Below are 121,896 nucleotides of genomic sequence, written 5' to 3'. Positions count from 1 at the left end.
TAATTGAAGTAAGGACCCTTAGCTCTGAGCGATTATGTCTCTCTGCTGTTTTCACAATTATTATCGGCCTCTCCTTGGACTGTGAGCTTCTGGTGGGTGGAAGTCATATCCAGAGAGCTTAACAATGTGCTGGGGACATAGTAGGTAATCAATAAACCTTAGAGTGAATTTGAGGAATATACTCCCTAAAGTATTACATACATACAGCAAAGTGCACACATTTGCAATGCACAGTGAAGTTTTATATAGGTAGGCACAGATGGATAAACATAGACGATGATCCAGATAAGCATTATAGAACTTTCTCCAGTGGCTCCCCTGACAATAGCTTTAAATGTTCTGAAGATGAGCCCCACCCAGCTTCCACATGCTTCCACCAGCGGCAGACTCCAAGAAGCTGTAAGATGCCCTGATTCATCGAAGGATTTAGGATGGTGGAGAGGGATTTTATTCCAGACAAAAGCAAGAACAGAAGGGGATTAGAGAATACAACATTTAAGAAATGAAAATAGCGAAAAGTGAGCATAAACAATTACCCTTCTTCTCTCTCCCCACACTCACTGAGAAGCACCAGTGCCAGTTTAAGGCCTGGTTTGGAAGGTTTCAGGATTTCCTGTCACCCCCTCTTGGCTGCCTTTACCCTGTCCCCAAGTGTGCTGTGACACAAAGACCAGAGTGACACGGAAGTACGCGCAGTCAAGGCTTGCCAAAGCTCGTCTGATACACGCAAAGCATTCAGTCTCCACAAGGGTTCCGGTTTCCGAGCTCCCCGCTCACCTGTACCTCCCACGTGAACCTCGCCCCCCACCCCCAGACCTACGTGCATTTTGGACACAGATGACTGTGCCCACAGCCTGAGAGGGGATGCGCTTCCCACACCCCTCCGCCCCAATCGCTGTGGTCTGGTGTTTCCTCAAATGTAAAAAAAGAGGAGGGGAAGATGCTCTTTACTTGACCCACATGGGGTTTTTTTTCCCCCTTCCTTTCTCAATCCATCATCTATATCATCATGTTTTTCTGAGTCCTACAGTCTTCTGGCTGTGGTTGGGCAGGCTGTCCCTGCAAAGCGCACAGGGCCAGTGCGACGCTGGGGCTGAAATCCGCGGTCAGGGGAAGGGACGCTCCGTAAACCCTCTAAGGCTGCAGTATGGGTGAGCAGTGGCCCTGGATTGAGAAAGTGAGAATGTCCAATTAATTCTGCCCGAAGCTCTCACTCCCTTTTAGATAAGTAACCGGGCAGCGGTCCTGTCCTTCGCCCTTTCCACAGCTAGAAGGGAAAAGGGGTCACGCTCCCTTGGCCCCCAGGACCCCGCCCAGCTCGCTCCCACGGCGTGGGGTAGGCTGCCCAGCCCCTCGGCGCCCGCCGCCCCGCCTCTAAGCGAACTTGGCCGCACCCACTTCCCCCGGGAGGCGCCCCTGCCGCGGCCAGGCTGACGTCACAAGGCACCCAGCGCCGGCGCCCCGTGGTGCGCGACCCGCGCGGGGACCGGCCGCCCTCTCGGCGCCGACACCCAGGCGCGCCCGCGCGCGTGCCCGTCCCCGCCTGGAAACGCCGCTGAAGATGGCGAGTCTGGCGCCCCTGGAGCACGCCGAGGAGGGATGCCCGGCTCCGGCTGCCGGGGAGCAGGAGCCGCCGCCGCGGGCTCCCCGGGAGGAGCTGGGGGAGGAAGCGCCGGAGGAAGAGGAGGCGGCTGTGGCTGCCGGGCTGCAGGTGGAGGAGGCCGCCACGGTGACCTGGCTGCTGGGGGAGCCCGTGCTGTGGCTGGGCTGCCGCGCCCACGAGCTCCTGAGCTGGAAAAGGCCGCTGCACACCTTGCTCGGCTTCATCGGGGCCAATCTGCTGTTCTGGTGAGATCTCGGGGCCAGGGCGGGTGTGTGTGTGTGTGGTGGGGGGACTCCTCGGAGGACAGGTGACCTTGGGGCGTCCAGGGAGGGGAGAGTGAGCGCTGGACGCTGCGAAATAAGAAGTGTCAGCCCTGTCCCACTTTCTTGGTCACCTTTCTGAACAGGTAGACACCATTTCAACTTTCCTCCAGATGCACTTTCCTGTAAACAGTTGTCGTCCTCCTTGCGTGTGTTCAGCAGGCGAGGTGGTCGGCTGACCAGCCTGCACCTGTACCTACAGATGTGCCCAGCGTGCTCAGAAACGTGGGCTTTTGCTTTCTAAAACTCGCAGGCTTTGACCTGCTCCCCCAAAGCATGCCTGAGCAATCGTGTTTGAACTTGTACTCGTTCTTGCACCCCCCCAGCAGGCGTATCTGAACCAGCTTGGGTACAAGCTCAAGACTGCGACGCCCTCATCAGCTATATGAGATGGGCACTGAATGATTTGTTTTTCCGTTCCCTGGAGGGTTGGGTTTACTATCTTTACTCCCTGCTGAGAAAACAGGAGGCAACCAGGTGGATTATGTACCTCACCCCCGCCCAGGTGTGCACAGTGAGGAAAACAGTCGTATTTTTTAGGTGAAGCACAGAGAGAATACATAGGAATGACTATGACAAGCTCCCAATCAACAGGTTTGTCTCTATAGAGCCCTTCACCAGTAAGGACAGGGGAAGTGTCCTGCTGCTTCCTTGAAGGACAGCCCTGTCACCTACTACCAGTCTGAAGGAGGGCTGAGAAAAGTCTTATTTGTTCACAACCCTGTCCTCGTAGCAAGCATGACCCACAGGGTGCAGAGGAAGAGCTTTGGCAACAGAGATCTTGTTGTAGGACAGATTCCTTAACCTTGAAGTTAGGAAATAAGTGCAGGAAACGTACACTGCCTGCCATTGTCTAGGTTAATTGAGCAACTCAAAGAGGGTTTGGTTCCCCCCCGCCCACCCGTGCTAATCCTGGTTTTCTCTAAAAACTGGCTGTATCTTACCAGGGCCCCTGAATTTGAATTATTTTTACTTTGGGTTTCTTGGCTGTCTGCATCTCTAGAGCTTCTTCCAGATTTCTCTCGCCTATTATGAAATTATGTGAGCACTCAAATTAGGAGGATATATTGTGTTATGCTAGATGGGGCAACAGTTCAATCATCTCAGGGCTGAGACTCACTCATTTTACCAATGTGGGGCGTATTTTTAAAAATTCTCTTTCTTATTTTAATTTTTATTTATTAAAAAATAGGTAATAGGCCCACAGTTGAAAAGTGTAAAGGTACAAAAGGGTAACATTTTCAAAATAGCTTTCCCATGTCTGTGTCTGGCTACCCGGTTTCCTCCCAGGGGCAGCCAACACTACCCGTTCCTTGTCTCTTTCCAGTTCAGGAAATTCACAATATTCCACCCAAACTGTAGAATGCTGCCTGTGTGCTTCCTCCTCTCAGTGTATCTCGGCGATCACTTCCTTGTTCTTTGTCAGCTGTACAGAATTCCATTGAAGGGATGTCACAAATTACTTGACCTGTGACTGACGGATGGACTAAGGTTGTTTCCAAACTTGCTATCTCAGTGTTCAAGCTAATGGCTCTGTGCATACAAGCATGTCTGTAGGAGGAAATCTGGGAAGTGGAATGGTCTGGTCAGGGGGGATGTGCACTTGTAATTTTGATGGCTATCACGTGCCTTCCTTGGAGTTCTACCAGTTTAAACTCCAGCAGGCAATGAGTGTGACTGCTTGTTTCTCTCCACCCTTGCCAGCAGCATTTTATCAAACTTTTTGATCTTGCAAATCAGATAGGTGTAAGGGGTATCCCATTATGGTTTTAGTCTGTATTTCTCTGAGATTGAGCATGTTTCCTATGTTCAGGGACCATTAAAATCGTTTCTTTGCATTATCTGTTTATTATTAACTTTTATCCATATTTCTAGTTGAGCCATTGGGCTTTTTTTTTTTGTCGATTTGTAGGAACTCCTTTTATATTAAGAACCTTAGCCTAATTTCTGTAATACGAGTTGCAAACACTCATTCTGTGATGTATCTTAATAATGTATATTGAAAAGAATGACTTGGAGATAAAATAATTGAAGGCTTATTTGGTATTATTCAAGAGTGATGTCTTCTATTTTTTAATGAGTGTTATGGCGAGGCAAACGATGACCAGTCCATTTGTATCTTTCTGTTTATCTGTTTTTCTTTCGTCTCCTATTTGCAGAGTTTACATTCCATGCATGTATTTTCTTTGACAGAAAAATAATAGTACTGCATTTTAAATTCTGAAATATTTGTTAAATGGAATTTCTGACTCACTCATTAATTTCATTAAAATTTTGGACTCTTTTCCCCTTTGTTGTTTTGGGGTTAAATGGTTTTTGAGGATATCATTTTCTTTATATAGTGTACTTCTTATTAAGTGGTCTTAAGTGATGATGTTCTCAGATTGTGTCCCAGTAACTCTAAAGCTCTGTATTTTTTTGTGAGAAAAACAAGATCAGTGTTAGAAATCTGAGGAACCTAAATTGTGTCTTAAGCAATAGTGATGATATTTTCACTTTAATTGGTGTTATTTCATGTGCGTGGAAATTAACTTTTCAAACATATTTTTTGAATGATTTAGTACCTGGTACCAGCAGTAGCTCTCAGGATTCTGGGTTTGAGTTCAAAAGCTCTGACATGTATTACTTGCCCATTATTTGACATATTTTAGTGCCACTCAGGATAAGAACCAACGTTGAGACATGACTGTAACAAATGGGTGGAACTCAAGGCGTCCTGAAGCAGGTGTGGTGGAAGAATCAGAAAAGGGTAGCTCATTCTCATGACATTTCAGGGGAGTGCTGGCATTGTGGGTGGAAGAGATTGTGGGGTCTTCATAAGGAGATCCTGCTCGGACCAGACCTTGATGGACAGGCGTGTTTGGGAAGATCTAGTCCATGGTCAACAGCCTTCCAGTCCTAAAAAATTGTACCTGATATTTCCATGCCGAACTGATGCACTGCACATGGATGGGTAGAGAGAAGTGGGGAAGATGAGACCAGCTAGGTGGTTTGGAGGCACATGTGGGGACAGTGGGTGCCTCGAATGTCATATTATGTGTATGGACTTGTTCTTTTCTTTAGGCAATGGGAACAAAAAAATGCCTCTTTAATGTGCCCATAATATTTTAATGGATAAGTAAATTGTGCTCCATTCATTCCTACCATAAGATACTATATAACAATTAAAATAAACCACAGTGATAGGCAATGACATGGATGAGTTTTACAAATGTAATTTCAGACAGGAAAAGGACATGTAATATGTGCAGAATGATTCTGTATTTTTTTAAAGTTTCAAAATGTGCAAAGTAAACAGTATTGATTCGGCATATACACATAGGAGATAAAGTAAAACATTCTTGTCCCTGACATTGAGACAGTGGTTGTCCCTGGGAGGAGGGAAAAGGTGTGATCACAGGGGGACACCTGGGGTGCAGGCAGCATCGTATTTTCCAACTTGGGTAGCAGGTACATGGTGTTCAAGTTAGAATTATTTGAAAACTGTGTACATATATATTCTTCTATTACCTATATAACCTTATGGAAAATGCTAAAATACTAAATAATGCTAAAAAATAGTATTCACTCAAAGCTCAAAGGAGTTTGATAAAATACAGATCACGTACAGTGTTTGGCTCAAGAACAGGGTTTCCGCCACCTGAACTAGACTGGGTTACACTCGATGGCCTTTGGGCTGTGTCTCCCTTATTTTACCAACAAGGGACATGTTTTAAAAATTCTTTCTCTTGATTTTACATGTTATTTATTTTTAAAAACTAACTAATACAGCCTCACAGTTCAAAAGTTTAAAAGTACAAAAGAGGAAACACTTTGAAGGATCTCTTTCCCACAGCTGTCCCTGGGCACCCAGTTTTGTTCCAGGGGCAACCAGTGACAGCCACTGGCAAACACAGCATAGAACAGAATGAAGCTACCCCGACTGGTGCAGCTCAGTTGTTTGGGCTCCATCCTGCAAACCGGAAGGTCCCTGGTTCAATTCCTGGTCAGGGCACGGGCCTCGGTGGTAGGTTCAGTCTGTGGTCAGGGTGCGTACAAGAGGTAATTGATCAATCCTTCTCCCCCTCTCTTTCTTCCTCCCTTCCCCTCTCTCTAAAAGTGAATAAATAAAATCTTAAAAAAATATATAGAATGAACCCAGGAAAACAGGAAATGCCCATTTGGTTTTGTTTTTAAAGAATTCACTTTTTGCCACGTACTGTTCATGAAGTCCAGTTAGATGTCACACCTCCGTAACAACAAAGGCGAACAGGAGCATTTTGTCTCTCCAACAGGTTTCTCCGAGTCCCTTTTCTGTCAGCATTTGCCCCTGGGGCCTCATCTGCTTCCTGTCACTACAGATTCTATTTATCTTCCCCCAAATTTCGTATACGTAATACCACATACTGTGATGTCTTCTGTGCCTGGCTTTGTTTACTCAGCATAAAGTTTGGGGGTTCACCCCGTTGTGTGTACTAGTTATTCGTTCCTTCTTATTGTTGGCCAGCTTGCCACTTCTGGGATGTGCTGCAATTTGTTGATGCATTTGCTGGCTGATATTCATTTGGGTTGTTTTCGGGGTCAGCTGTCGTGAATAAAGTCATTGAAAAACTTCAGGCAGAAATCTTTGGGCAGAATGTCTGTTTCTGGTGAGAGGAGAGGCAGGCTCTGACTCATGGTTTGTGTGGCCATTCGACAGCTGTACTGGACAGGCAAGGGAAGGAGCAAAATGCCCCTATTCTCTGTCTCCTGGCTGGTCACAGCACTGAAACTGGGTGCCTTCCAGTGCAGCCTCCCTCGTGGGGCTCGCTGTCTCTGCAGCCTAGAAAGTGCCCCGATGTGAGGCAGAGTGGGACCCACAGTGGGAGGCTGGGTCATACAGAAAAGTCCGTGCGTTGGGCTTTTCCTGGGAGCGCCTAGCATTGCGTGGCATTACCTTCCACTGGTGAGAACAACGCAGCTGCAACCCAGTGCTGTGCCAGAGGTGACCGCACAAGCCCGGGAGACCTTGGGTACCGTGACAGGAACTGTCACAGGCTGGGCACCTGTTCGGCCAGGACTCCCAGGGGGCTGGGAGTCCTTGGGGTGCTGTTCTCTGGAGTTGGTTTGGAAGGTTGCAGGGTCCAAGTCTCACTCGGCATGAAGAGCCCCTCTAGACTATCGCCGATGGCCCCTGTGTTCAGGCTTGTGTTAGGGCAGCGCCCTCAGAGTGCTCTCTCACTGGCAGCTCATGGGCATTGCCTGGGCACCTGTTAGCGATACTGGGCTCCATGTGGCATCTGCGGGACCAGAATCCCTGGGCGTGGGGATTTTCTCCAACTCCCCAGGTGACCCAGTACTCCCGCTTGAAAAGGCCTGACTGTGTTTAAACCCCTTCTGGGGTTCTGAGCTGTCTTCTCCATGAGGCAGCGTTTCCACTGTCGGAAAATGCTAGGTAGCAGATCGTTTCCTTACACCGAGTTAAGCCCATCTCTGGGTGATCTTGGCAGCAGGCCCTGGTCCAGGCCCCCTTCCCAGCAAGTCCTTTGTCTGTTTCAAGGTTCATTCTGTTTGTTCCTGCTGAGTCTTCTCCCCAGCTGGAAGATCCTGGGCTCCTTCCACTCAGCCTTTTCCAGGCTCTTCTGGACATGCTTATGTTTATCTGTATTCCTCCTGAAGGCAGCATTCCTGAGACGGTCTGACCCATGTGTGCTCCCCCACCTCCTCCTGGACAGCATCCTTCTACTCATGCAGCCTGACGTAGAATTTCTTTGTTCCAATTGCTAGTAACTCCACTCCCTCTGACAGCTGCTGTTATGGGCGAATGTTAGACTCCCATCAGACTAGACTTGTGTGTATAACTGTGTAGCTATGTGTACACAGATCTAAGTCGTCAAACTCCAGTTACTAAGGATGTTCACATTTAGCACCTCAATTAAATCTAACAGCCTCCTGATGAGGCAGGTCTTGTTCCCTTTGTATGTAAGAAAATGAGGCCTATGGAAGTTAATTCGTTATCACAGCTTACTTCGACCTTTACTGTTCAGTCACAAATTTGCAGTGATAGAATTATTTTTGCATTTGCACTGCCCAGTGCATGGCTACTACTCCCTTTCCAGACCTCCATTCAAAAAGTCAACAATTACTTATTGTCTGGGACATGCCGACACTGGTCTAATGCTAGCGATGTAAATAACAGTAAGATCCCTTTTCTCTTGGGGCTTATATTCTAGTGGTGGAAATTGTGGGAAAAGACAGTGCTAGGAGAATTTGGGTGCCATGGAGATAACTAAAGCAGGGCCGGGCCAGGAGTAACAAGGAGGCACTGTTTTGCTGGTGTTTGGTGCTGGACTCTCGGTGCTGGCTTTCTGTTGGCCCCTGGGTGAATTAGGGGAGTGAGCCCCCCGGGGCTGGAGACCGGTGAGGAGAGGCGGTAGGGATGGGGAAGGGCAAGTGGACTCAGGAGGGGCTCTGGAGGGGAAATCAGGAGGACGGAACGGATTCGTGGGTGGGAGAAGGGAGACAGGTGGGGAAGGAGGAGTGCTGGAATGGACTGAGAGGAGGCTGCAGCATGTGGGGGTGGTGGGGGAGGAGGGTGACAAGCCCAGGGTTAGGGGTGTGGATTTGATGTGCCCATGGCCGTCAAGCGAAGTTATCTAACAAGTCCCCACAGGGCCAGCACATGGGCCGATGCTCGGGGGGCAGGCTGGGTGGGAGTACAGATTTGGGTCTGTTGGGGGTGCAGGCTTGGGGGGGGTTGTGAAATTTCCTAGGGAGCACCTGTTGGGTAATAGGAGAGAGAGCCTGAAAGAGGGTGTTGAGGAAGGTGACATTACCAGGGCAGGTGACCCCAAAGAGCACCTTTCTCAGGAGACTTAGAGCATGGTGAGTCCCAGGGAGAGCCGTCCCGGAGACGCCCAGTGAGGTAGCAGCTGAAGCCACCAGCTAGCATTCAACTGGCAAGTGCCCCCTCCTGGCCTTTGTGAGGGCAGTGAGGGCAGTGTGGGCAGGGGCATGGCCTTCCCAATTATACCGGATGCTCCATTCCCTGGAGGACAGGACTCTATCCTGCAGCCTCCCCCCACCCTCAAGGCCCTGAGGGGTTTGGTCTTCAGGTCAGCTCCTTCTTGGCAGATGCGAGTTCAAGCAGTTTAGGAAATCTGTGTTCTCTAAGGCCTGGCTTTAGGGCCTGTGGAGACACCCTGTTTTGAGTGTCAGAGGCAACATTCCACCTGTGTTTCTGTTGGACTCCTGGAGAGTCTCACTGCCCTCTACCCAGCCACCCCCCCCCCCCCCCTNCCCCCCCCCCCCCCCCCCCCCCCCGCTCTTCAGAGGCCTGAGGACACCCCGGCGGTGCTCTGAAGGACCCTGGGACCTGTGGGGATGGAGGTGATGCCATAGGGGAGGTAGAAAGACAGAGGGCTAGGCTTGGAAGGGCACTTCTTTCTCTAATACCTCAGGACCAAGGCGTGAAACTGCAGAGGGATCCCCCATCCCCCTCCCGACACCCCCCTGCAACGCCCCCATGCCTGTAGTGGGTGTGGCCAGGAGTCATGGGCCAATGGCGACCCATTTCTCTTTGAAGGAGGAGGTTGGTCTGAGATTGAAGAGGTTGAGAGAGGAGGAGGCTGGCTATGTCTTTCAAGGGGAAGGATAGCAGGAAATCACAAATAATTGCGGGGAAACACCAAGTGACATTGTTTTCCTGGCTTTATTTACTTCACTATGGGCATTTCTACAGTGAATACAATTTTATCAGGCTCCTATATTTTCTTCTTTGTTCTCATAGACCATTTTTGTCCCAAATGAATCTTTATTCATGGAATAGTGCTAAATTTAGTGTTGTGGTCAGCCGTATGCTATATTACATTAACAGTAAATATTGCACAGGAAATTTCCCATTTGCTGAAAAAACAAGCTCAAAAATATTGATGGTATCCACATCCCTTTACAACATGCTTTTAGGAGAATAAAACTCTTAAGTGTTTTCAGAGATTTTTCAGAAAGATTTTCTACAGTGCTTTGTTCTCTGCTCATTTCAGTTTATTTGGGAAGGAAATCTTTTTCTCTCGGGATTGAAGGTACCACTATCCAAGTGACAACATGTTGGACAAGGTGTGGCCATGTGTGTGCTCCAGGTGGAACCACAGACCTGGGAGAAGGGGCTGGAGCCACCGCGAGCCAGCTGGCTTCCCATCTCTGCCCAGACACTGAGTGAGCCTTTCATTGGAAAGATAAACTCAGGTGATGCTGAGTGGTCACTCAGGTGTGGCCATGCAGGCCCCCCTGGGTTTCTGGATAAACTGAATTGGCTGCTGTTATAACAAGCTGGTGTTCTTTTGACAAATTTTGGGACACACTTTCTGCGACCTTTCGTGATTTCACTTGGTGATACCTGCAGTGATCATTGACTTTAACAATGGCCATTGACTGGGGTCTTGCTTTGGGGCACTTGGCCTAGTTTTATCTTATTTAATTCTCATACCACCCAGCAGGGGTCATTGCCCATTTTGTAGAGGGGGATGTTGAGGCTCAGAGCATTTAAGCCACGTGCCCCAAGACGATAGTATGTGATAGAGATGAGATTCCAACAAGTCTTCCTGTACATCCTTCTCTCATCTACTAGACCCACCTGCAAAGGGGAGGTCACAGCATAAAATGAATGTGATGTTATATGGTTTATAACATAAACCATATAACACTCTCTCCTACAGGACAGAGTGAATTTATTTCTCAATCAAAACATGTGCTGCCTCCCGTATAGATAGCTAGTTGTCTCTTGCCTGCTTTTGGGAAAGAAATCTATTTTTCCAAGTAAAATTTTGTCACCAACCACAGCTCCCCTCCACCACCTCTGTTGTCCATTTTCCAGTGTTAATTATAGAACCCAAGATGCATCTCTCTCAGCTGTGAAGTGGTCCAGCTTTGTCATATTTCAGTTCCCTTTTGTGCTTGTGCTTTTGGCTGGAGGACGGCTCTTTCTCTCCAGGTGAAAGTCGTGTGGACTCCCGCATCCTCTCGGGGCTGCCCCGTGTGGTGGTGTAGAGTAGTCCCTACAGTATGTGTACTTTGGGGTGTGAGCCCAGGGGCTTTTAGTGTTGGGGAGGACAGCTTGTCTCTAAGGAGCGTTTCTGCCTACCCTGGGGGAGGGGAGCAGGCTGCTGCGCTGGCCTTGGTGTTGGCTTTGATGGTGGATTGAGGGTTGGGGGATTGTCAGGGGAGCTCAGACCATCCTGCTCCTCTTCTGGCTCATCTGCAAAGACTCCCTGCTGTGTGTGCAGCTCTCCTGGCCCTGGCCTGCTCCCTCTGCCTCTGAGGCTCTGCCTGTCCCCACCACCTCTTCCACAGCCCCTTTGCTGTCATCAGTCTCCTGGTCACCTCAGTGGGTCGTCCCTGCCACCCTCTCTGGGTCTTGCCTGTTAACTTCAGTTTTTTTAGATCTGCTTGTATCTTTCATGGCATCTGGTACAATTGGAAGGTGTTTTTTTTTCTGTTGGCTTTTGTTTCTAATTCTTAGGAACGTAGTAAAAGTCTGTTGACTACCAACTAAGAAAAAAATCAAAGCTACAATTACAGAATGTGTGATAAATGATGGGGCAAGTGCCGCATATGAAATCAGTCACTCTCTACACATCCATGCTCTCTCCCTCTTTCTCTCTCTGTCAGGTTAATTAATCCCACCGGACTTTCAATAAAAACACAGCAAACTCTTGTCCCGCCTCTTTCCACTCCCTAGTGCTGTTTCTCAGAGCAATTATTGTAAATTTTCTGCTTTTAGTTCTATTTAGGCTTTTTTAAATAATATCCTCAAAATGCCATTTCTTTTTGTTTTATGTTTATAATTTCTTTAAACATTTCTGAGGTGTAATTGACACATAACATCATATTAGGTATACAACATAATGCTTTGATATTTATGTACGTACATTGCAAAATAGTCACCACGATAAGTCTAGTCAAATGTGTCACTCTATGTAGCTGCATTTTTTTAAATGCCATTTCTTGACTAATCAGTCTGAGACATTTTTTCCCTCCCACACCAGTTTGCATACACACCCTGCTCCTCCTCCATCTGCTCTAATGAGGTCACAGTTTGGGGGTTAATCGTTATGGCCACGTAAGCATTGTTTATGCATGAACTAAGGAGAATGCCCCCTTTACAGTACCTTGCTCGTGCAACTTTATTTTGCTACTGCTGTTAGCATTTTTTTCTATTTGATCTTTTTAACTCTACCATTTCTAGAAAACAACTTACGATTAAAAGTCCAACCTGTCCGGCTGACACTTGAGTTCCTCTTTTTCGCCCTAATCCTTGGAGCCGTCCCTCTAGGGGGTCTTCACCCTCCTGTCCTGGTCCAGTGTGATGCCCGTGGGCCTGCTGTTCTCTCAGGACACCGGCATCCGCCGTCCCGCCCCTCCTGCCCTGTGTGAGAGCCAGCACTCCCTGGCCTTGCCGCAGCAGGGTCAGGGGGAAGTCTGCAGCCTCAAGAGGGTGGCCCTCTTTCCTTCTCCTTTAGAGTATTTATGACGGTTTACAGTTTTTTAAAATGTTTGTTCTGAGTGTCTCATTTCTGTTTGTTTTTTTACTAGACTCTTAAAAGGCTTTCTTTTTGGACTCTCTTCCTGGACTCCTCCTTGGTGAGCTCCTCTGTGAGAGCACAGAGGAAATGCATGTTTGGAGAGTGTGTGTGCAGAGATGTGTTTATCCCGCCTTCCAGCTGATTGCTGGTCCGGTTGGGTTTAGAATTCTGGGTTGGAAATAATTTTCTCCTAAAATTCTGAGGCGCTGTCCTGCCTCTCTCCTCTCGCACTCCAGGGTTGCCTTTGAGCCGTGGGACACCTTTTCGAGGCCTTACTGATCTCTTGTAGGTGATCGGAGGCTGGTCCAGCTATTGGTTTCTGATTGTTGATACTTCGGTAAACTGAGAATTCGCAGACTGCTATGTTAGTTATTGCTGCTGCTTCAGCACTTCAGGGCAAGCCAAAAGCATCTCTCTGTGGCTTTTATACTTCTAGGACTCAGTGTTTGCCATATAAATGCTGCATATGACTTTTGGTCCTATTGCATATGGTTCATCGTAGGACTGTGGACTTGAACCTGTGGACTTGAATACAGGGCTTCTGTGTGCATCCAAGGGGTACTCACACAGAACACATTCTGAGTGGAGCCCTCTGGAGTTGTGTAGCAACCCTGGCTGGGTGCTATGAGCTTTGCCAAGTCACACTCTGTGGGGTGGATGTCAGGCCTGGAGGAACATGTGTCATCCTAGAATAGCCTGCACCTAAATGCTAAATGAACCGAAAGTTGGGGTGAATTTGTGCCTTGACCTTGTTTGAATGTGCTTATGACACATACCCTAACTTGTCATAGACCAGGATGTAACCAAGATATATGGAGTTGAAAGAGTGTGTCTGTTACTTACGTTTTAGGTTTGGTTGGGAGCTTAAGGCCACATAGGTGTCACTCTCTGCCGGTCAGCTTCCAAAAGCACCCTGGCACTTCAGCTCACGTTTTGCTGGTCTGTGTAACACTGAGGGAAATGTGCATCCAGAGTAGCAGATTTCAGAAAGAGAATCGTAGAATAAACATATTGAAATCATGTAGGACCCCGAGCTCCGCAGTACTTTGAAGGTATTGTGCTAACCTGTATTTCCGTATTTCCAGCAGCTGATGGAAGATACTTATTTCTATGATCAAGTTACACCAGCCCTGACCTAGTAAACCAGGTTATTTGTTTTGTTAGCAGCGGAGATGTTTTTTCCCTTTCAAAAGACAGCGTCTGTGTGATGAAACAGAAGGTAGGGACTTGGCTCCAGCTTCATCATCACCTCATTTTTTAGATGAAGAAACGGAGGCCCAAGTCCTTACAGTGAGCTGGTGACAACATAACCCATCTCAGAGCCTCCTGACCCCTTTTATAAAACTACGCTGCTGAGTGTTGAGACAAGCGTGATGAAACTTAGGTTGGGAAACAAAATAATTGTGTTCCCAGGTGCCAGGTGCCCAGGTCTGATTTGCTGGTCATTGTGGAAACTGGACCCTGTTGATCTGTGTCTCTGGTGGTCTTGAGAGTCTGGAGCAGGAGTATTGGCAGATCTCCCCATGAGTCGCTGGGACCCTCCCAAGCTTCTACCTGTGAGCTTCTGACCTCACTCTCTTTCTGTACCCCATCAACAGAGCTGATATTGTTCGAAGTCATTTTTGACAAAAGGAGACAACTGAGCACTTTCTCTTGCTCTCAGTGGTCATGGCTTGGCTTGACCACCTCTACTTGAAATAAAATGTCTAGCATCCAGCTAGTGGTAATACTAACCTTTTTTTTTACACAATAGGAGTAACTCCCGCTTGGAAACCTTTCATAGGGTGAAATTCTTGTCACCCGAACATTCATTTACTGTTCAGAGGAAGCATTTTTATTTGTTTCCGAAATACAGACTGATACTTGTGTTTCCTAAAACAACTCCAGGACCCGTTAAAAAAATGGACAGCCACTTCGATAGTTACAGCCACTTCGATAGTTACATTCGGTACCAAAGAAAACTTTGGGGCTCTGTTGTGGTCGTTGCTAATAAAGCCTCTTTGAAATAGCTGTTGACCTCTCCCTGCTCCCCTGTAGCTGGTACGCAGACTGCAGGGTGTTAGCAAACAAAAACCAGGCGTGCACTCAGTGTTTCAAAAAATTCAAGCTTTGGTGGGAAATAAAATGTGAAAGTCAGGACTAGAGTTGCCCATTAAAACAGCACAGTTTAGGGACCACGGAGCATAAAACTGCACGTCAGTCACCAGATCCTGGGGAGGGCGTTTCACCACGCGTCTGAAGGGGGCCTCGTGGCCTCTGGTCTGGGACTCAGTTGTTCATGAGTTTCTTGCAGCCTCAGTCCATCTCTGGGTGGGGAAGAAAGCACGAAGGAGGGGAGGAGGGACAGTATGTGAACCCACCACTCCCACCGTTGTTTTCCTGCCCACCGAGTGGGCGCATGTTGGGGTATTGACTCAGGAATGGAAACCTCTCTTTCTGTCCATTCACCTTTTTAGGAATAAGTGTGTATTTTCTTAGTTTACCTTTTAAATTTAACTTCCAAAGACCTCCTGGGTAAATTCAAAACAACTTGCATTGTTATCTTGTATGCAGTATTAGAAGGTTTTAGTGAGAGACTTGAACCAGTTTATTATCTTAGTTTATGCAAAATGGTACATTAAACTCTTAACCATTTTAAAATAAAGGATATCTAAAATTTAAGGATACTTAACACAATTTTTACTTTTGGCTCAAGTTTTAAGTTTATTAGAGTACATTTAAAAATGTTTATCCCCCAAGGACATGTTTTTTCATTGCTTTTAGAGAGACAGGAATGGAGGGAGGGAGGAAGTAAGGGGTGGGGAGAGAGAGAAACATTGATGTGAGAGAGAGACATTGAGTGGCTGCTGTCTCGTGTGCTCCCTGACTGGGGATCGAACTGCAACCTGGATATGCATCCCTACCGGAAAACCTGCGACCTTTGGGTCTGTAGGACGATGCTCCAACCAACTGAGCCACACCAGCCAGGGCTAGAATACATTTTTTAACTATAATCCCATGGAAATAGAAAGTATGATTTATACATTGCTTTTCTGCTTTAAAAAAAATCACTAGTGTTAGTAAAACCTAACTTTCATTCATCAGGATGGAAATTGGTAATTTCCATTAAAATTTTTACTTTTCATAATGTCATTAAATATAGTTGAACATTCAGCATGTTTGTCTATCAGTGCCATGTATGACTAAGACTTTGCATTCATGCACATGCCAGTTTTTAGTTCTAATGTTGCCCGTGGGATTTCTGCTCTGTATGGAGGTCGCTTGGTGCAAACAGGTGCGTGTCTTAAGGCTGAGGAGCCCACGATTGCCATGTGCCTGTGGCGCTCAAGAGCACGGCTGTTAGTCAAAGAACCGTTCTCGGGCTATAGTGATGGTCTTTGGCTTCTAGTTAGAGGGACTCCCGATGTCCAGAAAGAAGGCCAGACGTGTACTGTGTGGGGGTGTGGCTTTCGCCGTAAGTGTGGCTTCTTAGACTTGATGGGAGGTGCGTCTGCTGCCCCGCCTCCAGAAATGAGGATGTGTGAGGTGGCCAGGGCGCCATCCTCTGACCTGACCAACCGCATCATTGCAACAGGGCTATAGCATGGTGGCAGTTGAGAGAGACGGACTAACTCCCAATAGCCAGTGAGGAGCCAGGTCTTCCTTTAAAGAGAAAAGTTACTCTAGGCCAAGGTTCAGCGGCCACCCATGTTCTCAGTTGCTTCCCAGAAGGTCTCCAGAAACTGTATAGAAATTTTCATGCTCCCCCATACCTTTCTTTTCCATTTTGGCAAAATGTTTCTGTTATAATAGTGTGCTTTAGGGACTTCATGATTAATGATTATGTCGATTACATGCGTGATTGTTTAATTACACTAACTGACTCAGTCATTCCACAAACACTGAATGAACAACAGTACAAAACGTGCTTATTGAACACCTGCTGTTGTCCAGGAGGTAAGTTTGTGCTGGGGTGACCCCAGTAAAAAGGTGAGGGTGGGCCCTTCCCTCCTGGACTTTGTGGTCTGGTGTCAATGATAAACAGTGAACAGACAAATAAATGAACGAGTAGAAATCAAGATGAGTACTATGAAAGGAAAACGTGTTACTCTGGGAAAGCAGTGGGTGGTCTAATTTGATTGCAGGCTGACAGGGAGTCTGGTCTTCAGCCTGTGTGGCCACTGAATGTCAGTGGCCACTGCATGGGATGGCATCTGCACTCACTGTGGCATCTCTGCCAGGCTTTTGAAAACGAGCACCTTTTGCCAAAGAACTCACCTTCTCCTTGATCAGAAAAGCCAGTTCCTTTTGGGGACAGTGGATTTGGAGTTACAATGTAGCCGTCTGCTTAGTTGGGTTATTTGTAAAAGACTGTTAACAACAGAAGGCATTTCTACGTCATTTGCAAGTAGAATTTTATCTCTCATTAGCTTCTCTCATCTGATTGCAATGCAGACTTGTTATTGAAATGTGGATCCTACTCAGGCTCATGGTCTTTACTGATTCTGTTTGTGGTTCATCCGAGTGAAGCATTTTCTTTTATTGTTTGTGCTTAGTGGCAAATGTTGTAAACACAGAAGCTAAGTCGCTCATTTGAAGAACTTAATGAGAAACTGTAATCTTTCCTTATTACATCTTCTTTTCTTCTTTTCCCCCACATTGTTTTTCATGGGCGTTGTCCATCTTGTTTGGAGAGTTAACATGGGCCTGGAAATCTCAGGTGCAATTATCAGCAGAGACATACGTTTTCCGTTGGAGCTTGGGTAGGGCCGTGCTGAGGGACTGCTCTGTCTCCCTTGGTTAATTAGACAAAGTTGTTTGGGGTGTTTCCACCTCTGCGCACTGCCCATGTGTGCACACAGCGGGTGCGGATGGGCAGACCTGCTGGGTAAAGGCTGCGTCTCTAGCCCCGTGGGCTAGAGGAGGTGGCTTTGTTCGTCCCGGGACACTGCCAGTTGCCACTTCTTGTCTTCCTGTTCCATAGTTCCTTTTTGGCAAACAATGAAAAGACTGAAAAGCAAACACACATCCCCATGGAAGTCACCTTCAGCAGGTCAGGGTGGTGTTGTCCCAGATCATTATTATGGCCTTGGGGCTCTCAGAGGGAGCCTGGGGTGGCCAAGTGTGACCTTTGCTCTGTGGCTCATTTCCCTTTGCTCTGTTTTAGGGATCAGTTCTTTCCATGTTGAGAAGGTATAAAAGTGATCTCTGTGTTAGTTTATCTTCTCCTATTGGGGCAAAAAGGGGATTCCTCATGGTGAAGCATCGAATTCTTAGGCCGAAGAGAACTTCTCAGAGCCAAATTTGTGGCTTCTCACATCTCTACCAATGGCTTGAGTTCTTGTGGGTTAACCTCAGAATTGAGTAATCTTTTCCGCTTTGATTTGTTCTTCCTTTGCCACTTTTTCTTATCTGTTTGTACTTATCCTGTGGGATTGTAGGTATTTAAGCTCTCTCCATGGCTTTTTGGACTGAAGTAGAACAGAAATAAAGAACACGAAGGCAGGCAAGTGTATGCATGTGTGTGCGTGCCTGTGACTCCGAGCAGAGGTTCTGGAGTGAGCTGAGCTAGCGTCCAGCAGGGTGAATGCGAAACTGGAAATTGTGCTGCCTGTCACCTACCAACCCGATAAGCAGAGACAAGGACTGAGTTTTTATGGGCGCCTTATTCAGAGGGCCGGCGGTCTGAGAGGATGGTGGATTTGTTCCCTGACAGACTGTGTTCCCTTCCCTTTCAAGTTAGCCCTTCTTATAAGGGGGCAAAAGTGTAGGTAAAGGGTCTGGAATTTAAGAGAAAAAACTATAGGTAAGGGATTTGGAACGCTGGAAAGAGGTTAATCAGATAAAAGCAGCAGCCCGTCAATTTCCCTAACATCCTTGCATCCGCTGACTGGTCATTTTTTTAATCTGTGTCCTGGGCCTCGGACTACTGTCCCTGGAACGCAATGGCTCGGACACCACCCTGACTGCTTAGGGTCTCTCCTGGAGCACAGAGGTCATCCACTTGTGGCCTCTGGGAACCTGGGCGGGCCATGCCTGCAGTTCCTGAAACAACAGCTTTTTACATGAGTTAACTACTAGGCTTATTAACTGTTACCTGGAGCTAAAATTTTCCCACTCCTGACTCCCCCATCAAACCCAGTTAAGTGACGTAATCTTCCTGAACTTCAGTTCCCTCATCCGTAAACAGTGGGTACCTCACAGAATAACCAGTAAGGATCAGGGAGAAAGCCCCCCACCCCACCCCCGCCCTGAGTCGGCAGCATGCAGGCTGTGAGTTCACGCAGGCCAGTGCCTTGCCCTGTGGTTCTTTTCCAGAATCATAGTTTCCCACTTAAAAATGTTCCATTAGCTCTGGCGGGTGTGCCTCAGTGGACTGAGTGCTGGCCTGTGAACCAAAAGGTTGCTGGTTATCGCCGTTTGATTCCTTGGTCAGGGCTCATGCCTGGGTTGTGGGCCAGGTCCCCAGTTGGAGTCCTGTGAGAGGCAGCTGATCGATGTTTCTCTCCCTCCTTCACTTCCCCTCTCTCTAGAAATAAATAAAACCTTTTAAAAAGGTTCAGTTAAATTTTGCATTGATACATGTTTATGCTAGTGCCTGAAACATTTTAAAAGCCACCAACTATAAAAGAAGAAGACATGAAGATATTATTTTAAATAAAAATAGCTTTATAGCTGGAGGGAGCCTGGTGTGTAAGTTAACTTGCCCTTCAGGGCCCTGAGCAGGATTGACGTGGGAGGACTCTGGGTTGTGGCGGCTCCATGCCCTCAGCTGCCGAGGTGCACGCTCCGTCCCTCGGTGTGGACAGGGCTGCCGGCAGGGGCCGGGACTTGCCGAGAGGCCCCGAGGCCCCACAGTGTCAGGGGCTGAAGTCGGGGGACCCTGAAGAATTGACAGCCATCAAGAGAGATTCGTTCTCATCCCAGGTTCACTGTCAGTTTGGAATGTTCTAGGGACAGGGTGCAGGGCGTTTTGAGGACTGAGGTCCGTGAGGCAGCCAGCCCTCTCAGGCAAGCACTCTCGTCCCCAGGCGCTCCCTGAGTCTCCAGCTCCGCCTCTTCTCTCCGTTTGACTCTTTCTCTGTCTTCTTTTCTAATCGGACTTGTAGGAAAGGACAGAGCTTTCCTACCCAGGATGACATGACACAGTCTCTGGGCTCGAGGTTGCCGTCCAATCGAAACCCAACTGGACAGTGTCTGTTGGTTGTGAGCCCAGAGTGGACATTTCTGATAGATTTATTTGTGCCCAAATATCTGTAGCCACTTTCTCCTGTGCCTCAGGTTCGTCCACAGAGTGGCAGGGAGTCATAGTTCCCTGAGCACCGGAGTAGCAGCCATGGTTCTCTCCTTCTATGCCAGCAACTAGAAGGCCATCCCTTGGACTCACCACAAACTCCTTTTTAAAAAATCCCAAGTTTTGAAAACATTTCCCACCCTGATTAGCCAGGGCAGTTGCACCGAGTAGGATTGTAACCCCTTGCTTTGAATTCCGTATCCTACTCTTGCCTTTCATGGGGACAGATGCCCAAGAGTGTCATCACTGTCCTGCCACTTACATGTATCTGCAGAAACTACTGTGACAAAAGTCCACACCTAGCTCCAAGTATCATGTGGTTTTCTGAACATATCGTCATTGAATAAGAGATAAACACAGGTGACATGTTTCTGGGACAGTGATGGGATGTTTCTGATGTTAAGGGCATGCCGCGTGGGGAGGCCGTTCAGCGGAGTTCTTAGACAGGGGTGTGCCCATAAACGGGGGACCCTGGGTCAGCTCTGCGGGGCAGTGCAGCTTCAGTTACCAACAAGGGACCCTTGAATTTGGCCTTCAGGTAAATGGCCCTCCCAAGCGTGGCAGAATTACTAATTCAGTGCTCAGTCTATTTGATGTGTTGGATATTTGAAACAAATCAGACAGTTGTTTCTGTGCATCATGTGATCATTTGGATCTTTATTAGGGTGACCATGTAACATTCATGTAATTTATTATCTAAGCCTGAGTGCACTGGGGACAAGGTATAACTCAGGATATTATGGTTTCTCCGGACGTAAGTGACCTGGTCTCATCTACATAGTTTGCTCAGACACAGTGTTGGTCTCCTTGTTCACTGAGTGTAGCAGCCTGAGAAAACATCTGGTTTTGCAACAGGGAGTTCAGAGGAGACAGACCTGGCCCTCAGCTCTGTGGAGCTGACAGGGCCAACTGCAGGGCTTGTTAACCTTGACATGGAAGGAGACCTTGGGGCTGGCAGTTTGGTCCACACACTTGGCTCAGGGTGTAAAGGCCTCAGTCCTACTTCTGAAACCTCATGGACTCAGACAGGGAATGGGAGGTCTGGGCTGTGGGAAATCTCGTTGCTGAACCTAGAATCTTGATGGAATGGTAAATCCAGGAGGCCCATCTGTGTGTGGATTTTAGACAGTGTGTGATTAGGGTCATTCACCTGGAAAGGGATTGGCTGGAGCTAGGGAGGCAGAGCCCTGGCAGGGCTTCCTGTGAGGAGGGGAGCAAAGGGAGGAGGGTGGGGGTGAGTCGGAGAGCCAGGCCCAGCAGAACGCAGGTGGGGCTGATGCCGCACAGGGGCGCGGGGGCTGAAGTCTGGTTCCTTACGTCTTGGTCTTTCAGCGTGAACACGGCAGAGGAACCAGAGGAACTGATGGCATTTTCCACAGCTGTGGCAATGCCGTCAGATTGGAACTGCGGGGTGGCGGGGTTCCTCTTTGGGATCCTGGACCAGGCTGGGTACAATGGAGTCATCAGTGTGTGTCTGCCCTTTCCCTGCCCCCAGACCTGTTCTGAGAGACTTCAGCACCTGCCAGTGTGTCTTGCACCCGGTATATGCACGTACTTATTTATGAAGGAAGAGGCCCCAAAGTACAGCTTGACATTTGGGTCAGTTACCTGTGGGCCTTCAGGTTTATGGTGTTTGGACTCAGAGACGGTTTGACTGGACATGGCCTGAGAGACTGTCACAGTCCAGTGTTGGTACAGCTGGCTGTGAGCACAGAGATTCCCGCACCTCACCCCTGAGGACTCCGATTTCCCAGGTGCAGAGTGAGGCCCAGGGATCTGTGTTTTTGGAAAGTGCCCCAAGTAATTGTGAGGGTCAGCCCGTTTGGGGAAGGTCTTACCTACCAGTGCCTCCCTTCACAGATGAAAGCACAGGGGCACAGAGAGGCGGGTGTGGATGTCTGTCTCACTGGCCGAGCGGGCCTGTCCACACAGCTGCGATTTGGTTGAAATTCAAGCTCTAGCAGGTGCCACTGGGCAGATACAGTATATTTCATTGCCATTTGCATAAAAACCCATCGGGCTGCTCATGACAACAGCTTCCTGATCCTCGTGTATTTCCTTCTCTTTTCCTCTCTGCTTCTGGGTTTCACCCTCTTTCCTCCCTTTGTCCCTCTTACCCTCCTGCTACTTTGCAGTGTGTGACTTTGGTCAGATCTCTTCCTCTTTCTTTTTCTAGTTCCTTTCTGTGAGGGCACCTGACAGTTAATATTTAACTTACTGGAAACTCAGCTGGAGTGGGCTGCAGAGGCTGACTCCCACTCCTGGCTCGGAGACCTCTTCTCCTGAGATTCAGTGGCCAACATGGATAGGAGGCCCGAGGTTCTGTGGCTGGGCGGCTATTATGCAGTAGGTGGACCCGAGGACCCCATTGCACTGTCCTGCTGCCCCCAACTGGATTGGCCCTTGGATTTTCTCATAATTCCAATGCACAGCAAGAGTAGAGCAGGCCGATTTCCTTTTCCCTTGGCCTCAGATGGACTTGATTTCACTCCAGTGGTGCCCTTGGCTTCTCCGGCCCTTGGGGCTCCAGAATGCAGACTCCCCGAGGCTCCTCCCCACTGTCTTGTGGGTTCTCCACTGCGCCCTGCTGAGCTGGGCGCATTCCCTGAATTCACTGGATTAACCACTGCTGGTTTCTGTCAGAGCCGTCCTGTCTCCCTCTTCCACGACTTGGTGGCTGACACCCAGTGTTTCCCTGCCTGTGGGCGTCTCCCAAATTTCTAATCTCCCTGTACAAGGAAGCTGATCCCTTTATTTTTGTCTGTGTATTTCTCTCCTTTTTTTTTTTTTTGCCTCTAATTCACTTTTTTGGTCATCATACCTGAGGAAGTGCTTCTCTAGGGAAAAAAGCCTTCTGAATTTTATCTCCCATTTGTAATTCTTTGAGGAGTTACTTTTTCTTGCTTCATTTTGATTAACCTCTTCTTTACAAATTATTTAAAGCTATATATTTTGTTGGTTTTTAATATAATCCCCTTTTCCCCAATATACACGAATGTTTAAACTGATCTGAAATTTGGGTGCATTTTACAATTCAGGGCGTCATAGTTTGTTTGGCAGCTTCCCCCCACCCCCACCAAAGGTACATAATTTAGTACACATAGCATCCTTATACACTGTTTTTGCAGGATCTGTAAAAAGGCTAGGGAAAGTGAAAGCCAGCTTTAGTTGAGATTCAGAATTTTGCAATAATGAGGGAGACGCCTGCCAGTATGCCTAACTCTCAAGAAGGTAACATGATATTTTCCAGGAAAATGTGCTGATCTGGACTTGGAGTAATGTTGGGTGAATCATTATGCCTCATGAAGCCCTTCTGTTCTGACCAGAGCCCCTGTAACGTTAAACAGTGCCGACTCCATAAAGGACTCTACGTAGGGGCAGCCTGTGGTTAGGAACATTTCAGTGAGTGAAAGCGAAATCTCTATTTTCTATCTCTAGAAAGAATTAGAAAGCCATAGTACAGATTAATTCCTACATCAGAATATGGAGGTTTCCTGTGCTTTTGCCTATAGATTTTCTTTCTGAAGGCAAAAATAGAATTTTTAGCCATTGATGCCATTCATTTCCTAGCTCCGCGTGGACTATGCTGTCCCCGGAAATGAGGTCAGGTTTTTACACCTGGGTAAATGCATTTCCATCCATTACCACAGGTTTTTGTTTTCTTGCTTTACTTTTGTGAACTCTCCATTTCTTTGCTTCATAAAAATTGGATCCTGTTGAGCCACTTAGTTATGAAGTAATGAAAAATTTAGTTAGGTTTTCTTTGTCAAATGGATACAAAAGCACCCCAAATTTTTTTGGAGATTTGTCTTTAGCCGTCGAGTAGTTCCACAGAAGGTCCGTCTGCAGCCTTCCCCTCCTGTTCCACCGTGTACATTGTCCCCACAGCCCAGGGCCTGTCCTGGCACTCTGGCCAGCCTGGCCACTGTGGGTGACTTCCTCCAGGTGCACACAGAGTGCTCGAAAACCCATAAAGGGACACGGAAGAGCTGGGGCCCCGAATGATCGTGCATGGAAAGCTGAGATGACGCGTCACCCGAGAGTAGTAATTTAGTCCCCAGCCTGCCCCTTTGGAGTGAGTGCCCAGTGTTCATGCATATGGCTCATGAGCAGCAGATGCAGACTAATTTGATATTAGTCAAAGCCCATGATTCTGTAGGAAAATTTTCTACTTAAAATCGTGGTACTTTCCAAAATGGACATAATTTGGGCATTCCCCAGCCTCCTTGTTTTTTTTTTTTATATTTTATTTATTTATCTTTTAGTGGGGAAGGGGAGGAGAGAGGAAGAGAAACATCAATGTATGGTTGCTTCTCGTGCATTCCCTGGTGGGAACTGGCCCCTGCCGGGAACTGGCCTGCAACCCAGGCATGTGCCCTGACTGGGAATCGAACCACCATTGTCTAGTTCGCAGGCCCGCGCTCAATCCACTGAGCTACACCAGCTAGGGCCTTGTTGTTTTTTTTTAACCCTAGTAAAGGGTTGACCCTTACAGCCTTTTAGGCTGTCTCTGGGTCTTCTGGATCTTCACCTGTTTGCCTTCTCCTCTCCTTTGTCTTCGAACATATGGATCGAATCTTAGTTTTTAGCTGACTCAGATAACAGAGCAGAGGCCGGTCCAGTCAACCATCCCGACAGTACCAGGTGGGCTGCAGAAGCTGGCTCCTTGAAAGCCAAACTAAATTCAAAACGATGTAGCTGAACCAGAAAATGAAAGCGAAGAAGGTGAGGGGAAAGTAAAAGGCGACAGGAAAGAGGCAGACAGACACCTGTGTCCGATGTAAAAGGGATCAGAAGGATGCTGTGCAGGCCAGGAGTCCTCTGCGGGCTGTCCCAGTCACAAGCCACCGATGCAGCCACAGGTCCCGGCGGACTTGGATGAAGGCAAGGGTCGGTGGCCTTTTTTATTGAACTAAGAACTGTGTTAAGGAGAGAAAACGCCTTTATTGACCACTGGTGGGGCCTCCCCTCCAAAATGCACCGAGGGTGGGACCAGGGCAGTGGGTGCACAGAAGGCCCCGCCCTGGGGGTAATGCGCTGAGGAGGCCGTCTCGCAATTCCTAGTACTCTCACCTCTGAACCTGTGTTTTATAAGTGAAATCTGATGGGACAGTGAGGCATGTGCTAAGGTTGTGGAGCCTTAGCTCACAGGTGGTCCCACCTGCTCAGGGTGGGGTCCTTGCCACTCCTTCCCTGCCTCTTGGCGCCAGTTCTGCCCAGCTGTCCCCTCCCCACCCTGCCTTGCATGACTGCCCAGGGCGGTGGCCAAGCTGCATCACTGCAGGGGGTGGGAAGGGGCTGTGTTCCACTGTGGCCACCTGCCCCTCCCTGGGGCCTGAGCGTGGGTGTGAGGAAGGTTTTCCTGGGGCGATGCCCTGCGGCTGCAGGACGAGGTGGTTGCGTCCTTTGTTCTGGCTGGCAGCACCTGGGTACCTGGATTGGCACCTGCCTCGAGCCCACCCTGGATTGAGGTTCCAAATGTCCCCGGAATGAAAGTTCCAGTTATCTTGGGGATCTTCCATTTGTCATGGGCTGGGGCTGTGGACTGGTGGGAGGGGGGTATGAACTTCCCCATTCCCAGCAAGGTCTCTGCATTTTCACTCTGCAGGGGACCCCCCTGAGAGCGGTGCCTCTCCATAGACCCCTCCCTTCAAGTCTCCCATCACTGCACTTCTCATGGCATCTCGGGCCTCCTGCGTTTTCACCATAGCCGTCTGTTAATAATTATTCTGCAGCATCCCAGAATCCTCTGAGCACCATAGGTGGCCATCTTGTCTCCAAGTTCCTCCATGGGTGAGGTGCTCACCACACATTTCTATGGATTCTATGGGCAGGTAGCAAGGTCACCCTGGAGTTCAGATCAGGCTGTGCCTCGTGACTCCCTTTGGCAGGTTCTGTTGGTGTTTAGTTCTTCTACTGAGAACTGCTCTTTACCTCAAAGTACTTCTCCGCAGTGGCCAGGCAGACCAACACTTACAGACACGGAGACCTGAGGCGTGCAGTCGTGTTCAGCAAGGTGTGTAAGAAAATCTCGTGTATCTTTGTGGGTGAGATGTTGTATAGACGAGAATACAGTGGCAAACTGGATGGTCTGCTGTATTCACCAAGTGCCAATTTGTGAACCTCGGGCCCTCTGGGAGCTAGTGGGGACTGACATGACCACAGGAATGATGGGCGAAGACTTGTGACATGCAGGTACCAGCATGTTAGTGTCATGGAGTTGGACAAGACAACAGGTGTGATCGGTGCCACCATTAAGGTCTGTAGGTTTGAACGATGGGCCGTGTCAAACAAGAACAAATTTAATAGGACATACTTAGATTCAAAACTTGCATCTGAAAAATAGAATTCTTGCCATTTTTAACTTCCTGTAAATTCAGAATAAGCCAGCATGCTGATCGAGCTTTTAAAAAAAAGGTTGTGCTCAAATTATTTGAAAACTTACGGCCACAAATTCCTGCACACAAGTTTTTAGAGCAGTTTTATTCATAATTGCCAAAAAGAAGCAACCCAGATGCCCGGTGAATGGACAAACTGTGTACATCATACAGTAGAATACTCTTCAGTACTAAAAAGAAATGAGCCATCAAACTATGAAGCAACATGGAGGAGACGTAAATACTGCTCAGTGACAGAAGCCAGTCTGAAAAGGCTGCATACTGTGTGATTCCCATTGTATGACATCTGGAAAAGGCAAAACTTATTTATTTATTTAGAGACAGGGGAAGGGAGGGAGAAAGAGAGGGAGAGAAACATCAATGTGTTGTTGCCTCTCACATGGCCCCCCACTGGGGATCTGGCCCACAACCCAGGGATATACCCTGACGGAGTTGAACCAGCAACTCTTTCGCAGCCGAGCGCAATCCACTGAGCTACACCAGCCAGGGAAAAGGCAAAACTTTGGAGAGAGTAAACACACTAGTGGTCTCCAGGGTTTGGGGGTGAGGAGGAGGGATAAGTAGAGCACAGGGGTTTTTAGAGCAGTGAAAATACTCCCTGTGATGTTATGGTGGTGGATACGTGACCTTATACATTTGCATAGAATTTACAACAGAGTCAACCCTAATGAGAACTGTGGGCTTTAGTTGTATCCATATGGGTTCATCATTACAACAGTTCTATCATTGATGAAGACGGGAATACTAAGGGGAACTCCACAGGGAAAGGAGATATGGGAAATTTGGGGACTGTCTGCTTAATTTTTTTTATAAACCTAGAACTGCTCTAAAGAAAATAAAGTCTGTTAACTAAAAGATACCTGTATAAGTAGAGTTATGGGGTCCAGAGCAAAGGGATTTAAGGTTCCTCCTGGTTTTCCTGCTCTGTGGGGACCAGAGGGCCCTGTGGGAGCATTTGGTAGGAGAGGTCAGCACCTGGACCCCGGCCAGAGGACGGGTGGGGGCACCTCAGGAAGGGTAAAGGAACCAGCATGTTTGTCCTGAAGAAGACAAAAGTTCAAGAAGTTTTCGAAACCCTGCTGGGGACTGCTTGGTGTCTTTGAGGAGTACGCCTAGAATCTCTTAAGTCAGTTTGGTGCACTGAGTAGACACACTCCCACAAATTGGTGGCACCCCTTCCAGCTGTTGTCATGTGGCAACAGGCAGACGGTGAGGCGGGAACTGGCGGCCGGGAGAGATGTAGCAGGGTGGTAAGAGAGCTGGCTCAGCGCCATGCCATCCTGGTCGTGGGGCCTCGGACAGGTTTCCCGACCTCTGTTTGCTCATCTGTAAAATGGGGATAAGGGTAGGTCCTTCCTCATGGGATTGTTATAAGGATTAAATGAGGGGACACATGTGAAGTCCTTAGAATAATGCTGGCACCAGATATCAGCTTTATTATTCAGCCACAGTTTGGTTCTGGGAGGCAGAACCAGCACCGATAGGTTGAAGGAGGCAAAGTGCGATGGAGAGCTTTCTCACTCTTGTGTTCTAGCCTCCTGGAACTCATGCAGTTCCCTCAGCTTATGCTGTTCCCCAGCTTGGAACACATTTGTCTCTCTCCACCTGGCAAAGTCCGGCTTCTCTGAGAAGTCGGAGCTTGAATACCACCTTCTCTCGAGCATTTTCTCTGACTTCCTTATATGCTTCTCAGCTCTCTTCTCTGCTCCCACAGCATTTTGAACAGCACTGAGGTTAACACAGTTGTTACCTGTCTGCTTCTGCCTAGGTGGGGCAGGCTGAGATCCCGTCGTCTGTGTGTTCCCCACAGCTAGTCCGGCTCTGACTGATCCTCACTGTGGGATGAAAACACAATCACCCTTTCCCCCGTGACAGCGGGATACTGCAGGAAACAGGGTGCTGCAAGGCGGGCCGAGCTTCCTGATGGAGGGGGTATTTCAGGAGAGGCGGGTGATGCTAACCAAGGGGTTCACGGAGGCTGCAGCGCCTGCCCAAGTGGCGCCACGGAGGGCCAGCATCAGAGCTTGGAGGGCCAGCAGCCAGGGGCACGTTTGATGTCCTGTAAGACAGTTTTCATATAAAGAAAAGATTGGTTGGGAATGATTTCACTTTTTAAAAAATAAATTTTGGTTTAATAAGATCATATATTCAAAACCCATCCTTTTCTTTGAGTGTTCCACTTTAGCTAGCATCATCTATTTCGTTTACTAAATCGAGCAGGTTTTAACAACCATTTCCGAGATAGTCTTTGGTGGGTGATTGGTTTCATTACAAAGTTTAGTCATACTCCTCTAAACATTTAAAATAAATTGGTAAAATTTGTATTTTCTCTGTTCGCTTGAAGCACGTCATCTTCAGAGATTACTAAGGGGGTAGGTACCAAAGAGGCTCTGGAGCCAACGTGAGCAAGTTCCCGCCGGCCAAGACGGGACGCCCAAGGGCCAATAGGGACAAGGCTGAAGCTGACTAAAGCACATCAGACATGTTGATAATGACACTGAAAACCCAAGAGGAATGAATCAAACCAACTTTGTAACCTTTAGGGGACACTAGAGAACTGCTTCATTATACTGAAAGCTGGTCAATGAAGAGAAAGAAGCAACTATTGATCCTGCCTCTCCTGGGAGACCACTGTCTCCCAGGGATTGAACACCCCCGAGGGGAAGTTTCTCTGTGTGGATGTGACTGGCTAACACCTGCAGCATGAGTGAAGGGTGTTGCCTGGGTGCCTCCTGGGAAAGACTGCTAATGTCACAAAAATATGAACACCAGACACCCAGACAGTGCGTGCCTCCTGATGGAAACACATACTACCACCTATCTTGTTGTCGTACAGAAAAGAAAAAGTGGGACCTAAATCTGCTCACACCTCTAGATCCAGCTACCAATTTTTGCAGCCTGTAGAAGGGACAGAGGAAAATATTAAACTCAATCACAAGAATAATAACAAGGCATGATTCTTAGACAATGGGAAACTTTAGTGGACAAAGGAGTCTGTTTCTTCTGCAAACATAGTCAAGCCTAAAGGAGAGAGAGGAAGGGAGAGTTAGGTAGATGGCAGACCTGCAAATTATGGGAAACTTAAGACACACGCCACACAAATTCAGTGTGTGACTGTCTCGGATCCTGTCTCTGGCAGTGTTGTAGAGGGCGTGTGTGTGTGCATGTGCGTGCGTGTGCATGTGGGCGTGGGGTCTGCAGAAGGAGGTGGGGAAACGGGAGCCTTCACAGGATACCTGACGACATTAAAGAAGTAAAACAGTTTTATGGTACGATGGTGGTGGTGTTCGTTGAAGAAGTCCTTTTGGGGGGAAGATAAATGGCAATATTTGCAAATTAAATTTATACAATGTTTGGGATTTGCTTCAGTTAATCTTGGGGTGGAGTGGAGGTAGAGCTTAGTGGGTGGGAATCTAGAAAGAACAAATTATTCATTAATCGTGAATTGTTGGAGCTTGGTTTATTACATCTTGGTCTCTCTTTTTGTATATGCTTGAAATTTACCAAAGTAGAAGTTTTTAAACTATGACTTTGTCTAACAACCCAAGCCCTCCCAAGTATTAAGCACTTTCTATAAAATGAATAAATTAAACTCAGAGCATTCCTAAGATTTTAATTTCAAATCATAAGTCTAAATTATACAGCTACATATTTTAAATTGGATCCATAAGGTGAATCGTCTCTGTATCAATAATTAAAACACCAAATATGTGCAAGTTTTTCTAAATTCAAATTATTTTTATTTGTGTTTCATTTTTAGAAATTTCTATACTTAATTTTGGGGGTTCAGTTTGGCATTACCATCTCAAAACATTGTTGGAGTTGGTATCCTCTCATCTGGCTGAGGATTCTTAAGCACCACTGAGACCCTTGGCCAACGTGCCACCTGGATCCTTGCCCAGGACACACAGGGGCATTGCATCCCCAGTGATCTCTGGAGTTACCATGGCTATGTCTTCAAATTAGGTCTTCTGGAAGCCAGGGCTTTGGGTTGAAGTCCTGCCGTTACCTAATTTTTCTGTTCCTGGAAGATTGTAACTTCCACTGAAAAAATAAGTAATGACCTTCAGTGCTTCCATTTGTTTTGCATTTCTTTGATTTTTTAAGAAAAATATTTACAAGGTTTCCTAGCCAGATCTAAAGACCTTTACACTTGTGGGAACTTTATCTTCTAGGGTTTTGCCTGACTCTACAAAGAAGGCCATTCAAATGAAACGCACTGGTCAAGCATTTGCAGACCCCCTCTGATACAGAGTGACTCAAACTGTGAGCGACAGTTCATTTGTGGGCCCCGAGTCCATCAGTGAGTCACAGTCAAAAATGTAATTCAATGGAAAGTATTAGAAGGCATTACAGATTGTAAGGATAAATATTATTTTTGAAACTATTTTTTGTATATATTTACATGCAAGTGAATTTCTTACTGTGGGTCACCATCAAAAATTTTCAAAGCTGCCACTTCAGCATGAGGTGGGGAACCCCCCAAAGAGCCTGGCACACACATGGTTAGCAAGAATTAATGATAAACTGATAGAGAGGAGGTAGGCTAAAAGAGAAAATAAATACCAGGAAACAACCTCGATTAACAGGAACATCAGAGTTTTTTAAAAAAGCAAACAGTAAGCAGCAGTTGTTTAGTAGAGGGAAAAATAGCATTCCTAAAGACACAGGTATTTGCATTATGGGTGATCTTTTACATCCGCTCCTTCACTCTGTGCTCTCGTTCACCGTTCATTCCAGGTTGGTAGCACAGTGCCTGGCCCAGTAGGCAATCCATAAATAAATACTTATCGAATGGAACTGCTAGGAGTTAGACCACTTGTTTCAGAGGACCTAGAGGAAGAGCCTAGGGTCTGGGAACCTGTATTTTAAGTAGCTTCCCAGGTGGTCCACCTGGCTGCAGTTGCAGATCAATATTTAAGACGCACTGACCACTCATTTTCACGTCCCAGGTCGCTCACGTGGTTAACGTTAGAACTAAAGCTAGAACTGGGCTTGACCACCTTCTGGTAAAGGGCTCTACCCACAACTTCCCCAGTGTCTCGTATTGATCACTTCTCACCAAACGTGACTTTGTAGTTAATGCCCAAGACTCCATTCTTCATATTTCACTTCATGCTCTCTGCTGCATGCCCCCACGTTTTCCTAAATCACCCCTGATTTCATTTTCCTGTTCTGTATGTTTGGCTTTCTCTCTATTGCTGGTATAAAGACCAAAAGCCCTAACATTTCATTCAAGGACCTGCCTCAGTCAGCCCCCAGCCTGTCTCCTTAATCTCCCCACTCTCTCTTTTACCCTTCTCCTTCTGCTGGGGCTGTCCCAGACACTTGGCATGCCTTGGGCATACCGCACCCTTCCCTGACTCTGATATTCTGTTCATGTTGCATCCTCCATTTGGAACAGCCTCTGTTTTCCTCTGAATTGCATTTATCCTTCAAAAGTTCAGGTCCCACTTCTAGAAAATTTTTTCCTGACTTAATTGTCTCTTCTTTGCTTCCTTCTGCTTTTTATTCACTTTCTGTTATAGGACCCAAGACTCACTGCATGGGACTTCGTTAGCTCAGTCTGTATTACTCTCTCAGATGAGCAAGTTAGTTTCTAGAAGATGGTATTCATGTGTTCTTTAATTCTCTCTTTTTTTACTTTTTACCATTTCAGTTTTTAATGTATTACTTATTTTTTAAAAATATATTTTATTGATTATGCCATTACAGTTGTTCTAATTCCCCCCCTTCATTCCCCTCCACCCTGCATACCCCCTCCCCCACCATTCCCCACCTTTAGTTTATGTCCACGTGTCTCAAGTTGTTTAAATTCTATATTTCCCCTATTATTCTTGCCCTCCCCCCTATCCATTTTCTACCTACCGTCTATGCTACTTATTCTCTGTACCTTCTCTCCCCTTCTCCTCCTCCCACTCCCCTATTGCTAACCCTCGGTGTGATCTTCATTTCTATGGTTCCACTCCTGTTCTAGCTGTCCTCTTAGTTTGTTTTTGTTTTAGGTGTGGTTGTTAATAACTGTGAGTTTGCTGTCCTTTCACTGTTCATGTTTTTTATCTTCTTTTTCTTAGATAAGTCCCTTTAACATTTCATATAATAAGGGCTTGGTGATGATGAACTCCTTGAACTTGACCTTATCTGAGAAGTGCTTTATCTGCCCTTCCATTCTAAATGAAAATTTTGCTGGATGGAGCAATCTTGGCTGTAGGTCTTTGGATTTCATGACTTGGAATACTTCTTTCCAGCCCCTTCTTGCCTGTAAGGTCTCTTTTGAGAAATCAGCTGACAGTCTGATGGGTAGGTAACCTCCTTTGTAGGTGACTGTCCCCTTATCTCTTGCTGCTTCTAGAATTCTCTCCTTCATTTTAGTCTTGGCTAATGTAATTATGATGTGCCTTGGTATGTTCCTTCTTGGGTCCAACTTCTTTGGGACTCTGAGCTTCCTGGACTTTCTGGAAGTCCATTTCCTTTGCCAGATTGGGGAAGTTCTCCTTTATTATTTGTTCAAATATGTTTTCTACTTGCTCTTTCGCTTCCCCTTCTGGTACCCCTATAATTAGGATGTTGGAGCATTTAAAGATGTCCTGGAGGTTCCTGAGCCTCTTCTCAGTTTTTTGAATTCTTGTTTCTTCATATTTTTCTGTTTGACACTTTTTTCTTCCTTCCGGTCCACTCCCTTGATTTGAGTAATTCTCTATATTCTCTATCATGCCTTGCAATTAGCATTAAATGACATATTTGTTAAGTTAATTTGTCTATGAATTAGGATTACATCAGTGTTAATATTATTGGCAGCTTAGGCAATTACTGCTGTGCAATGGGCTTCAGCCCCTAAGGGAAATCTTGAAGCTCCTTGTGACTTATTATTTTTTTTTTTTTGAAGTGCTGTAGTGGTCGTGCACTGTTTGTGAGAAAAGGTTCTTTGTTTCTGGAGAGGAGATGGGCAGACTGACAAAAGGGTAGCGGTCTTAAAGAGAAAGGGTTAGCAAATTGGGTCCTTAATAACTGCTATTTTTAAGAGCTTGGTGGGCAGGGTGTACTAGTTAAAGAAATGAATACAGCATAAAAGACAAACAGAACAGAGGACAGGGCATCTACTGTAGCTTCTCTGCGTGCACTAGAAAACCCTGCAGCTCTGCCTTTCCAGCCCACCATAATCCTTTTTCAGGTCAATCCCATTCTCCGTGTGTTAGCAGAGGGAGATTTGGGCCAGGGCCAGCAGAGCCGGTCCTCTGCCCAAGTTAGAGGTTGGAGGAGAAAACCTGGCACAGAAGTATACACAACCCAAGCGCTTTTACTTTGTTGACTTGGGTACATATTAAATAACTTCTGTGTGTTGTAGTGGGGTGATTTGAGTAGCAAAATCATTGTTGAAGGTACTTTTATTTCTTTAAAAAGAAACAAATTTTGAAGCTGCAATGATTGGTCTGTTTTGCTCCCATAGGTTCCTTGCATTGACTCCATGGAGAGTGTATCACCTGGTTGCCATCACGATACTTGGGCGTGTCATTATGCAAATCATAAAGGATATGGTTTTGTCCAGAAAGAGAGGTAAGAAAACTCAGAGTTCATTGTTACGGTATTTAATTTTTTAGAGCCGGAATTTCTGACCTTTGTGTAGGCATCTGAACCAACAGGTCCTTCGAAAAGGAGCAAGAAGCCAGGCGATACAGGCATTGACTTTGCTATTTTTACTGTCGATTAAATATTTACCTATTCAACATTTATTTAATATTTGCTATTTATTTAATTGATGCTGTCCCTTGTCATCACTACTGCTTTGGGGCAAAAGGTTTGTATGCATTGGTTTCTCTTTCAGCTCAAGGCACTATTATTTTAAATATCATCTTGATATTTAAGTAGGCTGCAGTAAGGATAATGGTTAAATATTTATTGTATCCTACAGATAGAAAACAGGCCATTGGATAATGGACTGGTTTACATACGTATTTTTCTTCTTCAAAAAACAGAAATAATACTTAAAAACAATTAAATGCTTAAATTATTTGTGATTAGTTGATTACAAAAATGAGTTAATTTTAAACGTTAAGTTTAAAAGTGAAAACTTAATTTATTTAACAATTTTTCTGAAGGTGTTTTCTGACTAATCTATCTATCTCATAAATCAGAGTCAAGCTTTTCCATACTCAGAAGGTCCTCCTCTGCCAAGGTTTGAGGTCGTTTTAGAACTGGGCAAAAATCCCTCCATGGAATAATTGGGCCTGGTGCACATGACTGTGGTTTGATTTGATTTGATCAAAAGTAGCTAAGAGGAAGTTACAGTGAGGCATTTGATGTCACTGAGTGTAGTGCCAAAGGTGGGGTAATTCTGGTGGGGGTACTTGTGGACAGATGCACGTAAGACCTGCCCAGGGTTCCAGTGCTGGCAGGAGCACCAAGGCCTCGCTGTGGGAGGCATGCTTCTCCTGACGCCAATGCCAAGACCAGGGGTAAAAGCTATGACACATTTACCGTCATGATGTCCTGTGGTGGACTTCAGTTTATGTTTTAAGTCTTTATGGATCTTAAACAAAATCATTTATATTTCTAAAAGTGTAAATCATTTTTAGAAAGATTGTTTCATATTGGTGTGTTTTGAGGTTTGAGGTTTGTAATTTCTCCATTCTAGTGTTCTGGGAATATTTTTGTCCAGTACCGTGCTTTTCACGAATCTGTAGATTTAGATGATATTTTTGCACATGTTCTTCCTTCTCGCCCTTTCTCCTCCTCTCTCCTCCCCTAACTTCCCTTTCTGTATTGGAGACAGACTCCTCACGTTAAAGCCTAACAGGCCCCACCTTGATGTTTTCTGTCCGCCCCAGGTGTGTGCAGGCCACCTGTGGTCTGCACCACGGTGCTGGGGGTTTGTCCCAGGGCCAGCAGGCTCAGTGCATGGCTGTTCCTGTGTTTCTGCGTTGACTCCTGACTGGCAGAGGACAGCCTGTTTTTCTCAGACAGACTCCGTAACATTTTCACCCTCCAGAACCTCTCTCATGGAAATCTTTGTAGAAATAGCCTCTGACAAATTTTATCCATAGTCATTTTAGCTCAGTAGAGGAAGTTGACTCAGAGCAAGCTGAGCGTCTCTGTATTTTCAGTGGTGTATCAGTTTGGTCCCAGCAAGAGTTACAAGGAACAGACAAGTGTGGAAGGCCGAGGATGAAGTTGAGAGACCCCACACTTGTCCTTTTCTCACTCCTGGCCCATTACACAGAGATCGTTTTCAGCACTGACTTGATGGCTTCATGTTCCAGCAAATAGGGAACTTGCATATTCACAAATTGCAAGGCATGTCAGCCTTGCGAAGATTGTTCTTTAGAAACAATTAAAGTGGTAGAGTTGGGACACTTTAGAGTTGAGCCTAAAGTGTCTAGTTCTTGAGCTCATCGTCTCCATTTCCTACCTGTGCAGAGACCCCATTGCAGGCTGAATTGGTGCCCCACAGCCACTATAAAAATTGTCACAAGCGTGGTGGCTCCAAACAGTAGAAACTCCTTCTCTCATGGTTCTGGAGGCCCCTAGTCCAAAATCAGTGTCACTGGGCCAAAGTCAAGGTGTCAGCAGGGCTGTGTTCCCTCTTGAGGCTCTAGGGAGGGATCTGACTCCTTCCTTTTCTAGCCGGGGTTACTGGTGTCCTTGGTTCGTAGCCACATCACTCCCCTCTCTGCCTCCACGGCCAGATCCCCTGCTCCTGTCGGAGTCAACTCTCTCTCTGCCTTCTTAATTTTACAAGGACACTTGTGATTGCATTCGGGGTCCCTCTGCAAAGGATAATCGCCACCTCATGACCCTTAGCTTAGTCACACCAGGTCAGTCCCTCTTTCCATAAAAGTGACATTTTACCATTTCCAGGGACTAAAACCTGGTGTCTTTGGGAGCCATTATTCAGCCTCCTCCACTCTGTGAGCCTCCTTGTCCTGGGAAATGGGAGAAACCGCCCCATCCTGCAGGGCTGGGTAAGGGTCGAATGAGAGGGTAAAACAGAAGCGCCTTGGGCACAGTAACAGCCTGCTCTGTTCAGCGCTGCCATGTAATGGGAGCGACGTGGGTTTGCTCCTTGTCAGTCAGTCTGTGAGCGCCTCTCTGTGCTGGGCCCGTTGTAGGCGCTGGGCTTTTTCGGGCACACCCCTGAGCTCTCTCCATCCAAGTGCAGCTCTTGGGCTTTGTCCTGTAGGACAGACAGACATTTGTCCCTGGCCAATCTTTCTGTCAAGGTTTTCACCGACATTACTCTGAGTACAGCGTTTTTGCTGAATGAAAGAAAAAGAGGAGAAATGGGATTGATTACTGCACTTTCCCACCATCCCAGTCTTGGACCGAAGAAACACTGGTGCCTGCTTCATGCTTTTTGTAAAATCTTTTAGGACAAAGACCCGTCTGGAGTCTGTAAATGGCTGGCAGGAGCCCGACTTCTCAGCCTTTCAGCCCCGTGCCTGGCCATGATGAATTAGTCTCTGGGAGGCACAGAGTCGGATTGGCTTCAAATTAGATCCAGATGCAGTTCTGGTAATGCCATGGCTTCGGTCAGAACTGCCAGCCGGTCTCATTGGGCTCCTTGGCCGACAGCCACAGCGACAAGGAGAGGACGGCCCAGTCAGCAGGGGTCCTGGGGCTCTTCTGTCCCCTCCTGTTTCTCAACTTTCCCAGGCTTCAGAATATTTTTGGCTAAAGACATTAAACTTCCGTTGTTAAGAATTTAGTTGTAATCTTCCTCTCCTTCTATGATTAATTTTAACAGCATCTTAGATGCTTTCCATGAAATAGGTGAGCAAAGTATAGAGATCCTTCCTGTGATTGAATCTTCCTGAAACCTATAGGAGCCCATGTCTCTGTTCCGAGTCACCACCATGGGCAACCTCCAGCTGCCATGGGTTTCTCTCTTGCTCATATAGTGGTGTTGCTCTGAATGTGTGCCCCTGCATTCGCTGCTTCCTCTGGCCTCTGGGGAGCTCTTCTGCAGTGTGGAAAACAGCTTCTGCACCCTTGGGCTTTTCCTTGACCACCTTCTCCTTCTCCCTCATTGCAAAGAACCAGAATGTCTGCCCCACCTCTTTGTTAAGATGCTCTGGGCTCACAGGGCTTCACATGGCCACCTGCGTAGCATTTTCACCCGATGTCTTGTCGCGCCTTTCCTGCCGTGAAATCTGTGCAGCCCATTTGTGCTGATTGCTCCTGCACATGGGCCCACCAGGAGTTGTGGCCTAGGAACTGGAGTCCTTTGTGCCCCTCCATTCTCTGTCATTCCAGCTTGCGCCCTCATGGCTTGAACAACAACCTGTATTCAGTCACCTACTGGTGTGGCTTCATCTTTGACCTTGCTTAGCCTTTGGAAATACAGCGTCTCCAACCCCTGCAGAGGCTGCAGGTCAGTTCTCAGCAGACCCCTCTGCCCAGGCTCCCATCCCTTGCTACCACTGAGTCAGCTCTTGGTGCTCAGCTCAGGTGTCTTCCTGCTCAGCCTCTTCCATTGCACTGTCCCTCAGCCCTGCGCAGCCCCAGCCTGTGCTCTGTGATTGCAATGCGACCGTCCTTATATTCTACGTGCCCTGTCCACTCAGCCAGTGACCATGCTCATTTTTTCAATGTTTAATAACCAAACAAACAGACCCCCAAACGGTTATATCCTCTCTCCACCCCTGGCCCCTGGGTTGTCAGGGAAACGTCACAGGGCCACGTGGGCTGGTGCTGTGGGAGGTCGTCTCTCCAGCTTTGCAGCACTAGCTGAGGCCTCGCTCGCGCTTGAGCGCCGTCCGCGTGCTGTGTTTTGATATGCTGTCTTACCCCACAGTGTGTGAGGCAGCGTCCAAGGAACAGAAGACTGAGTGAGACTGCTCACGAGAGGTCTCTTAGAAAGGCAGGGGTCAACATGGCAACCACAACTGAGCGGCAGATTTATCCCTGGGCTTGCTGGCAGCCAGGCCAAGGGGGAAACCAGATCAGATGCACAGTTCTACTAATCTGATGAAAGGCTGCAAGCAATTTTGAGAAACTTGTTCCTGGGGTGGAATTTTAAGAACTTACTACCTAGATCTGTGATAGGGGATACTGAAGAACAAGAGACATCTTTTGTATTTGATGGGAAATGCAGCCGTTTCATTTCACTGCCTTCTAGCCATTTTGTTAAAGCTGGTAGTTGAAAATATAATAATACGGCACAGTCCAATGAAGAAAGTGACTGAGGACAAGAAAGCAAATGAGACCTTGGTATATATTTTTCTGCTGATTTCATTTGAGCCTGTGTATAAGCTCGAAACACCTAAAGAATGAATAGGCGACGCTCTCCTTTCTCATATAAGATGACTTACTTCTCCTCTTGTCAGCACCATGTCCCAGCTCACCACAGATGCCACCTCTGTTATAGGTGCTTTCTCGAGCAGCCACATCTCTCCCTTCCTGGAATGCTCACAGTTTGTCTTGTACAGTTTCTACCCTGGTTTGTGTTTGCTTGCATGCAGGTTTTGCCTGCCCTACTGGACAGTCGAGTTCTCAAGGCAGGACCACGTGGTATAGAGTTTTCCATCTCCTGTGGTACCTATCCAAGTGTTTCACATGTAGTAGTAGCTCAGTAAATATTTGTGGACTAATTGCCTGGATTAGTTATCGTATCAAAGGTATATACAGAGCATGATGGGACAGTTATAGTTTAAAGATGTGAGCATCGCATTTTAAATAGGTCAGAGTGTTTCTAAGTTGGGAAATGGCTCCAGAGAAAAACAGCTCGGTTGAGTTTCACCTTTCACTTCTCCTTATTGCAGGTGCACAGCTGTGGAGGAGCCTCAGTGAGAGGTAGGACCCTTTCTGTGTTGTGGCTAATGGGGGGAAGGTGACTGAGCCGCCAAGATGGATCTCTGAAATGATATTTCAGTGACAGGGACCCAAACCCTAGAGTATTTTTGAGAATTGGAGAATAAAAGAAAATGCCAACAACTCCAGGGCCAGGATCCAGTTGGGACTCATTGAAGAAGTGGTTCACATCTCACTGTGACGTTGGGCGACCCGAATGTGTGGCAGTCACAATGTGTGAGCCTGGAAGTGAAGAACAGGAGGCGTTTCCACTGGGGGTCTCCTTTCAGACCTTGTTCTGGGGAGTGAGCCGCACTGCTCAGGGAGAACTGGGCACCCCGGGTCCTGAAACTCTGCCGGAACATTCCAGAGTCGACCATGCTGTTGCTTCAGGGGACTTTGGGGTGGGAGGAATGGGTGCTGGGCTGTTAGGGGTGAGGGCGCAGCAAGTGCTGACTGACCTCGAGACTCCTTGCCGAGCCACAGACGAGTCATCTCCCCTTTTCATGTCACCTCCCATGAAATGAATGTGCTACTTCCAAGTGGGAGAGGAAGGAGCTGGAAAATTGACAAGGGGAACGTAATTCCTTTCACTGACTGTGCTTTGGGGTGTGGGAAAATGAGGAAAGTATAATGATAATATTCCAGTAAAATGAGTGGCCGTCTCATGCTGGCCACTTATTTTTTTGAATTCTGCCTTTAAAAAATTCTCCTATTACTTAGAGAGAGGTGCTTGGGTGCTCGATTTGTATCAGAGTGGCCGGCATGAGGTGAATACACAAAAAGGAGGACTAAATGGTGCCTTTAAATTCCTATGGAAAAAACACAACTTGGCATTTTATATAATGTACCTTGGAAAGCTGTGCTCTTGGAAATAATGTTTATTTCAGCTATTAAATGCTTATTAAAAGGTAATTTCATGACCAGTTGGCTTCTGCCCACTTGCTGGTCCATTTTGGGTTCCAGATTTCCATGGATGGAATGTAAATAGGTAAACTTGCCAGGAGACTGGGACACAAAGGGAGACATTGTAGATAAGAAGGAAAGTCGGACCCCCAGTGGTTCTCAGGGAGGTGGAAGGATGCGTGGGAGAGGGGAGGAACCAGCAAGGCTGGTCATTTGTCTCGAGGTCTTTCCTGGGGTCCAGTGTTCCAGTCTGTGTGCACCTAAAAGTCGTGCTGGTTGTCAGGGCTGCCAACTATGTGATTAGAGGGATCGATCTTCCTGTCCCCGCTCCTGACCTCTGGGGAGGGGAGAGGGGCTGGAGACCAACCAGTCACCAGTGATCTCATCAAACGCACCTGTGTAATGAAGCTTCCATAAAACCCCAAAAGGACAGGGTTTGGAGGGCTTCTGGGCTGGTGGACATGTGGAGAGACCGCAGGGTCTCTGTGCCCTGCCCCCATACCTTGTCCTGTGCATCTCTTCCCGGTGGCTGTCCCTGAGCAATATATTACCTTTGTGGTAAATTGGTGATCTAGTAAGTTTAACGTTTCTCTGCGTTCTCTGAGCTGCTGCAGCAAATGAGTCGAACTCACAGAGGGCGTTGTTGGAGCCTGCAGTCTGTATAGCTGGTGAGTCAAGCTCAGGCGGCAGCAGGACTTGGGATTGGTGTCTGAAGTGAAGGAGATACTTTCTGATATTTTCCACTGCAGTTTCCCTTGTATAAGTGCACTTCTAATCTATTCATCCCGCTGAAGATGTGCACTTAAAATATTTATTCCTCAAATTCCTTTGATGATGATCTGGTGTGTTGTTTACAGTGATTCTTGGCCTTTATCTAGTACTGGGTAGTGCTTGTGTTTTTAACACTGAAAACACGTGATAGGGAACAGTGGTGGAAAAGAGGTTCTTGGAGGCAGAGGGAGGCACGGCCTTGCTCCCGTGAGGTGTGTGGGATCAGGGTCTTTCCAATTCCAGGGTCTCGGGTGCTGAGCTCAGAAACCTCTCTCTCACTGGGCCTCAGTTAGAAATCAACTCCCACCACCACCACCGGCCGGCACGGCCCGGGTTCCAAGGTCAGCTCACTAGGGTTAGTTTGAACTCTCTGGCACCGTGCAGGTAGTGGGTGTTCAGTCTCCGAATGAGCCAGAGCTTCCCTTTGTGGGACTCTGGTTGGCTCCTTTGAGGGCCAGGAAAGGCACTGTTAACAAGGTGAGTCAAATATATAGAGCGTTCTCCATTCATAAAGCCAGTGTAAAGTTTTCACATTAAAAAGGAGCACCTCCAAAAGGGAGCCCTTGTGCGCCGTTGGTGGGAATGTAAACTGGCGCCACCGCTGTGGAACACAGTATGGAGGTCCCTCAAAAAATTAAACATGGAACTGCACACCATACGGTCTGGTGGTTCCATTTCTGGGAGTATATCTAAAGATAATGAAAGCAAGATTGAATGGGAGAGATCTGTACCCTCCCATTCACTGTGGCATTATTCACGTGGGAACGACCTTGCAGTCTGTCGGCAGATAAAGGGGATGAAGACAGTTGATACATACACACAACAGAATATTATTCAGCTGTTGAAAAGGAGGGAAATATGCCATTGGAGACAGCATGGATGGACTGTGAGGGCGTCGTGCTCAGTGACATAGGTCAGACAGAGAGAGCCAGAATACAGTATGATCTCACATGTGGAGTCTGGAGAAGCCTAACTCATGAAAACAGTGGATGGGAGTTGCCAGGGCCTGCAGGGTGGGGATATGTGGAGAGGTTAGTCAAAGGGCACAGGCCTCCAGTTAAAAGAGGGTACATTTGGGGACCTAATGTACAGCACGGTGACTGCAGCTAACAACACAGTATTATACGCCTGTAAGTTGCTAACAGAATGCATTTTTAATATTCTCACCGTGACAACAAAATGTTAACTATATGAGGTGAAGGATGTGTTACTAACCTTATTATGCTAAACATTTTGCAATATATATGTGTGTCAGATCATCACATGGTTCACCTTAAACTTATACAATGTTTTACGTCAATTATGTCTCAATAAAGCTGGGGGTGGAGGAAGGAATGGCTTCCTTCTTTATCTACATCTAGTGGCTTGTTATTTCACAGGCTGTTATTACTCTTTGGGAAAATTTGCCCTTGTCAGCTAAGCTTAAAGTATTTCCTTCAAAACTGAGCACGAGGACAGTATGTGCACGTGGATGCACGTGGAGTGTTTCTGGGATTTCGAAGGTTTTTTGTAGTGCTTGTGTGTATTACACTGTACTATTACACTATACAACATAACAGCAAAGGCAGCACCTAATTTCCAGAATTGTCATCAGCAGTAAAAATTGGGTAATTTTAATCACATGCCACTCACATACTGACTTTTATTCCTGGAAAATTTATTTTTGTGCAAATGTGATTCTCAGTGGATAAATTCTGAGATGTGCTCATGCTTGATGTATATATTTTTAATAACCAGTAAGCACTCACTCTGCAATCTGTGAACAGGATTTATACAGAGCTGCCTGTCCGCCTAACCAAATTAACATCTTTTATGACTCATTCTTAGTGTTGAAACGAAACTTGATCCACAGTGTAATAGCTCTTTATTTCTGCATGTGACTGGGGCAGAGCACTGAATAAAATCCTCTGTTAACAAAGGAAAAATTGTGCACCTCAGCTTTTAAAAACAAAATTGTTTTCCATTAGGTCAGGTTTTTCTAAGTAAGTGTAAACTAGAAAGAAATGACTTTACTTACATAGGCACCAGTCATTCAAAACTGTGTTACCTAGTTCTTTCATAGTTTTGTATATTATAACCCAGATGAAGGAGCTGTTCTCATCAGAAATCTTGTTTAATTGTTCAGTGCCCACAGAAAATACAGGGGGTTTTCAGGTGAACTGACAATTTTGAAAGTTACGGCTGAGAACTCTGGGATTTTCTAACAGACTTGGCCAGAATCGCCCTGCCTCTAGCAGGGTGTCCGTCACAGGAGGTGGGGGTGGCTTCCCAGTGGTGGAGAGAGGGCATCAGATCTCCTTTGCCTTACCGTGAGCTGACTCTCCAGGGGCACAGCCGAGGATTAACAGGCAGTCTTCTAGAACCCATGGGGATGAGCTTCAGTTGTGAGCCAGTAGCTGAGTCAAATTGCGGAATGACTCCTCCCAGCCCGACTCTCTCGCCCACTCTCAGAAGTAGCAGTTACGCAGCTCCACTTCACGGGCTAAAATGCCCCTTGCCTTGCCAGCATCCAGACTAACTGCTGACGTGTTCTAGCTTTTTTCCCTCCCCTATGGGGAAAAGGGGCAAGAATCTTTGTCTGTAAAACCTGAGTCCTGAAATTGCCCCAGCTCATATGCCTGGAATGAATTGGAGCATTTAGGTAAGAAATGGCTAGTTACATCCTTGAGTCCAATGTTATGTTTCCGCTAAAAGTGAAGAGTCATCTAGCATTTGCTACATTGTCTCCTCCGAGGAATGAAATTTAGTGTGACAACTGTTTTCTGTATTTGTGAGTCATCACTTACTCACCAAAATCGCATAGACAGGGTGAATTATCAAGTGAAAGGCATCACATAGTCCTGCATGTTAAATAACAAAAATTCAGCCAAGTGCATTTACAGGTCTAATTGGCTGTGTTGAACGACTTACAAATCCAGCAGTATCCGGTCCATCAAATAGAAAGGAATTCTGAGATCTGTACGAAATGGAAAGCCTTTATAGAGAGCGGGGGGGAGGGATCAGAGTGAACTGATTACCTCATCGTCCTATGGAAAGCCTATGTGGCAGATGACCTCATAGGTGCTCGCTGGAAAATTCCAGACCGACTGGTTAAGATTATATTGCTGGGGAAGGTGGAAACTGCAGTTAGGTGAGGCACGAAGCCTTGGGTTCGTGCTGTGGGCTTGGCACAGGTGACTTTGTTCAGGCTAAGTTTACTTTCTTCCTTTGCTGTTGGGCACAGCAATAATTCTGACTCATGCTTTGAAATTACTAGTTTTAGCATTTTAAAATATATTTTATTGATTATGCCATTATAGTTGTCCCATTTCCCCCTCATTCCCCTCCACACACCCCCCACCCACATTCCCCCCTGTAGTTCATGTCCATGTGGCATAAGTTCTTTAGCTTCTACATTTCCCATACTGTTCTTACCCTCCCCCTGTCTATTTTACCTACCATCTATGCTGCTTATTCTCTGTACCTTTTTCTCCTCTCTCTTCCTCCTCCCACTCCCCTATTGCTAACCCTCCATGTGATCTCCATTTCTATGGTTCTGCTCCTGTTCTAGTTGTTTGCTTAGTTTGACTTTGTTTTAGTGTAGTTGTTAATAACTGTGAGTTTGCTGTCTTTTTACTGTTCATATTTTTTATCTTCCTTTTCTTAGATAAGTCCCTTTAACATTTCATATAATAAGGGCTTGGTGATGATGAACTCCTTGAACTTGACCTTATCTGAGAAGTGCTTTATCTGCCCTTCCATTCTAAATGAAAGCTTTGCTGGATAGAGCAATCTTGGCAGTAGGTCTTTGGATTTCATGACTTGGAATATTTGTTTCCAGCCCCTTCTTGCCTGTAAAGTCTCTTCTGAGAAATCAGCTGACAGTCTGATGGGAACTCCTTTGTCGGTGACTGTCCCCCTATCTCTTGCTGCTTCTAGAATTCTCTCCTTCATTTTAATCTTTTTTAATTTATTTTTTTATTTAATTCTTATTCAAGTACAGTTTTCTGTTTTATATTCCCTGCCCTGCTTCATTTTAATCTTGGTTAATGTAATTGTGATGTGCCTTGGTGTGTTCCTTCTTGGGTCCAACTTTCTTGGGACCCTCTGAGCTTCCTGGACTTCCTGGAAGTCTATTTCCTTTGCCAGATTGGGGAAGTTCTCCTTTATTATTTGTTCAAATAAGTTTTCTACTTGTTGCTCTTCCTCTTCCCCTTCTTGTCAACCCCCATAATTAGGATGTTGGAACGTTTAAAGATGTCCTGGAGGTTCCTAAGCCTCTCCTCATTTTTTTTTTGAATTCTTGTTTCTTCATTCTTTTCTGTTTGGTTGTTTCTTTCTTCCTTCTGGTCCACTCCATTGATTTGAGTCCCAGTTTTCTTCCCATCACTATTGGTTCCCTGTGCACTTTCCTTCATTTCACTTAGTGTAGCCTTCATTTTTTCATCTAATTTGCCACCAAAATCAACCAATTCTGTGAGCATCCTGATCACCAGTGCTTTGAACTATGCATCTGATAGGTTGGCTATCTCCTGGTTGCTTATAAGTTTTGGCTCTGGGGCTTTGATCTGTTCTTTTGTTTCAGCCACTTTTTTGTTTTTTGGCCTGGTCGCACCTGTTACGAATGAGGGGTGGAGCCTTAGGAGTTCACCAGGGCGGGGCAGCCCAGTAGTTGGATTGTGAGGGTTGTAAGTGGGGGTGGGGGTCAGAGAGGGAGCAATGGCACTTGCTCCGCTTGTATTTCAGTCCCCTCTTCCTCTTCCCACAAGCAAATCAGGCCCTTCTGGTGCTGGTTCCTGGGTGTGTGGGCTTGTGTACATTCTAGGACCCTGTGGGTCTCTGCCACAAACTCTCCTGTGAGGCTGGGAGTCTCTCCTGATACCTCAACCCCCACAAGTGTTTACAATTGGTGCTTTTAAGCTTTATTTCCGGATGCTGGGGCCCTGGGTTGTGCGTTCTGCCTTGCTGCCTGTTTTTGCCTGGGGCCATCTTGCACCCTTGCTGGGTCTGCCCATTGCCACTCCAAGCCTGAGATCTGCCAACCACTGCCTGCGCGCTGGGTCCACCAACCGCCACTTTTTCCTGCCTCAACCCCTTTCCGCAGCCTCCCACTCCGCCAACTCTGCCCCTCTTACTGGTCTGAATGAATGGTTGTTGGACTTCAGTACAGTCCAGTTTTCTGTCAGTTCTGGTTGTTTTTTTGTTTCTAAATTTTTGTTGTCTTTAATTCTGGTTGTGCGAGGAGGCACAGTGTGGCTCCCTACGCCTCCATCTTGGCTGGAAGTCCAGTTTTAGCATTTCTGAATGTGTCTAAAAGTCACCTTGGAACCTATATTTTGAAACCCTGTGCTTGTACCTTTCTAATAAGCCATAATATTTGGAAACTTTTTTTTGTTTAATTTACCTCCAGCCAGAACTCTAGACAGGGAGCCACAGCTGCATGAGTTTTAAAATAAAGTCTTGCTAGGAAGGATGCATCTGATCAGATTAAATGAAAAATATTTTCCTCAAGAAACAAGCTCACTTAAACCCAGAAAATGCTGGATTTAAGCATAAACACATCAGCACTAGGGTGACTTTTTGGCCGAAGATGCCTGGGCAGGCCTGGGAGCTCAGCACCACTGTGAAGTCTCTGCCCTGCCAAAATAAAAATCCGAATAGGCCTTTTATTCCTTTTAAAAAAATAATAATTGAACACAGTTCTGTAGTCATGCATGCACAATGGAGAGTCAAAAAGCCCTTTTCTTCCTCTCCCAGGGAAGAACAGACCCGTTCATTGAGGGAGGGATGGTGTGCTCTTAGCCAGAGCTGCTGAGATGGGGTCTGAAAGTTTCTCAAAGTTCTCCATCCGGATTCTAGTCTGTTGTGTTCATTTTTAAAGTTACATGTTGAAAAGTACCCCATTTGAAGACAAGTATGCCACTAAGGACTACAAGCCATTTTTAAAGCGGTTCTGGAAGACAGTGATACGGAGAATCACGCTTAATTCTTCACCATCAATGGTGTACCTATATAAAACCTTATTTATGAGTTTTAGAAATGCCTCATGCTGGACATTTAGGGGACATTCTTTTCTCTCAGGAGTCTGTCCAACTGAAACGCATACCTAGAATGTGAGTTCAAGGGGAAAAAAAACCCTTCGTGAAACTGACGTGGATCTTCATGACAGCAGGTGATAAATCTCCCAAGGCATTAAAAATAAAACAAAAGAGGAAGCACAGTACCTTCCATAGCCCACCGATTTCATCGACAAGGGTGGTAAATGGTTAGACCTGCTCCATCAATGTGCATTGCTTTCACGAGGAGCATGTTCTTCTTATGTCCAAGCAGATTTACCGAGTGAAAATGTGGGGAGAAACACAGGGGTCGGACTGGCCATGGGTCTGGGACCAGCAGCCCTTCTGTGACCATAAATGACTTAATACTTAGGACTCCTTATGTGAAAAGCTCTCAGTATTATATTTTCACTATAATTTTTGTTTTTGATAATTTTTAACATTTCTTTAAAATGATGTAATTCCATAATAATCTGTTTTAACATTAGTTCTATCATCATTTTTCCTGTTATTTTAGAACTGGTTCATCTTTGCATGATTAAAAGTGTGTGCACATTGTCATTCTCCGTGGTGGCCCCTTGGGTCTCTATGGCCATTTGATAACAAAGTTGCGACTCTGGTCATTTTCATCTCACAGGTGATCCTGTGAGGTTACTTCCGGTTAGATTTAGTGCAGTGCCCTTTTTGGTCCCCTCTTTCTCTGTCTCTGCTGTTCCCAAACATTTTTATTTGTATTCATATTTGCCTAACAGCATTTAAAAGGTATTCTTTCTGATTTTAAAAATAACACATGGTAATTTAGAAAACTGAAAATATAGGACATTTATTAAAAAATGAAAACTCAAATCCTTTATAACCCCGCCATCCAGAAACTAAACTCACTTTCAGTTTTATTTCCTTCCAGTCTTTTTGTAAAATTACATATATATATATGTATATATATATATATATATACATATATATATATCTTCATTTATCTGTAATAAACATTTATTGAATGCCTTCTTGCCAGGCATTTGTGGAAGAAAAAAAAGCAAAAANATATATATATACATATATATATATATCTTCATTTATCTGTAATAAACATTTATTGAATGCCTTCTTGCCAGGCATTTGTGGAAGAAAAAAAAGCAAAAATAGACAAACAACTGTGTCCTCATGGAGTTCTAGTGAGTGAACCAGAAAAATAAATGTCACCGAAGTACATAATGTTAGATAGGGTTTAAGAGAAACGGAAGGAGTAGAGGGGATTAGAGAGTGTGAGGTTGGGCAGGGAGGGTCAAGCCGAGATAAAGTGTTCAGGAAAGGCCCTCCTGAAATAGATTTTTGAGCAAAGACTTGAAGGCAATGAGGTTGTGAATCATGTCTGGAGGAAGAGTTTCTAGGCAGATGGAATAACAAGTGCAAAGGCCCTGAGGCAGAAACTGTGTACGAAGGTGATTTTTCTTTTATACTAGTAAGTTTTTCTTTTTTAGATGCAGCTATAGTATCTGGAATAAATGGAATATTGTATACCTCATTCAGATCATGTGTACAAGAATATTTAGGGCTATGAAAGTTTACCCTTTATTGCTAATTATAAAAAATTATAGATGTACAGCAAGCACGGGGAGGTATAAAGGACAAGTACATCAGGTGCTGGTACATAAATGTGGTGTTTCTGTGTGAAGGTTGTTTTAGTTTTCTTGATTTTGTTTACCCTCATTACCATTTTTCCTATAGTGAACATGCATAGCCTTTATCATGGGGAGACAAGATATTCAATGAAGGGGGTGGTACCATCAGGCAGGGTGGGGCCTGTGACCTTGGGTGCGGGAGGTGGCACGGAACTCCGCAGGCAGCACCGCCTTGGGGATTTAGTCACCTGAGTGCCAAAGAGCCACTGCCCAGAGGCGGGGCTCCAGTTACGAGGAGAGAGATGGCTGGGCTCAGTCGTTGGAAACAAACATCAGGGCCCACGTCCAGAGAAGCAACTGGGCTCAAAGGAGGGGACAGGGCCTCAGAAATAAGTCTGAGGTCCCTGTGTCACATGACACAAGCACCATAGGATAGGGTTACAGAAAATTATTCATGTATTATTAAGTAGTGAGTTGAAATCCTTAATTTCCAACGTCAAGTAGTATCTGAGGGGTGGGGCAAAAGTTCCGAAATTCTTCCTTTTTGTGGCTTAGTGATAAGCCCAAAGACAAGCCTCTAGACAGATGAGGGGGCCTAAGTGCTCGTCCTCACGACGTGGGTGTCTGTCCTCCAAGGAGGTCCTACTGAAGTGAAACTCGGACACCCTTTGCACCATCCAGAGTGGGACTGATATTTCTAGCCTTACGCTCAAACTAGAGTCTTCGGGCCATCAGACAACAGGAACCTGAGAAGACACGTGTTATCTTCTGAACAACTCAGCCCTGGGTTCTGCTGGCCCGTCTGTCTGTCCATCTGATACCAGCTGTCAATCTGCTGCCTACCAGTCTCCCTACCTAGCTTTACATGTTCTTTAATTGTATTTTAATGATCATGTTTGATACATTGAAACATACATGGGATATACACGTAAGTTGTAAGACATTATAGTGAAACAGACAGACGAGAACCTCTCTCCCAACCAGGACTGGAGCTGCTGTGCTTCCCTCCTCCCCATGGCCACCTCCCCACGCCAAAGGCAAACACAGCCCTGAATTTTGTGCTCTTTGTTTCTTTGCTTTCAAAATATATACTTGTATATGTGGGCATATACATATAAATATACATATAAGCATAGCCATATATTTAAATTACATATATATATTCCTAAATTAAACTTTTGTTTGGAAGTCTGTAAAAATGGTGCTGTATTTCCATAGTCCCCGGACCAGGGTCTGAGCACAAACAGTTCTCAAGAAGATCAACCCCGCGTTACTGCGTAGAGATGTAGTTCATTTGTGGTTGCTGCCGTATCACGTTCCGTCATGCGACTAAACCACCATTTACTTAGACCTCTGCTTTCACTGGACTGTAGAGTTTTTGTTTTTACCAGGCCATGCATTGCTTCTGTGAGTGTGAGTGTGCTCTGTGGCCATTCCACAAATAGGAAATGCCTGTCTCGTAACGTTAATGGTTTCCTGAACCAGAATACTGTTGTCAGCATAAGAAATGTTTAAACCACTAAGAATTTTTATGAGTTTATTTGAACCAAGTTGATGACAGTTGCCAGGGCACAAAATCTCAATGGATTGAGAAAATACTCAAGAAAACAGCAGTTTCACCACTTATTTTATGTATCGGAATCAAAGGAGGAGACATATGGGGTTACATAAAATCCACTGCTAGTAGATTAGGGAGGCGGGGCAAAGCAAAGTGGGGAAACCACAGGGATTGGATACGGAGTAAAATGAATAGACACTTCTCTGCAGGTGGGTACAGGATAGTTAACAGTCAACAGTGAACTTGGTAATGATAATAATGAGGGAGTTGGAGGTCTGCTCTGGTGCAGTGAGGATCCAGATAAAGGAAATTACCCTGGCCTTCCAAAGGTATGTTACCATAGATGCAAAAAGACAAGAGACAGGTTCAGTTAAGGTAAAGATTGGCATTTGTCAAGAAAGATACTGGCCTAGGACTTGACTACCATCTATGTCTCACTTTTAGTTAGAAAGTTTGAATTTCATACCATCCTATGGGGTTACTTTAGGTCTCTGAGTTTGTAAGGACGCTATTCAGGCCTCCCTGAGCTTATTGGGTCTGGTGTGTGTTCCTTTTGTGTCCACACTGTGTATTTGAAAGCTTGTATAAAATCTGCACCGATTCTTGGGCTCTGACAGCTGTTGTAGAAACATTTCCTTGTGAGGCTGTTGTGGTGCTAGCTGCCACTAGAGGGTGCCCAGGCGATGGAACATCAGCATGTCCGGGAAGCTAAGAATAAGGTGGCTACTGTTGAAACCTAGCTGTGGGTCTCCTAAGTGCTCTTAGTAGCGGCCTGTTTCAGCAGGGCAAAAAGAGCATTGCTCCAGTTACAAGAAGACAGTGCAGTTAAAGAGTACTCTGTATCCATACGTATGTATGCGTGGGCACAGATATATTGTAGTATAGTTAGGGGGAGTGAAGAAAATGAACAGGGAGTAAGATAAGTGACAGAAGGGTGCATCAGTGGAGAACGAGACAGACCAGGTGGGGAGGAAGCCCACCAGTCAGTGACAGGCGATTGTGCTTCTTAGTTTAGAAACAAGCTGAGGACTGATGAGGCTTCTCAGAGCTCTGGGTGCTTTTGAGTGCGTCCCCATTTTATTGCTTATTTGTATCCACTGTCTGATGAAACCTTTTGAATGTTGTTTATTATGTGCTCTCCAAAGCTTGTTGTTCCCTATGTGGGCCCCGACTTAGTCCTTTTTTTTCTCTTGGAAACAAATAGAAACATGGATCCCTTCCCTGCACTCTCCCCAACCCCTACCCCAGAGCTCTAAATGTTCTTGAATCATGTATCTCAGAAAATTGTTCAGTTTGCCGTTGTGTGGAGAGAGGACCTCTTAGTGAGTTGCTGGCCCCTAGGCATGTATTGATCTGTGAGATAACTGAAGGCAAAGGTCCTTGATTGTTAGAAAAAGGTACAAAAGAGAAGACTGAGGAGGCCTTTCCTCAGGACCTTGGAGGGTTCATGGTAGACTGAGTAGCTCAGCTCCACACCTGCCCCTACCACCACGAGAGATGTCTACCTCCTGGTGCCCAGAACTGGTTACTGTGCTCCTTCCCTGGCAAAGGGGCTTTGCAGATGTCGTTAGTTAAGGATCTTAAGACAGGGGCATGATCTCGGATGATCCCCATGGCCCAGTGTCAGCGTAAGAGGGAGACAGGCGGTCAGGGGCAGAAGATGCTAAGCTGCTGGCTTTGGGGATGGAGCACGTGCCCTTCACTTGTCATTTTAGTCATGTTTCCTTTTTATTTTTGAAAGAGGAGGGTATGTGCAGGAAGGGGAGAAATTGACACAAAAACATCATTATTGAGAAGTATTTGGTAAAAGGAGGGAAAAATGTGTATCATGTTGTACACTTATTGGGTAGAATGCATTACTTGTGTGCTGTTGGTTAGGGTTTTTTTTTTTTTTTTTGAAGGCTATTCTTACTTGTGCTTGTTTTTAATACCAGAACAACTGGGAGATAGAACTTATAATCCTGCAGTCATTTGGCTTGTGTTCTTGGAGAGTATTTTTAAACTACAATCTCAGAGCCATCTAATGCCATTAAAGCACCAGAGGTGCCTTCAGTATTCAGTTCTGCTGAACGGCACACTTTAGATTTTGAAGAGTGTTATGACTTCCATTGGAAACACATTTTCAAAAGATGGTTTCCTGGATGTTTGCCTTAATTTTGTTTATTAAAAAGAGTGATGATATTCTCACTCATGACTCAGGAGTCATCTGCCTGGGAAAGAAAACTGTCTTGAGTTCCAACACTTATCAAGCTAAACTTCCTCAAGTCAGAAATGAATATTTATTTTGAAAACACTGCATATGTAAATATTCCCTCTACCCGCCTTCCCCTGTCGGGGCCAAGTTGGAATTAAATCATGTAGCTTTAAAGGGCTAATAATGGATGCACCATGCTTGGAATAAATCATGAAGACTCAGTAACCGAGAGAGGTTCGAAATGGAAAAGAAACTTGCATTTTTAAAATTGAGCAATGAATCTGAAACTGACCTGGGGGTCCAGACAGCACCATCCTAGTCCAAGTCCAAGTCCTCATTAAACTGGGATGGAGAAGACCGCCTTCCTTCGTGTCTCCCTGTTACGCGAGGTGTTCAGTGGATGCGGAGGCGATTGAGTTGGGCCCCTCCTGCTTCCCTCGTGGAGGGAGGAAGTCTTCCTGGTGTGGGGAATCTATGTTTTGTGTGTGGGGGGAGGTGTACGGAAAGTTAGAGATCAACTCAGAAGCTTGTCTTTGTTCCTTGTCCCCCAACAGTGAAAAAATACATGGCGGGTGATAAATGAATTTTCTTGTGCTGGTTAGAATATGGAATCTGTAATTTAATCAATGGTGAGATGCAGTCAGCTAGAATCCCAGAGAAAGCTTTCTTCTAGATACCAGTAACTGGTTTCAGACTGGAAAACAAGAGATTCTCTGCTAAGCAGGTGATTCCGAGAAGTGGAGGGGGGCCAGCGGAAGAGGATGAGGCTGCTCGGACCCCAGCACTGCGTCAGGGACGTTGCCTGGGCTCACTGGCTGCAGTGGGCCTGACCTCCTGGCCTGGGGTTCTCTTCCTGCCCATCTCCCCACTTTGGATCTTAATAATGAGTATAAGTAGAAGAAATTAATTGGTTGATACAAGGCATAGAAATACAGAATTAAAGAGTAGGAGAAAGCTACAGGTAATCCGAGATTCTGAAAAAGATCTTTTTTTTTAATTTTAATTTTTATTTAATTCTTGTTCAAGTACAATTTTCTGTCTTATGTTCCTGAAAAAGATCTTAATGGAACAGTTGTAATCTGTCCAGCACTCAGGTTCCTGGAGGAAGGATTGGTTGCTGGTCCTCTTGGCTAAGTAGTTGTAGCATCTCACAACCTGCTTAGATGCAAAGAAGAAATACTCCCTTTCTCATTCCTTTTGGAAACGCTTCCCTGCCTATTACTGTAGTGCTCTGGGACTCCTGAATTACAGGAGTTATTTCAAGGGATGTTCTAGATACTTTGGTGTGGTCCATTTTCACATACTACCTTCACCAATTTGTATACTGACACCTTTGGCGGATAATTTTACAGCCACTAGCATGGGTCTGACTTTGTAGTCAGGGCTGGGGGGAAGTGTGGGTCATGGGGCAAAGTCAGCTAGCATCAAGACAGGGTCAAGAGCAGAGCCGTTAACCAATCCTGACCATGCTCCCCTCCCCCAGCCCTGGAGTCCGATAGCGTCTGGCCCCTCATTCACGGAGCAGGAGAAGAGAATCTGTACAAGATGGAAAAGCGGCTCCGGTATAAATTTTTTTTTGCTCACAAAGGTTGTAATACAGTGTTCTCAGGATCCTTGGAAGTTTTTAACCAGCAGTTCACGTGAAACCGAGAAGAAACAGGGTTGGTGATGAGCACACGCGGACTCCCTGTCCTGCCACGCTTTCATCACTGCTGGGTTTCCCTGCAGAGTGGACAAGCGTCTGCTTCGGGCTGGATGTGGCTCCACGTTCTGGGTCGCCTCCAGGCATGCTCCTTCCTCTTCAGTCTCCTTGGGCCCGAGGCCACCGAAGGCATCTGGTTATACTGGTTTCTATTCCATGTTTACATCTTTTTATGTATGCACATAAATGTTTTCATTTATGGGATATAACCTGAGTCCAGCTTCCCGATTTATTTTTGAAGGTGGCTACTTTACCTTTTCCTTACCCTCAGTATTTGCAGGTGCTTCTTGAATTTTGGGGCATAATTATCAGTTTTACCCAGCACTGATTTTCAGGAATTTACTCAATACCTTGTTCTTCTCTCGTTCAAAATCAGAACAGTTTTACCCAGTAATAACTTCAGGATATGAAATTATTGGCAAATTTGACATTATGATGGCATAATTATATATATCCATACATTCAGAGCTAAAGGGCTTTATGAAAGTTGCTGTTACAAGGCCCTGGCTGGTGTGGCTCAGTGAATTGAGTGCTGGCTTGGGAACCAAAGGGTCACTGGTTTGATTCCCAGTCAGGGCACATGCCTGGGTTGTGGGCCTGGTGCCCAGTTGGGAGCATGTGAGAGGCAAGCACACATTCATGTTTTTCTCCCTCTGTTTCTCTCTCCCTTTCTCTAAAAATAAGTAAAATTAAAAAAATATATATATATACCACATACATATTTATAGAAGGGCCTCTTTGTACACCTTGAAACGGGAACTTAGAAGAACCAAGAAGTACAGGGGTGGGCAAAAGTAGGTTTACAGTTGTGAGTATGTGAAACACAAGAGTTTTAAAGCCATAGTAAGAATTAATAAAGCTATGGTAATAATCATAACCTGTACATCTTTTTCCATATCAACAACTGTAGACCTACTTTTACCCACTTTTGTATGTGTTCATCCACCTATTTCTGTAGCCTAAATTAATGCTGCTGAAACAAGAGTTAAGTTTTTGTATCATAGATGAAATCCCCATTGTTAGAAACATTCATGGTTATTCGATAAAGTTAGCAGAGAGCCAGCTATGAACTAGGTTCTGCAGACCATGTTGCAAAGTGAATGCAGAATGTTTTTAAAATGTTCCTTTTATTCTGAAGAAACCCAGATTTTCCTGTTACCTGTGCAGGACTTTGTTAGCCATCTGTTCTTTCCCTGCATGAAATATCTTTTAACGTGGGCCTGACTCTGGAATTCTGCACTTGAACCTCTTGTGATATTTGTAGAGGGGTGAAGCACTTCATAAATGTGATATTTTTGGTCTGAGAATAGAGAAAGGGAGGTGACAGTTTACCTGGGGACCCAGTGGGTCTCTAACGACAGCTGCTATTTTGGATTCCTGTTTGAACTTCGGGGACACTTTCCCTGTTGGCACCTTGAGCCCGGTCAGTGGCTTTGTCCTTCCAACGTTTCATCAGTGCCTGCCACACACCAGGCGCTCTGCTGGGGATCCAGCCGGGTTCCTCCTCTCTTTTCAGGGTTTTGTTGTGTTTTCCTTGATGTGGGAACAAGGGGAGAAGGTCTCAATGTCAGCGAGGTGGTCAGAAGAACGAGAATTGTACCTTGTTCGGCAGAGTTGAAACCGTGTCATTCACTGTTCAGGTGATTCTGAAGAGATGCTGTTGCTATTTGTTCTACATAAAGAGAGGGAGCCTGTGGCCCAGAATAAAAATAGCTCTAAGTATTACATCACTAGGAAAAGTTTTCCTTTGTACAGCATGCCTTCAGGGAAGGAAGTCCGCAGTTGTATGTGGATTGATTCTGTTATGGTTAGTGAAATAATTTTAAAACAAAAATAAGAAAAAGGAAGGAAGGAATACTTGAAGAGGGCCACAAAGTTCACTTTGTACCTATTGATTAATATTCCAAAATTGGGATTTGGTGTTCATTTTTACGTATATTGAATCAGCACCCTACTGATTTCTGTTTTTCAGTCACTTGTTATAATTGTGTCTTTTATTTAAACTGTAAAAACATCTTTGAGGTAACATGTTGCTTCTGAACAGTGTACGTCTTTCTAAATGTTGAATGTTTCTTTATCCAGACTATGACATTTCAGGATCTGTGTAGTGGAAAAGCAGAGATACCAAACGAAATTTTCTTTTTGGTGTTTTTTATTTCTCGGGACTTTGGTAACCAAATCTCATAGCTTTACTTGTTAGGACCTGTGAAGCCTGGGCTTGCTGAGATTCTCCCACTGAGGGATGAAGGTTTTTAACTCACCACCCACGCTGTGCATTTCGTCATAACCCTGCGGCGCATCTGGAGAGACAGTGGTGCCCAGACGTCCCAGAGCTACTTGGTGGACGGGGAGCACCGTGGGTCTGAGGGAGCTTCTATTGGAACAGCAAACAGAACCCCTCAGTTTGGCATCAGTCAAGGGGGAATTGTTATTTGGACTCGGTGTCATCTGGAAGCTAAGGCCAAGAAATGCAAGGAGCCAGGAACAGAAGCAGCTTGAGATGCCCCCGGGAAGCCGAGGGAGGTGACAGTGAAGGGCCGCTGCAGAATGGGGAGGACCCTGGATGAGGAAGGCGGTATCTGTCCATAAATATCATCCATTAGTGCTTACGATTTGCCAGGCACTGCACTAAATGCTTTCAGCGTTACTTAATTCATCTTCATGACAATTTACAAGGCTGGAAGTATTAGCCTCGTTTAAAAGACCAGGACACCAAAGCTTGGTTAAGTAACTTGACTAAGGGGATTTCAACTCAGGCCTTCCTCTCTCCTGAAAGCCAGTGGGCTGACCTCTGTTCCAGGCCCCGCCAAACAGCTTGTACTTCCTTTTCTAGAACATAGCTTCTTAAACAGTATGTAGGCAAATAAAGTATAATATAAATAAAGTTAGAACTTTAAAACAAGAATTTGAAATGTTTTCATCACATGGCAATACAGAGGAAGCGGACAGATGGTCGGAGCCATCAGTGTGCCTGGATTGAGTAGAGGTGACAAAGCCCTTGGCGGGGGCCACAGCCGGGTCGAAACGAGGACCCAGGCAGTGGGGTGCTGGGGGGTCCCTGAGTTATGTTATGTTTTTCTGTGCCTGGAATGTGTTTCTTTGCTGTTGCTAAAAGCTTAGTTTTCATAGGTTTAAAGCTTGCTTTCCCCACAAAAATACAAGTGCATTTTTAGTAAAAACATGTTGATCTGTGTCATGTCAACTGATTTTTTCTTGGTGTAGAGTTTCTCTGTACACGTAAGCTATTTAAATCTTGGGGCATAATGTGGCATCAATGGAGGAAACTTTGACCTTGGAGCAAAAATCAGTTCAACTCTCAGGCCTCAGTTTTCTTACAAGCAAAATGAAGTGGGCAGGCCTTATTTCAAAGCTGTGGTCATCAAGACAGTATAGTAAACAAATCAGTGGGACCGAAGAGAGTCCAGAAACAGACTCACACGTATATGACAGCTGATTTTCAACAAAGGTTCAGAGGCAATTCAGCGGAGAAAGGATGGCTTTTTAACAAATACTGGAAAAGTTGATAACACGTGCAAAAATAAAAACTTCAATGCATACCTTGTGCAGTATACAAAATTGAACTTAAAAGGGCATGAATATAGGCCTACATCTATAAAACTTCTAGAAGAAAATGTAGGAGAAAGTCATCATTTCCTTAAGAAATCTTAAGGAAAGATTTCTTAGGCACAAAGCGATAGGTATGATCATTAAAATTTTAGATAAACTTGGCCTGGCTGGTGTAGCTCAGTGGATTGAGTGTGGGCCTGCGAACCACATGATCGTGGTTCAATTCCCAGTCAGGGCACATGCCTGGGTTGCAGGCCAATTCCCGGCAGAGGACTCATGAGAGGCAACCATACATTGATATTTCTCTCCTTCTCTCCTTCCCTTCCTCTCTAAAAGACAAATAAATAAAATCTTAAAAAAAAAAATTTAGATAAACTTGACAAGTTGAATTTCATCAAGATTAAGCATTTTTGCTTTTAACAGACACTATTGAGATAATAAAAAGTCAAGGCACAGATTGGGAGAAAATATTTGTAAATCTATGTAAATATAGCTTATAAAAATTTGTATCCAGAGTTTATAAAGAACTCTTAAAACTTAATAAAGAGGCAACCCAATAACAAAAAGTTGGGATGATTGGGACAAGTACTTCAATAGAGGTGAACACAGGAAAGTATGTTCATCATCATTAGTCATCAGAATTGCTATTTCTGACCACTCTGAGGTACCACTACACCTGTTTTAATGGCCAGTTTTAAAAGACTGGCCATGCCAAGTGTTTTGGAGGATGTGAAGCAGTTGGAACTCTCCTATTCTGCCTGTGGTCCAACCATTGGCTAAGAGTTGGGCAGGATCTTAAAGAGATAAACATACCTGCCATGCGATTCAGGCAGTCCATTCCTAAGTATTTACCCAAGAGAAATGAAAGTGTATGTCCACACAAAGTCTTGTATGTGAATGTTCATAGCAGTGTTATGTGTTATAGCCAAAAACTGTCCATCAGCAGGTGAATAGATAAACTGTGGTATGTTCATGCAGTGGTATACTGCAATATAAAGGCATGAATTATTGATACATCGATAAATGAAATAACATGGATGACTCTCCAAATAATTATGCTGAATAAAAGAAGCCAGACAAAAGTAGTACGATTTAATTTAATGCTGTGTGATTTAATTTGTAGAAAGTTTTTATAATCCTTTTAAAATAATTTTTTTAGATTTTATTTATTTGTTTTTAGTGAGAGGGGAAAGGAGGGAGAAAGAAAGGGAGAGAAACACTGATGTGTGAAAGATAAATCAATTAGTTGCCTCTTGCACTCCCCCAGCTGGGGACTTCTCCCATAATCCAGGCACGTGCCCTGACTGGGAATCGAACTGGCAAGCTTTTGGCTTGCAGGCTGGCACTCATTCCAGTGAGCCACACCAGCCAGGTCTGTATAAAATGTTTAAAATGCAAACTAATCTATAGTTACAGAAAGCAGATTAACCCTTGCTTTGGAAGGGGAAGGGTAGTGCAGGGAATGACAAGAGGGATTAAGGGACCAGAAAATTTAGGGAAGGTGATGGAATTGTTCATTGTGTTGATATTGGTGATGGTTTCATGGGTGTATAAATATGTCAAAAGAATAAACATGTCTAATCATGCACTTTAAATATGTGCAGTGTACTGTATGTCAATTTTATGCTGACAAAACTCTTTAAAATTAAGTAGCAGTCAACACAACTACACAAGTGAGAACACACACAGAAGTTTGCATGTGGAAGCCAGCAGGAATTTTGTTCCACTTTTTATGGATGGCTTCAGAACTAGTTCTGACACCCCTTTATATTGCTGTGGTGTTCCTTCCACGTTTCGTGCACCATGTTTTAAAAGGTCCTTTGACTTTTGAGTATAATGTGTTACCCACTAGAAAGCAGAAACATGCTTTACGGGGCCTGGTGCAAAGACGGACGAGTATGAACCCGGATCTGGAGCTGAGTTTTCCTTGGGGATGGCTTCCCGTTGTCTTGTTTGCCTGTTACAAAAACCAAAACCATGAAGGGTGTGGTGGTGGGGACAGCCGTTTCTCCTGCCTCTGAAACTAGCAGGGCCCCCAACCCCAGGCCTGTCTGCAGTCTTTCAAAAACCCACTCACCTGCTGCTGCTGTTTGTAGATGAGCTAAATGAAATCGACACATGCTCTGACACCCCTGTACCCCCAATGGACAAGCCTTCAGGTGGAAGCCAGGTGGGCATTTCCCGAGTGCCATTGAAGCTCACGCCTTCCCTGATCCGTACTGACAGAAAACAGAGCATTGGTTTTTGGAGGCTGGATTGGGTTTCAGAGGAGTATGACCCCCGAGGGTGGTGTTTTTCAGGTGGGCATTGAAAATGTTCTGTGTTTTGCTTGTGGAGCTGGTTTCATGGATGCAAGCATTTGCCAAAACTCACCAGATTTTGTGCTTTAAATGCATGCATTTTAATTTTGTAAATTATACTTTAGTAAAGGTGCTGTCTTAGAAGCTCCACATGGCTCTTTCCTCAGCTCTTGGCTCTCAGCTTTAGGATATAGCGGTCCCTCCGACGGTGCGTCCACACGCGTACACAACCCCCCTGATTATGTTTTAATGAAATAATCATGTCATTGCCTCCCTGATTAGTTTTTCTTAGGAAACGAGAATAAAACCACTCCATTAGTTGCTGTTTCAACCATAGGCACATAGATTAGTTTTCACTGTTGAACTTGGATATTATTCTTTACATCTGTGTTTCTAAGGACAAGTCAAGTGTGAAATTGAGGCAGTTTTCACTAATGAAATCTGAAAAGTTTGATGATAATTGGTCAAATCTCTGCTGATGTGTGAGCTCCAGGGTGGGGCAGGGTGCAAAGCTATGTCATTCCTGGAACCTCTCACACACAGTGGTGTCACATGGTAAATATGTGTTCGCCTGTCAGGTGACGGAACTGATGCTTTTCTCCTGTGGTGGTTCTGAGTCATCCATGTGAAGCAACTGCTTTACTCCCTGCTCTCCCAAAAGACGCACAGGACGTACTAGCCAACCACCCCCCTTTCTCTGCTCAAAAAAGTCTCTGGTTGCTCGGAGCATGGGTGAGCTGTTGGAGGTGGGGTGCCCAGCACCCCGGCTTGTCTGGAACAGGCACACTGTTATCCCTCGCCTTTCTGAATTACTCATTAACGAGCCAAAATCTTCCCCGGCTTTGATTTTCCTACACACCCCGGTGAATGATTCACCGGGGTGTGTATGAATTTCCAGAAGGGTTTAGAATCAAAGGGTTTCAGATTCTCAGTGCTTAAGATCCTTTCTGTGTCCTTGGAAGTCGAGGGAGAGATGAAGCCAGCCTTTAGCCCAGGCCTCTGCCCAAAGAGGAGGTGCGTCTGTGCCGCAGTGAGTGGTATCAATCCTGGGCTCCCGTCAAGCCTCGTTAGCTCTGCCCCTTCCTCCTACTTTGCAGGCACACTTTGTCCTCTCAAGTTTGATCAATTATTGACTTTATAAATGGCTTTTCTGGATAAACCAGTGTGATTAGGCAATTGGCTTGCTCTTAAGAAGTTGCCAATGTTTAAGAAGCATTAGTAAGAGAGGTTGCGTCCATCGGAAAGCCGACTGTGTTGGTAATTTTTAGTTGGGGGACCCAGGCTGAAAGGAGAAGAAAGCTGTTCACTTCAATGTCTGGGTCCCCATCTGAAGGGAAGTCGGGTTTTGGTAATTCTGCTCATTGAGCGTTTGTATTTTTTATCAGCAGCCAAATCCTTTGTCCTGATCAGAAACGCAGTCAAGAATATAAAAATAAGTTAATCGTAAGTTTTACATTAAAAAAGTTATTTGAATGTGTGCTTCCCTAGGGAAGAATTTTGTTCATTTAAGTGCCATTCACGTTTTCAACTCCCGGCAAATGTTACTTTAAAAAGAGAAATTATTTTAAAACATGTCATTCAATTTAGGCACATTTGATAAGTAGAGAATCTGGTACCAGTAATTATTTGACATCTAAATGCCTGATGAGTAAAACTGCTCATTACTTTTTGACAGTCACTCAAAACATGTTCAAAGCAAGTCAAGGATGCAGCGAGATGTGCCCTCAGTGACAATGAAGTGACACAGCCGGACGTCCATACTGGGACAGCTGGCTTTCCCAGTGGTGGCCAGGGAGGGACTTGGGGGCTCAGGGACAGGGCAGCGAGCAGGGAGCAGCGTGTGGGGCGGGAGGGGGGCAATCTGGGTGCGGCAGGGCCAGGCGCTGTGTGTTGACCTTTCCCGTCTGGCTCTCTTAAGTCCCAGGCCTATGTTACGAAACATGTTCTGGAAATTATATCCAGAGGGCACACGTCCCTTTGGTGACAGCTTATTTCTGGACTCCCAGTGCAAATGTCTCTGCTCTGATGACATTCACAGGTGTGTTTCACGGCCCATCATCTGATTAGTTACTGAATTGTAAGGACTGACCCGCTGGCTTAGGCTCAGAGCACGTGAGTGCAGGAGCAAAATAACTTGTTTATTTCCTCCTGTCTCATTCAAACAGAACATGAAGTCAGGACCTCCCTCCTCCTTCAGGTGCCCCCCCTTTGTGGAAATGAAATGCCTCGGTCCTTCCTTGGGAAATAGTTGCTAATTCAGAGCTCTTTGAGGGCCCTTATAGTGACATGTGTCAAAAGATAACTACAGTCCCCTCCGAAAAATCCCAGGACACAAGGGTGTCTGCAATAGACTCTGACAAGCAGTCAAGCGCTTTTGTCCCTTATGGGTTCTCAGTCGAGGTCCACGAGCCCAGTGGCGGGTGTCTGGGGAGGTCAGTGGTTGCACGGAGTCAGGCCATTGTGGCCGAGACAGACTTGAACTCAGACGACCCTCTGCCTCAATGTCCTCATCTTTAAAATGGGTATAATGATAGAACCCCCCTACTGGAGGTTATTATTATTCATCGTTATTATTTATCTGCGCCGCATGTGACAAGTAGAAGAGCTCTTGATTACAACCCACTTCCATGCTCAGAACAAGAATCCCAGGGGAACTGAGGGTGCACACTAGTCCTCCAGGCACCCAAGCAGTCACCTCACAGGCTCCTGCATCCAGAGCAGTGTCTTCAAGTTCCCCCCTAGGTCAGTGACTTGGTCTTCAGCGAAGCCAGGTTCCGTCTGCTCTGAGTTTTGGTGAGGGTGGGTGGAGTCCAGGAGTTAAGCGTCCTTCCAAGGCTGGGGGCTGTGCCGCAGCTCAGAAACCTAGTTGTGAGTTGAGGCCCCGCTCAAACGCAGTGTGTGACCCCATGGACATCAGTGGGCTGATCCTGAATTCCTTCCCTGAATGTCCTTGAATATCCTGGAGGAATATCAAGTTCCTCTCTATGAGGCTAAGATAATTATTCCATTGTTTTCCATATGAGTAACTGTAAACACACTTTTGCCCAACTCTGTGTACTGTGTATATACTTGAGGCTGAGAATTCCTGCATTTTGTCTGCCCAGTAGTTGCCCCCAAAGCAGTGGCCCCTGCCTGCAGGCCGAGAGCAGGCCTAGGCAGGGCTGGCCCTCTCTCCTTAGTGGATCAAAGGCCCCGTGGATGTGAAAGCACCTGCCACCCCATGTCCATGCCTTGCACCATCCTTTTCCTTTTAAAGAACTAAAGCCTGCCTTTGATCTCTGGTCCTATCCACACACCACACATGACACACTCCCACACCCCACTCCCATGCCCCACCCTTTGAGCTGCTACAGATGTCGGCAGCTGGCGGCCTCAGAGGCCTGGATGCCGTGCCCTGCAGTTTCAGACAGGTAGAAGAGCCATTTACAGAATGTCCCTGCCTCTTTCTGTGCAGGTACCTGCAGGTACCTGGCCTGGGCAAGTTCCAAAAGCTCAAAGCCTTGTTTCTCCATTTTTAATATGTAGAAAATGCTATTTAATTCAGTGGTCCTGGGGAGGAATAAAGCACAGTGAGGCCTGCAGGGTGCCTGGGCCCTTGGTAAGGGCTCTGTGAACAAGTGGGTCTTTGGTTCGCACAGCCATTTGGGACAGGCAGGTCAGCCCGACTCTCATCTGAAGGGACAAGACAGGCTGAGTGGGATTGGTGTGGGCTGTCAGGGGAGGGGAGGGAAGAGTCCGCAAGGCAGTAGTTTGCGTTTGGCCCTTTGCCATCTTGGGACTCTCCTGGGATGAGGTGCAATGAAGGGCCCCTCCTTGGACCAAGCATATGACCCCCACCCCTCAGTCCGAGAGCTCAACTCGGGGACCTTTAGGCAAATCTGTATTTGAAAAAACATTGTTTTGTCTGCCAGCATGCTCCCCAAAACCTGAGTCTGAGATGAACTGGGAAGCCCATTAGTATATAAAACATTCCAACTCTAATTTCCATTTATAAACAACCACGATCTCGGGCATCCTTTTGTTGTGGTGCCACCAGCACTGTGCGGTAATCTGCAGTCTCTTGGCAGCGGCTGAGCCACGCCACGCCACGCCACGCCACGCCGCGGTGACTCACGGCAGTGCACTGGCGTTTCCTGGGGAGCGGGCCAAGGGGACAGTGAGCTGGGAGACACACATTCGCTCTGAGACCTGGTGTGTCTTGGTGGCACCTGGGGAGGGAAGTTAAAATGTGTCGAAGTGTTGACATGCCTGGGTCGCCGGGGTGAACCAGGTTGGCGATTGAATGTTCTGCGAGGTGATCCACTTATGCTGACTTGTGATCCTTGTCAGTCTCGTTGCCACTGTGAGCAGTTGGATTCTTCCTAGTCGAAGACTTGTGGGGGGACCCTGGGTTTTAACCAACACTGTCCAGCCTCAGGGCGTGTTGTGAGAGCCTCTCTCTGGGGTGAAGGAGAAGGCTCCCTGATTGTCACCCACTTTGTGACAGCTGGCCTGTGACTCTGACCACCCATCCCAGCACTTGGGTGGTCCATGTCAAATAAGAGAAGTGGGATGGCCAGGAGGAGAAGGTGGACTCCAGAGGAGATAAGGGCCTTGTAAACTCCGGCCGCGTTTGCTCCCACTGATCCTAGATTAGGTAGACACAGGCCAGGTAGATAGATACGCCAGCAGTGGGCGCTCTGTCGGCCCGGCACAGCCTGCCTCCAAGACCACAGGCCCGTTTTGTATTGGGTGGGCCAGAAAGTTCGTTTGGGTTTTTTTCTGTACGACGGCTCTAGTAGTGCTTGTCTTTGTCTTCATTCAAAGCAATTTTATTAGATTGTATCATGACAGTTGTCATATCAGAGTGCACTAAAAAAAACATCAAAACAGGTGATTTTGTGTAGCCATTTTAATATGGAAGATGAAAGAAAATAAGCAACGTTTGTGGCATATTATGCTCTATTATTTCAAGAAAGGTAAAAACGTAACTGAAACGCTAAAAAAAAAGATTCGTGCAGGATATGAAGAAGGTGCTCAAAGGTGCCAAAAGTGGTTTGTGACGTTTCGTGCTGGAGATTTCTTGGTGGATGATGCTCCACGGTCGGGTAGACCAGTTGCAGTTGATAGCGGTAAAATTGAGACATGAACTGAAACAATCAGTGTTGTGCCTTGCGGAAGAGAGCTGACACACTCAGAATATCCAAGTCAGTAAAGTTATTGGTGGAAAAGAAAACTGAGCAGACCTTTGGCCGACGCAATAGATGGCGCTTTCTGCCCTTGGCACCACTGAGACCCGATAAGAACACTCAGATCTCTCAAGAACTGACGCTGGCCGAAAATGTGTTTGTATTTGAGAGCAGGGGTGGCCAATAGAGGGAGAAAGACAACAAAACCAGTACAGGCGTCCTGGTTGAAAATTTACCCCATTACGACCCAGCTGCTCATAGCTCTTAACAAAATGCACCTATATATGCTTACGTCTTCACTTTTTTCATACCCAGCATCTCTACCACCCTGGGAGCTCCTTGAAGCAGAGAACAGGCCTCCCGTATTCATCCACGTATTGTGAATCTGTGGGACCTAACACAGTGCCTGGCACTTAGTAGCTGCTCAGTTAAAAACACTTGATGAACGAATACATGATCCTGTGCCCATGATTTCCCGAGAAGGAAAAATGGTAGCAGAAGACACTCCCTTCAGAAGTCTGGATATTTTATCGATGTAGCTACCTCTGGTACAGAGTAGACTTCTGAGGGGGCTTCTACTTTCAGCAAATCAGGAAGATGGAGCTTCTGAGTTACGTGAAAAGTGCCCAGTAGAAACGCAGAAAAGGGAAATGGGAGCTGGCTGGTATCAAAGTGTGAATGTTGATACGAGTACAGAAATACCCGGGCTACCCCTTCTGATTCATTCACACATTATCACATGATGGCCTTGGCCTTGATAAGGTTGGCTGAAACAGGCAGGGTAATCTCTCCTTTCCACACACTCTGTATGTCCTCACAGCCCAGCGGGGCTGGGCAAGTGTGGGGTGCCCTGCACTTCAGATGATAACCTTGGGGAGCATCTCTTCATGACTCCAAGCCAGCAGGTCCCCGGCATCTCGGTTCTTAGAGTGTGTGTAGACAGTGTCGTTCTCACGCAGAATTAGAGTCTCAGCTACTCCAGCAATACTCTGACGCTCAGTTTTTTGGTTGATAAAGTGTTCATTATTGTGAATCAGTGGGTGTAAGAAAAATGTATCATTGCTTTTGGTTTTCCTGACCTTTTGAAAGGACTCTCCCATGAAGGAATGTTCTGCCTTATGAGCCTGTGCTTTTCCAATGGAGAAGCTGCCCTTCACTTCCCCAGACTCCCCTGAAGTGAGGGTCACCCGGGCTCCACCAAGGAGATGCATGGATGTCAGACTTGGAGTTAGAAGCTGGTAATGAAAGAAGCAGGCTTTAAGGCACCCATTCTGGTGAGGGTGGTGGTCTGTACATCTGTTTTCCAAGGTAGCAATGATGAAAGATCTCAGTATCCAGCGTTCGGGGAGCTGCCAGATGGTCCCACTGGCATTTATGTTGGAGCTATTCTGTGATGAGATTTGGGTTGCGTTTTGACCCTTTCAAACCAACCAGAGTAAGCTCATTTTATTTGCCACCAGGAACCCTGGCTGATACTGTGCGTCATTAGAACCCATGCAGGTGTGAAGTCTCGTCACAGTCACCATGTGGATCCTCTTGGATTTCTATTGGTTACCATGAAAGTTCTCCTGCATTCCCAAGCATCAGTCAAGAAAGACCTAGCCTGGAGGTGCCTGCACTGGGCTGCCTTGGACGGGGGTCCCCCTACTTGAAATTTGGTATTTGTCCAGGGAGGTGGAGAGGAATGGTATAGTGATTCCAAAGTATCTGTCTTCAAAGTTGTCCTCATTTTAAATTTCACCCCAGTCTTTTCACATGCGCAGTATCAGCTCTAACAGTTTCCATAACGAAGGTGCTAATATGCACTGGGGGAACCTAGCTTGTTCTCCCAAGGCCAACTTAGTTGTTCAAACGATGACTTTGTGCAGGAATGCATGCAGTTAGCTCTGTGTTCAGGTAACTTGTAAAAGTTTCTTCAGAAAGATGGAGATAATACAGGCATTCTTTGTAAAAGAATTTTTATTTAAAAAAATTTAAAGGTCTTATTTATTCTTAGACAGAGGGGAAGGGCAGGAGAAAGAGAGGGAGAGAAACATCAATGTGTGGTTGCCTCTTGCACGTCCCCTACTGGGGACCTGGCCTGCAACTCAAGCATGTGCCCTGACTGGGAATCAAACCAGGGATCCTTTGGTTCGCAGGCTCACGCTCAGTCCATTGAGCCACACCAGCCAGGGCAACAGCAACTGTTTCTAATCTTTGCCCTCCTAGTGCCTGTCCTGTGGTTGGCATCAGTGAGCAGCTATTAGGTGAATGCTATTTAACAAAACTAGTTAATAAATACCTAGGTGAGTCTGGAGCTGTGCTGTGTATGAGCATGGATGATTCAAGAGAGGAAAAAACGTATCCCTGGCTCAGCCATTTGCAAGCTCCTGTGGCTGTGGGCAAGAGACTCTGCCCCTCAGCCTCAGCCCCCTATCTGTGAAATGGGAGAAGAATGCCACCTTCCTCAAGACACTTTAAGTATTACTGGCAACAGTTAACTTAAAGCACTTGACACATGGGAAATACTCCTTAGCTGCTGCATTGTTAGCTGTCATCGAGGGGTACAGTGGCAGCGGTAATGAGGGACCGAAAATGAAAGAATAGGAAATGTGAAAAATAGCTTTATTCCTTCATTCTTTCCTTAGGTTGATAGTCTGATGAGAAGGGAAAGATGATTGCAATTGGAGAGAACCGCATGGAAAATGTGAGGTGGATTTCCTCCTCTCTCGAGTGTTTTGTAAAGCAGACACTTAAGTAGGATGGTCCAAATGCCAGCACTGTTCTCAGTAATTTGCATATGTTTATATTGGCATGCGGTCTTGTATACTTAACTGAATGTAGTATATCTGACAGTGTTTATAAATGCATTGTCTTCACAACTGCATTTTACAGTTGAGGAAATAAGCACAGGGAAGTTAAGTAGCTTGCCTGAGATCACACAGCTATTAGGTAGTAGAGCCAGCATCAGAACCCAGGTAGGCTGTCTCCAGGGGTCACCTGGCAAAATTGCCCCTTGGAGCACATGCACTGTCCCCAGTGCAATGAGAGGCCTGGGCGCCAGAGATTTTGCCCTTCAATGGCTTACTGCTCAGGCCAGGAGTAGCAATTCTGTTGAGAAATAGACAAAACTGGGCAACAGAGTTGAGGATTAGAGCCAGCATGGGTTTCCTGGAAAGGGTCCATAAGATAGAGATGAGCATGCAGCCCATCGATTAGGATCTGCCAAGACCAGGAGGGGTGAGCAGCGGGGGAGGGACGCTGTGTATGCACCTGGCCTCCTGGTGCAGGGAGAATGGGATCAGATGATGGAGAGAGTGCGAGGCACAGCTCTCTAGATGCAGATCAAGCTACGTAAGGCTTCACTTTGACTTGACTCTGATTGAAACAGAGGGGTTGAAAACGAACCTGACCATGATGCAGGGTAAATGTGAATAGTGTCTTGAGGATAGTGCCCATGCACCTGAAGGACACTCAAGGTTAATTTCACTCTCTACCCTGTTCCACATCTGGGTGAACTAACAAAATGCGCAGTGACGTAATTAAAGACATGAAAAAATGCACTAAAATAGCTAGCGGGGAACTTATCAAGATGTTTGATTTACTGAGGTTCAGCTTGCTGTTGAACAAGGCTGCAGAATAACCCTGTTGGTGCCTTCAATGGGCTGATACAAATATTCAATCCGATGCTGATGCATCAAGAGGAGTGTGTCTGGTTTGTTCAGTCACCCCATTAACAGCACGTGCTGCTGGTTTGATTTGCACAGATATGCTAAGAAGCTAATTATACGCCAGGGTGACCCACGTGGCAGGATGTTTCAGTCATAGCAACACAATATTTATCTGGACAGCAAACAGTCAAGCTGCTAATTCAAGATGCAACCTTTTCCGGAGACTCAGCCAATGCAGAAAAAACAGCCCACCATTGTCCCCGCCTCACGCAGCAGACCTGCTCCAGCTCTCAGGGACACCATGGACGTTATTTTCTTGTCAGCTGCCAGTTTAGAATTTATTTCTTGTTGACATTTTTGTTCAGTATTTTTATATTAAGTAATGTCCATTAAATGTATGGTCAATTACAGGACACCAAAACAAAGAGTGACAGACTTGGTTTTTATTTGTGGAATTTTAAAGGTACAATTCCAGACTTTACGTATCTTTTTTTGTAGAGTTTATCTGATAACAAAAGGAATACATATGTGGGGAAATTTTCAAAATCCCTGAAAGCACACAAAAGAAAATAAGAATCATAGAGATAATCACTATTCATATTGGGGTATATCATTTCTTACTGATGGTTTTCTCTAATCAGGTACAAATGGACACATGTTCTGTTATAATTTGTACTGTGTGTGTGTATACACGACAAGATCTGTCCGGAAAAAATCCAGCCATGGTGAACATAATGAGAACGGTTTGCGTGACATGGATATAACCTGAGAGCCAAGGAGAGTGGACTGGAATGAGCATTTGTGAACAATGATGACTTCACTGTACTAGTCAGTGGGGATGGTGGATGCTGTTGAGTGAGCGTGTGTTCTCTGTGACCTTCCATTCAAAATGACCAAGCAAGTAAAGCAATTAATCTGCATCAAATTTTGCCTTAAAGCTTGAACATTCCTCCATGGAAACTATTCAGATGACTCAGAAGGCCGCAGCTATGGGCAACCGGTGATTGGCAGCTTCACCACGACAACATGCCCGCTCATGCATCACATCTCGTGCAGTTTTTTTTGGTGAAACATGAAATCACCCAGGTGACTCAGGAGCCCTACAGCCCAGATTTGGCACCCTGCCACTTCTGGCTTTTCCCACGACTAAAATCACCTTTAAAAGGGAAGAGATTTCAGACTGTTGATGAGACTCAGGAAAATATGATGGGATAGCTGATGGCAACTGGGAGAACTGTATGAGGTCCCAGCGTGCCTCTTTTGAAGGGGACTGAGGCATCATTGTCCTATGTACACTTTTTCAAGTATTTTCTTCAATGAATGTCTCTATTTTTCGTATTATATGGCTGGATACCAGACTAATATATATTATACAGGGGTTGCTGGGTATGGCTTGAGTTCATTCCTTTACTGTTGAGTAGTTCTGGCAGATATTTACTGCCTGGTTATTTACAGAAAAGGTTTCCAACCTGTTTTATTATGTAAAACATCCCCTCAGAAATGTGCTTTTAGGGACTTCATGGTATTCAGGAGTTACAAAGTTTCCCCCCTTGAAATGAGAACTTTTAAGATCTATTCTCTTAGCAAGTTTCAACTAAACAGTCCAACAGTGTTGGTAACTGTGGTCGCCATACTTTACGCTACATTCCCAGACAATATTTATTTCGTGACTGCAAGTTGGTATCTTCTGACCACCTTTACCCGATTCCTCGCCTCCTGACCACCCTCTGGCAGCCACCAGTTGTCACTTAGTGTCCATCTTGTGACCACTCACTACACCACTGTCTGAAGAAAGTTTTGAAAAGCTTATGTGTAATAACACTTAGCCCCTTCAATGATGTGGTGAAATCCCCACAGATAATTATAAAATCGGTGATAAATGTCTTTGCCTTTAATTACACTGTTATTGTTATTAATGTTATCAATATACAATATATTATAATAATGTACCACTTCTATCAGGGAACTTCTGTGACATCTAAAAGCTTCTCCCACTATCATTGACTGATGTCATTTCAGCCATTCTTCCTCCCCCAATACTTTTCTAGATAAAGAAATCGAACGTACAGCCCTAGTGTATGATACATTTGGTAGGATCACAGCCTCCTTCTGAGGACTAATTTTAAGTGAAGCAAAATGCTCTTATTTAATTTTTTCTTTTATGGATTCTAGAGAGAGGGGAAGGGAAGGAGAAAGAGAGGGAGAGAAACATCAATGCAAGAGAGAAGCATCAGTTGGTTGCCTCTTGCATGTGCCCCAGTGGAAAACTGAACCTGCAGCCCAGGCATGTGCCCTGACTTTGAATTGAACCCATGACCTTTCTCTTCGTGGGATGATGTCCAACCAACTGAGCCACACTGGCCAGGGTGCAAAGCATGTTTTTAGAGACAAGTAATAGAGGGACAGTTATTACCCCCATGGACTCTGTGAGGTACAGCCAACCCCCCCGCCCCCCTTGGGAAGGAACCCTGACCAGTAAGTACACCTAGGAACCCAGGGTCTGCCCTTTCTCCGTCCCCTGGGCTTTGCCTAGAGGACCGCCTTGTTCATTTGAGGGCCTGGGAACGCAAGGCCAAGAGAGGTACTCTCTTGCTTGCTGAAGCCTGTTTCTCTGAAAACAGTCCCCATGAGGAGCTTTACTTTGCCTTTAAGGTTTGTAATTCTGTGTTGTTGTGAAGCCCTCAGAAACAGCTATTTCTCATTGTTGCTGACACCCCCTGTTTATCTCCTCATGTAAAAACAGTTGCACTTTCACGGGGGGGAGAAGGGGACCCCATCATCCTGGAAGACATGTCTGAACACAGTGTCCCCCGTTGCTCATCCGTCCACAGATGGTGTGGAAACACATGATACCATGTGTCCCTTGCTCTTCACTTATATTTAGGACTGAGGTGATGTTTAAATTTTAACTGGGCACAGAAGCTGGATCAGGAGGAGTCTTAAATAGGTCATTCATTCCCTATCACGGTTTTCAGTACAACGTGTGGTTCTATTGTCTAATTAAGAAATACTAAGTCAAGTTTGACACAGAACATGCACATTGAGTATAAAGCAGCAGCACCTGGGGGTGTGAGAGCCAGTGATGAAGTATGTGTCTGGCATTGCCATGGTTTGATGCTAAAAGTGGGTTCAGGTTAAGAAGCCAAGTCTTGTTTCCATTTTTAACCTGTGGACTTCCTCTTGTACTCAAAATAGGAAGAAACATGAAAGGCAAGGACGAATAGCACATGTGGAAAGGAAATTTGAACTTGGTTTTAATCTGGGTGTTTTTATCAGAGTAGGGGAAAATGGCGTGTTGTCATAGCTTTCAGCGGAACACACTGGTGTGTAGCTCAGGTGTGTACACAGCTCATCTCCGAGGGCACAACTTACACCATCTGAAACACCATGGAGGAGCAGGTGCAGTGCCCTGTGTCTCACAGGTCCCTGGAGATGGACGCATGCCTGTGGAGCGCAGGCTTTTGTTCTCCTGTGTCAGGCCACCTCCTCCAACTTCTGGGTTCAGACCTGGTGTTGCCCATTGGCTGGAGCTGATGTAGGGTGGAAAGGATAGGAGACAGATAATCTGCGAGGGGACTGGCTGCTCTGTGGATGACACCCAACTCAGCTGGAGAATGCCGACTGGCCAGGGTTGGGCAGGTCTGGTGGAGCAGTGTCAGCAGGAGAGAAGTGGTCTCTCCTGGTTTCTTAAGGGGGTAGAGGAGGAGTCATCAGTGTGCTCAGCACGGGCAGAGGTGGGCTTGTGGCTGGAAAAATTTGAGCAGCACAATCAGTAACATAGCACTGGATTATAGCCCCAACTGTAAGTCCTTATGAATCCATTTAAGTCCTTACTGATATAAATGATTCAGTAAATAAGTCAATGGAGGGGGGGAGATGAATCCTTCTCACAGAAGAATTCTGAATAATGTATGTGGCTACCCCCCTCCCCCATTTAGGAGGCAGAGCTGTGTCCACATGTGCCACCTCCCTACCCCCTTGAGGTGGTTGCACTTAAACTTGTTTTCGAAGACTAGAATATGCAAAGGCGGAAATAATGACTTTGCAATGGAGGAACCTGGCAAATGCTACTTTATGCAAATGATCGACCTAACATGACCAGCAAGAAGTCATGTGGATATCACGACCCCCCTGACCTGATGGAGTGAGGAGGATCCTTCAGCTCACGCCCATGACCTCAGTCTACTCGGAGAAAAACAAAATGAATTCACACCAAGGGACATGCTCAGAATACCTGATACCTACAAAATACGCCTTAAAACTGTCAAGGTCATGAAACCCAGGAAAGAGTCAGCAACTCTCAGACCACAGTAGACTAAGGAGATGCGGTGACTGATTGCAGTGCGGTGCCCTGCATGGGATCCTGGAAGAGCAAAAGGACATTACTGGAAAAATCTAGTGAAAGACCAGGTCTGGAGTTCAGTTCATCCTAACCTACCGATGTTGGTTTTAGTTTTCACACACGTGTGGTGGTAATGCAAGATGCCACCCCAGGGGAAACTGGGCCAGGGCTATACGGGAAGGCCCGTACTACCTTTGTAACTGTTCTATAAATCTAAAATTATTCCAGAACAAAAAGTTTATTCAAAATAAAGCAACTTTGCCCCAGCTGGTGTCGGTCAGTGGATTGAGCGCTGGCCTGTGGACTGAAAGGTTGCCAGTTCAATTCCTGGTCAGGGCACCTGCTTGGGTTGTGGGCCAGGTCTCCAGTTGGGGGCATTCGAGAAGCAACTAACTGATGTTTGTCTCGCACATCAGTGGCTCTCACTTTCTCTGTCCCTTCCCCACCCCTCTAAAAATAAATAAATAAATAATATCTTTAAAAAAAAACACGTTTGGTATGCTTCTAGGAGGGAGATGCTGGATGCTGGAGGAAACCCCTCACGATGAAGTATTATGGAGGCGGGAAATTGGGGATGCACCCCCACCTCAGAGTCTCATGGACCCGGCTTCTTTTCCCAGTCCCTTCAGGCTTCATGTTTTGGATTTGCTTTGTTCTCATTTTAAAGCCATTGCTCTTTGCTGTTCATTGAAGGGGTTTTACCCTGGTGGGAATGAAGTCACTTAGGAAACACCTGTAAGTTGCTCTTAGTGTATTCCTTGGAACCCTGATGTGCCCCGTAAGAGATATACCACATTTGTGAGAAGCCAGATTTATCATCAGGCAGAAAGACAGACAGTGGTTGAGGTGATAAGGAGTCCCAGCCCATTAGGTTATTGGAGGCATCTGCCCTTCTGCAAGGGGAAGTCAGGGCCCTCTTCTTTCCCACTTGTCTTGACATCGGCAGGTGCCCAGCTTGTCTTGTGGCAAATGCTTCTAAAGGGGCTGCTGCTTCTTCAAAAGTGCCCAGCGGTTGTAGGATACTGGCCTGGAGCTCGTGTCCTCAAACTCCATTCCTGGGGTAGAGGTCCTTTCAGTGTCTGAGGGGATTTCTCATCCCCTCCCAAGGCTGGGTCAGCAGGTGGAGCTCAGCCAGCCAAGACCACAGTGGGCTCACATGAGGCAAAGGAAAAGGCCACCCAACCTGGAACCTCAAACTGAATATGGAAATAATGATTAACTATTGAAGGCCTGTTCAGGTGCACAGTCTCCATCTCACTTCGGCTTCTCCACAAAATACTGGGTAAAGGTATAGCCAAGTAGCAACTATTAGGTGCTATTTAGGAGGGAAAAGTAATTTTTAACACTGACCTAAGCAACACACGAAAAGGAAGATCAGCATAGAACAAAAGTATTGCATAATTCATAATTAAACTGAAGGCTACCATTGCCATCTCTCTGTCTTGCATTGTATTTTTAAGCTCAAGAGATAAGATTTGTCTTGAGCTGTGTGTCACTCTTTGTCACTCTAGGCTCTTTCCAGGATTTGTGGTCTTAGAAAATTTCCATTTCCTTGTGTTTGCTAAGAGCAGTGAAGTCTGCCAGACTTCTCCCCCTCCTATGGCTATTTGTTCTAAATTTCTTGGAACTGCAGATTCTCTGTCAGAAGCCCTCACGACTGAACTACACAGAGAGCCTTAGGAGAGAGCTTTACATAAGAAAGCCAACAAATTTTTTTCAGAAACAGGTGTGTTCTGTGGAGGGAAGCTCGAACCAATGGTAACATTTGGTCCTTTAGGGAATTTGGTTTCAATAGAAGTGTCTATACTTCTGCTGGAGTTTTATAGATTAGGGGGGGAGGAGAGGGGTTGAAGGAAGAAGAGAAAGAAATTGGCTTGCTACAAAAGCAACTGTGTTTTAGGGAGAGAAGGAATGATGGAGTAAGTAGGGATAAAATCAGTCACAGGTGACAACAGGGCCTGGGGCAGGGAAGTGGTGGTCACAAACAAGAGTTTGTGGGGACCATGTTTAGTGCAGTGAAATGGGTCTCCGTAAATGCAGGACACAGTCCAAGCAAGCCAGCAACGTGGGGAGATGCGCTGCTCAGAGGCCGAGCACCTGCCTTGCTTTATGTGATCCGTCCTTCAGCAATGGCTAAATGTTCCCTTTGCCTCTCCGCTCCTGCTCCTGTTCTCCGAGTGTCACTTCTCGGCCTTCTCCGGAACCATTACCCACCCTTCCTGACGCAAACCTGCCGACCGAGTGGGCAGATGGGTTGTTTGTGGTGTTTGTACTTTGCTTCATGGATTCAAATGGTCATTGATCTCTAAATACCACAATTTAAAAACTCCCAATGTAGAATGAACTTTTATTAGGAGACATATTTGATCAGAAAGTTAGGACATCAAATAGACCCCCCCCCGGGAGATCAGCATGACTGATGCTGCTGACACAGGGTACACCCCAGAGGTGACTGGGTGCTTTATGATGCTCCCTGACGGCCTCTCCCACCCAGCTCCTTCCACACCTTGACCCCCTTTCTCCTCCTGTCATTGTCCAGCGCTTTGCCCATGTTTCTGTCCTTCCACTCCTGGACTTTTTGCCTCCACCAGGCTGGCTAGCTTCTCCAGGGCCCCTTGGGCTGCACTCTGGTCTGTCCAAACCACACTTTCAAAACAGCTTTGCATCAACAGCTCCCTTTGGGAGACGGGGTGTGGGTGTAGCATGGACTGGAGGGGAAGGTATGGGAGGCACTCACTGGCCAAACTGAGTAGTCTGTGGCAACGACTGGATTCTAGTTGGTGGTCCCCACCAAGACCATTAACAAATTATGTGACAATCAAGACATGGCAGTCTAGGACATATTGACACAATACAAGCTCTGACAAATAGTGGAAAGAAAATAGTGCTCTCTGTATTGGGTTACTCTACGGTTTGTGAGCCAAACAGGTAGACCAATGAAAGGGAAAGGGATTCATTATTAATTTCACCAGGAGAAGAGGTGCAACTCCCTGGCTGGGAGGTAGGTGACTACTGTGATAAGGGAAAAAGAAGAAGAAAGTCGACCAGACAGTGCAGGGGCAGGGGACTTGCAGAGGCTGTGTGTTGATTTTAGAGTGCCAGCTATTTTGGAATGGAAAGAAATTTGAGAAAAACATTCCACGTGCAAAGCTTTAAAAAGGCAAAAAGATAAAGTGGGCAACTGAGTTGAGTCTGGTCTAATTATCATAAGAAGAAGCTGTGAAAAAAGGTCCCCACTTTTTCCTCTGGGCTGTTCAGATGATCAGGGTCACAGTTTTCCAACTGTGTCCTGAGCAACTCTGGATTCCAAGGACTTTGTGCAGGGGCTGCCCCCGTGGGGGAGGAAGGCCATGTTTCAGTGGTGTGCCCCCATTAAAACCGAGGGTCTCTTTTTGATTGTTGGTATAACATAGAATTTGGGGGGTGGGGGAGAGCTTTTATCACTTTGAAAGCCATCAATCTAGGACAAGTCTCAGTAGGATTCCACCCATTAGGAAGAAGAGCAAGGGGACCATCTCTCAGTAGTGTAGCACATCCTGATAATTCATTAGACCCGTCATTACCAAATGCATCATTTGCACCATGTCATACACGGTTATTTGATCCTTTGATTTTTAAAATTTATCTTTTAAATAAAAAAGATGTTTTTTTCCATTTTGTTCCAGAAATATGCTTTAATACTAGTTCCATACCCTTATTCTACTTTTGCAAAGTGGATAATGCGTAATCCGAATTTTTGTGGGAAACACATTCTGTGTTGGCTATACTGGAAGTCCTTGGTGGGATATGAAAAGGTAGAGAGAGGAATTCTTAGATGACTGAGGCAGTGGGTGGGAAGGGCTTGCTCTGGTTTTCTTTCTCTCATTCTTTCAGCCAATGCGTGTCTTCTACGGAACAGCCAACTCCCCAAAGGCAGCTCTCCTACTGGTCTGGCTTGAGTGAAAAATTATGAAGCCTGGGTGCCCCAGAAGGCCTAGTTTCCCAGGTGAAAGCAGGGATTTTCTTTCTTTCTTTCTGTAGTGACAGGAAGGCACAGAAAAAAAGTTTCCTGTTTCATTTAAAAATAAGCCTTATTTAGGCAAAGCAGCAGGATACAAAGTCAATATCCAGAAATCAAAGGCATTTTTGCATACCAGCAGTGAAACATCAGAAGCAGAAATCAGGAAAAAAATCCCATTTGATATAGCAAAAAGAAAAAGAAAATACCTAGGAATAAACCTAACCAGAGGTAAAAGACCTGTATGCTGAAAACTACACAACACTGAAGAAAGAAATCAAGGAAGACACAAACAAATGGAAACATATACCGTGTCCATGGATTGGAAGAATTAACATCATCAAAATGTCCATACTACCCAAAGCAAGTTACAGATTCAATGCAATACCTATTAAAGTACCAATGGCATATTTCACAGACATAGAACAAACACTTCAAAAATTTATATGGAACCATAAATGACCCTGAATAGCTGCTGCAATTTTTAGAAAGAAGAACAAAGTAGGAGGGATCACAATACCTGATACCAAACTGTATTACAAGGCCACTGTAATCAAATAGCCTGGTAGTGGCATAAAAACAGGCTCATAGACCAATGGAACAGAACAGAGAGCTCAGAAATAAACCCAAGTCTCTACGTTCGGTTAGTTTTTGACAAAGTGGGCAGCAGCATAAAATGGAGTAAAAATAGCCTCTTCAACAAATGGTGTTGGGAGATTTGGACAGCTACGTGCAAAAAATGAAACTTGAGTACCAACTTATACCATATACAAAAATAAATTCAAGGTGGATAAAAGATTTAAATATAAGCCATGACACCATTAATGTCCTAGAGGAAAACATAGGCAGGAAAATCTCAGATATTTCATGCAGCAGTATTTTCACTGACCCCTAGAGCAAGGGACATAAAGGAAAGAATAAACAAATGGGACCTCATCAAAATAAAAGGCTTCTGCACAGCTAAAGAAAACAGTATTAAAATAAAAAGAGAACCAACCATATGGGAAAACATATATGCCAATGATACTTCAGACAAAGGTTTAATCTCCAAAATATATAAAGAACTGACACAACTCCACTCTAAGAAGACAAGCAACCCAAATAAAATATGGACAAAGGACTTGAACAGGCACTTCTCCAAGGAGGACATACAGAGGATCCAGGGACACATGAAAGGATTCATGTGTATCACTATTCATCTCTCTGATGGCTCAGTATCACTAGCCATCAGAAAGATGCAAATTAAAACCACAATGAGATACCACCTCACACCAGTGAGAATGGCCATCATAAAGAAAGCAACAAATAACAAGTGTTAGAGAGGTTGTGGAGAAAAGGGAACCCTAGTGCACTGTTGGTGGGATTGCAGATTCCATACTATGGAAAACAGTATGGAATTTCCTCAGAAAACTAAAAATGGAACTGTCTTTTGACCCAGCAATTCCACTGCTGGGATTATACCCTAAGAACCCTGAAATACCAATCCAAAAGAACCTATGCACCCCAATGTTCATAGCAGCATAATCTATGATGGCCAAGTGCTGGAAGCAACCTAGGTACCCATCAGTAAATGAGTGGATCAAAAAACTATGGTACATTTACACAATGGAATTCTATGCAGCAGAAAGAAAAAAGGAGCTCCTACCCTTTGCCACAGCATGGATGGAAGTGGAAAGCATTGTGCTAAGTGAAATAAGCCAGGAGGTGAAAGACAGATGCCATATGATCTCATCTTTAACTGGAACCTAATCAACAAAACAAGCAAACAAGCAAAATATAACCAAAGACACTGAAATTGAGAACGGGCTGACAGTGACCAGAGGGGAGAGGGGATGGAATTTTAGGGGAAAAGGGTGAAGGGTTTGCAGGAGCAATTATAGAGGACACATGGACAGTAACCGTGGGGGTGGGGGTGGAGGCAGGAAGGAGACAGGGAGGGCTTGGGGTGTTGGGCTGGGGTGGGGAGAAATGGCAGAAAACTGTACTTGAACAATAATTTTTAAAAAGCCTTTTTAAATGTCCATTTTAAGAATGTTTTTTCTTACCATAAGAACAGTTGGTGTTTGGTGCTCAAAAATAGAAAATACAGTGAGGCAAAAAGAATAAAATGGAAAATAGTCACTATTTCTTTAAGCCAGAGAGGAAAGTCATGATTAACACCTCAGGCCAAGTCCTTTATGATGCTCTTCCTTTGTCTTCTGTCCCTCCGCTTTCCTCCCGTTCCCCTCCTCTGGTCCTCTCCCCCTCCTAGCTTCCCTTTTTCATATAGATCTTTCCAGATATTTTAATCAATATATAAATATATATCTATGTGACCACAGACATCTGGTTAGGACCTTTGGCTGTAAAGAAGACAGAGGTTAGGGAACGAGGAGCCGTGTGGTCACTGGTGGGTTTTCTGGGACAAGTCTTTGTGGATATATCTGTGGTCGGAGGGGAAAGAGCCAGTAGAATTCCAGAGGGTCCTGACCTGGCAAGAAGAAGGTGGGGTCACTAGTGGTGCAAACTGGAGAAGAGAGGAGGGGAGAGCCTTGACAAAGTTACTTATGGGGTCTTGTGCTTGTGCTCAGGGGTGGAGGGAGGGAGAATGAGAGTGGGTTTGGGGTGGAGCAGAGCAGAGGCCGAGGCATTGAGGGAGTAAACATTCAGTGGACTTTTCTCGATACCGTCAGGTGGGGTGGCACATGTCACCTTTGATGTGCCACCCAGCAGAAGTGTGGACGTCAGAGGGGCAAAGGCCGTTAAAACCAGTCAGGAGAAGACACATTTCACTGTCATTCTAGCCTGTTGTGCAGGTGCGACAAAGCCACCACCTATGACCATCTGTAAAAGAAAAGATTCCAAGTGGAGCGACTATCCACGTGCATGAAAAAGGGTGGATGAGTGAAAAAGGCATGAGGATCTGGTTTAACAATGTCTGGTCACGAAGGCCTGGAAGATTACTTAAAAAACCCACTTTGCTCCTTTCGATCACTTCAAAGCCCATGTTACACGAAATACAAAAGCAATCGCTGCAGGCTGGAAAACCCAACTTGTTGTGATACCTGGTGAGATAACCAGCCAGCTGCAACCTCTTGATGTGTCAGTAAACAAGCCCTAATGGAGAAAGAGTGGATGTTGTGGATGCAGTCAGGTGGTAATGACAACACCTACTAGCAGAATCAAGGAAGCATCCATCACCCAGGTTTGTAATTGGACCCTAAGATCATGGGCTGGTGTCATGGAGGAAGTGGTTGTGAAATTGTTTAAAACACGTGGTTTCAGCAATGCTATAGGTGGAACTGAGGATGATGAAATTTAGCAGGATAAGGAGAGTGACTCTTCAGAAGACACTGGTAATGTAGAAATTGAAGAAGGTGATACTTCTGATACTGACAGTGACAAAGAGTTCTCGGTCTTCTATGATGCATAAATATCATAAATTTGTTACTGATACATAAAATATTTTGTACCTTGTGTTTTGTTCTTGTGCTTTGTAATTATTTGTTACATAAAATGTTGTGTGCCATAATATTTTAAAAATAAATGCTAAAATTCCTTCATAATACAAAGTGGAAGTATTGAAATATAAGTTAAAAAATTAAAATGAAAGACTTTTTCCCCTGAAAATTTGGGCTGAAAACATGGGTGCACATTATACATGGCAAAATATGGTAATGCAAGCTATGTATATAATTAAAAATTTCTACTAGCCAAGTGAAAAAAAGAGGAAAACCAATGAAATTGATTTTAACAACATAGTTTATTTAACCAATATACCCCAAATATTATCATTTCAACATGTCAATATAAAAATTAGTAATGAGATATTTCACATACTTTTTTTTTCCTACTTCATCTTAAAAATCTGGTGCGGCCACATTTCGCCTGCCCAGTAACCACGCGCAGTGTTGCTCCGGAGGGTCCGCACAAGCGTGTAGCAATGAACGCTAACATGGTGAATAAAAATGTCTGTTCTTAGGAGGTGAGGGAGACTGGCCAAACTCTAGGCAGGCTCTTCTGAGCTCTTTTTCAGCCTTGGGTATGTCCTCAAGAACCCGTTTTAGCAAGAATCCTTCAGTAGGATTTTGAAGGACTAGGGATGTAAGAGCCCGAGTCTATGGAAGCGTCTGGCCGCGTGCGCTTTGGCCAGGATGTGTGGGTTCCACTGTCTCTTTGGCTGGAGGAGTGGAAAGAGCTCTCAGCCCTGGAGGCAGACCCTGGCTCTGACACCAGCATATCAGCTCACTGTCCAGGGCCTGGGTTTCAGCATCCACGGCCCTCAGGGTCGCTCCCTGTCTGTATTCTTTAGGATGCCCAGTGGATTTCCAGTCAGCATTGAAGAGGGAATCCTTGGCACCCCAATCTCCTGGGCTGTGCCAGTTGAGTCCGTGCTGTGTGTTTTCCCTTCCTGCCTTGTGAATTTTAGTAATTAACACGAATATACCTAGAGGCGAATTCATGGTGCAAGCAACTTATCTTATTTTATTTTTTTATTATGGGAGAGGCATTGGTAAATAAGATTATGTAGAGTGTACAATTTTATGTTTCATCATCTGTATATTGTATTGTGTGCCCACCCCCCAAAGTCAAATCATCTTCTGTCACCATGTATGTGGCCTCATTTAGCCTTCTCCCATCCGTGTCCCTCTGGTAACCCACCATACTGTTGTCCATGTGTATGAGTTTTTGCTTGTTTTTCTTGTTTGAAGCAGTAATTTAAAAATGCATGAAGGAGTGCTCAAAGGAAATATTTCACTACATACACGGTCTGGCACAAATAACGCCCCCTTTTAATTGTAAAATCGTAAGTATGTGTTTCTGTAACATAACAATATCACACTCAAGCACACCATATGACGTTTTAGGTGAAATGCTCAAATTAAAACTATAAATTATTACACCTATATTATTCCCTACCAGCCACGCTCCAGCAGGCGTTGCTTCTGCCGGACCCTGTATTTCATGGCAGTTCACGGGCAGTTCATCTGTTACAGCACCGACCAGTTAGCTGCCCTTTGCAGCTGAGGGGCAGATTTCTGGGTTGTATTCTGTTCTGTAGGAACCAGCCGTCAAGTTCAGCAACAGCTACACTCAGAAAGTCAAGAAATCGGAAAATAGGAGCTTAGGAGAACAAAAGTTAAAATTAATGGGAAAGAATTGTCAGAAATGAGAGTTAGATTAGAGAATTAGCATTTTTGTTGATAAGAGTAAGTAAAAGCACAGCAATATTCTCACTGATAATATTTTCAGTGTTTCAGCTTTTCAGATCTTTAAACCTGAAATTTCTAACAACTCAGCCCATTACTTCAGGCCCCTGTACAACCTGATCTTCAGAACTCTACTCGTGACTGTTTTCTTTCAAGGTCAATGGTATTTGAGTTATGTGTTCGAGTATTTGGACTGCCTTAACCTTGGACTTCAAGGTTGGAAAGTTATATCTGGTATGAAATATTAAAGAAATGCCCCAATTATGACATGCATATATCACAAAGTAGCTAATGCCATCAAAAGAAAGCAGACTATGTTGTTTCAACTTTTCAATTCTTTAATGCTCTAGAAATCACTTTGACACCTACATGTAAAATATACATTGGCTATAGACATATTGCTGGGATTCGCTATATGACAATGGAGTACAGGCATTTTAAAAAAGAAAGATATATAGTTTCTTAATAACTAGATCTTGCTTACTGCCTTAGTTAACGTTACCAATCAGGAGAACAAAATAGTTTTTTGTAAAGCTATTTTTGTAAAGTTTTTATGTAAAGCTTTTAGGATTTCTTTTTAAAGGTATCTTAGTAATTTTTCTCTAAGCCTTTTTTTCTTTAAATGAGGAAGGAGCTGTATTTTCTATTTTTAAATTCCAGTGTGTTTTACATTGATATGTGACATTATGTTAGTTTTAGGTGCACAGCATAATGATTCGATATTTGCAACTATTATGAAGTGATCACCACAATGAGCCTTGTTAACATGTCACCACACAGTTAAGTTTTTTTTTCCTGGTGATGAGAATGCTTAAGATCCACTCTTAGCAACTTTCAAATATACAATACAGTGTCGCTAACCGAGGTCACCGTTTCCATGACTTGTATTTTATAAATGGAAAAAGCCTTTTGGTAAAAGTAGAATTGAAGTGGTTTTTTTCCTGCTTTTAGAAGTTGCATTAAATAAGGGTACCTGGCAACTGACGGCTCCTCCCCAGTGATGAGCCAAGCCATGAAAACATCTCAGACTCAGCCTTGCTGTGGCCGCCGTCAGGCTGCTCCCTGAGGACAGAGGGAAGTCCTGGGGGGAAAGCAAGCCGCCCGGAGGAACACAAGGGCTCCTGTTGGTGTGTAACTTATTCTGAGTTGAGAAATCTGCATGACCCAAGGCAAGGTTTCCGTGCAGAACAGTATTCCTCAAGACACAATAGTGTATAGTTTATTGCTTTTTTTTTTTTTTTTTGAGTGAGAGCTCTTTTGCTGAGTGGCTGAGTGTTCCCAGAACAAACAAACCTCTCAGCCCCGGCACGTCCAGCCAGCCCACTTCACTCTCCCTGCTCCAGCTCGCTCCTGTGAGCTAGAGATCCGATAGCCCAGGCTGAAGTTGCAAGCTCCCCGTGGCCACACACCCACCCTTCATGGGGTGGCTGGTCTTGCCAGGAAAGAAAAGGAAAGAGAAAGGGTGGGAAGGCCTAGGCAAAGTCCTCCCAATAAAGGTTAATCGCTGGTGGTGACAGCTTCTCACACGACTGGACAGAACACGCTGGGCAACTGGGCCGCGCTTGCTCCCAGCTGCCTGTCACGGTACTGAGAGTAAGAGGTGACCTCTTTATTTTTAGAAGGGCACAGTCATAATAACTCGGGGCTTAGCTTCATTCAAGGCAGGCAGGCGCTTTGGGAGTTTGTAAACACCTACTTTCTGAGTAAGGCAGGAGTGCTTTTTTTTTTTCCGAAAAGGAAAACTGGACTACTGGTTTTTTCCCTCCTGATAGTCATTGCTCGAGTGGGGAAGAAAGCACTGTGGCGCCGACGTGCTGCAGCCTCCTCCACAGTTTGCGTATTTTTAAAGGGCAGAGATGCCTGAAGGGGAGGACTTGGGACCAGACAAAAGGTAATTACAAAGTATATTTGCTTCCTTTGGAGTCCATTTCATTTGCTGGTTATCTTTTAAAAAATGTGCTGACTAGTTTAAATGAAAATTAGAAAAAATAGAATGCAATACCTTAACTCCAGGACACTGAATGTTTTGTTTTGTTTTGTGTTTGTACTATGAAGAAAGACAAAGTTAACTTAAAATACCCTTAGAAACATGAAAATAAGTGTTTTTCTTTAATGAGGAAATGATGGTATGAAATTTAAAATAATATTTGCCCCTATACCATGTTAAATCTACTTGAATTTTTTGATGTTTGATTTTTAACTTTAGATGATAGTTGTTAGAAACCTAAGCTAGAGAACATTTGGTAAAGTATTGGAGTTTCAAAGATGCGTTGAACATTTCTAAAAGTTAAACTATATAGACCAATGTACCAATTATTAAAACACTTTTAATAATTTTTAATAATTGTTTTAAAAGTATTAAACCACTTTTTTTAACCACAGTTCTTATCCTTGCAAATGTGGTCAGTTTAAGTCTTTATGCAGAGCATTAATTGTGTCAGTGTTTTTATTAATATATAGCTGTAAGAAGAGGGGATAGAGATGGGAAAGGAAACCAGCAAGTAATTCCTACTAATATGATCACAGGTTGTGCCCGTGTTGAAGGCCTCCACCTCCAGCCCCATGGCCGTATTAACAAAATTTGTATGCATCACTTTCCTTGGAATTCTAGTTAGGGCCATGGAAATTAGGATAAGAAGTAGAAAGGGAACAAAACAGAAACAAACTCAGAGGTGTGGAGATCAAACTGACGGCTGCTGGAGGGGGGGGTGGCCAGTGGGTGAAAAGGGCGGAGGGATTAAGTGCGAATGGGCAATTACCAAAGAGCCGTGGGGCAGAAGGCCCAGCTAGGGGGGTGGAGTTGTGATACTGTGGTGACTGTGCTGGCCTTGCGGGGTGATCACCTTGTAAGTGACAAGAATGTCTAGCCACTGTGTTGTATGCCTGAAACTGACGTAATATTGACCTGTGGTCGAAAAAATATTTCTTTTCATTGTTAAAAGAGGAAAAGGGGCTATTGACAATTTTATTGTCAAAGAAGGTGGAAACTGGTGGAAACTGGAAGCTCTCTAGGAACAGGAGTTCCAGGTGTTGTTGTTTTGTTGTTCGTCCCTTTAAGATAAGCTGCCCTTTCCAGCTATGATTGTATGATGTGTGTCTGTGTGTGTACGCGTGTTGATTACAATAAGTTGTAATTGTGTCTTTAGAAACTCCTCCTTTCTTCTCCATTGTTCTCGTTTTTGTTTTCTTCCCGATTTCTCCCCAATACAAAGGGGGACATTAAGTTGACAAATAAATAATGAAACAGTTTCCTATATAAAATGAGGCATTAAATCAAGTACTTAAGGAGGGCATTTACAGAAGTGCCTAGATTTAGGACATGGACTGACTGACTAATTAATAAGACAGTTTCAGGGAAATTTAAAGTCAGTCTTGGTTTTGAGATGATGGGGTTGATCTACCTACATTGTTCGCATCGCTGCCGCCTAGCACATTTTAGTGTTTCCAAAATCGAGCCTTTCTCTTTTTCTCTTAGCCTCTTGGCATTCCCACAAGCTCCCTGATAGACATTTGCACAGAATAGGCATTTCAATAAATAATTGTTCAATGAGATATGTGGTTAGCTCATTTTAATACTTGCAGTGAATGTGTAGGTGGACTGATCATTTGAGACAGAAGGGAAAGATTTGGCAGAAATGTAAATCATCATCACAATTAAGTAATTAATTGTGGATAATTATAAATGTTTTGAACGAACAGTTCGTGATGTACATGGAACGTGAGATGGTTTTCTAAGACTTCTTTACTGGTTACAAAGGACAAACAGACAAGAAGGAGAATGTATATATATATTGAATAATAATTATTATTACTAAGGACCGATGAAGTAATGTACCCTTGCTCCCCTTTTTTATTTTGATGCTGAGACTGCCCGCCCTTAACAGTTTGTGGTCTCCTGCACAATAAACTTTGCTTTATAGTTTTTTTTCTCCTGGTCTGTGCAGAAAGTTAGAAAGGGCACCCTGGACAGGGTGAACCTTTAGGGCTAGGCTGGAAATAAAATATGACGTTTGAGAGAGAATTTTGCTCATGCTAAATTTGAGATGAAATGCCACTGGACGACTCTGTCGGTGCCGCTTCCAGAAGAGAAATGACTATTAAAAGTGACAGGCCTGCTGACAACACTTGCTCTTGGGGCTCCCGTTGAGTCTCACATGCAGAATCTGAGTTACCCCAGTCCCGTTCTGGGATTTGGTGACCTGAATTGCTCTGTAATGGGCAGTGAGCTAAATCTGAACGAAGTGTTTTAAACCAGTGGACACCAAACGATGGGGAGCTTTGTGAGAGTGTTGGCATGTGTGCCGTAGGCCCCTGTGCCCGATTGCTGTGTGCACTCATGGCCAGTGGCTTGGAATCTGCATTTTATATTCACCGAATGCACAGACATGAACAGAACTGTCTGGGGCAGGAGGGAGCCAGAGGACAGACCCTCTTCCTCGCCATGTATCTTGTTGCTGGTAATAGACACTCTGGTTTTAACCTCCAAAGACTCCATCTCAGTCTGCGTCTCAAGGTCACGAGATGAGGGGAGAGGGTGTGAAGGAATGCCACGTGGAAGGAGAGTAAGGAAGGCGGAAATCCAAGCAGGAAGCCAAAGAAAAAAAGAGGTGGGGGAAGTGCCTGTGGGAGCTGCCTGGAGCAAGAAATATGAGGATAATTAGACTCCAGCCAGAGGCCCAGCTCTATGGGGTCCCTAGTCCCACCTGATTTGGGGCCCCACCATAGAGGTCACCATGTAGGCCCTAGATGCAGTCCGAATCTGGGTGGAGGGGTGTGGACAGGTGAAACATTCCCTATCCCCGCAGCCGGCAAGGGGATGGACCTCAGGCCACCAGGGCTGAGCTCAGCAGGAGTCTTAGAGAAGCGCGTCCCCATCAGGCCTTCGCATCCACCCATTCGCTCTGTGTGTGTTCATCAGCGCAGCACCGGAGCCAGGAGCTATGCCACCTGGGGGGGCGAGGGGCGAGGCCCCTGCTCTCATGGAGCATGTGGCCCGAATGGGGGAGACAGACACTTAAGTTAAAAAAAAATGGAGAATATTTCAGATAATAAGGGCTAACGATATATTTAACATGGAGATGTGGGGGAGTGCCTGGCATGCGTGTGGTGAGGAGCAGGGCCTGGTGAGTGGGGAGGTGCAGAGGAGCCTGTGGCTGGGCCTTCTAGGGGATGGATGGTGTGCTGGGGAGGGGGGGAGGGAAGCCATGGTCTTAGCGTTTGTTGATTCCTCTTCAAGACACCCACACAAGGTCCCTGAAAGTGGAGCTGGGCAAGATGCACAAAGTTGGTTCTGGAAAGCCTGTGGGGGTCAGCTCCAGCCCACAGCGACTGTGTGTGGACACAGGGTTGGCGTTTAATTCTGATGCTGCTGTCTCTTCTTCTTGGATATACCTCCACGCCACGGGAGCCAGGCAGTTCTTGAAGGTCTGTTTTTCTTCCACCGTCCAACGTAGTCTTGGAAAACGTCTCTCCGGCGTAGAAAATGTTTACCACTTTTGAAATCCTGCTTTGACCCAGCTGAGCTAATATTTGAGAGTGATTAAGAACTTCAAGAACAATGCGGTCCGTCCCTGCCGCCGGAGCATATTTGTGTGTGGCATCTTAGTCACCAGTTAACAAGCCGCCTGCTTCCCAAACCCCTGCAGCTGCCCAAGTCCCTGTTAAAGCTGATGTTTGTTTTATAAACACAAGTGACTAATTTTTTGTCATCCCTCAAATGTGCTGAAGGTCTCTTTGGTCCCTATCAAAGGAAGGAGACAGCTGCTGTGTGTTGGGCCATGGGAGGGGCTGTCCCCGGGCCGTCCCTAAGCAATCAACAGAAGCTGTCCCTACAGAGGAAAAGTCATGGTGTGTGTACTCCCAGACTCGTGTCCCCCCGTGGGCAGCTCTGTGTCTAGATGGATCCGGTCTCGTCTTACTCTTCTTACTGTGTGCGTCTGGGACCTGCAGAAGGTGTGGGAGCTCAAGAGCTTCACTGAGGGGCAAATCTCACACGCAGTGTTGTGCTCCCACTAAAAGGTGTTAAAGTGGCTCATTTGGGGACATAAAAACAGTATAGGGAGAAGTGGATGTAAAGAAGAGATGATCAGCCATCGTCTTACTGCCCCCAAATAATACTGGGGTATTTCAAGTATTTCTTAGGTTCTTTTTTTGGTAAAGTTATAATTATATATGATACATACAATTTTAGACGCTGTTGCTTTTTTTTCCCCCCTCATGAGCATTGCCCAGTAACCTTTAACGTTTGGAAGCCTTTTTTTAAATGTCTGCAAAACATTCTATCCTTTGGATTCTTCTGCATTTATTATTATTAGTAAATTATTGAACACTGTTTTGCCATATAAATGAGAGTGAGATTTATATGGCAAAACAACGTTCAATAATTTAGTGACACCACTTAATGGTTCTAAGGAGGGGATGATTCAATCGTAGGCATCGGTGTGAGCTGCCAGGTTCCTAAGGCCGTCTGTGGTCTAATCCTTGTGAGTATCCCAGTTACAGCCATGACGTACGTGGATGGCACTCAGTGTGTGCCGTCCGTCCGCTCTCCCTAGGTGGTGGTCTTGACAAGAGTCGATGCAGCATCGCCCAGGGTGTTCCTGGTTGGTCTGGTCTGGGTGGGTTGCGTGTTTTTCATGTTTGGTGCAGGACCATGAGGGGCACGTGTTTGGTTCACATTATTTTTATCCTTTGTAGGACTGCTTTCACCCAAGTAAGTGTGGGGGTTGGGCCGCAGGCCTGTGTTACGTGAATTTACGTCTTCTAGCAAGACACAAGGATGTCTGCCCAGTGCGGCTGACAGTGAGCTAAGTATCCACAGGAGCAAGTTCAAGTTCAGGACAAGTGTGCATCTCTTGTGCAGTTGGTTTGTTCTAATTTATGAGTACTGTGAATCTTCTAAATGATCATATTTCGTCTCTGATGCCGTTATTGGGAGGTGTAATGACAGCTCACCTCTAGCAGGTATATGGAGCCCTCCGAATGCACCTCTGTGCTCTTCTTCCCCTGGGCTATTTCCTTTCCCATCAGGCCCTGCAGTGGCCTTCCCTTGTAGAGCCACTCCCTCCCCCTCCCCCGCCCCTCGGAGGCTGTGATGGCTACATACTAAGGCATCCAGCCGAGAGCCCCTGTGTGGGGTGACACCCACCGCAGGCTCTGCCTCCAAGCCGTGGGCCCTGGGATGGGGCTGCATCTCCTGGATGGAGGTGCACTATTTCTACAAATGCCTCTTGCAGACCAAGGGTTCTGCTCCCTCGGGTGCTTGCTTTATTCCTTGTTTTCTGAGTACTTTTAGAGGCCACCTACAGGTCTTTATGGTCTGGAGTGAGATACAATAATTACCAATAGAATAGCCCTTGCCACGTGCAAATCAAATATATATACCTCTATATGAAGACACAGAACGTGAAGTCCTCCATTCGCTTAGTTTTTAGTTGGGGACTACGGGACGTAAGCGGTCCAGTTCCAGAGGCGGTCCACTGAGGCTGGACAGAGGGTAAGAGAAGTGCAGGGACTCAGTTGGGGGTTTGGGAAGCATCAGCTTGTGATGGCGAGAGAAAGTTGGCTTTGACAATCAGTAGGTTTCTTCAGCAATCTAACTTCTCTTTCAGCTGAAATCTAGTGACGTCGCAGTTGGTTTGTGCGGCTGATTGGCCATGTTGCAGCCTAGTAAGAACGGGTAAGAATCAGCCAGACTCAGAGGAAGGACCTTCAGGCAGAAGGGTGTTCAAGCTCTTGTTTTTCTGTGTGTGTTTTAGCTGTTCTTGTGCAACCACTGTAAACTCTCGATGGAAAAATAAAAAGGACCTCCTGCAGGAATATGGGTTTCTGGCTCTTTGGCCAGAGTTTGTATGATTTTATCCAGTGCCTTCTGTGAGAATCAGGCAGAGTGGTTTTAACCCTGATTTGTTCCTACCCTATTTTTTTCTCTTCTTCCTCTCAGACTCGTTCATCCACTCTCTCTCTGATCCCTTGCTCCGCCCCCCCCCACCCCCCATGCCTCACACCACGGACTGCCTTCTCTCACCCATGGTACCTGTTGTCTGTGATTCCAAGTTGGCAAAGACGAGAGGCAAAACATAGATGGAGCAACGTCAGGAAGTCCATCTAAGTCACAGAGTGTCCTGATGCTGAAGTTGGGAAACAGGGGGAGGGTCCCAGCCGCCCCTGGGAGACGAGCACAAGTTGAGGTGGTGACCAAGCAGGCAGTGGTGTCATTCTTAAAAGGAGGCTCCTGTCAGTCTTCCAGGCTGGCCACACTCCCCCCACTTCCTCAGATGCAGCCTCATTTTTGCAGGGTTGGGCAGCCCTTGGTGTGATTGTCACCCACAGGGTAAATGCCACCAAAGGCTATTAACGATGTTGTTCTGGGGGTTTCCCAGAGTTTGGGAGGAATCCAGACTGTGGCTTCTTTGACTTAGACGAGGGACCGCAGTCGTGAGTGCCCCCCCCATGTTAGCCGAGGGGAGGGAAAGGCTCAGACCCCCCAAAGTCGGTGCCCTCTCCGTGGTGACTGATTTCCGGAGGCTGCTGTGTGTCAGGGCGGAGAGCTGCTCGGACAGCCACGTGTGGTGTTGCCTCAGGGGGAGTGTCATGCAGTTGTTGACATCACTCGCTGGCTGTAAACAGAACGAGCAGCCGTGGACTTCTGCTCTGTGACCCAGGAAGTGACATTTCGTGGGGGTGTTTTCGTTGAGCTCTAGGCAAGTGCTTTCTTCGGAAAAGAAAACAAGCCCGTCTGTCATCTTCGGATTACACCTGCAAAGATTAAACCTACAAATCCTGTCTTTAGACAGTATTCTGGAGTATCTTGTGGTGTGAGGGGCAGAAATCTTTCCTTCCAAAGAAAGTAAACTGAGCGTGGATTCTGAATGGTCATACTTTGTCATAGTCATCAATATATTGAAGGCTTTCTTTTAGGACTATGTTTGTGTTGTGAAGGAAGGCTTTGAGATGCAGCCTTTGTTATGAAAGGAATATTTATGTAGATTGGTTATAAACCTAGAATGAATCGACTTGCTTGCTGCAACAAGGAGAGATTTGCTCAGTAAACAAAGGCACAGGCGGCTCGGACGTCGGCGATGGAGGAAGGCGCTGACAACCCGCCTTGGGCTCGGCAGACGGGAGACTGGGAAGCTGTGTGTTCCCCAGGCAGGGCTGAGGGCTTGACAGCAAATGGCTTCGTGCTGTCTTGCCAGCTCCTATCAACTGGAAATGATGCCTGGAGTTCTGATAAAGATTGTGGGGCTTTGTTGGGAAGGTTCTGGAAAGAAGCAGATCGCACATTAGTGTGATCTGCCGTGCCTGGGGAGGGTGAGTGGGCGTGTGAGTGAAGCTCATGGTGCCGGCGTGAGGACAGGGAGGGGCGGGGGAGCAGTGGGAAAGTGATCTTTATTCATTTGATGTTGAAAGACTCTGAAGTTTTCATTGATATTAGTGGCACCTTGGCCCCCCTTCCTCACTAGTTACTGATATTCTGAGCTTGCGAGGGTAGAAACTTTACCTAGGAAAAGTCTGAAGTTTAGATGCCTCTTCACTAAATCCTGGATGAACTCCTAGGCCAAGGTCTATTTTAAGATCAGAAGGAAACCTTTCTCCTTGTAATACTTCACAAGTCAAATCTGGCATAGAACAACTTCACCAGTATTATGTCAAGAAATTGTGTGCTTCTTTTTCATTTATTATTAGCAACAGGGCTGTTTTTTATCCAGACGCTGTAGAACAGGCATGGAAGGTTGGTGGATTGGAGTTGGAAAGATATGGAGAGACCTGGTCCTGGTGCTGCCCTCCCTGGCTGTGTTTCTTTCTCCCATGTAAAATGGGGGCATTTACATACATTGTCAGGTTGTGGTGAGGCTTGCACCATGTGATAAAGCTCCTAATGTAGCTCCCAGCACTTGGTACGTGCACAGTACCTAGGGGGTGTTGTTACAGTAGAAGCTCTTTGAATGGTTCCCAGTCAGCTCGTTGGGTTGATCAGTGATCTCCGTCACTGCTGAACAGCCACATGGCTGAGGCCTAGGACACCTTGAACCTAGCAGGCCAATGCAGCCTGGAGGCCAGATCCACCCTGCACCTGTTTTTGTAAATAAAATTTTATTGGAACACAACTGTGCTCTTTCTTTTGCATAGCGCCTGCAGCTGCCCTCCTCCTGTAATGGCAGAGTTGAGTACAGAGACTGGATGGTCAACAAGGGCCAAGTTATATTCTGTCTGGCCCTTTTCAGAAGATGATTGTCTACCCTGAGTCTGGTATAAAACTGCTCCGACCGTATGAGTTGTGTGCTTACCTGACTTTGTGTGTTATTCACAGATCTCTTTATGCCAATGTTGTTGCTATTCTAATTACATCATTTTCATTATAAATTATGTAAACTGATGAAATAAGAGATCAAAAAGAATGTTGGGGGGGATTCTTCTGTTTGTTCCCAAATTCCTAGTTTCTTCTCTTCCTTTGGTAATAGAATCTCAAGTTTCAGCTAGATGATGGCCACCAGTAATTGACTTAAGTTTCTAGGCTCTCTTGCTGCTAGGCATGGCCATGTGACTGTGTTCCCGCCAGTGGGACGTGGGGGGAAGCTCTGCAGGCAAGTCCGGGCCATGACTCTAAGGGAAACGGAGTGCCCTCTGACTCCTTTTCCCCTCCCTGCTGCAGTGTGGGTGGGGCGGCAGGAGCTGAGTACCTGTCTTTGTGATGTCGCGGGTCTCTGAGCAGCAAGATGGAAAGAGCCTGGACCTTCAGCCTATGGAGATCCCACGTAGCCCAGGCCCACGCTGCTCTGCTGGACGAGGGAGGAAGATGAAGCGGTCTCTTGTTTAAACCACTGTCACTGCGACATTTGAAACAATTGGTCAACTTATATCTTAATACGTAACAGCTGTTTACCTCTATGAAACCAAGTTGAATGCACTGGAATCAGTAATGGCAAGTTGCTAATAAACAGTGCTTTTTTTAAAAAGTGGACAAAACAACTAAAAAGGTTGGTGGAGGGGGGAGCATAAGAATGATCCTTTATGTGGGCTGTTTGACTTATACATTCTTCTTCCTCTTTAAATAAATGAGTAATCAGAGATAGTTCGTGGGACTTTATTTCATGCAAGGACACCGTTTTGGTTCTAGTCGGCAGTTTCGCAGTGCTTACCACACGGATACATAAGTGGTGCTTTTCGGATTGAGTTGACTGCCCCGAGGGTGCACTGCTTGGTTTTGTTGGACGGGAGTCAGCATTCAGGTTGTTCCCCAAGTATCAGAACATTTGTACCGATTCCATGTTGATATGGTGTAGAGTTAATGGATAATCTGTACTACCTTAGATAAAGGAAGAGGGAAGTCATTTGGTACTAAAAAGCAGCCTAAAATGGGCCATTGTTGGCAATCTGTAAGGATGTGGAAGCCCTTTTTTAAATGCTGTGATGAAAATCTGAGAAAGGATTTACCTCCTCCCAGGCTATGAGGCCCAGCGGCCGAGCAGCCCCCTCTGTTTTTGGTAAATTTACCTTTACGTTCTAACCCCCATCTCGTTACATTCTAACCTCCAGCTCATGTTTCCAGTGAAATCATAGATCTTGGATGTGACCAGACAAAGAATTTCTAGTTTCTGTTTCACGGGAAGAGAACAGAGCCGTGAAAGTCGTGGCAACGAGGCCACCCTCGCAGATGGCAGGACACCTGCCCTGGCCTTGCACTTGCCACAGGCCTGGAAGTCAGCGATCCTTTGTAAAGGAACAACGAAATTCCGTACCCAGCTCCGAGTTTCTCTGTTATGGGACTGCGAACGTTGGCATAACCTGGATTTGACATCTTACATTTTCAGCACCCTCACAGCCTCCGGAAATGGAAGTTCCTGGGTTTTTCTCAGCTTATTAGGAGGTCTGTTTGCCAGGAACAACCTTTTTAAGTCTGCGGATCTGATCCTTTGCCATTGGAACTTGAAGAGTTGCAGATAGCCACTAAGATTCTCTTTTAAGGGATATTGCCAGCTTTAAATATTTCTCTTACATATTAACATTGATTTCAAAATCTCCTCTTTCTATAAGAAATATTGCTTATTTCCTTAAAGTGGAGGACGTTACTCAGCATTTCCCTAAATTCAGCTTCTCAAGCAAATGTGCGTGGATAGCTGATTACGAAATCCTTGAGCAAAAGGTGCTCATTACCCCGTCCACGGCTCATGGGCCCTCTGATTTGCTGAAATATTTCAGAAGTGGTGGGGCACGATCCAAAAAATGTCCAGTATCCAGTCTGGTCCGGCTCCTTATTTACCAGACCCAGAAACTCAGATTCCTCCCGCGGGTTGGTCGGAGCCCCGAATGGAGCGATGTCTTTGGTCACGGTGCTGCTGACTGGCATATTTTTATAGTCCCACATTCTCTAGCGTAATTTGTTAAAAGAACATTAATTTTATTTGCTCTCCGGATTCCCAAGAGTCAGTTTATAACAGATTTCACAGAGTCGATTCATTCCTGGCTTCTTTGGGGATATAATGCAGTGAAAGGGAACTTAATTTTTAAGTGAACCTAATCACACTTAGCCCTTGGGGTGTCTGGCAGCTGTGATGTGTGCAGGGCTCACTGAAACGCCATGATGGGAGTGGCGTTAACCAGAACAGTCTGGTTAAAGATCACGTCAACTAGAAGGTCTAAGGCTTTTTGCGTACGACAAGAGAAACAATGGCATATATCTGACTTCAGAACAATTGTCTTTGACAGAACCCAACATTTTTTTTCATTTCTTGAAAATGCATTGTGGTTAATGAACTAGAAAAAATATGCACGGTAGATTGAGCTCTGATAAAAATATAACTCTGAAGCATAGAATATATTCAGAGGTAGCAATTAAAGGGTGTGTAATATGTATATGGGTATTTCTATCTCCGTCTTTTCTTTTTTGCCTAAGTTTTTTTATTTCCCAGCCACATAATCTGTCTCTCATTGTGTGTTTGTTTAAAATAGCCATTGTCATTGTATGGCTTAATAATAGGTGGATTGCTTTGGCCACCTGGCTCCGTTGGTTCCATTTTGGCCGTGGTCAGTTCCCCGAAGGCTCGCCTATGCTTGTGAGGGCCCCAAGTAGGTCAGGATAAAGTGTTTTAGTAGCACGTAATCGATCTGCTTAGTGGGGTGGACACAACTCTTAGAATGTCCAGGCCCAGTTAAATGCTATTTCACTGTAGTTTTGTCCTTGTGGTTCTGGATGGTTCTCACTTGGGAAAACTAAGTAACTGAGGTCGATCAAAGAGCTGTTTTATCCCACTAGAGGATCTTACCAAGTCTGTTCTGTGTAGCTGAATTAGAGAGTGCAAGCAGCGAGTGAAACAGTAATAAACCGTGTGTGTCACAAACAAGAAGGCATTTAAAATTTTACCGACAAGACTAGCAAATCCAGTAAACAGGGTCCTAGGTGAAGGGAGCAAGGTGTATGGATTTAACATTGTGCTGGAGGGAAGGGGTAGGTTTGAACGACACACAGCCCTTTCCTTGGACCCTGATTTAGGGAAGCTGACTTCCTGGAAATGGCTAGGATATTGGGCAAGCAGGTCTCCAATAGGCTTGGCCGTTTTCCACAAATAAAGCACACGTGGCAGCTGTCAGATCCTCCTGAATACCACTGGCCAGAACTTGACCTCTAGAGGCAGAGACGAATACCTGCGACGGGTTAAAGTGAAGGAAGATGGTGCAGATGGGCAGACAGCTTTCTCCCTGGCCTGAGGTTCAGCCTGGATCATTCAGATCTCATTTATTTCTACTGAATGACATTTCACAGAGGAATGCTACCGTAGTATTTAAGAATAAGGTGTTTGGAGCAAATTAATAATGTGAATGGAAATGAAATGTTGGAGGAACTTTTTGTTTAAAGATCTTATTTATTTATCTTTAGAGAGGGGAATGGAAGGGAAAGAGTGGGAGAGAAACATCGATGTGCGAGAGAAACATGGATCGGTTGCCTCTCACACGTCCCCAACTGGGGACCTGGCCCACAATGCAAGCATGTGCCCTGACCGGGGATCGAACTGGGCAACCTTTCGGTTTGCAGAATGATGCTCAATCCACTGAGCCACCCCAGTCAGAGTGGAGAAGCTCCTTAAATATGTGTTTTCAAGAACTCTTTTAATCTTCAGATATGAAGCACACAGGGACTGTTATCATGGTAATTAGAAATGCGTTGAAGACTGACTCCTTTTCAGTTCATCATTAGACAGACTCCTGCTTCCTTTCTGTGACTTTGAGAAAGTGGGGGAAAGCATGCCTGTGGGAACGCTCTTCAATCAGACAGACTGCACAGTGTATTAATAAATTCGTATGACTACTTTCCCAAAGAACCTATTGCTAGGAGAAATAACTGTTTTTGAAACTTGTCCTCACGACATAGTCTTGAGCACTGCCCTCCCTCCCTAAGCAAAAAGCTTCTTCACTGTCACGCATTTCACGTGTCTGTGCCTGTTTCTCTCTGGGCTGTCACCGGGCCCTTTCCACTTCGTGCCCGGCACTCCCCCAAGTCCACGCCCGTCTCCCCTGCACGCCATTATTGAGTGATGCACTACTTATTTACCTTAACACATGCAATATCCATCAGTAGTAGCTTATTGTTAAAATCCACTTTTGAGGGAGGCTGGTGGCAAGTTTAGCAAGCAATGAGACAACACGATGAGATTCATGTTTTTTCTATGACTGGCAAGGATGATCCTCTCAGGAAGGGTATGTTCCTGGGCATGGCTGGCTTACAAATGGAGATGAATGAGAGACTCACTCTTACAAGAACTGAAGTGGGGATGCAGCCTATAATTTAACAGTCCAGCATCCTGAATGAATACTTCGGTAACAGATGGCCACTAACTCCATGTTTGCCATATTCCAGGCTACCTGCCCCCCATCATAGACTGACAGCAGCCCTGGCTGGGTGGCTCAGTAGGTTGGAGTGTCATCCCATATGCCAAAAGGTTGTGGTTTTGATCCCCAGTCAGGGCACATGCCTAAGTCCCAGTTTGACCCCCAGTCAGGGTGCTTACAAGAAGCAACGGATCAACATTTCTTTCTCACAGCAATGTTTCTCTCTCTCTCTCTCCCTCCCTCCCTTTCTCTCTAAAATCAATAAACATGTCCTTGGTCAAGGATTAAAAAATAAATTAAAAAGTGATGTTTGTTAAAACAAGACTGATAACAGAGTCTTCAAACAAGATTAATTGTAATAGGCCTTAATAAAAAAACAGTTCGGAGGAACTTGATCATTCACTGTTCAGGTTGTATGCACCTGTTCAGGCCCAGTGAAATGGGTAATGCCTCTGAGAAAACAAAATTAGGAATTATGTTGTTGATGAAATTTGCACTGAAAGAAATATATCCTTGAGTGTGGTCACAGAAGTATAACTTTCATAAAACCAGGCCAAAGGGTAAAAAAGCAGGGAGGGGACAGTCATTTTGAGTCCACCTGCTGTTAAACCCTGGACTGTACTCTGTTGGAGATTGTGGGTCCCAAGCAGAATGCAAGGAAATGGTTATGTCCTAATGAGCCAGCTTGCTTCATGATAACAATTTCTGTTTTCCTTGAGAAGTGTTCCCTGACTCTCGATATTGTCCCTCCTTGAGAGACAAAATAGAAAGCTTTTCTTCCCTCAGGGACAGTGGTGGAAGCAAATCTGGGCATTCACAAATGGAAGGGTGTTGGGTCTCCCACAGGCCTCAAGTAGGTGCTTGTTCTGAGCTAGTAATGGAATTTAAATCGTTTGTGTCCTGAGTTACTGAAGTCTAGATGCTGAAAAGTTAACAAAATTGAAAACTCTGGACAAAACCTTCTAACTGGCACCTGTTCCTAGAAACTAGAATAACCTAAGAAGTAAGGGGATGGTGTCAGCTGAGCGCCAGCCTTCCCAGTTCTCTTGACAGATAAGTGACGGTCCGGTCCGTGTGCCTGGGCAAGGGGGCAGTTCAGAGGCTGAGATGGAGGGCACGGAGGGACAGTTTCACCAAGTGACTGGTCTCTGATTCGCTTAAAACGGTGTAAAAAGAGAGAGCGAGCCCCACATAGAACCCCAAGTCACCCCGAGGGCAGTGGGGTTCGGTTTCTCGGGGCAGAAGAAGCCGGCACTTAGCTGGCGCCTCCTGGTCCCTGGCTGCGGGTGGAGTTGCTCATGTGGCTAATTGGTCTCAGAAAGCGAAAGCTTCCAGGGGAGGGCTATGTAATTTCTTAATCTTGGGTTTGCTTTTTTTAATCCTCCAGTTGACGTAGCTTATTTGCTTTGTCACGGTTCTAATGCTGTGTTTGTGCAGAGACACATACCTGTGTTGTCACTTTGTTTCTCTGCCTGCACACACACGCACACGTACACACAGAGGAACACATTGTGTGTCCACAGGATTAAAAAAAATTCTAACACATCGCACTAAGAAATGTTAAAATCTGTAACTGGATACAGACTGACCTTTCTAAGGAAAGTTCAGCAGGACTCACCATCAGCAGATGTTCGCCACCAGCACAGAGCATGAGACCGTTAGTCACCGGTGGAGAACGCACGGGCTGCAGGGCCCGAGGCCAGGCGTATTTATAGGTGAGGGAGTCGAAGCAGCTGCTGGCCGCGGTTGCCCGGTGACCACTGAGGTTAGAACAAACCACCCTTTTAAAAACTTTGTCCCTATGGGATGTTGGCATAATTCACTCACTGAAAAATACTGTTTGGCTTCCATTTCCGATCTCTATCCATTAAAAAGAAAATTAAATAGTATAAAATGATGTACATTTTCTAAAGGCAGTTATGACAGAATCCTCCTAAACATCTTTGGAAATGATTATTGCAATATGAGTTCTTAAGGCGATGGAAAACCTAAAAAGTGACTAGAAAGGGGTGTGTGTGTGTGTGTGTGTTTCAGAGGAGACCACAATGTCTGAAAATGCTTTCCAGTGGATCAAGGTCTCCCAACAAAAACGGAAAAGGTACTCCTTTTCCCCACCACACAAGAAGGTTGGATCCTGGCTGATCTTCCCGATCCAGGCGGACTCAGCCTCAGACTCAGGCCTGCTCTCCGGGGCACCACAGAGGCACCGGAGTCCTGCGGGTCCCCGTGGAGAAGTCACGCAGTGGGGCCTGCGTTTTGCCAGAGGAATTCCACGCAAACTATTGATTTCTGGTTAAGGAAACTTTTGGAATAAATCAGGGACATTTTCTAGTGATCTAATTTTGAAAGCAGTTTAACTGTTCATTTCCAGGGGAAATAAAAAAACTATTTCCTATACATGAAAGTGAGTTTCCAAAATTTTTTGGACCTTTTGTCCATTATTTTATACATATGTGTATTTATAGATATGAAGGAATGCATAGTAATTATTGCCAGTATTTAATGTATAGAAACATTCAGATTAGTGAATAAAACTCATACATAAGGTCACTAAATAACCACTGTTGGTTATCGATATTTTCTTCATTGATACTTGTTCATTGTTTACATTCATTCATTGTTATTATTCATTTGTCTATTCACTGTTCCGTGTGCTTCATGCATGTCAAGCTCTGTTCGCTGCTGAAGCCAGAGCCATGGCTATGAATGCTTTCATGGAATTTAAATTCTAATAGGAAGTCGACATTACAAACATGCACGGACTGCAGTTAATAACTACCACAGTAGAGAGCGCTCTACTGATGGGGTGGGGGCAGCGCAGGTGGAGGGTGCTCACTTGGCCCAGTGCCTGGCCCCCATGGAGAGCCCGGCCCATGGCAGCTGTGACCGTGGCTGTGGTTTGTGCTCTGGGGTCCTTCTGTGGGTGCTGACTCAGAAGCAGCAGAAGTAATAGGGAGAGGGAATGGGAATCTCAACTCCTTCATTTCACCTGGGAACCGAAGCTGCATTTCAGGTAGTTCTGTTTCTGTAGCGTGACCTTCAAGGATTCTGTCTCCGGCCTCCTGTTACGGCTCCGATGCGCTTTCCCATGCATCTTTGCAGTGACTCCCGTGTTCCAGTCCAGAGAGGTCTTACTGCGCCTGCCCTGTGAGCAGTCTCAGCTCCATGTCTTAGTCCATCGTGTATGAGTCTGTGACCTTGAGCAAGACAGTTAATGTGTCTGGGCCTCTGTTTCCTCATCTGTAAGACGAGAGTAATGCACAGCACTTCACTTCTGGGTTCGTTGTAAGGACTGACTAGGAGAGCGAATTTACAGCACAGGGAACGGTGCCTGGCCCCTGGTGTTCACTGTGATGCTTAATTCTTGCTGCCTGAAACCTCCTTAATTTGAATTGTTAGCCAACTGCCTTGACTTGAATTATTCACCCTACTTCCATTCATCCATTCTGCTAAAAATTGTCACCTCAGTAAGACTGATACGAGTCTCTGTGTAATCTTATTCTTATTCTCTGTCACTTTTAGTAATAGTTGTTCCTACCTCCTGCTTTATATTATACAACTCTTCGTTGATTCCCACTGAGAGTGTAGCACTTTATTTCGAGCTGCACATGCCAGAAGCCAAACTGAAACGAACTCAAGGCCAGAAGGGGGAATTGATTCCAGCAAAGGGGGTGTCTATGGCTGGCTTTGCCTCTTGGGGCTGGCAGGACCCAAGAACTGAAACCAGTCATCAAGATTCATTCATAGTCTCTCTCCCTCTCCCCCTCACTGCTCCTCTTCCCTCTTTCTCCATCAACCCACCACTGGTTACCTGTCTCTCATTGGTAATTATCTCCTCAAATCTAAAGCTCAGGAAGTATGTGAAAGCATTTGAGCTTTGATACACTAAAAAAAAAAATCTATTTTTGTGCTTTAAAAATGACTTTCCATTATAAAATGCTTTTTGAATTTTACGTTCACTAGTAAATTCTGAAAAGATGTGTTAGCCTGTGACGTGTACAATAATGAAAAAGTTTCCCCCCATATCCAATCCCCAACTTAGTTTTTAATTTTTTCTCCAATAGCCCTAATTAAATGTCATTTTATAGAAGTGAGCTTCATGTATAATGGAGTGAGAGGAAGAGGGAGGAAGAGATCAGTTAGTTGGGGCCTTGTGCAAACTTTCACTTACTGGTCAGGAGGGTGCCTCAGTCATCTCCAGATCCCCGGAGCCAGGAATGATGAGCGACAGTCACGGACTGCCCTCAACGCATGTTTTTTGAAATCAACGGAAGGGAAGTGGTCCTGAGGGACATCGTTTGTTCTCTGCAGAGATTCATTTGTTTCAGCATTACTTGTGGCTGTGAAAGACACTGGGAGCAAAAGAGATGAAACAGGCTGCCAGCACACGTTCTCTCTTACAGAATCAGTCTATTTCTTAAAGAGCAAGTCACACTCTTTGGTCTTATAGCACCCCCTAATGGACGATGCTGTGTGCTGCATTCTGAAACTAAAGTGCATTCCTGGATGTAAGCCATTAAACAGTACAGAGACTAACATGTCTTTTAATGTAAAATTTAAACAGTGCTTTTGTTTAGTATCTTTTATAAAGAAAAAAATATACACAGTGATTTAAAAAGAAGCAGGAAAGAAAATAAAATCGTTCAGATCCCAGTTGGACACATGAGTTATTTGGTTCATTCCAAAACTCACCTTTTCTTATTCCTACATCTGCCGCAGTTAAATGACTTCAAATCTGATTCTCTCAGAGCTTGCTTTGAGGACTTGTTAGGACCAGAGCAGCATTTAGTATAGGATTCAGTTACTTTGTAACTGAAGCAAAACCCTTCTGAGTACCTGATGTCCTTGAATTTGTGGTTTTCCAGTCTGGTCAGTAGGACCAGCTGTCACTCTGTCCCTGTGTGAGCACAGGGCTCTGTTTCCTCTCGTCCTTCCTATGGCTTGTTTCTCACACAGGCAGTGGTCAGGCAGAGGCCCCAGGGGTCCCCTCTGGTGGTCAGCATCCTCTTTGCAGGCTCCTGTGCTCAGCACACTCAGTCCCGCCAGCTCTGGCCTCCTTGGTCTTCTCTTTGGACTCTGCGTTCCAGCTGCTCCTCTCAGGTAGTCACCACAATGCATCCCTCCTGCTCCGCAGCCGGAAACCCAGGGCAGTGAGCGCTCACTCCTCTCTCGGGGATCGCCGGCCTGCCCTGCACAGGGCCCAGGGTCTTGAAAACCAGTGTTTCACATATTTTGTTTTTTCTTTTTCCTTCCTCTCCCCTCCCTCCTCCCCCTCCCCCCTCCCCCTTCCTTTCCCTTTCCTTCTTCCAGTTGTTTCAGGTGGGAGGGCAAATTAGGTCCCTGATAGACCATCTTGCCCCCAGACAAATTTTCCTATTGTCTTTATTTTTGAAGTGGGGAATTCTCCCTAACTTTCTCGCAGGGTGTTTCTCGAGGTCACTCAGGGTAAGAAACACCTGCCTCAGAAACACCTGGGACACTTATTAAAAATGCAGATTTCTGAGCTTCCCCTCAGCTCTGCTCCACCAGACTCTCTGGAGTCAGGCCCAGATGGCTGCTGTTGAAACAGTGCCCACGGTTAACTCAAGGATTTCCTAGAACAGCAACTTTCAACCCGTGTAGCCGCAGCACCCTGGTGCGCCACTAGAATTTTTAAAACGTGCAGTACCTGACTGTTTAGTCAGGGGCACTGACCCCTTTTCCCTTAGATGTCAAATTAAAAAATAACAACAGCCAGCACAACAATAGCCATCCAGTGTGAATGAGTCAAAACTGTACCTATTTTTTTTTGGTTAGATTGGCAAAAATCTATTTTTGGGTGTGTCACAGAATTTTAGTAATTAGTTTGTGTGTGCCATGAGATGAAACAGGTTGAAAATTGCTCCCCTAGAAGGTTTTGGGCCAGACCCCCTAATGTATATTCTTAAGTGTATTCTAATAGGGACATAGAGGCAGAAAGCAGATGTGTGGGGCTGAAGTTCCACTGGGAGGACAGCGCACCCTTCTGTGAGACGAGGTGAGGCTGCTTGTCCCAGGTGTTGTCTTCCTAATTTATACTCCCTTAGGCAGGAGTGTTTAACCCTTGGTCCAGGGTGGCTGTGAATGCAGCCCAACACAAAATTGTAAATTTACTTAAAACCTTTTTTTAGCTCATCAGTATTCGTTAGTGTTTGTGTATTTAATGTGTGGCCCAAGACGACCTTACTCCTTCCAGTGTGGCCCAGAGACTCCCAAAGGTTGGACACCCCTGTGTGGAGTTTCTTAGGCAGGTAAAACCCTAAATTGGTTCTTTGGTAAATAAATGTCTATCTTGATCATGCAGAATGTTTTTTGTAACACATCTGTCCTTCAGGGTTCGTTCGTTCCTTCCTTCCTTCCTTCCTTCCTTCCTCTCTCTCCCCTCCTTCCCTCCCTCCCTCCCTCCCTCTTTCCCTCCTTTCCTTTCTTTCTTTTTAAAGAAGGATACCATAACTAAATGAATCTGCCAGGACCATAGTTTGGGTGCCTTATTTTTGAAAGTGCCACACAGCTGCAAATCCTTGGGCAAAGCCCATTTGAAGGATGGCATGGCCACGAGGGACATGCGGCTTCCTGCTTGGAGCCACTTCAGCTGGACCCACCGGGAGCGCTGGGTGTGAGGATCACAAGGTGGGAACTCTAGGGGGTCCTTTCCTTGGCTGGAATGGGCAGGAGTTTCACTTCATAGTGAAGACATGAGTGAAAGAGAAAGCTGAAGGGAGGAAGAAAGCAAGCAGGTGAGGCAGGAAAGAAGGATGGGTAGTAAGAAGGACAGCAGATGAACCAAAGAATCTTACTTCTCCTTACCTGGCAAATGCATGTTCTCTCTGCAGCTAAGGAGGGAAAAATAACCCGTGGACTATTAACACTAAAGCCACTATAACCACGTTTCTAGTAACCACCGGATGACCTTCAGTTATACAAGAGTTGTATACTGTTTGGTTAAGAACTTGGTAAAGTTTCACACTGTTTTAAGTCCCCTTTTATGTTCGTTGGACCTCATGGTGCAGGTTGATCAGCGTCAAGGATGGTGGGAAAACAGCCGCACACCATGTAAAAGATCTCTTGTCCAGGCATCGTCCGGGATTCACAGGAGATCCTTTCTGAAAGCTCTCTAGGAAAGCCTAGAATTGCATTCTGGAACAGCTCGGGGGGTGTGTGTGTGTAGATGTCACCTGTATGAAACGTCAGCCAGCCACCGAGCATGACTCTCAGTTTCCACTGAGTGTTGGATCCTGTGCATGCTGGGCTCCTTTTTGCCCGGAGAGGCGTGCCCTACAGGAGGCTGAGTGGAGGTGGGTCCGCCACACCTTATTCCTTCTGAGTCTGGAAAGGAGGAACGTGGAATGCTCTTTCTCATTCTAAATTATAATATTGGGTCTTTTCAAAGAATGTCATTGAATTTATTCATCCTTTAGAGGGCTCACGTTTGAAGGAAAAAGAACTACATCGGAAATTACAAGTCTTGCCTCAGGTCACGGCTCTACCCCAAATTAGCTGAGGAAAGTTGGGTGTCACTTTCCTCGTCTGTAATAATGAGGGAATTTGAAAAGATGACATCAAATGTTCCCACTCATTCTATATTAAATAGCTATATTAATTATAGTATGTATTACATACCTCTATTATCTAATTGAATTGTGGCATCATAAGCTCATGGTAGACTATGTATCGTGGAGGACGATAGAAATGTACACTCCGGCGCAGCTCAGGATTAATCACTGGACGGTTTAAAGCTATCATGAACCTCCCAGAGAGAGACTCGTCAGGGTCCAGGGTTCGTTTGAAGGAGTGTAGAGTGACATCTCTTCTTTGCCCCTTGAGTTCAGATTTTCTTTTTAAATCATACGTATTTCTATTACATTTTATTCAGCACCATCTATACATTTATTGTTAATCACCTACTACTCTTTCAGAATCTATTTGGTTAGAAAATACCTTCAATTTATACACAGTGAATTTCTCATTTGTATTGCTGATTGTAACAATAATTCAAATGCCCATTAGAATTATTCCTAGTTCTTATGTTAATATAAATGTTAGTAACAATGTGATTTATTGTCCCAAAATACTGTCACAAGAAGCTTTTTCTAAAGGGGAGAAGGGGAGAAGTTTAATATAAATGAAAATGTCTTCTTATGACTGTGGAAATTATTCATAAATTGAATATTGTCTTATCTCTTTTTCCCACTTGATGAAATCTGTAGACACAGGAAGGAACGATGCTACAGGTAATCAGTTTTTGCTGGTTTGAAACAGGAATACTAAACACACTGAATAGAATGTGTAGGGGGACTTGATAACTTTTTATTGAATAGAGGAGGAAGGTAATGGATGGATACTGAGGTTTTTCTTCGTATTCATTTGAAGTTCACTGTGAACATAGGTATGGTCCTTAAGTACAAAACAGAAATTTTAGTTATTTCATTGTATTAAACACCTTCAGTTGTATGTCAGCTTTGCTATAGACGTTATCTTCATGCAGATAAGTGAGGTGATTTTAGGGGTTTAGTATTAGACTAGGCTCCTTTTCAATTTTGGAGTAATAACATGTGTGCATATGTGTACTTACTAGACTAATAACAAATGTGTGCAAATGTGGTGTCACTTCGGAGACGTAAGCCCTGAAACCAGTATTAGCAGGGCCCTAAGAAGTGCGGGCTTGAACTGCCACATTCTCATGGTGAGTTAGGGTGGCGAGAATGGAAGTTGAACTTCATGTCATTGTAATTGTAGGCAATGCCCTCTATTCTCTTGTGTCTTCCTCCTGCGGTGACCATCACTAGTGTTTAGCTCACTGAGGTTCCTGGGGGACAATGAGGGCGGGGACACAGTAGGTGCTTGGGACATGCATTGACTCAACAAATGTTGTGATGAGGACGGGGAGTCCCATCACAAGTCTCACAGAGCTTCGTCCAACCTAGTTTACTAGCTACTAGCTACATTCCCAGCTTTGTGCAATGACGCTCCTCGGGGTCACTCTGCTGCGGTCGCACCAGCGGTGCGGAATAGTGCCGTCAGCCCCTTCTCACTGTGGAGCCTCTGTGTATGTCGTATGTTGTTCAGGAACTCTCTGGGTCCTTACGATAAACTCCTGCTTATCCAGATTTTAGCTTCAAGTGACTTTTTCAGAGATGTCCAAACCCAACACCTCTCCCTCAACCTTTCCCCAGTTGCAGCTGGGTAGTTGTGTAGCTGGCCGTTGAGCCTGTGCCTCTGATCTTGGCGTTTGAGCTTTGTGGAGCAGATGCCGGCCTGCTTACCCCTGCACAGCGGGTACCAGAGAGCGTGGCTAACAGGATGCGCTCGGTAAATATGGGCTGAAGCAAATGAACGTCGGATCATCCGAAGTTCAACTAAATTTTTTGTTTTCTTTTTCTCTCTCTTTAGCTGGGAAGTTATCAATTCCAAGCCAGATGAAAGACCCAGGCTCAGCCACTGTATTGCAGAATCATGGATGAATTTCAGCATATTTCTTCAAGAAATGTCTCTTTTCAAACAGCAGAGCCCTGGCAAGGCAAGTTCTGCCCCATTGGAGAATTACTGTGCACTTTAAAATGTGTAGTAAACTTAGAAACAAATGGATTAACTTATTGTATCTGCTTGTGAGTGTTTTCCAATTCAGCTTATCATTTTCTGCAACACAGAAGTTGGCATTAGCAAGATTCAGAAATAGTAGGGCATTAGCATGACAAAAAACGTCAACCTCATATTTTGAAATTGGGTTGGTTTTCTATTTTTTACATATTTATCTAGCTCCTTAACTAAATCGAGTGGTGACTGGTCTTGTCATCCAGACCAAAAAGAAAAAATATCCTACAAAGAATTTCAGTGTCGAGTATTTAGCCTGGTCCCAAAGTTGAAGGGAGAGGAAGTGAACACATAGTCCTTGGGAGGGGCTTTTGGCGATAACGGAGTCTCACTTTTAATCTAAAAAGTGGAGATTCTCACATTACTTGTTTAAGAAATGAAACCTTTGACAAAAAGTTTGCGGTGATTATATAAATGGAATGAGTAGTTTTCCAAGTAGGTTGAAGCCCCGTGGGGAGGAGTCCTAAGTGGTTTGGAAGGGGGCACATGGAGAAGCACGCACACGTGTGTTATCTTTGTGCGTAGAGGCAGCTTCCGCTGCGACCTGAGAGCTGGGGGCAGGTGTGGAGCCATCAGGGCCCTGGCCTCCCTGCATCATGTGTGAGTGTCTCCACCATCCACCTGTAGTTGGAAAGCAGAGCCTAGGAATATCGGCATTTACAGTCTCGTTGTACCAAGTACAGGCACGCTCTTGACTTCAGTACTGGTACTAGATAGTAGAACTATTCTTGGACACATTTTGAACACATTAAAGTAGCAAGGTTGTATATGGATAGACTTTTTAGAGCAGATATCCTTTGGGGGGGGTGCATTTTTTGCCCACTTTATCAAAATGATTGAACATTTGTAGGAGATTCTGACCTTAAAGCTTCATTGGATTGCCTTGATAGGCTCCAGTTAATTAACTTAAGAGGACGACACTACAGATTCAGAGGATAATATGAAGTCTCTTCGCAAGATTGAATTCTGAGTACATCAATGCTTTTATAGACTTGCTTGTTCTTTCAAGTTTTAAGATCTTTCCTCCTCCATCTTACTACTAGAGTGCCACGTTCTTCAAGGGCTCCTGCTACATCAGAAATAGCTGTTAATTTAGTTTCTCAGGTTCATCTTTTTGACCTATTAGTTAATAAAGTAGTTCTCCTTTTGATGAGTTAGTTTATTAACTCCATGCCAAAAAATAAAAAATCAAAGTTAATCTGAATTGCAGACCTCCTTGCTCTTCCTCTTATCAGTTATTGATCAGTTACAAATCCCTTATTTGTGTGGTCTTCAGATTTCCTTATTTTCTTGCTCATCGGTTTAATACTATAATTAAAGCAAAAGAAGATAGTTTATTTTTACGATTAGAGTGTAGAAAATACATGAAGACTTCATCAGAGAATTATTCTATCTTTATCTTTAACATTTTTTAAACAATCTAGAATTGAGGGGGGGTTCATGACTGACGGAAGGAACATAATCGCATTTCACTGTAGGAATTTCATTTCATTCGCAGTTGGTTTCTAAGTGACGTAGCTGGGAGTAGATCTGCTACAGTTATGGGGAGATAGTGATGGCCAGAAGGGTGATCCCAGCAGCTCATCCGCTGTGCAAATTACCGTTAACATTTGCAGAAATGCCTCTAATTTCTGTAATGTGTTTTGCTGTGTTTATGAATTTCCGTGGGCTCACAGAAGTAAGTAGTTTGAACCCGCAGATTTAGTTACCAGGCTGCTTTATATTCAGTGAGTGATCCTGAGTAAAAGAAGTTTCTGGGGGCGTGTAAATCTCCAGTCTCCTGCATCTGGCAGTAATTCAGCCCCAGACATGATTAATGGGAGACAGTGTGCTCTGGGCCAAAATGAGCTTCTGGAACGTCAAAATGATTATTGCCAAGTGTGAAAATGGACTACGGCTGGTTGAGCACTGCAGTTGCTAGCCAGAACTAAGGGCAAGAGAACACTGAAAACCACTGGGCATGATGTAACAGCTCACATACAGATGAGTAACTGGGTGTGCACCCTGTCCTCTGGCCTGCCTTGGTGTTATTATGTGTAACTGTCATGTGTTATTTCTCTGATTTCTAGTTTTGTCTCCTGGTCTGCAGTGTGTGCACCTTTTTTATGATCCTGGGAAGTTACATTCCTGGGGTTATACTCAGCTATCTCCTCCGTAAGTATGGAACATCTGGCTAGTTTGTGTGATGCATGTGGTATCATTTAATGGTCAACGAGACCTTCCATAGTTTGAAAGATGAGGGATGAGTACTTAATTATAAAGAAAGTTGATTATTCTTTAATTTCCACCTGTGCAAATTTTCTCCTTTTCCGAGAGATCTGTTTATATTTGAAAATTGGAGGGATACTTGCCAAAGGCAGGATTATAAGTGGTTGACTATATTGTAAATTATGCTTTAAAATGATGAGTGAGCTATACTCCCCACTCCCAGATACACAAATAGTTTTGCCCTTGTGCATGTTCTGTGGCTCAAAAAATAATTAAAACTACAACAAGATACCATTAACCAGAATAGTTAAAATGAAAAAGACTGATCGTATCATGCTAAAGGCTGTGGGGCGACTGGAATTCTCGTACTATAAGTGGGCATGTAGCATGGTACAGCCACTTTGGACATCAGTTTGGCAGTGTCTGAAAAACGACTGTATGTCCGAGCCATTCCATAATTAAGCGTGTACCCAAGAACAGTGAAAACATTTGTCCCAAAAGACTCGTGCACAGATGTTCACAGCAGCTTTGTCTGTGGTAGCCCCAAAATAGAACACAGTCCATATGTCCATCACCAGATACATGGATAAACAAAGTGTGGTCTGACCATTCAATGGATTGCTACTCGGCACTAAAAAAAATTAATACATGCAGCAATATGGGTAAATCTCAGAATAATTAGATTGAATGGGAGAAGCCACATTTTAAAAAAGTATATGAAGTCTGTCCAGAAAAAATCCAGCCGCTGTTGATATAATAAGAACAGTTTGCGAGACATCGATGTAACCTGGCAGCCAAGGAGAGTGGGCTGGAATGTGCATGTGTGAACGATGGTGACTTCAGTGTTTTAGTCGGTGGGGGCGGTAGACACCATTCAGTGAGCATGTGTACTGTGTGGCTGTCACATTTAAAATGACTGAGCAAGTAGAGCAACGCATCTGTATCAAATTTTGCGTTAAGCTTGAACATTCCTCCATGGAAACTATTTGGATGGTTTAGAAGGCTGCAGCTGTGGGCGACTGGTGGTCGGTAGCTTCATCACAATGATGTGCCTACTCACGCATCAAGCTCTGTGCAGAGTTTTTTGGCGACACCTCAAATCACCCAGGTGACTCAGCCCCTCTACAGCCTAGATTTGGTGCCCTGAGACTTCTGGCCGTTCCCAAACTAAAATCACCTTTGGAAGGGCAGAGATTTCAGACTATTGATGAGATCCAGGAAGATACAATGGGACAGCTGATGGCGATTGGGAGAACTGTGTGAGGTCCCAAGGTGCCCACTTTGAATACTGAGGCGTCGTTGTTCTATGTATAATGTTTCTTGTATCTTGTATCTTCTTCAATAAATGGCTCTATTTTTCTTATTACATAGCTGGATACCTTCAGGACAGACCTTATATACTATATGATTTTATATATATGTCTTTCAAATTAATTTTAGTGACCAAGCAGACCGCTGGTTGCCTGGGGATGAGGTAGGAGAAATCAGGGAAAGGCAGGAGGAAAGAATTAATAGAAACATTCGGAAACCTGAGGGTGGTAGAAATATTCACTGTCTTGTTGTGGTGATGGTTTCTTTGTTGTGTGCATAGGTCAACACACATTAAATTGTACACTTTGTGTATATGCATTTACTACACAGCAACTCTAACTCAAAAATTCTGTAAAAAAAGTATAGATTTCCTGCTTCTCCTGAAAAATACAATTTGGGGCTGCCACCTTTGGATGGTGTGCGCATGCTCCATTTAACTAACCCTCCTATTTCCCTACTTTTCTCACACCAGCTTTTAAAATTCACACATACCACCTTGGCTTCTAGAGGTGTCTGAGTTTGTAGCTCCTAATTAAAAGGTAAATAGGCACATTTCCTAACCACAACAAACAAGTAAATATGAGGAAGACAGTACAAGCTTCAATTCTTTCTGTATTGCTAATGCATGACACAGATGGCAAATGGTCCGAGCTCAAATCTGTTCTCCCGAATAGAATCCATGTAGCATATCAGCCTGTGGGGCTGCCTTGCTCTGCAGGCGAAGGAGAAGAGAGCCGGAGAAGGAGAGTGTAATATGGGCGAGGCGCGATTCAGATGGTTTGCATTCATCTCTTCTGTCCTTCACAACGGCCCCCAAATTGTTATTATCCCAATATATCCCAACGTGAGAGGAAAATAAATAATAACTTTCCCATGGTGCAATGGCATTTAACAAATAAGTTAAACAGTTCCTCTAGGGCTGTTGTTTGGAAAGCACAGAATCTTTGCCTACATTGTGAAGTCAAAAGAATCGAAGGGAGGGAGTTGATCTAATTGTAAGTCTTTGAAAACGGTGGCTGTAAACACGGGGTGTGTGTGCGTATGCAAGTATGCCGAATTAAATGTTTTTATTATAGGGGGGAAGAATTGAAATTATGAGCTTATTTTATAGAAGCATCTCCCTAAGAAAAAAAATCCTACTTGTCAGTAAGGGAACTGAAATATTTTAACGGAATACAAAAAGATGTAGCCTTTTGAAGGAAAGACCACCTGACCCGCACTCTCCTCCTGCTTGTGTTTCAGTACTTTGTGCCTTTTTGTGTCCCCTGTGTAAGTGTAATGATATGGGACAAAAGATATACAGCAAAATCAAGTCAGTACTGCTGAAACTGGATTTCGGAATCGGAGACTATATTAACCAGAAGAAACGTGAGAGATCTGGTAGGTAAAGTTTGACTTCTAGATTCCACAAGGGAAATGAGACATCAACAAGCTAGTATTATGAAATCACCTTCAGAACATTTCAGGGGGTTTTAGCCTTTTTACAGCATATTACTTCAGAAGCTAGTCCCCCCAAGTAACATAGTCTTTTCCTATTTAGATTTTTATTCTTTCCTGAAACTTACAGTGAATTGACTTTTTCATTAAATTGTCAGGGGAGGGAGAGAAAGATTCAACCATTCTGTACATGCTACTCATGATTTACTCACTTTAATTTGTTTTATTTGGGGCCAGGCTATTGCAAAATAAAAATGACACAGGTAAGGACTGAGAGTGTGGGCACTGTGTAAGAGGAATCAAAGGAATGGGAAGGAGAAGAAAATACATAGAGAAAGAACCCGTGTGATCAACTTTCACTTTTTCACTTGTCCTGACCTTGTAGATTCTCAGACTACAGCAAGCATCCTGGTGGCTAGGAAGGCTTATTATAGCACAGATTGCCAGGCCCCACTCTGTCTGAGGTTCTGGTTTAGCTGGTCCAGGGTAGCGCTTGAGAATGTACATTTCCAACAAGTTCCCAGGGGGGCGGAAGATACTGGTTCGGGGACCGCACTGTGAGAACCACTGATGTGGACCATTTCCCTTGGAAATCAGACCCTTGCCGATATGTGAAGCTTGAACCTTTAATTCCGTGGAAGCTCTGGAGAAAATGAGGAATGTGGGTAAGGGTATGTAATGGATAAAATACACTCTGTCTAAGCTGGCTGGGAAACTGAAAGCTTCCAAATCTTTTCTCAACAGAAGCAGACAAAGAAAAAAGTCACAAAGATGACAGTGAATTAGACTTTTCAGCTCTTTGTCCTAAGGTATTTTTTTTGTTGTTGTTTAGTTTTCAATTTGTTCCTGTGTCATTTGACTGTAAATTTATTTACATGCACTAAAGCGGAATGATTTTCCTAATAGACTCCTCCTATTTCTCTAAGATGATGGAACCATTCTGAAAGGAAAATACTCATATGGTTTTTATTATTCTGACATTTTTGGTGTTAGTAGGGCATTTTACAAAGATTTGCCACAGGAGTTCACAGCGTGCCGCTGGCATTTATGTTAACACAGATTAGCCTGCGGGCGGCCGCCAAGGAATTGTCCGTGTCCGACACAGACGTGTCCGAGGTCTCCTGGACTGACAATGGGACCTTCAACCTTTCAGAAGGGTACACGCCGCAGACAGACACTTCCGATGGTGCGTTCACATTTCTCCTTTTCCTGTTGCTATGAGTGTGTGCCCAGAGTTTAACTCTGTCCCCTGCTGCTGGGTGGGTAAACAAAGCGGGTGTGTCTGCAGTGGTCTGCCACTTGGCTGTCAAAATGAGATACTGACACTTGCTACAATGTAGATGAGCCTTGAACACATTAGGCAAAATGGAAGGAGCCAGACACACAAGTCTGTGTAAGTGTGTTTACGTGAATTGTGCAGAATAGGCAAGGCCACGCAGATGCAAAGTGGCTGTGTGGCTGCTGTGGGGCCTGGGGGGAAGGGGAAGGTGGCTGGGAATTACTGTGGATTCCTCCTTCCTTCCAGTTTCTGTTTGGAATGATGAACATGTTCTAGAATTAGATACAGGTGATGATTGTACAGCTTTGTAAATACGTATATTAAAAACCACTGAATTGTACACTTTAAAGAGGTAGATTTTACAGCATGTGGATTATACCTCAAAAGCCACAACTTTTTGATGAGAAAAAAATTTAAGTGAGTCCATATCCAAAATCTGCCTTTATTTTGAAAACAAATAAATATTGACAGTGAACAAAATGAATGTCTGATATATCTAGTGACATAGAGAAAGCTGATGGCAAGTGTGGGAAGAGGGGAAGAGAGAAGCTAATCAGGAATACCCAGGGCTGGTTCTCACCAACAGAGATGGAACTGTAGAGGGCAGACTCCCTGAGTCCGAAGCTGACTCCAGGTTTCTCATGTTTTTCTTCAAAGTGGGTTTAAAAATTTAAAAAAACCTTATTTTTAATAATAAATGCAGGAACACTTTTTCTAGAGAAAGTAGGGACGTGGTGCAGGGTTTGAAAGGAGACAGGTTGGGGGACTCGGGGACCCGAGTGTTAGCTCCCTCTCTAATTAGCTGACTCTGTGTCCTTAAGCAGGTGACAGAATGTGTGTGGACTTCAATTTCTTCATCTTTAAAGTGCATTGGAACAAGAGGATCATTGAGATCCGCGGAAGCACTATAAACTCTCAATATCCAAAGACCTGGAAAACAAACACTTTGTTTTTAAGCATCTCGTTCCAGACTTACACAGTGAAGAGGCAGTAACAACCCAGCGCACAGATGAGACTTCCATAATTAGATTGAATCTTTCAGATCAGTGTTGTAAGGGGTTAACCATTATACTGAAAGATTTCCTATGAAAAGTGAAAAACAATAAAGTCACTGTTTGCCTGTGAACCAGGCATTGCTTTCAAATGTCCTGAATCTTAAAAGTGTTTCTATGTGTATATATATTCAAGACAGGAGTTTGGTTAAAATGGTGTGGTCAATTTCAGCTATATTTATGGGAAGTCAGATGTTTTCATGTGCTCTGAGGTTGGACATGGAAGAGAGGGAGCAATAGCTTCTTCTAATTCATTGCTTTAAGCAAACACAGGTTACAGATACATAGATGGATCTCAATGAATGAAAATGCTAAGACTGGGGAATATTTCATACCTGCTGTTGCAGATACCATGAAACCTCCAGTTGAAATACTTTTTTATATTGTGCTCATACATATCCACATTGGCTTAAGCTAATTTCCTACCCCAGGAACAGGATGAAGTTTTTGTTTATGGTGAACGTTTAAAACTTCAGTCAAAAAGCTTCAAGCTAACATTAGACAGGTTAAATGTTCAGTCATTGAGTACACTGCTTTGTGCTTCCAAGGAAAGTTAAAGATGAGGGGTGGGGCACGTGGTGTTTGTGTGCTTGTGGATAGACAGTGTCGCAGATTCGGGAGGGGTCCAACATGTGTGGTGGAGTTGATGTAAACTTTTACTTTAGCTCTTGCATGTCAAATTCATGCATGTGCTTAAACATGAACTTCTGTTACACATTTCACAGATCTTGACCGACCAAGTGAGGAAGTTTTCTCTCGAGGCCTTTCAGATTTTCCATCTCTAGAAAATGGCATGGGAACAAACGATGAAGAGGAACTAAGCTTCGGCTTGCCCGCGGAGCTCCAGAGAAAGAAGGAACAGTTGGACAGCGGTCCCAGACCCAGCAGAGAGAGGCAGTCAGCAGCTGGTCTCACGCTTGCTCTGAGCAGTGACCAAACCTTTCAACTGATGAGCAACCTGGCGGGGGACGTCATCACAGCGGCGGTGACTGCTGCTATCAAAGACCAGATGGAGGGCGCACAGCAAGCCCTTTCTCAGCCTATGCCCAGCCCAGGGGAGGATGCAGACACTGAAGAAGGGGATGACTTTGAACTCCTCGACCAGTCAGAGCTTGATCAGATTGAGAGTGAACTGGGACTTTCACAAGACCAGGAAGAAGTGCAGCAAAATAAGAAGTCTTCAGGCTTCCTTTCAAATCTACTCGGGGGCCATTAGTCTGGAATCAGCTTGTACGACAGAGCACAGATAAACTACCAAAAAAATTCAAACAAGGGGAAAAAAAGGAAAATATGTTTTTGAACTGTGAGCTTTACTGATTACTTTAGATTATTTTGTCTTATTTTCCCTTCTGCAGTGAATTAATTGAATATGTATCAGCTGACACTGATAGATTGATATCTCTGATAGTTTTTATGTAATGAGCATGGAAATGAAAATATATATATATATACATATATACAGTTGACCCTTGAACAAACGGGTTTGAACTGCACAGGTCCACTTTTTTGTGAATTATTTTCAATAAATACTATAAATGTATTTTCTCTTCCTTATAATTTTCTTAGGCATTTTTTGTTTTTCTAGCTTTCTTTTAAGAATATAGTATATAATACATATACAATATGTGTTGATCAACTGTTTATGTTATCAGTAAGGCTTCTGATCAATGGTAGGCTACTAGTTGTTAAGTTTTGGGGGGAGGCAAAGATATATGTGGAGTTTTGACTGTGCCCCTGACCCCCGCATTGTTCAAGGGTCAATTGTGTGTGTATATACACACACATGCAAACATATACATACATCTATAAACATATACATACATACGATGCTTTCAGAGATGAATTATTAGGGGGTGTTTTTAAAGCAAAATGAAAGTACCAAATTATTGACATCCTTCCATAAAATGACTCCTTATGTTTCCTTTACAATTACTTTTTCAAGCATGCAAAAACAGTTTATTGTAATTCACTGAAATATTAATCATGAATCATGAATACATGCTATATCAGCTCCTTTGTTCTTAATACTTAGAAACAGATGAACCTTTTTGATATTTTGTTGTAAAAAGACAAAAATTATCAGACAGGGCCTCTTTAGTTGAAGGACTTGTGAAATAATGTCAAAATTAATTTCCTAGGGAAAAAATTCTTAAAATATATTTAACTCCTTGGAATAAGCTGGTACATTTCCATGTTGTTTCAGGAGTTGTAGACTTAGGCTTCCTTCTACATGGCCTGCTTTATAGACCGCCAGCTGCAGTCCTGCAGTGGGTGATATTAACCCACCACGAGCAACTAATTATGTATCACGTGGACAGTGGTTTTGATGTAAGCAGAGATTGGGCTCTGTTTTTGTGGGTAAATTGTCTGACATTTGTGATAGGGTTATTGTGAGTGCAGCTCTGTTCTGTCTGCTCAGATGTAGGTTAAGCCCTCATGTTTGATATAGTGCCGTGGAAAACGTCTCTTAAAATCATGAAACTAGTCCCCAGTCTGTTCTGTGAGTGACGTGGTCAGCCTCAGTAGAGCAACAATAACTGCCTTTGTGGTTTGTACAGACTCTCCCACAGGAGAAAAACGAGCTTGGCTTTAAGGTGTGTTTATTTACCATTGAAGTCTAAATATTTCATCTGTTTCTCATTGGGAAGCTAGAATATATTTTAGCATTATTTTACACTTTGTAGATCACCTTTAAGTAACCAGATTTGACTTAGGTGTTTTGACAAAGGACTAAAGAGCAGAAATCAAGCTAATTTGGTTTTTGTGATCCAGCTTTTACTAGTGTTGAGGGACCATGCCAGCAATAGCAACCAACAATCTCTTCAATCTTCCGGTTCAGCTGGCATTTCTGCAGATGCCTGCAGACATCTGAGACCCTCAGAAAGGAAGGATAATCCAAGAGTATAGGAAATCTGTGGTCCCCTCTGTTTGGTTTATCCCTTTCCTTCTATTTCTAAAGACTACTCATAGGTAATCTGACATTTTAAGGTAGCACGTCTTATTTATTTTTTCTTTCTGAGGTATTAAAATATCTAGACTGAATTTTGCCAAATGTTAAAGGGGGAGGAGTTGCTGAAGACTTTGAACACCTGCTTTTCGTGATTGACTGTGCTTATGTCGATGGTGCCTCATGACCGTGTTTGGTGTCCTTTACTGACACAAAGTGAGCCTGTGCCTTCATTATCTTGCCCATTTTGGAACAAATGAAAACTTGGTGTTAGATCTATGAATTGTGTGCTTTTGGGAGGAATATACCTGAATTCTATCCAATAAGTTTCTGGACATAAAGAAAAATACAGTCACATATTTATAAAATAGTTGTGACCAGGGTTCTTTTTTTATGTGTATGCTTCTTTTAAAATGTTTTCTAAAAATTTATTTATCTTTAGAGGGGAAGGGAAGGAGAGAGGGAGAGAAATATCAATGTATGGTTGCCTCTCGTGAGTCCCCTGCTGGGAACTGGCCTGCACCCCAGGCATGTGCCCTGACTGGGAATCGAACTGCGATCCTCTGGTTTACAGGCCCGCACTCAATCCACTGAGCTACACCAGTCAGGGCTATGTGTATGCTTCTTCATTTAAAAAACATTTTTGGCATAAAGTCAAAAAGTTTAAAGGTCATTTCAGTTTCTTTATTGAAGGGAAAACAAGAACTTAATCCAAGTGATTAAAGGATGTGTTACAAGTCAGTGGACAAGCTTACAAGAGAAGATAAACTCAAGAGCTGATAGTATGAACAATGTACCAGAATCAGTTGTTATTAACTATATATTAGAAGGGGCCTGGGGATGGGGAGGACATGAGGATAGAGGAGGGAAGAAAAATGCGTTAGACTAGCAGTATGGGGGAGACACACTAGCTCGCTAGGGACAGCAGCATTATAACCATGTATGCACTTCAATTTTATTTGTTCAAGATACAATTACAAATTTACACAATGCAATAATGGCATTCTTAATGCAAACAATCAGGGATGGTGAGGGTTTTTGTTTTGTGTGTGTCTATGCCTGTTGTTTGTTTGTTTTGGTGGGGGAGCATTATATATAACCTTGTTTCTGATTTTAAGATTTAGTAACAATAAACCCTGTGATGCATCCCATATAGTGGGGGCCTATATATCCCTTACCATGAGGATTTATGCAGTCATTAACATTTGAAGCATGGATTTAAAAATATATAGAGTTGTAGAGAAATGGTTTTGCTCATTTCTGGTAGAAGATGCTCAGCAGAACCATATGATGGGAACGGCAAACATCGATCATGCATTTTGATCGGAAACAGTAGAGCAGGGCCCAGGAAGGGCATGCCTGCTTTGGAAGATCAACCCAGGGTTAAAGCAGTGTGCGTATTCTCATTCTGAAGCATCTTTGCTGTTTTATGACCCCCCCCCCCAAAATCTTAGTATTCTCTAAGGAAAAGACATTTGTACACGGTGTTGCAACTGGGAAACATCCTCAACACATTTAGGCTTCTCTCTCCAACATCTGACTTAAGTCCAACTTTCTTCCTTTTAAAAAGGGGAATGCCAGCATACTGATTTTAGGCAGGAAGTAAATCTACATTTAAGAAAAAGTGATTGAAATGTTTCCTTTTTCTGTTTATGACTTAGGTTGATGTAGTCTTTACATTGCTCCAACTATATTAGTTATAAGGTGGAATTATTCTGAAAACCGTCACTAAACTGTTGTCAGAGGTCATTTGTTACCATGATGAAATTAGACAGTCCCGGGACTATATTTTGGGTGTTATCCCCCCATTTCCACCAAAACATTTCGGTTGGTATGGAATGTCAGAAGGACACATTCTGGTTCTGATGTTAATACTATGACCCTAAGGCTCAATGTCAAAGTCACCTCACATCCCCAAACCACCACCTCATTTTCTCTAAGCATACAATTGGAAAGCTAATTCTTATCTTTTCACACAGGGGTGTTTTGAGAGTGAATAGGGGAAAAAAAACACCTGAAACACCTTTGGGGATGGAAAAAAGCTATAGAAAACATAAAACCAAGATAGTGGTTTTTTTTCCTGCCTATGTTTCAACTAAGCCATCGACAAGTGCCTAACATACAGGAAAACTCTTAAGTTTCTCTTAGTGGGCTTACCCCTTTATTGGCCTCATAACCCAGTAAGTGCTGTGGGATAAAGGATGAAGAGTTTTGCAAAAATGCCTATTCCATTTGAGACTGGACTATGTGTAAGATTCTACACAAGTCATTTTGAGTGGTTCTAACACTTACTGCCTGTGACTCTACGTCACCTGACATCTCTTAACCTATTTTCTTTATCTGTAAAATTAAGATATAACACCTACCTCACAGTATGCTATGAGAATTAAGTTTGTAAGACAGATTGGCAAAGTATGGGCCTGTGGGCCAAATGTGGCCTGCCAAACCTGTTTTTGTGTGGAATACCAATGAAGGTGGTTTTTTTAAACATTTTTAAATAGTTGAAAAAATCAGAAGAATATTTCATGACATGAAAAATACATCAACTCAAAAGGCAGCATTCATAAATAAACTTTCATTAGAATATGCTCTATTCATTTCTGTACTGCCTGTGGCTGTGTTCATGCTATAACAAACACTGAATAGTTTGACAGAGAACACAGGCCTACAAAGCCTAAAATACTTACTGTCTGGTCCAGTATAGAAGTTTGCCAACCCTAGGTCTAATACATAGAAAACACTCAGTTCCAGTTAGGATTGCATGTAATCTTCATGACTGTACCATTACGTGGTACTAAGAGCATTTTTTTCTAGAAGGATGGGTTTAAATTGCCCAAAGTCACAGAGCTAGTAAGTGGACAAGGCAGTTTGACCCCAATGCCTATTCTCTTTCTAATGTCATATTATCGAATGTTTAAAAAATATGTTATGTGATCATAATGTCGAAGAGTTTTAACAATTTTACTAAACATGAGTTATTTAATTTTTTTCTTTTTTTCAAAAAATCTAGAAACCACCCAATTAATATATTTTACAAGCTGTAATAACCAGGTTTTTCTGCACATTCCAGTTCCTCGTTAATTTAAAAACAAAACTGCATTTCTAGAAACCTAAAACTAAGAAGTAGTAAAATGTCTTCAAATTTTTTATTGGAAAATCACAATACTTACCATTTTTTATGAACACTGAATTCACAGTAACTGTAAACCACTTACTCAATGCCTGTTAGTTTTACATTCTGTATTTGTCACTCCCGGAAGGTAACTTCAGCCACCCTACCTCCTTTACAGCGTTCCTTTTAAAAACCAAGTTGCCGCTACAATATAGGAAGTAAAGAGTAGACCCAAGACAAGCAAATGTTGTGATCAATCTATTAACTGAATTGAAGGTGACCTTACTAAGTTTTCAAAATGTTGTGATAATCAAAAACCCACACCCCAACACCTCCCGAGACTGAAAAGGAACCAGCCACACCATCGTGGGCACTGTTACGGCTACAGCAGGCACCGTAACCTCAGCCATTTAGTTGTAATTAGTCAACTAAAGTGAACTGGCAGTATCTGGGAGGAATTTTACTTTTCAATGTTTTCAAATTAATGTTTTCATGGGTGGTCTCAGTTTATTTAGTGGGATGATAAATTGGTAATAAGTATTCTTGATAATATTGTGAGCAGAGATTAGACACATTACTATACTACTCAGGATAGGTTGTGGAAAATTTAACTCAAAGATCCCTTCGTGATTGGCTTGCGTTTGCCAGAGAGCTGTTCCGGGACTTTTTGTACCCCCTTGTATGTATTGCTCTAGCACTGCTCTAGTGTACGGCAGTGAAAGGCATCCCTGCTCTCACCAGACTCATAGTCCAGATGTGGGTGATGAACATACAATGTGACTAAATCATTCTCGTTTTCCCAAGTGGAGGGGTTTCCTGGGATACAAGACGTTCAGTGCTAACACTGACAAATAGCAAGTGCTAGTGGTAGCCAATTTCCCAAGATGGTCCCCAGAGACAACCTACTCATGCCCTTACGTGGACCCCTCCCACATTGAATATGGCTGACCTTTGTTAGTCATGTACTGAATAATGATGTTTTGGTCAAAAATGTACCACATATATGAGGGTGGTCACATAAGATAATAATGGAGCTGAAAAATTTTACAGCCTAATGACATCGCAACACATTATGTGTTTGTGGTGAGGCGGGTGTGAACCCGTGCTGCCAGTCATGTAAAAGGTATAGCACGTACAGTTATGTACAGTACAATACATAATACTTGATAAAAATAAGACTGTCACTGGTTTACTATACTTTTTGTGAGAATGTACACTTTCCAATGATTAAAAAAAGGTTTGCTGTAAAACATTACCCCATGTGCTGCCAGCAGCATCCTCATACATCTCCTCTTTACCACCTTGACTGCATTATTTTTCTCGTACTTTATTTAGTCTCACATTGTTTTGTGCATTAACCTGCTGTACTGGCTTGTAGCCTAGGAGCAGTGAGCTCTGTCCTATAGTTTGGTTGTGTAGTAGGCCAGGCCATGTAGGTTTGTGTAAGTGCAGTCTATGATGTTCACATAACAAGACTGCCTAGGTATTTTTCAGAATATTCCCTGTCCATAAGCAGCACATGACTGTGATAGCACATTGTGAAAACAACTGTGTGACTTCCCAGGCCAGGTCATAACAGACATTATGGCTTCCACTTTGCTCTTTTTGGAGGAAGCCTGTTGTTATGAGGATACTCAAGCAGCCCTGTGGAGCAGTCAGCTCTGTGAGGAACGAAAACCTCTTGCTGTCAGCCTATAAATGAGCCATCTTCCTTGGGGATCCTTCAGCCACAGTCAAACCTTCACATGCCTTCAGCCTGGACCACATGTTCACGATAATGCCATGGTATCCTGAGACATCCATATTTCTAATTTATAGAAGCTAAGATCATCAAAGATTGTTCCTTTAAGCTGCTAAATCAGCTAATTTGATACAGTAGTAAATAATACAGTGCTATAGAGAAAAGTTATGCTTAGTAAAAACAAGGATGGGGGGGGTAGGCACTATATTTGTCAAGAGGGCATGGATAGGCCTTTCTTATCAAGGCATTGGGGCAGAAACCTTGAAGGAAGCAATCCAGCAAAAGAAGGTTCCAAACAGAGCTTAAAAGGGTTTCTAAGAAAAGAAACAACAGATGTTAGTACCAACAACAGATGCTGGCTTATCCTTGTCAGACGAACAACAACAGTTTCAGTGTGACAGAAGTAGAGTGAGCAGAGTGGGGAACGGGCTGTAGCAGGAGGGCAGAAGTAGGGGAAA

The 121,896-nt window shown here is 44.8% G+C and overlaps 1 protein-coding gene across 2 annotated transcripts; it reads left to right on the top strand.

Annotated features, from left to right (window-relative positions):
- The first annotated feature begins 1,561 nt into the window (after positions 1-1,561).
- On the top strand, positions 1,562-114,912 carry RETREG1 (reticulophagy regulator 1). 2 transcript variants are annotated; one of them, XM_037063034.1, is made up of 9 exons: positions 1,562-1,848; positions 33,580-33,686; positions 38,891-38,921; positions 106,151-106,277; positions 108,421-108,505; positions 111,113-111,250; positions 112,052-112,116; positions 112,367-112,493; positions 114,364-114,912. In XM_037063034.1, exons 1-9 carry the CDS (start codon positions 1,562-1,564, stop codon positions 114,852-114,854), a joined length of 1,458 nt encoding a protein of 485 aa, XP_036918929.1. In that variant the 3' UTR covers positions 114,855-114,912. The 2 variants fall into 2 exon arrangements, with proteins under 2 accessions (XP_036918929.1, XP_036918930.1); XM_037063035.1 differs by lacking the exons at positions 1,562-1,848; positions 33,580-33,686; positions 38,891-38,921 and adding an exon at positions 83,536-83,807 and having other exon boundaries at positions 114,364-114,854.
- The last annotated feature ends 6,984 nt before the right edge of the window (positions 114,913-121,896 follow it).

Source organism: Sturnira hondurensis, unplaced genomic scaffold (genome assembly GCF_014824575.4).
Source record: "Sturnira hondurensis isolate 20B ecotype Veracruz unplaced genomic scaffold, ASM1482457v3 Scaffold0014384, whole genome shotgun sequence".
Classification (NCBI taxonomy): Eukaryota; Metazoa; Chordata; class Mammalia; order Chiroptera; family Phyllostomidae; genus Sturnira; species Sturnira hondurensis.
The sequence above is the reverse complement of the archived record's forward strand: the minus strand, read 5'-3'. Positions and strand labels throughout refer to the sequence as shown.

Bases quoted from the DNA above. Each gene is read 5' to 3' on its own strand.
- RETREG1 (XM_037063034.1), top strand. From the start codon at position 1,562: ATGGCGAGTCTGGCGCCCCTGGAGCACGCCGAGGAGGGATGCCCGGCT. The intron at 33,687-38,890 runs GTAAGAAAACTC...TCCTTATTGCAG, and splicing joins GGTTTTGTCCAGAAAGAGAG to GTGCACAGCTGTGGAGGAGC. The intron at 106,278-108,420 runs GCAAGTTCTGCC...TCTGATTTCTAG, and splicing joins AACAGCAGAGCCCTGGCAAG to TTTTGTCTCCTGGTCTGCAG.